General features: G+C 39.3%; 2 protein-coding genes, 1 non-coding gene and 1 pseudogene across 12 annotated transcripts; 2 read left to right on the top strand and 2 right to left on the bottom strand.

Annotated features, from left to right (window-relative positions):
• The first annotated feature begins 3,980 nt into the window (after positions 1-3,980).
• Nfrkb (nuclear factor related to kappaB binding protein) lies at positions 3,981-39,754 on the top strand. 8 transcript variants are annotated; one of them, XM_047518202.1, is made up of 27 exons: positions 3,981-4,088; positions 5,233-5,397; positions 6,212-6,367; positions 8,110-8,311; positions 11,001-11,128; positions 12,148-12,322; positions 12,882-12,983; positions 13,593-13,666; positions 14,560-14,644; positions 14,986-15,166; positions 15,416-15,524; positions 15,880-16,006; positions 16,279-16,344; positions 25,213-25,292; positions 25,399-25,445; positions 26,374-26,434; positions 26,827-27,001; positions 27,865-27,971; positions 28,697-28,820; positions 29,035-29,114; positions 29,286-29,506; positions 29,831-30,101; positions 30,766-30,978; positions 33,567-34,334; positions 37,385-37,491; positions 38,483-38,618; positions 38,730-39,754. In XM_047518202.1, exons 2-27 carry the CDS (start codon positions 5,353-5,355, stop codon positions 38,853-38,855), a joined length of 3,966 nt encoding a protein of 1,321 aa, XP_047374158.1. In that variant the 5' UTR covers positions 3,981-4,088; positions 5,233-5,352; the 3' UTR covers positions 38,856-39,754. The 8 variants fall into 8 exon arrangements, with proteins under 8 accessions (XP_047374158.1, XP_047374155.1, XP_047374161.1 ...); XM_047518199.1 differs by having other exon boundaries at positions 12,846-12,983; XM_047518201.1 differs by lacking the exon at positions 3,981-4,088 and adding an exon at positions 4,364-4,380 and having other exon boundaries at positions 12,846-12,983.
• Trnaa-ugc (transfer RNA alanine (anticodon UGC)) lies at positions 20,309-20,377 on the bottom strand. The gene has a single exon. It is a non-coding gene; the product is annotated as a tRNA-Ala (tRNA).
• A 2,108-nt stretch (positions 39,755-41,862) lies between the features above and the next one.
• Tmem45b (transmembrane protein 45B) lies at positions 41,863-89,808 on the bottom strand. 3 transcript variants are annotated; one of them, XM_047519713.1, is made up of 7 exons: positions 89,542-89,581; positions 87,544-87,616; positions 48,913-49,109; positions 46,373-46,579; positions 44,927-45,111; positions 44,350-44,495; positions 41,863-43,493 (listed from the first exon to the last, which is right to left on the bottom strand). In XM_047519713.1, the coding sequence occupies exons 3-7, from the start codon at positions 49,091-49,093 to the stop codon at positions 43,385-43,387; spliced, it is 828 nt and encodes a 275-aa protein (XP_047375669.1). In that variant the 5' UTR covers positions 49,094-49,109; positions 87,544-87,616; positions 89,542-89,581; the 3' UTR covers positions 41,863-43,384. The 3 variants fall into 3 exon arrangements, with proteins under 3 accessions (XP_047375669.1, XP_047375672.1, XP_047375671.1); XM_047519716.1 differs by lacking the exons at positions 87,544-87,616; positions 89,542-89,581 and adding an exon at positions 89,698-89,808; XM_047519715.1 differs by lacking the exon at positions 87,544-87,616 and having other exon boundaries at positions 89,542-89,614.
• A 22,196-nt stretch (positions 89,809-112,004) lies between these two features.
• Positions 112,005-123,172, top strand: LOC124959711 (guanine nucleotide-binding protein G(s) subunit alpha-like; annotated as a pseudogene).
• The last annotated feature ends 1,620 nt before the right edge of the window (positions 123,173-124,792 follow it).

The raw sequence follows: 124,792 nt of genomic DNA, 5'->3' as shown, positions 1-124,792 counted from the left end.
AGCATTCAGTGTATTTTAATACTTTCAATGCTGTCTTAAAATGAACATTCTTTAAAGGTGGATGGAAAGGTGGCCTTCTTTATTTCTAAAGACTTTTAATTTTAAACATATTATAACTCATCTGGACCTTTTTATAAGATGACCAACTTTACACTTAGGGGGAAAATTAAAATGCAGGGACCATTTATATAATACCTGAGGATAATACTAAAGGATCTGAAAGAAATTGTGTCTTTATGAATATTATACTGTCAGGTGGGAGAGGAAAAGCAATCTGCTGTGATGATGGTTTGTCTTATATGTGTTCCTGTTTAAGAGTCTTGTGTGCTGTTAATTCAGTGGGAAAAGTATTTACCCTCTTTTTACTGTACATTCCAATTGTACCCATGAAACATTTCAATCAGTACATATTTTAGCAACATTTTGTGACATGCATTTTTAGAATAATTATTGTATAGTGAATTTATCAATCCAGATCAAGAAGACCTAAATATGTTTAAAATGAAGTCAACTAGTTAATTATTTATATTTCTGAGTAAAAACTGGTCGATGAATTAAGAAGCATAGTAGCTTCTTTATGGTAAAGATATCTTTCTGAAAAGTAAAAAGAGTTCTTTTGAACTAACTTTACTCATATGTAGATCTTGCACTTTATTTTTGAGACCTCATTCTCATGGCTATCTCTGAAAATTTGGGCACTAAGGAGAACTTAAGAAAGTTTCTTCAAAAATGTGTGGAAACTGAAAATGGACTTTCTATCTTTGGTGACAAAGAGGTAACATCAATATTGACCCCGAGTCATAAAATGCAGACTCTGGTTCCCAAAGTTCCACAATGTAATGATTGTAAGTAACCTATTATTCTCTAGAAAGACTTGCTAGGAGGAGAATACTAGACTTTCCCAAAGGTCCAGTTTGGGTTTTTGTAACTTATATTTGGCCCTGGTTGGGTTCTTTTTAATTTGATCCAGCAGGAATTTTCCCTCTTCCTCAGGATAACTTATTGATTAAAATAAAATAGAATTGTTCGTTTTATGCCAGTTACTTTAAGTTTTAAAATACAGAGAGGAAGATCTTGTTGAGGGACTTCTTTTGTCTCTTTCCCTTCTAATTTTTCCTTCGTCGTCTTTTTCTGGTCCTTATTAGAATAAAGACTCTAAAACTAACATATGTTATCAACCAGAGATGCAGGTGGCAGTAAAGCCAAACAACACTGCTTTAGGATCAGATATTGTACACATTAATTCCAACGTAATATTTTCAAAAGGACTTGGATTTGAAGAGATAGCAGACTATAATTCCTGTGAAGACCTAATTTGGGAAACATGTATGTAGCCAATGTTTGTATTGTGGCCTCTCCAAGATACATTGACACTGTAGACTTCATTCAGGCAGTGTGGTATTTTGGAGTAGGTTGGATATAAATTTTACATTTTTACTGTTTGATTTATACCCAGACAAAGACATTTCATCATGTAAAATTCCTGTTCTTCTGGAAAAAGTTTTTGTTTTGATCTTGAATTATTTTCTGACGTGGAATTATCCCTTTCAGAAAACTCTTACGATAGCTAGGGCTAAAAAGCACTTCATGAGATGCTAAAGCTGACCCATTGATTGAAAATGTTGACCCTATCCTATTATTTAAATGTGAACATTTATTGTACATTCAGTGAGTTATAGTGTTAATAGTCTTGTGCTACACAGCAGGTGTAAAAATTAATAAATATTTTTTTTAATAAACATGTTTCTTGTTTGTATATATAAAGCCATAAGAGCTACTGAGATGGTTAAACTTTTTTTTTTCCTTTTAAATTTTACAACTTAATATCTGGTTCCCAATCTGCATTTAAGAAACTTGGGAGTTGCTACTCCATCCTACCAATAAATAAAAAGCTGAAAAAACTGAAAAATCAACAACTTAATTTTTTTTTTCAATACTGGGGATTGAACTCAGGGGTGTTCTGGCCTCTGAGCTTTATGCACAACCCTTTTTTCTTTTGAGACAGAGTCTCTCAAAGTTGCTCAGGCTGGCCTCAAACTTGTGATCCTCCTGCCTCAGCCTCCTGAGTAACTGGGAATACATGCATGTTCCATTACATGTGACTCAACAACTCTTCTTAGATCCATCAGAACAGACTACCACCCTCAAAATTGGAGAGATTGACAAGTGAATGCAGAATCACAACCTAAATCAGCAGAAATCCATGAACAAAAACCTATGAACAGAAACCTCTAAGGGAATCAGTGCCAGGGTAGTACTAAATTGCACTAAATGAATTGCTGAAAGCTTACTGTGGACAAGCCTGAGACACAAAAGCTCCAGGTAACCCAGTCATTGGAAGAGGAAGAGACCCAGATTTTTCTGAGTTTTATCTCCATGAACTTGAGTAGGTTCTCACAGTGAATATTGGAGAAAAATTCCCTCATGCTGCTGGAGAGGTAAGGGAAAAGGAACCCTTTTGAAATATAGCAGAGCACTACTTCTTAACAAGACCTGTTCTCTTGAGAAACTGGACCTTAAGCTGCAGAGGTTTTATCAGAGCCAAACTGACTTGGGGGAAGGAAAATACCCAACTACATCTAGCAGTCACCAGCTAAGGGGGAAAACTGAGAAGCATGTGTGAAGGTCAATGTTCAAAGACACAGGTTCGTTCACCAGAAAACTATGACCAAGTAACAGGGCTGTTGAAAATGTCCCCTCCCCCCTTATCACATTATTAAAGGCTCACTTGCAGAAATGCTTTGAAATCCATATACTCTGTCTAGCTAGCCAGAAAAAATTATAAGACATACCAAATGGCAAAACCATAGTTTAAGAGAGCAATAATCTGTCTGGTTCCCTAGGGTGGGGAGAAGAAGGAATGCATAGGTGAAGCACAGATGATTTTTAGGGTAGTGAAAACAATTTATACTGTAATGGTAGCTAATGATGAGTCAAGGTAGGTTCATCAGTTGTAAGAAATGTCCCACTCTGGTGGGGGATTTTGGTAATGGCAGGGTATGCATGTGTGGAATTAGCAAGTATATGGGAAATCTCTGATCTGTTAATTTGCTGAAAACCTAAAACTGCTCTAAAAAGTCTACTGAAAATTACAACTTCTAGTGTTTTGACTTGCACTCTATCTCCAGTCTGGTAATAGTCCCAAGGTAAGGGAAATATGACAACTGTGGAATGATGTCCCAGTGCCGTTTTGTACATGGTGGTTTATATAATTCAAGAAACAAGTCTAACAGGAACTATGGGCATCACGGCCAGTAGAGAAGCAGAGATCAGTTGGTTTTTTTTTTTTTTTTTTTGAAGGCACTGTTTTCCATCAAGGGAGGAACGTTAACTTGGCTCACCGGTTTCTCTGACATTTTTCCATTCAACCAAGGGAACCTGAGGATGGTCTGTCTATTGTGGAATAAGTAATCTGAAGCCGTTCTAAATAAAACCCAGTTAATAAGAGGGACGGGACTTGATATTAAGAAGAGCATTATAGACTTTAAGATGTATTTTTCGATGTTTGTACTTTCTGGACGTTGAGAGCCCGGGGACCGACCGGAGGGAGAACACTAGGAGACACAGGTTGAAGTCCGCATTCTCATTGAAACTCGAGAAACCACGATTTCCTCCACTTTCTAAAGGGCACTCAATGCATAGAGCTTACGGCTGCAGTACAAAGACAGTAGTTTGAAAGTGGTTAGCGTAGAGCGGTGGGGGAGCAGGGTATGCTTTTCATACATTAGCTTCCAAAGCCTTGATTTGTGGCCAGGCAAAGAAAACCGACACTGTCTCGACCCTTCGGAAACTCCAAACCATGCAACTAGCATCCCAAAGACCGCCGCAGGCAGTGAATTCCAGGCAGGCAAGCGATCTGGCTCGCGCGGCTCCAGGCTCCGCCCCACCCGCCTCACTCAGCCCGGGCCCCGCCCCCTACGGCCCGCCCCCTACGGCCCACCCCACAAGGCCCGCCCCGCAAGGCCCGCCCCTTCCGCCGCCCGAGCCTGGAGCGTGCACGCACCCGGACGCTTTGCGGGAGCGTGCTCGTCAGGGAGTGGGGGGCTGGAGGAGGGCAACCGGCTAAGAGACCTGTGCCTGCGGTTCAGGTGAGGGCGGGCCGGGAGCAGTGAGAGGGTTGAAGTGTAGCCGGTGGGCGGAGGAAGGAAGTGGGTCTCAGAGGTCGTCGCCTCCGTGCGTTGGGGCTGGGCAGCCGGGCGCGGGGAGCCGGGCGGCCGGGTGGGTGAGGGTTAGGGTTAGGCACCGTGTGGGGGAGGGGTGGGGGCAAGGGGCGCAGTTTAGACAGGCGGGACTCAGGCCTTGGCCTTAGGCGGGTTTGGGTAGGATGAAGTTTGCTGCAGGTGTCCGCGGATTTAGAGCGGGCCATTGCTCCGGAAGAAGGTAAGGGTTTAACTTCTGCTTGGGAAGGGTCTAGATGGGAACGTTAGCTCAGGTGCAGAGGAAAGGCCAGTGGGATCAGCCTTCTGGTCTAGTGAGGAAGTCCGGGACGCTCCAAGACATAACTCGGTGGCTTCCGGGGTTTCAACTCTCAAGTAGCTGCTGCTTTTGGTATTTTGAGATCCTCTTTGGAATAGTGACAGGGCAAAGACTGTCACTGGAATATATTAAATTTAGCTAAATATCCGCCGTAATTGAAGAACTTGTAAGCAAGTTGTGTAAGTTGTGTATATGAGTGTCAGCCAGGATACTGACTTTGCATTTGTGACTGTTGTGTGCCAGTTCTGTTAAGAGGATTTATTCTAAGCATCAGGTTGCTTTTATATTTTCCTTCTTTTTTAAAGTTTTGTTCAACAACATGTGCCATGGGCTTCTTACCTGCCTTAGTTACTTAAGCACCAGACATGTTCACGATGTCTTAATTTCAATCGTGTGCTGAAGGGTAATGGGTGGGGCACAGTTGCTTGGGACCCCTCAGAGATAATTTAGTGGGAAGGTGCATTATTTTATATGTGGTATATGAAAGAGGCCTGCCCTTATTATATAAGAGTTTGGAAATGAGAAGTCTACATTAGTGATATAAGCTGTTATTTAGCTGGAGAGCCTTCATTGCAAGATTCCAAGATTGGAAGTAACAGTACGTAAGATCTGGTCCAACTCCTCTTTGTTTCACAGATTAGAAAATTGACACCTGGTGAGGTAAGATTTGTGGAAAATCATTGAGAATTAGTGGTAGATGTAGGCTAGAAGTCTTATATTTTGACTAAGTCCATTTTTTTTTTCTTCCCATTTTAGCACGCTTGTTAGCCCATTTGGTAGGATTTAGGAGCTAGAGAGAATGGATTTAGTAATGTAGAGTGAGTTCAAACTCCCTGTGGTCCTGTTGGCATTGTTCCTGTGGTCTCAACTTTACTCATGATTCCAGCCATCAGCTTTGTGAGATGCTCTGAAAATGTTTTGGTATGTATTTTTCCAAAGGTGGTCAGTAGTGTTCAGTTATTGTAGGAAAGAGAAAAATTGCATTAATTTATGTGGTTATAAAGATTAGATGGACCAAATAAAGGTAGATTGGCCACCAACTTCACTGGTTGTCATGGTCAGGTACTTGGAGCTGCAGAAATTGATGTGGACCAATAAAATCTTATCAAGAAAGCTTTTTTTTTTTCATGATTTAAATTGAGATTTTATGGAAGAGGTATTGTGTATAGTATTAAGAACATGGATTTGTGGGCATGCAGAATTTCAGTACTGTATTTGGGATTGGGAAAGTTACTTTAATCCTCAATTTTAATTTCTAGAGAGTAGGTGTAATAAGCACAATTGTAAGAATTAAATGAGATATGTGAAAGGTCTGGCACTTAATAGGCAATCATGAAATAACTTGTTATAGCTAGTGTCTCAGGTTTACTAGTGTATGTGGCTTTCCAGTGAACTTTCTAGCAGCAAAGAATTAATTGCTAAACAAAAAATTATTAAATTATGTTGTGTTAGATTGTTGACCTGGGAGCTCTGTGGATCTTCTTGTTTAATTTCTGAATCATTTTATTCTTCTATAAAATGAAAGTATAAGAAACTTGTGAATTTAGTAATTACTGTAGAAGCATTTTGAGCAAAGAGTTCTGGTAGTACGTGAAAATTCCAGTGGAATACTGTGATGGAATGGAGGAAGAATAGCCATTTACTTGTTAGGGGGTAAGGATTGAATATTTTCTGGAAGTGTGTTGCTTTCCTGGGATTTTTGCCTTTCTGCCTCAAGAGGTATCTATTTGTCTAGAATACTGGTGGAGAAGAAACAATGGATTCCTTGGACCATATGCTGACAGATCCCCTGGAACTTGGTCCATGTGGAGATGGCCATGGAACACGAATCATGGAGGACTGCCTCCTGGGAGGCACCAGGGTTAGTCTACCTGAGGACCTTCTGGAGGATGTAAGTAGTAACATCATTGCAAGCATTTCCCCCCTTATCAGCTTTCCCATAGCAGCTATTCCGAACATTTTCCTCTCTTTAAGTTTTTAGTTTTTGTGCTTCCCTTTATTTTCTGCATCGCACACAGTGATCTCAGTGCTTTTTTTCTTTTAAGTGTGAAGTCTATTTAGTATGCTGATTAAGGAAGAATATATAACATATCAGAATAATTTGGTAGTATAAACACTATTTTTAACAAGATAATATTAATTTAAAAGGTTATATGTTTTAAGTGCGTAATTGTATATATGCTTACATTAAAATGGTTATTATGTTGGAAATCACTAAACAAAACCCAGACATATTATCTCTGTGTATACATTAACCCTCCAGTCAATAAGAGTACATGTCCTGGGATAGGATGTCAGCGTGCCTTTAATCACTTTCACAACTAAGATATATCATCATCATTAAAGTGGTTACCATTTATAAAGTGCTTATGTGCAAGGCCTATGTATGTGAAGACATTCATTTAAACACATTTGATTTGCCATATTTTGAACACGTAGATGTATAGTATAATCAGATATGCAAATATGTACCTGTGCATCACTCAGTTTTAGGACATCATTTCTAGTCATATTGTTCTAGATTCTTCTTAAAATGTCAAACATCATAGAGAAAATGAGGGCCATTATTGTGCTCTTTTCTGATCCTCCATTTCACTTGCAGTAGCAACTATACTGCATTTGGTATATATAGTTCCCATATATATATATATATATATATATTTTTTTTTTTTTTTTTTTTTTTTTTGAGATGAGGTCTAGTTATGTTGCCCAATCACATCTATATTTTCTTTATATATCTCTTAAGGAAATCTTCTTGTGTCATCATTGATTCAGCAAACATTTATTAATACCTGCTCTGTGTCAGACATTGAGTTAGGTACTAGGAATAAAATGGTGTGCAGAAATAGGTTTGTAGGGGAAGATCTTAGACATTGAGTCTGAGGTGCTTTTGATACATTTGAGCAAAGATGCCTGGTAGGTAGTAGGATTACTTGGTTGTCTCTTCCTTAAACCCTTCATGGCTAGTCTTTATGCTTAGAATAAAGTCATAACTACCTAACAGGTTTGTAAATTTTTTATTTCTCTCTTCTGTTTACTTCTCTGCCCTCCCTATCCTTACTTTATCTACCTAGACATTGCCTGAAAAAAAATTTAATCAAAAGAAGATGAAATGTATCATACATAAGAAGAGTATATGAGATACAGTTAAACCGTATAAAACATGCTTGTAAGCCAGGTGTGATGGCTCATGCCTGTAGTTGAGCTACTTAATAGGCTGAAGTGGGAGATGACTTGAACTCAACAATTCGAGGCCACACTGAACTACTTAGTGAGAACCTGTCTCAAAATAAAGTGCTGGTGATGTAACTCAGTGGTAGTGCATTTGCCTAATATTCGGGAGGCCCTGGGTTCAATCCCCAGGACCACCAAAAACCAAATCAAAAACACAGCAAAAAACTTAGATGGTAGTGATGGTTGCATAACAAATGTGAGTGTACTAGAATAAAGATAAAACCAAAACGAAAACAAAAAAGAGAATAAAAATTTTTTAAAAACCCAAAAAGTCAAATGTGAATGTACTTAAAACCATTACACTATATCCTTAAAAATGATAAATGATGTTACATTTATTTTACTACATAAACATCAACTTTTTTCCCTGTTATTCACTTTTTCCCTAAATTTTCCTAGCCTGAGATATTCTTTGATGTCGTCAGCCTCTCAACATGGCAGGAAGTATTAAGCGACTCTCAGCGGGAACACCTCCAGCAGTTTCTGCCTCATTTTCCTGCAGACAGTGTGGAGCAGCAGAATGAACTCATCCTAGCTCTATTCAGTGGGGAGAACTTTCGCTTTGGAAACCCTCTGCACATTGCTCAGAAGCTTTTCCGAGGTCTGAAGCTCAGCATTCTATTTTTGATAGTGTGGAGTAGGGGGAGGGGTTGTTCACTTTGTAGTTATGCCTTTCTTTGTTTTTTTCTGTAAGGATCAAACCCAGATCCCCACCTGTGTTAAGCAAGTGCTCTGCTACTGAGCTACATTCCTATCCCTTTTTATTTTTATTTTGAGACAGGGTTTTGCTGATATGCCTAGGCTGGCCTCAAATTTGTGATCCTCTTGTTTCAGCTTCCTGAGCAGGTGGGGTGGACAAGTGTGTATTACTATACCCTGCTCTGTCTTTGATTTATTCTGTTTATTTTCATGTATAGGTAATGACCCAGTAGAGAATTGCATTGTGTAATACTTTGCTGCCTATGGTATGTTTTTAAAGTTTTATTGACATATATAGAAAATATGTAATAGGAATTTAGCTCTGTAACCACCACCCAGAACAAGAAATAAACATTACCAGCATCCCAGAGGTGCTCTTTATGACCAGGCTTTAAATTTTTTTAAAAAACAATTTGCCATCTGGGTTTGGTGGTACATGCACGCCTGTAATCCAAGCAGCTCATGAGGCTGAGACAGGAGGATCTTGAGTTCAGAGCCAGCCTTAGGAACAACAAGGTGCTAAGCAACTCAGTGAGACCCTGTTTCTAAATAAAATATGAAATAGGGCTGAGGATTCAGCTCAGTGATTGAGTGTCCCTGAGTTCAATCCCTGGTACCCCCAGGGATTTTTTTTTTTTTTTTTTTTTTTTTGCCATTTGCTTTTTATTCCATCAGAAAATGTAACATTTTACTACTAAGCACTTTGCCATGTATCTCTCTTAACAAGGACATTTTCCCACATAATCATAATCCTGTTATCTGACCCAAGAAAATTTTATATAGAGCAAATAATACAGAATATTGCATGTTCAGATTTTTAAAAATTGTCTTCTGTAAGTTGTTTAAATCCAGGATCTGTTCAGGGTTCATGCTTTTGTTTGGGTCTTGTGTCTTTTCTGTTCTTTGCCTTGAGAATCCTTTGCCCTTTTTTTTTGTTGTCTCTGTAGACATTGGTATTTGTTTGTTTTTTACTACTGAACCATATCCTCAACCTCAACCTTTTTTTATTTTTGAGTCAGGGTCTCACTAAACTGCTTAGGGCCTCTAGGCCTTGCTAAGTTGCCAAGGCTGGCCTTGAAACTTGTGATCTTCCTTTCTTACCCTCCTGAATCGCTGGGATTACAGGCATGTGTTACCACACCCAGTGACACTGGCATTTTTGAAGGGCCTGGCACACTTGGATTGTAAAAGTCCTGCTCTCTGGGAATTCGTCTTCTTGTTGCTTAAAGATTAGATTTGTGTCAACTGCTTTTGATAGGAACACCATATGGAAAATGTTCTTCCCATTTCATCATTTCAGGAGGCACGTTGTGCTACTTTTTCATTGTTGGTAGTGTGATGTATGATCACTTGATTAAGTAGTGTCTGTTCAACCTCTGATTATAAAGGCAGTTTTTATCCTTTGTAATTAATAGGCCATCTGTGGAGTGGTATTTTGGTCTCACATGATAATCTTATATCTTTAAAACCTTTGTTTTACATACTAGTTATTTCATTTTTGATTCTTGCCCAAGTCAAGTATTCAGAGGTTTTCAAAATGGCCACACTTAAGTCGTAGTTTACTGTGTGGTCTATGGAGAGGAACAAGAAGCTCCCACTTTATTTATGGGGTGATTTTGTTTTGGCAGGATGCCTTGAAAGGGCAGCACATCTTGAGTTGTGTTAAATTGGTCAACTTGACAATTGCTAAAGACTACAGAGAACAGGCTTCTAATTTCAAATATCTCATTATCTTAAGGATTTAAAATTAGCATTTTCTCCTTTTGTTGTGTTGTGTTTTGTTTTTATGGTGCTGGGGATTGAACACAAGGCCTCAAACGTGCTAAGCAAGTGCTCTAACACTGAGCCTCACCCCCAGACTCCTGTTATTTTTTGAGACAGAGTCTTGCTTGCTGTGTTTCCCAGACTGGCCTGGAACTGCTGGGCTCAAGTGATCCTCCCACCTCAGTCTCGCAGATAGCTGGGACTATAGGCATACTCCACTCCTGGGCACGTTTCCTCCCATCTCGTTATTAACTTAAAGAGGACTTCTCCTCTGTGGTTGACAAGAGTCTTTGCTGAAGCTGGGGCCTCAGGTGGGAGTACATTGTCCCCTCCTGTTGAACAGAGTGAGGGAAATCTGGTTGATTTAGAGGGGTTATGTAAGGGTGACATGCTTCCTCCAAACAGTGTGGTAGTCTGGTAAGGACACAAACAAGGAATGTCAGGACAGACATTTCTGTATGTTTCAATTTCGACTAGTGCCATCTTTCAGTGCTAGTTTTGCTGATTACAGTTGTGTTGCTTGGTTGTTGAGACACATGGTTATTGTGGTTATAAGTCTTAATTGAACTATCATTTCCAGCATTCTTTTGCTTTTGATTCTCTTTTCTGATTCTCTTAAATGTTCACTTTTCCTTTTAGTTCTGTGCTACAGCTGTACCTTAAACACTCATTAAATGTGTTGACTGATATAAATATACTAGTACCCCTATTTTTTAAAATTGTTTGTTCTATTTAGTTATACATGACATTTTGATTCATTGTACACAAACGGAGTGCAACTTTTCATTTCTTCGGTTATATACCTCTATTTTTTTTTTTTTTTTAAGATGGACACTTTAACCCTGAGGTGGTCAAGTATCGACAGCTATGCTTCAAGTCACAGTACAAGCGATACCTCAGCTCTCAGCAGCAGTATTTCCATCGACTGTTAAAGCAGATTCTTGCTTCCCGGAGTGTAAGTAATGATGGGAACTGGATATAAAATGTGGGCAGCACACTCATAGGTATCATGACTTTAAGAAGTCAGAGGCAAAACATAGAAGATAACCACTAAGAGAAAAATGCTACAATACATTTAAGCTGTATCTTTTTATTTTCCTTCCCCAGCTATGTCTTTTTTTCTCTTATCATTTTTAAGATGTGTTCTGATTTCAGAGATGTTAAAACATGAAACAGTAAGTGCTTCCTAAAATTAATGAAATATAGCCTTCTTATTTACTAAGATAAACAAATGGATTTCAGATTCATCATGGGTTATTGAGGAAAACTAGGATGCTCTGGAATTGAAGTGTACACAAGGCCTCTGCTGTGATGGACCTGTAGAACATAAAGCTCAGTGGCCTCTGGGTCTTTTCCAGCCAGGTAATTCTCAGAGGCAAAGTTGTTCTGAGTTCTTTAAGTAGTTTTTTGAACTGAAATATAGAAATATTTGAATGTCGTATAAGTATTCATTTTCTGTGGAGCAATTCAATATTCAGATTTGGGATTTTTCATCATGTAATACAGGTTGAGTTATCTTTATCTGGAATGCTTGGAACTAGAAGTGTTTTGGATTTCAGATTTTTTTTAGATTTTGGAATATTTGCACACATGTAATGATATCTTGGGTTGAGACCCAGGGCTAAACATGAATTCATCTGTTTCACATATACCTTATATACATAGCCTAATGGTAATTTACACACTATTTTCAGTACATTTTTGTTTTGACTTAAGCCTCTTAAATCAGGTGTAGAATTTTCCACTTTCATTGGCATGTTGGCACTCATAAAATTTTGGATTTTAGAGCACTTCAGATTATGGATTTTGGATTAGGGATGCTCAACCTGTAATTAATATGGGTCCTTTTTATTTGACATACATATCTGCATCTTTCTTTGTGATGGAGTGGGGAGTTAAACTTGAAATGTAGACTTACAGAGTATACATTAAAGGTCTGATGATCACATGTATCCCCATCTGATTTCGTCCTAGGACTTACTGGAGATGGCCCGAAGGAGTGGCCCAACCCTTCCCTTCCGACAGAAGCGTCCTTCACCATCCCGTAGCCCTGAGGAGCGGGAGTGGCGGACCCAGCAGCGCTACTTGAAAGTCTTGAGGGAAGTGAAGGAGGAGTGTGGTGACACAGCCTTGTCCTCTGATGAAGAGGGTGAGTGTCCTTGGGCACTTGGGTTAGCTGGGGCATTGGAGCCAGTGGTAGCCATTTATCCCCTTAGTGAAGAAGTCCTCTGTGAGTTGTCTTGTCTGGGGGGTGGATCGTGGGACTCATTAGCCCGTGGTCTTTGAGTCACTGAAATACTGCTGTTAGGTGGGAGTGACTCATGCCCTCTTTACTCTGCTTATGCGGCACTTGAGTTAGACGAGAACCTCTTGGATGAATCCCTGCAGGGCAGGGTCTCTCCACAGTAGGCCTTCTGGTGCCATTGTGCCACTTGAGAGAACTGCTTTTCCCCTTACAGGAGAGTAGTAGTGACTGTTGGCCTGCTGCAATGCGACCCCATCACTCTGTTGAAGTCTCTCTTCCTGGAAGAGCCGTTTAAATGACCTAAGTGTGCTCCAGCTCATCTGGGGAAGGGTCAGAAAGAATGTGGAACCCTGGCCTCCATGTTGTTGACTTAGCCCTGTTGAACCCAAATGGCCACTTACCCAATCTCCCCTATTGGAGTCCACAGCCACGTTGGATTTACAAGAAAAATTTTCTTTTGAAGATCTCAGCTCATGGCTTCCGAGCTCTCCAGCGCGTTCTCCTAGTCCTGCGGTGCCCCTGAGGGTGGTGCCCACGCTTTCCACCACGGATATGAAAACCACAGGTGAGAACTGAGCTGATGCCACTGCTGTGCTGGGAAATCACTGTGTAGAAGTGAGAACTCCTTAAAGGAAGGTACTGTCTAGGTTCTTACCTTCCCAGAAATAAGCAGTGCTCCTTAAATAAAGGCAACAGGGAGAAGTTTATGTATCATTCTGCTTTTTTATATCTAGAGGTAGCCCTTCTTACATTTAAAAAAAAATTGTCAGGAACTAATCAGCTGGTATTTGGGTTATAGAGAGCAGAATCTTGAAATAACAATACTAGGGGAGAATTCAGTCATAGATCAAAAGGGATAACCAGAGCTTTGAAGGTCTACGAATTTGGAGAAGAATTCAAATTTAGAATAGGAATCAAAGAAGAATGTTAAGAAACTTCAGTGTGTTTTTAAACCAGCTAAATAACAAAATCATTTAGTGGCCAGTATATAGAAAAGTAGAAGTGCTGTCTGTGACTAACTAAAGGTTTTTGGTACTTGTAGTACACAGAAATCAGAAGGGAAACTCAGAGGAGTATCTTACTTTTGAACGTCACAGGTGACCAGGAAGACTTAAATTAGAGCATCGTTGTAGTAAATTACCTAGTCCATGTGGTTTGGTTCATTTTCTCTCAGATAAAATAGAACTGGGGGACAGTGACCTGAAGATAATGTTAAAGAAGCACCATGAGAAGCGGAAACATCAACCAGTAAGATTGGGATGGGTGTGGCCATTTGTGGTTTTCAGTTGACTGTCATTGGCATGGTTATCCCAAGGAAGATACTAGTAGTCATCACCTCTTTTGTGCGTCTCTGTTATTCTTAGGGGACAGGATCAACTAGAGAGGCTAATTATAATTAGCATCAGAGGTGAGAGGTGAGAGGGTGACAGGTGTTTTGGCTTTAAAAGGCAAGCTTCAAGTTTCACCATGACACTTTTTGGTATATGAATGAACTGTCTTCATGTCTTCAGTGCTCAGCAAGGTTAAGGAGTTTATCTTCAGTCATACAGCCAGTAAGTGCTAGAGCGAGAGTCAGACCCTGTTTTATCCCCACTTTTTTTTTTTTTTTTTTTTTTTTGCGGTGCTGGGGTTTGAACCCAGGGCCCTGTGCCTGCAAGGCAGGCACTTTACCAACTGAGCTATCTTCCCATCCCATATCCCCACTTCTTAATATTTCTGTTACTCCACTCAACTAAATCAAGCCAGAGAGTACCTTAGAGAAAAGATATTAATCTGGGACAGAGCAGTGAGATATGAAGAGTCCCACATTGGAAGTCAGAACATTGAGCAGATCATTTAACTCCTCTGAACAATTTTTTTAGACTTTTTAAAAACTATAACAATAATAGGAAGACTGCTTGAAGAGCACATGAAATAAGGAATGGACAAGAGCTTTATAAACAAATGCCATGCAACAGAATGCCAGAGTTTCCCCTGTGGACCATTATAAAGAGCAGTTATTTTTATCTCTGTATTTTTAATTCAACATGATTTCCTCAGGTGTTTGGGACATCTGGTTGTTAGGTAAATTGACACAGTCACCATCAGTTTTTGCTCCCTTTCTGGGCCTCCATAACCACATCTCTGAATATCACATCTAGGATCACCCGGACCTTTTGACAGGGGACCTGACCCTCAGTGACATCATGACTCGAGTAAATGCTGGCAGGAAGGGCTCACTAGCAGGTAAAGGACTGTGGGTGCCATCCTCCAGATGGTCTTTACCTGACTCTGATGTTAAATTGTATGAGTCTATCTACATGTGGCAAAAATAAATGAATTGACATCTTTCATGCTGACGGCTTTTGCTTTGTTACTGCCTTTAGGAATTCAAAATTAGTACAAAGGATCATTAGATGTTAAAATTAAGCTGTAAATCACTCATTCCATTTGTCTTAAAAACATCTAAATAGCTTATTACTGAGACTTTTCTGTCTTCGGTGGGTTTTGGGAAATATGCAGATAAACCCCTAATTTCCTGATATAGAAGAAGCAGTTCAGTGACTTGTGTTCCTTTTTCTTCCCAGTCTTATATGACTTGGCTGTCCTTAAAAAAAAGGTGAAGGAGAAAGAGGAAAAGAAGAAGAAGAAAATAAAACTGATCAAATCAGAGGCAGAGGATCTGACTGAAACCCTGAGCAACACTGAAGGGGTCCCACCTCTCTCACAGGCCCCATCTCCTCTGGCAATACCTTCTATCAAGGAAGAGTAAGTGAGCAACAGATTACATGGTGCTCAGGATGGGAGATTAAGCCATGGTCTGTACCAGTTCCTTTGGGTCATGTGCAAGTTGGCTGAGTGTTGGACCTGCAAGCCCTGAGTGCCAGGGATCCTGAAGGAAAATGTGTGCCCCTTTCTTGAGCTTTTATAACTGCTAGGAGGTTTGGGGGACTTGAACAAATCTAGAATGTGTTCTTGGTCTTTTTGGTGGTTCTTTTATTTTTCTTTCCTCATTAGGCCCCTGGAAGACCTCAAGCCTTGCCTTGGAATCAATGAGATATCTTCCAGCTTTTTTTCTCTTCTATTAGAGATCTTGCTTTTGGAGAATCAGGCTAGCCTTCCTATGGTAAGATTTTGGAAAAATCAGATGTACATCAAAGTTGGTTTTTTTTTTAATAGTTGTAGATGAACACAATACCTTTATTTCATTTATTTACTTATTTTTATCTGGTGCTGAGGATTGAACCCAGTGCCTCATATATGCTAGGCAAGTGCTCTACCACAGAGCCACAACCCCATCCTTATACATCAAAGTTTGGAAATTGTTGAAATCTCTAGCTTGAGGGGATTCCTTCCAAAGCTCTGTAGCAAACTTGCTCTGGGATTTGGGCAACCTTAGCAAATGAACCCAGCTTGTACTGACACATCTTGAAATGCTAATGTAGAAGAGAACTCTGACTTCTGCCTTTCCTCTCCCTCAGCTAGAAGAACGAGTTTTGGACTGGCAGTCATCTCCAGCCAGCTCCCTCAACAGCTGGTTCTCTGCAGCCCCCAACTGGGCCGAGTTGGTATTGCCTGCCCTCCAGTATCTTGCTGGAGAAAGTCGAGGTAGGGTCATTGTTTTTCTTTTTTTGTAGTGCTGGGGCTTGAACCCAGAGCCTTTGTGCATGAAAGGCAAGCACTACCAACTGAGTTATATCTCCAGCCCTGTGTTAATCTTAAGCTCATTCCACCAAATGAGTTGCCTTCGCTTCATGTCATGTCTTCTGCTACACCATAATGTTCTCAGAAGCTCTCAGAGCTCAGGGATGCACCTTTTGTCCTGAGTTTAGGACTCTCTGTGACCTGTGTGGTTTGTTCTTGTGATTTATTTCTTGCAGCTGTTCCTTCCAGTTTCTCTCCATTTGTTGAATTCAAAGAGAAAACCCAGCAGTGGAAATTGCTTGGTAAGTAATTCATATTAACCTACCTACCTTTCTCATGTTCCCCAGCTTCTTTTGTATTCTACTCAATACAGTGCAGGAGGCTGGCAAGAAGGGCAATATTAGACTTTATTTTTGTCTGTGAAGGACTCATTTAAGACTCCTGTACTCTTTTTTTTTTTCTTTTTCCTAAATTGCTGAGGCTGGCTTTGAACTTGCCACCCTTCTGACTCAGCCTCCTGAGCTGCTGGGATTACAGGGGTGTGCCACCACGCCCAGCCTGGCTTTGTTTTTTATTTATTTATTTTTTATCTTTTAATTTTTTACAGACTGCATTTTGATTCATTGTACACAAATGGGGTACATCATTTCGTTTCTATGATTGTACACGATGTAGATTTATAACATTCATGTAATCATACATGTACATAGGGTAATGATGTCTGTCTCATTCCACCATTTTCCTTACCCCCGCTCCCTTTCATTTCGTTCTACATAATCTACAGTTCCCCCCATTCTCTCACTCCCCACCCCCCACCCCCATTATATGTCATTCTCCACTTATCAGGGAAAACATTCGGCCATTGGTTTTTTGGGTTTGGCTTATTTCACTTAGCATGATATTCTCCAATTCCATCCATTTATTTGGAAATGCCATAATATTATTATTCTTTATGGCTGAATAGTATTCCGTTGTGTATATATACCAGAGTTTCTTTATCCATTCATCTGCTGAAGGGCATCTAGGTTGGTTTCACAAGCTAGCTATTGTGAACTGAGCTGCTGTAAATATTGATGTGGCTGTGTTACTGTAGTGTGCTGATTTTAAGTTCTTTGGATATAAACCGAGGAGTGGGATAACTGGGTCAAAAGGTGGGTCCATTCCAAGTTTTCTGAGGATTCTCCATACTGCTTTCCAGAGTGGCTGCAGCAAATTGCAACTCTACCAGCAATGTAAAAGTGTGCCTTTTCCCCACATCCACACCAGCATCTATTATTGTTTGTGTTCTTGGTAATAGCCATTCTAATTGGAGTAAGATGAAATCTTAGAGTTGTTTTAATTTGCATTTCTCTAATTACTAGAGATGTTGAACACTTTTTCATATATTTATTAATTGCCTGTGTGTCTTCTGTAAAGTTTCCAGGTCCTTAGCCCATTTATTGATTGGGTTCTTAGTATTTTTGGTGTAAAGTTTTGTAAGTTCTTTATAAATTTTGTAGATAAGTGCTCTATCTGAAGTGTGTGTGGAAAAGATTTTCTCCCACTCTGTAGGCTCTCTCTTCACATTCTTGATTGTATCCTTTGCTGAGAAAAAGCTTTTTAGTTTTTAGTTTGAGTCCATCCCATTTATTGATTCTTGCTTTGATTTCTTGTGCTTTGGGAGTCTTGTTGAGGAAGTCTGATCCTAAGCCAACATGATAAAGATTCAGGTCTACTTTGTCTTCTTTTAGGTGCAGGGTCTCTAGTCTAATTCCTATGTCTTTGATCCATTTTGAGTTGAGTTTTGTGCAGGGTGAGAGAAAGAGATTTAATTTCATTTTACTGCATATGGATTTCCAGTTTTGCCAGCACCATTTGTTGAACAGGCTATCTTTTCTCCATTGTATGTTTTTGGCTCCTTTGTCTATTATAAGGCAACTGTACTTATGTGGTTTTTGTCTCTGTGTCTTCTATTCTGTACCATTGATCTGCCTATCTATTTTGGTGCCAATACCATGCTGTTTTTGTTACTATTGCTCTGTAGTATAGTTTAGTGTCTGGTATTGCAATACCTCCTGTTTCACTTTTTCTACTCAGGATTGTTTTGGCTATTGGAGACCTCTTGTTCTTTCAGATGAAGTTCATGATTGATTTCTCTATTTCTATGAGGAATGTCATTGGAATTTTAATTGGAATTGCATTGAATCTGTATAGCGCCTTTGGTAGAATGGACATTTTGACAATGATAATTCTGCCTATCCAAGAACATGGGAGATCTTTCCATCTTCGAAGGTTTTCTTCTATTTTTTCTTCAATGTTCTGTAGTTTTCATTGTAGAGTTCTTTCACCTCTTTTGATAGGTTAATTCCCAAGTATTTTATTTTTTTTGAGGCTACTGTGAATGGAGTGTTTTTTCTAATTTCTCTTTCAGAGGATTCATCACTTACGAATAGAATGCATTAAATTTATGTGTATTGATTTTATATCCTGGTACTTTGCTGAATTCACTTATTAGTTCTAGAAGTTTTCTAGTGGAGTTTTCTGGATCTTCTAAATATAGTGACAATAGAAAATATAGAAGACATTGACATAATAGTGACAGTTTTAGTTGTTCTTTTCCTATTTGTAGCCCTTTAATTTCTTTGGTCTGTCTAATTGCTCTGTCACGTGTTTCAAGGACGATGTTGAATAGAAGTGGTGAAAGAGGGCATCCCTGTCTTGTTCCAGTTTTTAGAGGGAATGCTTTCAGTTTTTCTCCATTAAGAATGATGCTGGCTGTGGGCTTAGCATAGATAGCCTTTACATTTTGAGGTATGTTCCTACTATTCCTATTTTTTCTAGTATTTTAAGCATGAAGGAGTGCTGTATTTTATCAAATGCTTTCTTAGCATCTATTGAAATAATCATCTGATTCTTAACTTTAAGTCTGTTGATATGATGAATTACATTTATTGATTTCCAGATGTTGAACCAACCTTGCATACCTAGGATTAACCTCACTTGATCATGGTGCACTATCCTTTTAATATATTTTTGTATGCGATTTGCCAGTATTTTGTTACGGATTTTGCATCTATGTTCATCAGGGATATTGGTCTGAAGCTTTCTTTCCTTGATGTGTCTTTGTATGGTTTTGATATCAGAGTGATACTAGCCTCATAGAATGAATTTGGAAGGGTTCTCTCCTTTTCTGTTTTCTGGAATACTTTAAGGAGAATTGGTATCAGTTCTTCTTTAAAGGTCTTGTAGAATTTGTCTGAGAATCATCTGGTCCTGGGGCTTTCTTTGTTAGTAGACTTTTGATGGCTTCTTCTATTTTGGTGCTTAAAATTGATCTGTTTAGATTGTGTACATCTTCCTGATTCAGTTTGGGAGGAACACATGTCTATAAATTCGTCAATGTCTTCTATATTTTCTAGTTTGTTGGAGTGTAGATTTTCAAAGTAGCTTCTAATTATGTTATGTATTTCAATGGTGTCTGTCGTGATCTTTCTTTTTCCATCACGAATTCTAGTAATTTTTCTCTCTCCTTCTCTTTGTTAGTGTGGCAAGGGGTTTATCAATTTTGTTTACTTTTTCACAGAACCAACTTTTTGTTTTGTCAATTTTTTGAATTGCTTCTCTTGTTTCAATGTCATTGATTTCAGCTCTGATTTTAATTATTTCCTGTCTTCTACTATTTTTGGTGTTGATCTGTTCTTTTTCTAGGGCTTTGAGATATAATGTTAGGTCATTTAGTTGTTGACTTTTTATTTTTTTTAATGTATGAGCTCAATGCAATGAATTTTCCTTAGTACTGCTTTCAGAGTGTCCCAGAGATTTTGATATGTTGTGTCATTGTTCTCATTTACCTCTAAGAATTTTTTATTTCTTCCCTGGTGTCTTCTGTTATCATTGCATCATTCAATAGCATATTATTTAGTCTGCAGGTATATGAGTATTTTTGTTTGTTATTTTATTGTTCATTTCTACTTGCATTCCATTATGGTCTGATAGGATACAGGGTAGTATCTCTATTTTTTTGTATTTACTAATGGCTTCTTTGTGGCATAGCGTATAAGACCCCTGTACTCTTAAAGTATGGGTTTCGTCTCTATTCCCATTTGGACTTTTCTCCCAAAGCTGAAGAATAGTCTTTTTATTATGATATAGTCTGGTGATGGTATATTTTATGATATAGTCTGGTGATGGTGTTTTACAATAGCATTGACATATTAAGCATATCAGTGGTGTGGGATTAATTTGTAATATGGTTATTTTTCTTTTTTTTTCCTTTTTTTTTTTTTGCGGTACTGGGGATCGAACCCAGGGCCTCTTGCTTGCAAGGCAAGCACTCTACCAACTGAGCTATCTCCCCAGCCCTACAGTTATTTTTCTTTACTAAAAATGGGCTTTGCCATTATGGATGATGTGCAGTGAGATATAGGACTGCCCCAAGTAAAGCTGTTTCTAATGAACAGGGTACTTTTGTTTTAAATTTATAAAGTTCTGTTTATTGTTGTAAGATGCACCTAAAGTAACTTGGCTGTTACCTGGTGATGGTGATAAGAGAGTAATTCAATTCATTATTGGTTTTCTACTAAAATTCACAGACATGGAACCTGTGGGTACAGACTGTTGGCTGTCTACACCAGAAGGGCACAGATGAGGCTGACATCTAGGGAGAAACTGTCAAGTGAGGAAAAAAGAGTGTTGAAGACTAAGCCTTGAGAAATTCCACAGTAGAGACAGCTGAATGCAGCTCATGTGGAGAGGACATGGTTACAGAGATAGGAGGAAAATCCTGAGATTGTTGACTCTTGGGAGCCAAGTGACTAAAAGATGCAGTAGGGTAAAGGTAGGAGATAGTGGATATGGAAGAAATTGCAAATTTTTTAGTAAGAGTGAATCTTTGGTGAAAGGATGAGGGTTGAGGACAGTGTGAATTGAAGGTGATTCATGGTGCTGCTGTGCCTGTGGTCTTCAGCTTGGTGACTGGAGTCAGCCATAGTGATAATATTTACACTGGTTCTGCAAACTGTCCTTATAGGACTAGGTAATAAATACTTTAAGCTTGTGGAGTAGATGCTTTCTATTACTACCCCTCAGTTCTGCCATTATAATGCTTAGATCCAGACAGTAGGGGAATGAACAGGTGGGGCTGTGTTCTACAAAAACACATTTGCAAAAGCAGGTGACTTGGTTTGCTATCTATTAGTGTACACCATGGAAATCTGCAGGTGTGACCAGTCAGGCCCCCTTTTCTGTAACCAGTTAAACATTTACCATTATATCACCTATTAAAGAGCCAGTGAATCTAAACAGTTCTTTCTAGAGATTTAGCTGGGCAAGGGCAGGGTAGTAAAGGAGATTTGTGGCTAAGAGAGGAATTTTAAATGGGAGCTACCTTGAGTGAGTTTAAATGTTGAAGAGAAGGGTACTGTGGACCTTGAGGAGAAGATTGAACGTGTAGGAGAGAAGGGAAAGTGCATCACATACATCCTCTAGAAGTGGGGAGAGGGTAGGCTCTGCATGGCAGGAGCTAGCACATTTCTTCTTATCCAGCAGGAGGAAAGAAGGAAATAATGAATACATAGCAGTGGGCTTATCGGTCTTTTGTGGGAAGTTTGGTCTGTTGACTGTTCAGTGTGAAGTGTAGGAGGTGAGAGAGGTAAGTTTTTCTGTTGCTCATGAGAAGGGAGTTCTGAGGAGAGTGGGAGATGGTCATTGTGGAGTGTGTGAAGCAGTGTGACCACAGATGACATAGGATAACCAGGCAGCTGTGAGACTGCTCATTGTTCACCTCTTTGGCTCTCTTCTGCCTGTTTGTGTGCATTTTCTCTGGCAGCCTTCAACTGCTTGATTTGAAGCCTGGAGAATGTGAATCTAGCAGAATTTGAATTTTGCTAGATTGGAATGATGCAGAAGATCAGCGTTTAGAGGTAAAGATATTACTTTTTTGGGAAGCATGTTACTGAAATAGTGGACCTGGAATCTGCACTAAAGGGAGAGAAAAGAGAGATGGATCTGGCAGCTGAGGAGTAGAGGTGTCAGTGGGAACCATCCTACTGGGTCAAAGTGAATCTTTAATGGGAGCAAATAGGCAAGGTGAAGTCCAGGCCATTATGTTTAGAAAGCAGAGTGTGGATTCTCCATCCTGGCTGACTGTGTACTCTGGTCAGTTGAATTTTTAAAAAATACTGATGCCTGGGCCTTACCAGAGATTCTGATTAATTGGTTGGAATGGGGTCTGAGTTTTCATGTTTTCAGGTAATTCTTTTACATGCAACCCTAGTTGAGAAACACTGAACTAGGTATTTTGAAAAAAGAGCAGCTTTAGGAAATGGTAGAGTCCACTTGTGCTTGTGGGAATGAATGAGTGAGTGGAGTGGAGTGGAGTGGAGGGAGGAGGTTACTATGGAGGAGGAGTTCTCACCAACTGAGGGGTTAGGATATCGGGTGTGCTGCACATGTACTACACATAGTGGCAGGGTGTGGAGTGGTGAGAGAAGGTGAGCCAGTGCCTATGAGGAGGAAGGACTAGGTGCAAAACTGCAGGAGTGGGGATTGGGGTGTACAGGGGGAGAGCATAAGCCTCAGGGAATAGGCTTCTCCCTAGCTTTATTGATATAATTGATACATTAGAAACCGTTTATTTAATGTATATAATTTATTGAGTTTGGACATATGTATACACCTGTGAATCATCTCCACAGTCAAGATAATAGACCCAGCCAAACCTTTCAAATTTCTGTATCCCCTTCCGCCCCTTTTCTGGTAAGAACATTTAACATGATATGCATCTTCTGAACAAATTTTGAAGTACACAGTACAGTTTTATTAAGTATAGATCTGTGTCCTACAGCAGGTCTCTAGAACTTACTCATCTTGACATTTCCTAATGGAAACTTCATACCTGTGGAGCAGCTACTTCCCTGTTTTAATTTTATCACTCCTGTTCCTGGTAACTATCATTCTGTTTTCTGTTTCTGTGAATTTGAGCATTTGAGGCACCTTGTATAAGTGTAATAATGCAGTATTTGTCCTAAAATTGATTTATTTCACTTAATATAGCTTAATATAGTGTCTGTTAGGTTTATCCATGTTGCAAATGGCAGAATTTCTTCTTTTCTAAGACTGAATAATACTCTATTTTATGTTATAGCATGTTTTCTTTATTCATTCATCCATTGATGGACATTTAGGTTGTTTTCATATCTTGGCTGTTGTGAATAATGCTGCAGTGAACATTAGAATGCAGATATGTTTGAGATCCTGATTTCAGGGTTTTATTTGGCTTCCAGTTGGAAGTGGGATTGCTTGACTGTATGGTAGTTCTATTTTTAATTCTTTTGAGGAAACTTTATACTATTTTTCATGGTTACTGCACCATTTTACATTCCTACCAACAGTTCATAAGGTTTCTCTTTTCTCCACATCCATGCCACTACTTTTTCTTTCTTTCTTTCTTTTTTTATAGTAGCCATCCTAACAGGTGTGAAGTGATATCTCATAGTACTTTTGATTTGCAATTCCTTGTTGATTAATGATGTTGAGCACCTTTTTGTGTACCATTCGTATTTCTTCTTTTGAGTAGAAATATGAGAAATCTACTTAGGTTCTTTGTTCCTTTTTTGGTCATGTTGGTGGTTTTCTTGTTATTGATTTGTAAGTGTTCCTTATATATTTTAGATGTTTTAGCCCTTTATCACATATGTGGTTTGCAGTAATTTTCTTCTATTCTGTAGCTTGACTTTTCCCTCTGTTGATTATTTCTTTGTTGTGCAGAAACTTTCTAATTTCCTGCAATCTCCCTTACTTGTTTTTGCTTTTGTTGCCTGTACTTTTGGTATCATATCAGAAAAATTGAGACTAATCCATGGAGCTTTCCACTGTTTTCTCATAGAAGTTTTATAGTTTCAGGCCACATAGTTTAAATCATTAAACCATTGTTTTTTTTAAAAATATTTTTAGTTGTAGCTCCACATGAATTGAATGAATTCAGTGCCTCACACGTGCTGGCAAGCACTCTACTACTGAGCCCCAGGACATGCCCCAATTTTATTCTTTTAAATGTTGATATCAAGTTTCCCAAACACTGCTTTTTGCAGACTGTCCTTACTTCATTGAATGTTCTTAACACCCTAGCCAAAAATGAATTGACTGTATGTGTGGGTTTATTTCTGGGTTCTGTGTTTGGGGAACAGGCTTTTGTTTTTATTTTTCTAAAAAACTAGGAGAAATGTTTGAAATCTTTGAAGGATCTCACCTCTGCTTCCTGACTCTATTGAGGACATGGCTATGGGAGAATGAGCAGTCAGCCTCCCCACAGTTAATGATTAAGGGAGAACCAATTTTCTCCTCAGAAAATACCTGCAAACCATATGTGTGATAAAGGGCTAATATCTAAAATATATAAGGAACACTAAATAGGAGAAAAAGATGGGGTGATACGGGAACCACCTGATTTTGAATGGAAGGCACAGCAGTACAGGAAGAGCACAGAGGTTCCTAAAAACAGGCGTTGGTGGTATTGTGTGCTGAGTAGTGAAATCAAAGAAAAGCTTCTCGGTGAATGTGACTTCTTTGGGAAGCACAGGGGCATTCTCTCACAAGCAGACCTGGATGATGCTGATTACATGGCAACTTCTAGCCTGGGTAGGAGATTTAGGTACATTATGTTCCAAGAACTTGAGAAAGAGTCTGAACAAAGTGACATGAGAGGAGGGCACAGACAGAGTGGTTTTCCTTGATAGGCAGGCCAGGAGTCCTTTTTTTTCCTGCCTCAGGCTTCTTATTGCTGTGCCAGTGTGTAATGCCTTTGTGGCCCACTCGTCATTCCTTGTTGTAAGTTATCATAACATCCTTTGTGATGCCTACCACTTTCCATATTGGCTTTATGTAATATGTACTCTTTCCTCACTGGACTGTAAACTCCATGAGAGCAGAGACTGAATTCACTGGGTGACTCCAGCTTCTTCACATGCAGTACCTGGCACAAGGTGGTTACTCAGGAAATGTGTGTGTTGAGTCAGTTGTCTAAGGAGATGACATTAAGCAGTAATGTGCGGGCCGTGAGGGGAAAAGCAGTGCAAAGGGTCTTGGCAGCAGTCCTGATATAGTCTCTTTTTGTCACAGATAAGGCAAGTAAAAAGAAATTTCAAGTAACACCCTAGATTTTGTCTATTTTTTTTTTTTCCCCTTTCTTATAGGCCAGTCTCAAGATAATGAAAAGGAATTAACTGCACTCTTCCAGCTATGGCTAGAGACTAAAGACCAGGCCTTTTGTAAGGTATGGTTTTTAAAAATACCAGCTGTTCCTTTTTGGGTTTCCAGAACCCTCAAGTTAGTGAAAATTCTCTAGTCCATTTACCTGTTAATGTTTTCCTTTTCTCCAGCAAGAAAATGAAGACAGCTCAGATGCCACAACACCTATCCCTCGGGTGTGAGTATAGCACTCTAATGGTGGGTGGTGTCCCATGAAAACATGGTTCCTGGTACTGCCATGGTTCTGCTGACATGTCTTAGTATGTTAGAGCTGTAGTGGGCCTGAGAGATCATACGAAACTATTAATTTTCACCTGCCTAATGTACCTAAGGAGGGCAATATATATTCATTGATATGAGTGGCTCCCTGTGGAAGGAGTTCTTGATTCCAGAAGAGGGTGTGGAGTAGAGTCTCTGAGGGGACTTGATCTACCTTGTACGTGAACATACTATTTTCCATATGTAGTCCTCCTAGGTTTCCCCATTTGAGAATGAATTATCTAATCCAACCTCCTCATTTCTACCATAAAGAAATTGGGTTATGAGGTTACATGATTTGCTGAAGATTAGTGACAGGAATGATGTCCACTAGAATTTACATCCCTTGACTCCTCTCATTCTGCTCTTTCCTACCTGGTGTGGTTCTGCAGTTAGATTATTTTTCCTTTTTTGCAGTGCTGGGTATTGAGCCCAGGGCCTCATGCATGTTAGGCCAGTGCTGCACTGGACTGGACCCAACCTGTGTACTTATTAGAAGCGAATGTAAAATTCAAGTTCTGTGTAATTTTCCTGGGAACCAGGAAAAATATCATTACTGTCTAACATTTTTTATTGCCATTAAATTGGACTTAGTAGCAAGATGTCAGCTTAATTTCCACCTGCCCAGTAATTTTCTGGATTTCTAAGAATCAAGTAATTTTTGGAAATACCAACAAGAATTACTTGGTAGGAGCTGGAGAGTGGACTTTGTAAGAGTTGAGTACTTCTGAAGGGGTATTTCTGAAGGGACATTTTTTTCATGTTGCAAAGAGAATGGTTCTGGGTATTAAGGGAGGTGGATCTGTGACCCATCTGCTAGCACTCAGAGTTAAAATTCTTTGTTTCAGAAGAACTGACTATGTGGTGCGGCCCAGCACAGGGGAGGAGAAACGGGTTTTCCAGGAGCAGGTAAGAAATATGGAGAAGCTGGAGTAAGTCTCTGCCTCTGTGAGGCCCTCCAGAGAGAAGTGCCGAGCCTGACTCTCCTTGAGTTCACCTTCTTGGAGGAAATTCATACCTTCACCTTGGATGTTCTTTTGGTTGGGATTGATAACTGGGGCAGAAGTGGTATGGAGAAAGGCAGTGTGAACTACTTTGATGATTTCTTTAGCAAAATGAAAATATTACTTCCTCATCCTTTGCTCAGTGACTGGTTCTGAGGTCCATCCTTTTCCCACTGTGAATGGCTCTTCATCCATAGGGGAATTTTCTGTTCCCTTCCTGTTTTAATTGCCCCATGTGGATCTAGAGTGAACACTACTGATTCTGACTCAGAAGCCTTTTCCCTTTTCTCTGGGTAGGAGCGTTACAGATACAGCCAACCCCATAAGGCGTTCACCTTTCGCATGCATGGCTTTGAGTCTGTGGTGGGGCCAGTGAAGGGTGTGTTTGACAAGGAGACCTCCCTCAACAAAGCTCGTGAGCATTCCCTACTGCGCTCCGATCGGCCTGCCTATGTCACCATCCTGTCTCTTGGTATGTGGCGCTTTATTTTTTCATCTTGAATCTTTTCTCAAGTCAACTCTGTCCTCCCTGCATACGTCCCACCCGCCTTCTCTACTTGGGGGTTGACTGCATAGCATTCAGAAGCTTTGGATTTGGGAGATGAAGAGGGAATTCTGCCCTTAGAGATGGATGGCAAGAATCAGTGTTATTTTCTTGAAGTTGTGCTCCTGTTTATGTTCATTCAGGAAGTGCTCACAGGCCCGCTGAATAGGTAGCACTTTGCTTCCTTAAAAGATTTTTTTTGTTTCCTTTGGCAGTCTGGTGAAACTTACAGATCCCTTCCCACAGTTGTGCTAATTCTAAATGCATAAAATAAAATGCTTACAGTTAGAAAAGAAGCCAATCATGTTGAAATAGTTATCAAAATAATTAAAACAGTGTGCAGAAATATGAGTTTTTATTTTAATATTAAATGACAAGATCAAGCAACAGGTCTTATAAATTTCTTTAACTTCCAGATAGGGAATTGTGTTTGACATCTGTAATATATGAAAATATTTGATTTCTCTTACATCGCAGCACTGCCAATACATGGCTTATGATCTTGTATTTGTAATCAAAGGAGATGCTAAATTTCAGTGAAAGATAAATTTTTTTTTTATCTGAATTTGTGGACCTACTGAATTCTAAGGTGTCTGTGGACCTTCATTCTTGCCTGTGTGAAAAGTGTGTAGGAAATACCAGTAGCAGAGCTGCCAGCCACTAGGGAGCAGTGTGCCACTGATGCTGAGTTGGGAGGTTGAGGAGCACTAACTACAGGGAGTACCACCCCACTGGAGCAAGTGTGGGGATGTTGCTTGACTTCTGGGCTTTGCATTTCCTAATGTCACCAGTTCGGGATGCTGCAGCTCGGCTGCCCAATGGAGAAGGCACACGGGCAGAGATCTGTGAACTGCTCAAGGACTCCCAGTTTCTTGCACCAGATGTTACCAGCACTCAGGTAAGTTGGAGAAACAACTGGCTTTGCTTTGTTCCAGAATGGAGTTAAGAAAACTTATTAGGAAATATAGGAGGATCACAAGTTCAAAACCAGCCTCAGCAACTCAGACCCTAAGCAACTTAGTGAGACCCTTTCTCAAAATATAAAATAAAAATGGCTGGGGATGTGACTCAGTGGTTAAGCACCTCTGGGTTCAATCCCTGGTCACACCCTCCCTCACCCCCCACCCCCAAAAATAAAACCTGAATGAAGAAAGCCAGGTGTAGTGGTATGTACCTATAATTCCAGCTGATCAGGAGGGTGAGGCAGGAGGATTGTGAATTTGATACCAGCCTGGGCAACATAAGTGAGTCTCAAGAAAAAACACAACTAAATGAAGAACAGAAAAAAAGGACATCTTGAAAAATGCAGACAGTGACGACCAAAACTCCCACTGTCAGTGAAGCACAAATGCAGCTGTAAGCTTTCTTTCAGCTTACAGTAAAGGAAAAGTCACTATAGTCAGAGTTCACAATATTCTTATAGTGAAAATATCAGTGTCTCAGGAATCTTACAGCATTTTTGTTTTGCCAAGTGATTTGGTGAGCCATTGGGAAGACATAGCTGTACTGAGATGTAATCTGTTTATCAGCTGTGACTCATCTTGGAATTATTCTCTGGATTCCAGATAGCTTGTATTATCTTGGGTCTGGTCTGACCCTTACTTCCCTTTCCTCTCTTCTCAGGTGAACACAGTAGTGAGTGGTGCTCTGGATCGACTACATTATGAAAAAGATCCTTGTGTGAAATATGACATTGGTCGGAAACTGTGGATCTACCTGCATCGTGATCGGAGCGAGGAAGAGTTTGGTGTGTGAGGCTTCTGGGTAGTGTGTCCAAGTAGATCAGTGATGATTGTGACTTTCTGTCCCAGTTCCATCATTGGCGTTCAGGCAGGATAGGATTATAGAGCAGGGTCCTACCACCAGGAAGGCCCTGGGTTTTTGGCAAACTCCCCCCAACCCCCACCCCTTTAGTATGCTAAGGTCCAACTCTTGCTGAAGCTTCCCACTCTTGTTTATAGAGCGGATTCACCAAGCACAAGCAGCTGCAGCTAAAGCCAGAAAAGCCCTTCAGCAAAAACCCAAGCCCCCATCCAAGGTGGTAAGTGATCTTATGAAAGCACCCTCTTGGGAGTCTTGTTGGGGTGGAGCAACTAGGTCTAGGTATTCAATGTTCACTTAACGCTGTGCAGCAAGAGCTACAGAGCACACATCTTCCTTCCTGGAGCTTTCATGACAGCTGTGGTAAATTTCCCTTTCTCATTTTTTCTAGAAGTCCAATAGCAAGGAGACCTCATTAAAAATCCTCAGCAGTGGACCTTCTGAACAGAGCCAGATGAGCCTCAGTGATTCAAGTATGCCACCCACCCCAGTCACTCCTGTAACCCCCACCACACCAGCATTGCCTACTACCCCAATTTCCCCTCCGCCTGTGTCATCAGTGAACAAAAGTGGCCCTACCTCTGTCTCAGAACCAGCTAAGTCTAGTTCAGGGTAAGTGCCTCCGTTTCATTTCTGTATTTTCCCCTCCAAAATCCTCTTGTATGCATGTTGTAAGGTTGTGTGTGTGTATGTGTGTGTGTGTGTGTGTGTGTGTGTGTGTGGTAGTATTGGAGATTGAACTCAGGAGCATTATATGAGCTATATCCCCAGCCCTTCTTTCAAAATTTTGTTTTTGAGATAGGGTATTGCTTAGTTGCCCAGGCTGGGCTCAAACTTTTGATCCTCCTGCTTCAGCCTCCTGAGTAGCTAGAATTACAGGTGTGCGCTACCACCTAAGTTCTTTTTTTTTCTTCCCCCACCTTATATTCCTCATAGGGTTCTTCTGGTGTCCTCACCAACAATGCCACAGCTAGGAACAATGCTATCCCCAGCTTCCAGCCAGACTCCACCCAGTTCACAGGCTGCTGGCCGGGTCATAAGCCACTCTAGTTCAGCTGGACTGCCTCAGGTGCGGGTGGTGGCCCAGCCAAGCCTTCCTGCTGTCCCCCAGCAGTCAACAGGGCCAGCACAGACGCTGCCACAGATGCCAGGAGGACCACAGATCCGGGTGCCAGCCACTGCCACACAGACCAAAGTAGTACCCCAGGTAAATGGAAACTGCAGGTCATTGGGAAACAGGACTGTGGACTGTGAGGTAGGCTAATGAGTCAAATGGTCAGAGTCTGTGGAAGGACCCGAGAATCATAGATTGTTGCTACTGAGGATAAAGTTTACCAAGACAACTCATTCAGTGTTCAAAGCTGTGTAAGCATTTTTAGGTATTCTGTTTTATATGTTGGAAATCAGATCTTCAGAGAAGTTTAGTAATTTTCCCATGGTTCAAACATTAGGACCCTTGTGGAGGTGGGATATAAATCTAAACCTTCTTAAGCTAAATCTCAGGCTCCTTCCCTTATGCCGTAGCCATGTGTCTTGGCTATGCCACTGATCAACTATGATTTTACACAAGATTTTTATCCTCTTTGCCTCAGTTTCTTTTATTGTTTGCAAAAGGAATATAATTGTATTTGCCTTGAGTATGTAGGAATAACACAAGATGTTAAATGTAAAGATGTTCTGAAAATTAAAGTGTTCTATATAAATACAGGAAATTTGCAGTGTCCGTTTCAGAGTGTTGAGCCTTGAACACTGAGAGAGTAGTAGTACTTTTAGAAGAATCTTGGGTGGTCAGTCACATGGGGAGACCTGCTTCCGAGTCTGATTTCTATCTCAGGGTCTAATTGAGCTGTCTGCCTCACACCTTGAACTAGGCAGTCATGGCCACTGTTCCAATCAAAGCACAAACTGGGGCACCCACTGTGCAGCGGCCTGGACCCATGCAGACAGGGCTCACGGTGTCAAGTCTCCCTGCTGCAGCCAGCCCTGTGAGCAAGCCAGCCACAAGTTCCCCTGGGAGCTCAGCTCCAAGTGCCTCCACAACTGCAGTCATTCAAAATGTTACAGGACAGAACATCATCAAGCAGGTATGTGGAATTCTCCAGGTAGTTCTCTTTTTTGTCCCAAAGCAAAGGACCACTGGAGTGGGAGGTCCCTGAATAGACAGATGTCTGTGGAAAAAAGATTTGTTGTCTTGGGCCCTTTGTTATATGTACTTCAGGTGTACTTTGTTATATGTACTTCAGTTTCCATCCAAGGCAGTTGCAACTTCTGTGGATGCCCAAGGGATTTCTTCCATTTCTTTCCATATAATTCAGCATTTGGTAGTAGTTTCTGAATTTAGTGTAGACTCTCCATGGACTTATTTATTTAGTTAAGCGGTATTTTAACTGACCAGTTTACCACCTGTAAAGGTAGAAGACATATTTTCTTAGTTTTGAATATAAAAGGACCATCATTGCATTTCAAAGAACTGAGACAAACTAGCAGGAGTACTGACAGGAGTGCTTCCTGTGTGCCTGTACCATGCCTTGCATTTTATAGCTGTTAGTGGTCTGTCTCTCAAGCACTGGGGGGAGGTGGACACTTCTGTTTTCCTCATTGTATAGATCAAGAAGTGGAGCTACATAACAATGGAGTAGCCTTTTACTCAGCAGTTCAGCAGTTGTTCACTGTCTCTTGTGGCAGGCACTATGTGAAGGATTGGGGATTTAGTAGTCTCTTAAGTAGACTGGGCCCCGGCCTTTGTGGAACTCGTGTTCTCATAGGACAAGGAGACAGATAACTACATCAGTGTCAGAGAATAAGAGATACTGTGAGGGTCAGTAGACAGGGCAGTGGTAGAGAGTGGTAGTATGCCTTTTCATCCATGAAGATGGGAGATGGTCTCTATGAGGAGATGACATTTGAGGAAGACAAAGTTGGTGTGCTATGGTTACAATGATGACTGGGAGGTAAAGCATTCCAGGCTTAGGCATGGAAAGTGAACACATTTGAGGAACAACAGGAAAACCATTGTACCTGGAATTTAGTGAGCAGGCATGAATATGTTAGACGGTGAGGGCAGGAGAGGTTGCCTGTGGTTAGAGATTATATTGGGCTTTGATTTTTAAGTTAAACATGATGGGGAACTGCTGGCAGATTGTGGGTCAGTGTGACGAGATCTGGTGTACATTTAAAGAACCCCTGGCTGCTGTCACTTGTGAGCTATGTGGGACAGGAATAGAAGTAGGGAAACTAGGGAGGAGCCATTGCAGTAGCCTAGGTGAGAGGTGTGTGAGAGCAGTTATTGGAAGTGGTGAGAAGTTGAAGGTAGAGCCAATGCTGGTGGTTCAAGCATCGTGACTCAAGAAAAGGGAGTTGAAAATGGCCCCCATGGACCTTGGTGGCAAGAAAATTGAGGTGGGACTACAGGGCAGGCAGACAGAAAGGTGTGCTCATGCAGGAGGAGGCAGTACTTGTTTTGGGTATGGTGAGAGTATGAATAAGAAGAGACTCACTGTGTGTAGTTGAATTGATGAGACTAGTTCCAGGGATTTGGGGCTTTTTGGGAATGGGTTCAAAAGAGTGTAAGGTGAAGAAGCAGAGAGGAGAGCAGAGAACTGGATTGGAATGGAATGTGGAGGGTAGGGGAGCGGAGGAGGGAGGGCAGTAAGGAACTGAGCCAGGGTTGTTTTTATTTAGGATGGCAGTGTCACAGCATGTCTGTGTCTGTGGCAGTGGTCCAGTGGAGGAGCCATAGAGAGGAACGCCCGAGCAGGCTAAAAGTGTTGATCTGTAACACATGGGACATTTGACCTTTTCTCAAAGTTGGTACGAACCCATGGAGTCTGGCTCTGGAGCCTGTACTGCAGCTTCCTCACCACACTATTGCTCTGAAAACCAAGGTGGCCCAACCATAAATATGATGAAATGTGCTTGAGACCAATGGAGAAATATGATTATATGTAGATGTAATTATGTTAGGTAGTGATGATAGCACTGTGATTTTTTTTTTTTTTTCCTTCAAAAATTTTTTTTTTTTTTTTTTTTAAGTTTAAAAAGTCCTTTCCTGGGTTAGGGAATGTATAGATAAGTCTTTAAAATTTTTATTTGTTCTTTTTAGTTACAAATGACAGTAGACTATTTTGATATATTTATGCAAATGTGGACTATTTCTTACTCTAATTAAGGTCCTAGTCTTGTGGATGTACATGATATTGAGATTCACTGTGGTGTGTTCATACATATATATAGGAAATTATGTCAGATTCATTCCACTGTCTTTCCTATCCTTTCTCCCTTCTCTTCATTCCTCGTTGTCTAATCTACTGAACTTCTGTATAGTTAAGTCTTGATCAGTAAAATGGTCAATCTTGGATTTATCTTAAAATATTCCAGTTTCTAGGGGCTGAGGATTTAGGTGTGGCTTAGTGATAAGGCCCTGGGTTTAAACCCCAACATCCACCCCGCAAAAAAATTATAGTTCCTCCCTTCTACCCTTCTCTTCCCAAGGCAGGAAAGGATTCAAAGTGATTACTCATGAAGTTGGGAGAAGGGTATATGCTATGCTCTTCTCTACTTAAAGGTAAAGATGTATGAAACATACATATATGAAATGGAGACTTGCCTAATTCTCCTGTGTGACCAGCTCAACATGAACCCATTCATTAGTGCTGTGTCTCCCCCAATACAGGTGGCCATCACTGGGCAGCTTGGTGTGAAGCCCCAGACAGGCAACAGCATTCCTCTCACAGCCACGAACTTCCGTATTCAGGGTAAGGATGTACTGAGACTGCCGCCCTCTTCCATCACCACAGATGCCAAGGGCCAGACGGTTCTGCGAATCACACCGGACATGATGGCCACGTTGGCCAAGTCCCAGGTTACCACAGTAAAGTTGACCCAGGACCTCTTCGGGACAGGAGGCGGTACTGCAGGCAAAGGCATCTCTGCCACCTTACACGTCACTTCCAATCCAGTCCATGCAACTGATAGCCCTGCCAAGGCCAGTTCAGCCAATGCCCCTTCATCTGCTCCAGCAGGCACCACTGTGGTCAAAGTGACTCCTGACCTCAAGCCAGCAGAGCCCTCTAGTTCAGCTTTTCGCTTGATGCCAGCCCTTGGTGTGAGTGTGGCAGATCAGAAGGGGAAAAACACAGTGGCCTCTTCAGAAGCGAAACCAGCTGCCACAATCCGCATCGTGCAGGGCCTGGGAGTGATGCCTCCCAAAGCAGGCCAGACCATCACTGTTGCAGCCCATGCCAAGCAAGGGGCCTCAGTGGCCAGTGGGTCTGGAACTGTCCATTCTTCAGCGGTATCCTTGCCCAGTATGAATGCTGCCGTGTCCAAGACTGTGGCTGTAGCTTCTGGGGCTGCAAACACACCCATCAGCATCGGTACAGGAGCCCCCACTGTGCGGCAGGTTCCCGTCAGCACCACGGTTGTGTCCACGTCCCAGGCTGTGAGTAATATCAGTGGTAAAGAGTAGCCCTCTGTTCAGAAATCTCTTAAGGTTGTTTGCTCCCCATCCCTCAGAAGACTCACCAAAGAAACTTCTTTGTAGGAATGGAAATTAGAAGTCCTATCTGTTTTCTCTTTGATCCAAGCCGATTTATATATTTTTCTGAACCACAATTTATAATAGTGTAATACGTGCATACATTCTTACATAAAACTCTTAAGTGCTAACAGTATAGAGTAAAATGTAAAATTTATTTCATTCCCCTACCAGTTCTTCCTTCATAACCACTAATTATTGGTAGTAATGCAGCATTTATCCCACGAGTCCTTTTCCTATACATTTTCGTACATATGCACATAATTTAAAGAAAAATAAAAAATAACCTACTCTATATTTTTAAAGAAGTCTTGGGGATCATAGGCCACAGAGAGATTCTGGCTGATGATGTAGCAATCCATAGAAGGGATAGTGTTAAAGAATACATTTCCAGGCTGGGTGTGGTGATGCACACCTATAATCTCGGCGGCTCGGGAGGCTGAACAGGAGGATCACAAGTTCAAAGCCAGCCTCAGCAACTTAGTGAGGCCGTAAGCAACTCAGTGAGATCCTGTCTCTAAATAAAATACAAAAAGGACTGGGAATGTGGCTCAATAGTTGAGTGCCCCTGGCTTCAATCCCCACTACCAAAAAAAAAAAACATTTCCACTATCCCAGTACCACATTCTGGTATGTGTGTTTGAATATGTATGTATTTCTGAGTTGTTTGAATTTAGGATGGAAATTGTGAGGAGGATGCACAATGGGACACATATTGGAGGTTTTGATATTCCAATTGTGCTATCAGAAAGACCACACATGATCTTGCATTCCTATCAGCAAGTTTTCAACCACAACCAGAACTGACTGGTTCAAGTTAGAAGTCTGTTTAACTTTATGTTCCTGTCTTACTAGTGGAAAGGACTTTCCTTTTGTTTCCCTGATCCTGAATGAGGTGAAGCATCCATTCATGTGGAGATCAGCATGTGCTCTGTAGTGGAGAATAAATTTTTGCTTGTTTTTGAGGGAAGGGAGGTATTTGCTTTTTCTTATTTTTGGGAGTGGACCTTTATATCTTTATGTGTATAGAAAATGTTTCTTTCAGTCTGTCATCTGTCATCTTTCATCCTTGAATTGGCACCTCTCACTTTATAGGTATTTGCAATAATGTTGATTAGGTCTATCAACATTTTGCTTTTACATCTTCTAGGTTTTGTGCCTGTACCTACCTTTCTCCAGGGTTATAAAGATGACTAAGAATTTTTTTTTTTTTCATAAACTTCTGAGTTTAAAAAAAGAGTCTGTAAGTTATTGTCCATTTGAAATAGTTCTGTGTCATGAAGTGGCGATCTCATTTCGTATTTTTCAAATTATCCCCAAATCATCAACCAGTTTATGCTTTTCTCACCAACATGAAAGTATTTGTTTACTATGAACCAACTCCCCATATCAACATCAATGTCTTTCTAGATGTGTGTTTTCTTTGGTCTCGGAGTAAGGAGCACCATTCTAATATATGGAGAATACAAAACATGTCTTCATTTTTCTAAGCAAGCTACATAGGAAAAGTTGAATAATTTAGGATAAAAGCCAGGGTGATGAAGGAATGTGGATATACATGTTCTTAAAACAAAGAAACAAACTAAAAAAACCCTTACATAGTGTGGTTAAGGGAAAATATTTAAATTTCAAAATCATGAAGGGTAAAGTAAGGAAGTGAGGAAACCATGCTTACCCAATCTACCTCTGCCCTCCTAAATTCTCCTCTTGACACTGAAAGGTCCCACCCAGTGGCATCTCCCTGTGAGACTCAGACACTCAGTCTAGGCAAATATAACTGGGTCCTCCTCCCTCAGACTCCCAAGTATTTAGAATTATATGCATGCCCATCCATACGTCCATATCTTTACTTGGCATCCTATCAACTGTGTCCCTCTTTTTTCAGATGGTGGTTCTGGAGATTGAACCCAGGGGCATTCTATAACTGAACTACTTCCCTGGTCCTTTTTTGTTTTGAGACAGGTTGCTAAATTGCCCAGGCTGTCCTTGAACCTGGATCTTCCTGCCTCAGCCTCTGGAGTTGCTGGGATTACAGGTGTGCACCACCACACCTGGCTCAACCACCCCTCTTGAATTTTTTTAGATGATAAGATTTAATTTACCTAAGATTTTACTACATAGAAATTGTATTACTTGGCTGGGGGTATAGCTCAGAGGGATATACATGAGGCCTTGGGTTCCATCTCCAGCACTGCCCAAAACAAATTGTATTATTAACCATACATTAGAAACCATGCATTAGAAATTTTATTATTCTCATGCATGGGAACTGGTGATCATTATATCTCTCCCAAAGCCCCTAAGATATTGGCCTTTACCCTTTTATTCATCTGGGTTCTTCTTGTGACTTAATAGCTTTAGTGAACTTTTCACTTGGTTGAGTTTATTATTGGTGTCCCCTAACTGACCTCTCTTATCTTGGAGAAACAGAAAGCACTTGGAAAATGTGACTTGTTCTTCATCCTGCATTCCTAACTGTTCGTTCCCCCTCAGTGAGCCTGCATTGCAGTGAGTGGGTAGCTGTGCCCTTTCTTTATTAACTCTTGGACTTCTCTGTCCTTCCTCATGTTTGTTCCACCACATAGTTACTGTGTGCCCAGCACTGCACCATGTGTTGGGGGATACTGAGATGCATAAGACTCCCCTCCTAGGGGCTCAGAACTTAGGACCATGGAGAGTGAACACACACTTTCCTTTGTAGTTCAGGTAAAGGTTTTATCCCCATGAAAGAAGATGCTAATATGATAACAGGCCAGGTGACATCTTACTACCAGTGTGAAACCTTCTATGTTAGGGCCGCCTGGGCCCAGACCTCAGGAATATTTGGATCATGGTAGAAATAGGAAATGAAAGTGTCTGCAGTGCTTGCTCCTCATTTCTTGTTCCCTATAGTGAACACTTGGTGGTCTTCCTTACCTCCTATTCCTCAAAAACTGATTCCTTTTTCTCTGCAGGGGAAGCTGCCTACGCGGATCACAGTTCCACTCTCTGTGATTAGCCAACCAATGAAGGGCAAAAGCGTGGTCACAGCCCCTATCATCAAAGGCAACCTTGGAGCCAAGTGAGTCATTTTGTAGTGAAGGAGCAAACTCTGGGGTGGAGGTGGGGGCAGCATGTAAGTGTCAGCCCTTGACACAGAATGGAACAGCAATTTGTATTTCTGTGCCCCCCTGCCACTGCCAATGCCTCTTCTTTTCCGTGCTTATCAATATTTATTGAACATCTAATACGTTTTAGGTGCTGTAATTAAAATAGACAAAAATCTGTGCTGTCTCCAAACCTAGATTGCAGAATGGGGAGAGGAATAATAATAATAAAAGAAAACTAATGTACTAAGTGGTAGAAAAGGAGTGTGAGGAGCCTGCCTTTGACATTTGAGCTCTGAACCCAGGACAGTTCAGAGAATGATGACTTCCTGGGTCCTGACTTAAACAAGGATAAAGGGCAGGATGAAATCAGTCTACCATTGTCAAACCAGCTTGTGTAATACGGGAGAGGGCTTTATTTTCTTTTTCCTATTTCCTTTTTTTTTTTTTTTTTTTTTTTTGGGTACCAGGGATTGAACCCAGGGGTGTTTTACCACTGAGCCACATCTCCAGCCCTTTTTATTTTTTATTTTGAAGCAGGGTCTCACTAGGTTGCTTACAGCCTAGCTAAGTTGCCGACTCTGGCTTTGAACCTGTAGTCCTCCTGCCTCAACCTCTTGAGCTTCTGGGATTACAGGCATTTACAGCATTGCACCTGGCTCAGGAGGGTTTTTTGCCAGGAGCACCAACCCTTGTGGGTCCTATCTTCCTCCTAGTTAGGGTGTAGGGTCTAGGATCATTTTATCCAGAGTGCTAGGGCTTTCTGTGCTTGCCCTTTTTTTCCTTGGAAAGCATAGAAACTGAAAGAAGAGTGGTCTTAGCAGCTTGTGTCCAGGTGAATCCAGAATGCTGGAGTTTTCACTGAGCACCAGACCTCCCTGTTGTCCTTCAATGCATGCCCTAAATCTGGGCCAGAGAGACTATCCCGTGATATGGTCATACCTTACTCCTGCTTTCCCTCCACAGCCTGAGTGGGTTGGGCCGCAATATCATCCTCACCACCATGCCAGCAGGTACTAAGCTCATTGCTGGCAATAAGCCTGTTAGTTTCCTCACTGCCCAGCAGTTGCAGCAACTTCAGCAACAAGGTCAGGCCACACAGGTAAGGTCCAAGGCAGACTCTTGGCCACATCAGACTTTTCTGTTTCCTTTGCTGTTCTTAACTGATGCACCTACTTGTAGTCCACTGACCATCCCTTCTCTTTGCAAACAGGTGCGCATCCAGACTGTCCCCGCATCCCATCTCCAGCAAGGCACAGCTTCTGGTTCCTCCAAAGCAGTCTCCACTGTTGTTGTGACCACAGCTCCATCTCCTAAACAGGCACCTGAACAGCAGTGATTGTAATAGAGGTGGCTTCCATAAAGGACCACTTGTGGTCTGCCCTGGCTCAGAGGAAGGGACAGGGAGGTTACATTATTCCTCCAGGCTTGTCTGTTGAAGGCATGCCAGTGGGGGATGATAGCAATGGCTTCGATTCTGCTGCCATACACCACAATGGAGCCCTGAGAATGGCTTCCTCCAGGTTCCTGAGTCTGCTCTGACCAATCCAGGAGAAGATTCTGTTAAAGAGTCGTGGAAGGTCACGGTTCCATCATTCAAGCCAAAGTTCTCTCCTGAGAGTAGGATGCCCAGGGAAGGCTTACTAGTTAGAGTGGGCAGGCAGTGTGTAAGCCTTGTTCTAAGGGTTGTATTTTTTAGTTTTTGGTTTTCTTTGTGACTTGTGATCTAGATACGAGTTTTGTGTTCTGAAAATTTTGTGTAACTTATTTTTTTAAAAATCCTATTGCACATCTTTGTCAAGTAGAAATGTGGGCTTTAGCCCCCCTCTAAAATGACCACTTGTTCTTTTGACCAGAATGAGAGAATCCTAGCCAGTTGGTGGTTGATTTGATAACTGTATAGTAGTTGAGAGTCTGTAAAATGGGAAGAAACATAGAAGTTAGGTAGTGTGGATTCCTCAAAATATAATTGTTCTGGCATCACCTCTTTGTTGGGATCTTGATTGTGGTCCATACCTTCATCTGCCCATCTGTCCTTGTCAAGTCTGTTCATATGGAAGTCCAGAGCCAGTGGGCAGAGTAGGACAATGACAGAGACGTGCTTGTTTTATAACACCAACTTTGTTGCAGTTGAGAGATTCTGCGTTCTGTTTTGTTCTAGAGCTGGAGTCATAAACCCCAGGCCCTTGGGCCCAACCACCAGTTTTTGTAAATAAAGTTTTATTGGAACACAGCCCACACCCATTTGTTTATGTATTATCTATGGCTGCTTTCATGTTAGCAGGCAGCGTTGAGTAGATGTCATAGAGACTTTGGCCTCAAGTGTTTCTTTTATAGCCCTTTAAGAAAAAGTATGTTGATCTCTGGCAGGCAGGAAGGATGGCAGGTGGAGAGTTGGCAGTGTGCAGGGTTGGGCACTACCTTGCATTACCAACTTCAGAAGAGATTAGTCTGGATTTGAAGTCATTTATTCCTGACTATTGCAGTCTTCAGCCATCATCAGCTATAGGTGGAACTCAGAATGATGTTTTAAAATGTCCTAAGTACTTACGGCACTGGTCATTACAAACATATGCGTCTCCTGTCATGGGACAGGAGTCAAAAGGAATGCTTTTTCACAGTGATAGGGCTTCCCTATTTCTCTTGGAAGTTATTCATATTATTAAGAAATTTATCTTGAACCTGTGAACTGTTGTGATAGTCTTATATGGGATCTGGGTGGGGAAATAGAACTGGAGGACAGAATGGAAATGGCCTGGTTTAGAGGGTAGCTATGTTGCAGGTGGGCATTAGGCAAGGTGCTGAGGAGCACATAAAGTTAGAGTGACTTGTTGGTTACCCAGTGGTTTTACAATTTCATATAGTAGTTCTGTATAATAGGTGTATCACCCTCCTTTTAGCTGAGAAGATGAGTGTGAGCTGAAGACAAACAGAACCGAGGTGAAAACTTAGACTTCTGATCTAAGATTCCTTCTCTGCTGCATTCTTAAGGGGAGGATGGCTAGGATGTATCATGCTGAGCCTTGGGGACAATCAGAGTTGGGGGTGGGAACTTTAAATTACACAGAGGACTGAGGAGACAGAGGTAAGATAGAGCTCTTGATGCATGTGTGGAATACTGGCACAGAAATATGACTGTAAATGATGAGAGGAAGGAACCACAGGGAGGGAACAACAGGATGCTTTACCTGAGTAAAGGAGGGCTCATTTGTGTTTTATAATATAGAGCATTGTTATTTCCATGAATCACTTTTCACATAGAAAGCCATGTGGCATGTGACACAAAAGCAAAAAAGATAGAAATTTGAGATATTCTGTCTCAGATGTTTATTGCTGGTTAAGAACAAACCTGAATTTACTTAACAAATGATGCCATAAAAGTAGCTGTGGCATTCAGCCTCAGCCCTACCCTACATGTTAATCTACCGAAGTTACCTAGCTGCTTTGTGTTGCAGACGTGTGTTTTAGAGAGCAGGGATGTGAAACGCAGGCCCGTTTCAGGGTGTCAGAGTGGGTTGACTTCCTGAGAAATTTAATTTTGGCACTACCTGATCCCACGGTGGAATAGCACAGAATGGGAAGCTCCTATGGGAGTTGTTCATGGTGAGAGCACCAGTATTTGTACCACACATGCTTTCTTCATATGTAGGCTTTAGGGCTCCAGGTGATGGGGCAGCTGTGGTGGGGAACTGTTCTTAAAACATCTTAAAACAGCCATTGAGCTGGTCGACAGAGGTTGGTAAAATTATTCAGACAACATATCCAAGAGAGGATCTGAGGAACAGCCACATGATCCATTTGGACTTTAATATCGCATCTAAGAACATTTATGCCAGGGTTGATCACTTCCATTAAGGTATCCCAAACCATGATGCATGACATGCAGCAAAATAATTAAAAAAAAATTTTTTTTAGATGTTGATAGACCTTTATTTTACTCATTTATGTATATGTGGTGCTGACAATCGAACCCAGTGCCTCACACATGCTAGGCAAGTGCTCTACACTGAGCCACAACCACAGCCCTAAAATAGATTTTTATATCATATCTGATCTTCACACCTCAATCCCTCACTCTAGGGAGTATTATATTTCTTAGTCTACCCCTTAAAAAAAAAATTGCAAATGTATATCTTTCCTGTGAAAATAAAACAAACTAGGTTCCTCTTCCCACCTCCAGTCTCCATAGAAAGTATGTATTTTATGTTAATTGCTAATAATGGGTCCTTCAGTCCTTTTTTTTTTTTTTTTTTTTTTGGTACTAGAAATTGACCCTAGAGGTGATTACCACTGAGCCACATCCCCAGCCCTCTTATATATTTTATTCTGAGACAGGGCCTCACTAAGTTGCTGAGGCTGGCCTCAAACTTGTGATCCTCCTGCCTTAGCCTCCTGAGCTGCTGGGATTACAGGCCTGCACCACTGTGCCTGGCACTGTTTGTTGAATGAATGGTTCAGTTCCCATTCAGCTCGCAAGACCAAGGTGAATGGTAAAAGGGGATCCAGTTCTCTAGTAACTAAATCATTGTTTTTAGTAGCTCATTTTTAATCCCTAAGCTGTGACTTCAACTTTGAAAGACAGTTGTGAGAACCAAATGAGTGCATGCATCTCGTCCAGAAAATGCTGTACAAACAAAAGATGGTAGGTGGTCTCTAAGACCCTTCAGCTTTGTGATAGCCCACTTTTATCTGCCTGTAGAACTTCATATGTTTAATTATCAAATTTCTTCCCTGCTTTTCATTGCCTCTGCACATATTGTTTTCTGTACGTGGAGCGAGCTGTCTGTAGGGCAGACTTCCTGTAGGAACTCCTCTTGCTTCCTCTGTCGTCATGGACTGTACTTACCCCTGAAAGCACCACCACACTGTGTAACTGCCTGCACTGTCTCCCCCTAACACTAGACTGTCAGCTCCTTGCTGGAAACATATTTCATTACTTCTGACAACCATTTCAAAGCTGGTGCAAACTGGACGTTAATAAATATCTATTGAAAGAAGTTTAAAAGACAAAACATCTGGAACCAAGACTATAATATCATGATTTTATATTACTAATTCAGAATTCATGTCTTTTGCTTTTGAAATTCAAGGCCTTCCGTAACCTGATGTTTTTCTCTGTACCTCACTGTTCAGATTTCCTTTTGGCACCCTGTTTTGAGTGACTTTAGGAGTCGGAACAGCTGAGTTCCACACCCTTGGCTGGGCCACTAACTAGCTTCCTGATTTAAAATACATATATTTTGTATATATATCTTTGGCCCAATTTTGTCCCTTATCAGTGGTGGCATTGCAGTGCTGTAGTAACATTAGTTAGAAAATGTTTTTAACAAGTAATATTTAAAATACCAAAGCTTGTAAATTGCTTTACTTAAAAAAAAATACAAGTTAGAATTGTAGCTCTAAAGTAAAGGCACTGTCATTCACATATGTCCTGATGTTTTTCTGGTAAGAAAGTACCTGTTTTCTTGAAGGAAAAGCAGCAAGTTATCAAAAGTGTGCTGTCCTGCTGGACTCATTATTTCATTTACAAGGTCACTTCCTGTTTTAGGTTTTCAGTCTCGGATTTCTCTCCACAGATGCACAGGCTTGTTACTTACAGCTCTTACTTCATTTCTCTTTATGAAGGATATTACACTAACACAACTAAGTTAATTTATGTTTAAAAATCCAAACAACAAGGTACACAAAACACCAGAGGCTTCATTTCCTTTACTAGAGCCTCCAGCCTTGTATTAAATGAGGAGGTACAAATGTATGGAGCCTTAGGAGCAGACCAAGGTAAGCCTCAAAATGAGGAGATAAGCTATATTCATTCACTCCTTAGGACTCAAAGGGATGGGAGGTCTCCCATAACCCCACAGCCTAATCTCATTCCTCATCCGAGCCACTCAAAAGTGCAGTCTGGTAAGTGTGATTGGATTTCAGTGTCTGAATCCCAATGATTTCTCCTCCACGTTCCTTTATCCGTGTCAGAAGGCTGTAATAGAAAAACCAATGAGGTCCAATCAGATTAGGCAAAAAAATCTCCTTCCTCATTTGAGGATGTGAAAGCACCTATTGATTCTTAAAGCATTTTCTTCACATCTCTATTAAATATTGTGATTATGTGTCTACATGTTTGACATCTCAGACAATACTTGGGATCATTGAAATGTCATGATTGACAATTTCGGATCTGCTGTCCAGTTTGCGGTTTCACTGACCAGGGAGTAGACTGATGGTAACCATGACTATAATTCCCTTCTGTTTGGTCTGTGTGGACTCTTCTGGGTGTAGTGTGTTTGCTTTGGGTCTAGGGAAATAAGCACCTAGGAAAAAAGGAGGGGCAGCTACAACAATAGAACTGTAAAACCATATGCTATAAGTCACCTTTGCACTGCATGGCACTGGCATTTACTGATTGGATGACCTTGGTAAAGTTACTCAGTGTTTTGAAACTTTGATTTCCCCATCTGTAAAAAATTAACAGTTCATCATAAAGCTATGGAGCAAAGTGGGGTGATACAGTTTTGAGAGTTTGCTATGCCTGTAACACAGTGACAGGGAGTTGTAGTCTGTGTACTGCTAAGAAGCACTCTAGAGAGTACTTTCTGCCTTGGCATATGTTTTGATAGTCATAACATTTCTGGGAATAGGCAAAGCAAGTCCAGAAATTAGTGATGGGTCCCAGATGAACTGTAACAGCAGGGTCTACAACCCAATAGTGGTCCCTACTTTAGAGTTTTCCCCATTGTACTATAGCCTTAATATCTACCAGAACTACATGTGAGACTTTGGTCTGTTGGGTTACTGTGATTAGCACTTGACAAAAGTTTTATTCTCTCAAAACATACCAGTAAACAAGAGAGTAGTTGATGGCCACAATGCAGAGGGCAACCAAGTAGTGCCAGCAGAAGCACATGGTGATGAACATGATGTTGGTCTCGTCTTTCTGGTCCCATTCAGGTGTTCCAAAAGGCGGGAATAGCACAAACCCAATCTGTTGGGTTAGATGAAGAAGAAATTGATCTTTTGGTTAGTTGTCCTGAGAAGCAACACAGCCTTCTCCAGTGGCCACCAGGTTGACTCAAGCTCCCCACTACCTCAGGCCTTTTCACACAGGAATGTTACTTGTGAGAAAGTTAGTGTGTGTTGGACCCTATACAAGGTACCGGTGCCTGCACTGGGGAAGGCTTGCCATGTGTGTTCCACAGGTTAATGCAGCAGCAGAATATTAATAGAAAACTTACATAGGTCATGGTGTGGGCCTGGGGAGAAAGGAAACATTTGAACCATTGCTGTGTGGGGGTTGGGGGTGTGTGTGCTGCATTTTCAGACAATGTTTTGCCTTCAGGATTTCTCTTGGGCATGCTTGAGGGGGGCTCCTCAATCCAGACTCAACATATGAAGAGTGCTGGTGTGAATAATCACCTGCCAGAACCAAGTTCCCTGAAGGATAACCAGACTGGTTCGGAAAAGTTCCAGCACAATATTGTCCCGAAAGATCACCTCTAGGGAGATACTGATACTCCCTCCAAACAAAGCATACAGCAGGAGTGAGTGGATGTGCTGGTCCAGTGGAGGTCGGTTATGAACATGGTAGTAGAAGAGAAAACCTGCCAAGAACCAAATGACAGCTATCAGAGACTTGCTTGTTAATACTTCAGAATTCACCCTGGGCTTTTCCTGTTATTGGAATTTCCTCCTAGATCTGTCTCAAAGCTAGAATCTTCATTTAGGAAGTGTTCCAGGGCAACAAATGGGTGCAGGTTAAGTTTATTTCATAGGTATAGTAAGAGTATCACGAAGGATGTATTTTTAAAAAAATCAATCTACAGAATCCAAGGTAAGGTTCCATACAGAATGAATAGGTGATACATGGTGCTGCTTTGTAACAAGTTGTGTGTATGTATACTTGAAATTCAGTTTTGCCCTCCTTCAACCTTCTGTTTCAACTCTGTTGAGGTAGAAGTGATTAGATTACCAAATGCTTTCTTCATGCTTCAGTTAATGTGAGGTATATTGGAATTCCACCCCTCATCTCTGAGCAGCTGGGTGGGTGTCATGGTTTGAGTGTCTCCCAAAGGTCAAAATGTAAAGGCTTGGCTCCCAGGTGCTGGTATTAGGAGTAGCTGTGGATCTTTAGGAGGTGGGGTCTAGTGGGAGGTCTTTAGGTCTCTTTTCAAGGAGAAACCCAATCTCTCATTCTCTTAGCTCCTGGTTCAAAATGTGACCATTTTGCTCCTACATGTGCTCTTGCCTTGATATGCAGTCTTCATGATTTGAGGTCAGACAGAGCTGTTCAGTCTTGGACTTGAACTTTCAAAACTATGAGCCAGATAAACCTCTCTTCATTAAGTAGCTTATGTCAGGTGTTTAATAATAGTGATAGAAAGTTGACTAATACAGTGGGTTTCTTGAGACTTGTAATGGAGGCCAATGTAATAACACCCCAAGTGGTAGAGTGGGGTATGGTATCTCTTCCTTAACCAAAAGGATTTACCCCATGTACCGTGGCAGTCAGCCCTGAGCATTTTGTATGTATGTGAGTGTATGTGCACACGCATGCCCATGCAAAGGAGCGTGCACATGTTTAAGTGCAGGGTTGGTGGCAGTGGGAAGGCAGGGAGGGTCTGTAGTGTTAGCCAGAACCTTTGAGAACTGTCTACAGGCCTCAAGCTTTCATGAGCTGCTTTATGGAATATGTGATTGAACCATCCAGAGCATAGGATGAAGTCCTATTCAAGGTTTGGAAGTCCTGGTTTGACTTTCTGAGGAGGTAATTTATATTTGCAATATTTTTGCTCATTTACGTTCTGATCTCCTAAATTCAACTTGTCCGACTCTCCCTTTTCTCCATCCATTTTACTAAGTTACCTTCAGTGAATATTGCCACAGCCAAAACCAATCTGTCTACCCCCAGGGGGACGTGGGAGACAAGGTAGGTGAGCATGTCAATGATTCCTGAGACTGTAAAGAATAAGTACATGGTGCTGTGCTGCCAGTTCATTAGCTTCATCCAGTGGTTTTCCTGGTAGAGGTGGAGGTGGGGCCCATCAGGAACAAACTGTTCTGCCAGGATCCCTGCCAGAAATGAGAGTGGAAAGTGAATAGAGAGTAGCTCCAAGACAATTTAAATAATAAAAAAATGCCCAAAGGCATTGTTTTAGTTAGCTTTGTCGCTGCTGACCCAACGGCCAGACCTGAACAACAGCTGTAGAGGAGTAAAAGTTTATTTAGGGGCTCACGGTTTCAGAGGTCTCAATCCACATGTAGCAGGTTCCATTCCTTGGGTCTTGCGGTGGGGACAGGACATCATGGTAGAAGTGTGTGGCAGAGGGAACCAGCTCACATGATCAGGAGGCAGAGACTCCATTCTCCAGATACAAAATACATATCTCAAAGCCACACACCCAGTTACCCCCCTCCTCCAGTTACCAATCAGTTAATCCCATCAGGGGATTAATTCACTGATTGGGTTAAGGCTTACACCCCGATCATTTCTTTGAACTTTCTTGCATCGTCTCACACATGAGCTTTTGGGGGACACCTCACATCCAAACCATAAAAGGCATGAACCAAGTCCACATGGGGGTGAGGGTGGCCCATGCTTTGCTACCTTGGGCCTTTGCTCTTTCAGTATGAAATAAAATATTGGCCAAGTAATCTGTGTAGATAACCGGCCTTTGTTGCTCCTTTTAGGGAGTTGTGGGTGCGGAAAGATAAGCAGCCACATACAGGTCCCCAGGAAATTTGTTCAGAAGCAGAGATGAATACAAGGCCATACCACTTAAGTGAGAATGCAGCTGATCACTAATCTTTGGGCTCCCTTGCCAAGTGAGCCGTGAAAGGTATCCCCAAAGAATCGGGCTGAACTAGACTCCAAGCAGAGACACACTGTGGTGAAGATTCCTGTAAATACCTGAGGGAGGGCAGCAGCTCCCATGTGTCTGTAGGGGTGACTTCAAGAACGGGTCCTCAGCATCAAGCAAGCTTTGCAACCTGTGGGCTCCTCCAGCCCTGTGTTTAAGCACACTGATAGGGTGAAGGTGTTGCAATTTGTTTTGGCCATACTGTCCAAGAAGCAAGCCAGGCCAGAGTATTTGCAGCTGTAACCCAGTGCAGCTCTCAATTCCTGTCCCTTGTACTCTTACCACCCTTAGAAGATTTGCCTGTACTCAAAATGTTCTTGGGGAAGCCTGGGAATCCTCCACAACAACAATCTGGATGCTGTTCCCCAAACCTTTGTTTCTCAAGCCAGCCCCTTTCTGAACTCATAAGGGTTCATTGGTGAAAATGACCTAGGAAAAGTGCCAGTGACAGCAGAATAGAAACCTTGTGAGTGGAGTCTGTTTTGTTCCTTGTTGTGTACCTAATATTCAGAACAGTGAAGCTTCCACACATGGTAGGAGCTCAAGAGATAGTTATTGAACAAGTATCACTTCCACCCAGCTGAGATGCCAAATACAATTTTTCTAGTTTTATTTAGGCAAAATTGAGGCTTTCTTTCATGCAAATCATTATGGTCCCTGTCATTTCTCAACTCCAGACAGATCTCTGATGTCTGAAATGAGAACATGAAATCTTAGCTGGGTGAGCTTTGCTTGTTCCAAGGGAAGCTATTTGCTTCCTTCCCTCCTGGAAAACTAGGTCAAGGAAGGCAAGTGGCCAAGCACAGTTGTGGAACAAGAGCCCTAATTAACTTCGTGCAGTGTAGGACTGATCCTGAGGAGGGACCCTTCTGTTGTCAGGGCTCCTTCCTTGAACATTGCCAGTAGGTGAACTGGTGACAAGGAATAAAAGTGAGTGGGTCTTTGTCAGGATCAGGATGAGACAGTAAAGGAAAATCCCTGTGAACTCTTTTTTGGCTTTTTTTTTCAGACTGGTCCTCTGCTTACCTTATTAGCCCCCCTGTGTAAACTTCCCTTCCATATAGTTGCTTGAGATTTCAGGAGGGAAGGCATGCCAACCAGCTGAATGTTAACTACCCTAAGATTCTAGAGGGAAAGACAAATGGGGGAAAAATGGTTTTTCCTAGACTAACTATAAACTCCATTTAGTTCTTTTTACTTCATGTACATAAGTTTACTCTGCTTTAATGTATTTCTTTGCTTTTTTTTTTTTTGGTGTTATATCTTTTTCATACAGTATGTGTTTTGCTTCAACAATCTCCTATACCTGTGTCCTTTTAGGACAAAGAGTATAGTTTATTTGGTAGTTTTTCATAGTCTATGTACAATGTAAAGCTCTATTAACAATATACCCAGTAGGTGTTATGATAAAACAGCCTAGTGGCTACTTGAAAATCCTTGTTGTATTGTCCCGCCAGTGAAACGTCTATTTTAGAGACCAGAAAATAGATTAAAGGTTCTGGGTATGATGGGGAGATTCCCCTGACCAAACGACCCTGCTCTTACCAATGACTGAAAACAGAATTCTGACAGCAGCCTCGATGACCTCTAGACGCTGGTAGTAATGGTTGAGCCTGCTGTTCTTTCCCTTCTGGTGAAAGTTCTTCAGTGGGTACTTCACTGACCACCACAGTCCAACTATCAAGAAGAAGCTCCCTGGGAGAGCATGGCCTTTGAAGTTAGCCATCTGCGTTATAGGACACCTAAAAAATTGGGGACAGCTGTTAGGTGACCATTCAAGAAGACATATAAATGTATATTTTGGCAAGAAATAAATTATATGCCTGAGGAGTCCAAATCATAAGCCAGATCAAGAAGGGTCAACGCATTCTCATCAAATAAGAGATTATATTCTGTTACTGAAATCTTGTTCATAAGGTGAGTTATGTGATGAAGAGATTATTGCTAACCCTAAGACTGTAGTAAAAAGACTTCAGTGGGGATGGGTAAATATTCATTGGTCTCAGGTTAGAGAAACCTTCCTAAGTGTAAACACAGGAGGGAAGTAAAAAAGAAAAATATCCACCTGTATCAGCATTTTATATACCAAAAACAGTGGGAGAAAAAAAGTTTGTAGTAGCTGTATGGTAAATAGCTATTGCACTAGAGAGCTTTTACAAATTAATAAAAAAATGAATCAGCAAAAGACATGAATAGATGATTCATAAAATAATTGATGAAAAATCTCATTGTAATTAGATATGTACAAATGGAATCACAATGCTATTTTTCATCTGATTTGAAAATAATTTGGAAAATAAGACTTTGGGCATGTCACTGTATTCACAGAAGAATATGGTTAATACCATTCAAATTTATAAATGTCAAAGTAATTATGTAAACATCACCTCATTCTAAAAAGATTTCAGGCATGGTTTGCTTTTATCTCATTTACAATAGCATGAGATTAAAGGATCAAAATTATGCGTGTTAGCTAGGATTTATTTGGAAGAAAAATGTTTATTTTTCCCTGGGGCATAAAGAATATGTAGCACAGGAGGAACATGACCATTTTGGTGACTACCATGGTTTGAATGTGTGCCCTCCAAAATGCAGGCTTGGGGACTAGAGTTGTGGCTCAGTGGTAGAGTGCTTGCCTGGCATGTGTGAAGCCCTGGGTTTGATACTCAGCACCATATATAAATAAATAAAATAAAAGATCCATTAAAAAAAATTCAGGCGTTGCCAGCATGGTAGCATTAAAAGAGTTTGGTCTTTAAGAGGTGATTAGGCCAACTTTCAGCTGTTTCTTCTGGTATTTACCTTCATAGGTACAGCTACTGTGTGCATGCTGCAATCAATTTATCATTGCTAGGCATTATCTACCAACTTCCTGGTACTCTCCTGCAACTTCCTCTTTTTAACATCTTTATTTTCATAGTGGTTACAACATACATGCTATTTCAATCACTAGTTTCACTATTATGGCTCTGTAAATCCAAAGTCCTCACCAGGGCCAGGAAGGGCCTTTATGGTCTAGTCTGGGCTATGTCCTTGATCATGCCCGGCTCTCTTCTCCTGCCACCCTCCATCCCTCGGTTCTTTCAAACAGTTGAATACAGTCCATTCCTCTGTCAGGCCTTGAACTATCTGTTCTTTCCAGAACAGTGTTCCACAGAGGACCAATGGTTTGCCTTTGTTTTACATGGGTCTTAATTCAAGTGTCACTTTATTCCCTGGCTATTCTCTGGAAAATAGCAGGTGTGTCCCACTTTTCAATCCATACATATTTGCAGGTTTTCCTTAACCTATGAATCACTTACATTACAGACAGGTTCCTTTTCAAGTTATCTCTGTCCATCCACTAAAAGGTAATTCCCTTAATAGGGGTTTGATCTATTTTGTTATTGCTATCAGACCAGTACCTACAGCATGGCCAGGCAACAGGGAGTACTCAGTAAATGGCCATGAAATGAATGGCTGCTTAACCAATTAACATATTAAGGGTTGTTTTCTTCAACCTTGTTTTATTTTCCAGAGTTAACAGTTACCTTGTTTTGTATTTGTTTAGTTTCCCACATCCTTTTAACTTTGTTTATCCACAGAAGAACTAACAGATCTGTCAAATGTCTACCAAATAAAATTCTAGACATTGTCAGCTGATTTATTCCTGGAGACTGAGCGTTCTCCAGAACTGAGCTGATTGCCATCCTGGAGCATCCAGCACCACCTTTCACATTCCATTTGCCCTGTTCCTATTTTGGCTCTCTTGTTTTTTATGTGACATTTATTTTCCTTTTTCGGTTTACCTCCATTAGTATTTCTCTATTATTCTTGAAAAATGTACAGAAAAGATCCTTTGAGAATATGCGTGGTTGGGTTGACAGTCTCTGACTTTTTATTGGAATGGTTTATTCAACCCATTTCATATTAATGTAATTATTGATTTGGTTATATTGCATCTCTCATTTTGTTCTCTATGTCTCATGATTTTTTCCTGATGTTAGAATGTCTAGAATTTAATTTTTTGTTCCTCTGATCCTCATTTCTTGCTGTCTTTTGAGTATAAAAAATAATAATAAGTAATTTAATAATAACATGCCATTTAAATTCCTCTTTTGGGGGCTATATTTAATTTTTTTCTAGTGCTTGCTCCAAGGATTATAGTATGTATCTTTGTTATAGTCTACTGTATTTAATACTAAATTTTGATAAAAAATTACAACTGTGTTTCAGCGTGGCTCCATTTCCTACCCTTTCTTCATGTCTAAATATGTAGTTATATACACACACATACATATATGTAATGAACTAATTATACCATGAATATAAACGCACACACATGAAACAATGTGAAAGGACTGAACTATTCCAATGAAAAGGCAGTTTCTTTACACACACATACAGTCCAACAGTGTTGCAATTATTGCTCTGAACAATTTTGTATTTTTCAAAGAATGAATATACAATTTTTCTCCTAGACTTAAAATGGAATTACATCCCAAAAAACTCACAAGATGAAAAATTTAAGTTCAAGATGCGTTTAATACATCTGATCTACCAAACATTATAGCTCAATGTGTGGTGTAGCCTTAAACGTGTTCAGAACGCTTATATTAGCTTATAGTTGGACAAACTCACCTAACACAGCCTATTTTATAATAAGATGTTGCATATCTCGTGAAATTTACTGAACACAGCACATCAGAGTACGATATTGGTTGGTGACTCCAGGATTTTGAGGCTGGTTGGTTGTGGCTTGCTGCCAGGGAAAGCATCAAAATTCAGAATTTGAAGTATGGTTTCTACTGAATGTATGTAACTTTCACACCATTAAAAAGTTGAAAAATCCTAAACTAAGCCTTTGTTAAGTCAGGAGACATCTGCCTATTCTTTCATATTTAATCACATATTTGCCATTTCCAGTGCTCTTGATCCCTTCCTATCCATTTGAATAAGTCTAGCTTCATCATCTTTCAAAACAAAGGATCTCCATTAGTATTTTTTAGCCTTAATGAGGTATATAATAATGCTTTTGTACCTCCTGCAGATAGCAAAATATGAATGCTCAAGTCCTTATATAAAATGGCATAGTATTTGCATCTAACCTATACATGTCTTCCTGAATACTTTAAATCATCTCACAGAATACCTGTAATGCCTAACATAATGTAAATGCTGGGTGAATAGTTCTTATACTGTATTGGGAGTACTGACAAGAGAAAAATTCTGCATATTCAGTACAAAACAATTTTTTTCCCAAAGATTTTTAACCCATAGTTGAATGAATTCAGTAATACATGAATAAGGAGAGCTATCTTAGAGAATGTTCCTTGTGTACTTGAGAAAAATGTGTGTTCTACTGTTAATGGACTTTCTGTATATATGTGTGTTAGGTCCATTTGATAAAGTGTAGTTCAAGTTCAGTTCTTCTTTATTGATTTTCTGTCTGAATAATCCATCCATTTATTGAATGTGGGGTATTGAAATCCCCTGTTATATAAAATTAATATTTACTTTATATATTTAGGTGCTCCAATACTATATGCATACTTATTTACAATTATTATATTTGCTTGATGAATTGACCCATTTATCATTGTATGATGCCTTTCTTTGTCACTTTTTACAGGTTTTTTTTTTTTTGTTTTTTACTTAGTGCTATTTTGTCTGATGTAATTATAGCTACCCCGCTTTCTGTTCGTATAGAATATCTTTTCTTATCTTTTCATTTTCAGTTTATTATATCCTTAAAGCTGAAGAGAGGCTCTTGTATATTTAGTATATACAAGAGCATATTTAGGTTTTTTAAAAAAATGATTCAGCCACTTTGTGTCTTTCAATTGAAGAATTGAATCCATTTACATTTAAGGTAATTATTGAAAGGTATGGACTTCCTATTGCTATTTTACTAATTGTTTTCTGGCTGTTTCAATGACTATTTGTTCCTTTCTTCATCCTCTGTCCTTTATGATTTGATGGTTTTCTATAATGATATGCTTTGATTATATTCTTAACCTTTTGCATATCTACTATAAGTTTTTGCTTTTTGGGTACCATGAGGCTTATATATCACCTCATTTTAAGCTGATAACAATTTATCTTTCATCTCATATGAGAATTCTACATTTATTTCCCACTTTATGTTTCAAATGTCACAGATTACTATATTTACTAATTATTTTTGCTATAGTTATTTTTCATATCTTGTCTTTAATCATTAGAGATACAAGTGGTCTATATATCACCATCACAATATTACCATACTCTGAATTTGATTACATATTTACTTTTACCAGAGAGTTTTATACTTTCATATGTTTTGTATTACTTATTATCAACCTTTTGTTTTAGCCTAGAGGTAGACTTTGGAGCTCCTATTAGCATTGTAAGGTAGTTCTAGAGGTGATAAACTCCCTCAGCATTTGCTTGAGAAGTCTTAATCGCTTCTTTATTTTTGAAGGACATCTTTGCCTGGTAAATTATTTTTGGTTGGGAGTTTTTCTTTTCCTGTTGTCACAGTTCTGGGTGCTGGAAGATCCAAGATCAAAGCACCAGCAGATTCAATGTTTGGTGAGGACTGCTCTCCAGTACACGAGTAGTGCCTTCTACTCTGTCCTCAGATGGTGGAAGGGATGAGTAAACGCCCTTGAGATCATTTTAGAAGGGCACTAATACTATTTAGAAGGGCTCCATCCATGTGATCTTATCACCTGCCTCAAAACACTGCCTCCTTGGAGTAGGGCCTTGGGGAGTAGGATTTTGACAAGAATTTGGAGGTGAAAGGGACACAAGCATTTAGGCCATAGCAGTCTTTTTTTAAATATAAAGATAAATATTTGGATCAGACCAACCAGAAAAAAATAAATCCAAATGTATTTTTTACTAACTACAACAAAGTTCAAAGACATTTTCTTTAGTTCCTGGGACTGGGTATTGAACTCAGTGCCTGACACATGCTAAGCAAATGCTTTACCACTGAGCCACATCGCCAGACTATTTATTTATTTAGAGACAGGGTCTAAAGTTTCTGAAGTTGACCTCAAACTTGTGAGCCTCCTGCTTCAGCTTCTTGAGTAGCTGGGATTATAGGACTGCACCATTGCATCTGGCTGAAGATACTTTCATGATGCATCAGTATGTGAATTATTCCATGGGGGACAGAGCTTTTGCAATGAAAGTGGAATATTGGGGGGAAAAAAAGGCTACTAATCAGACCAGGTTGTGCTCCTATTATAAGGCTGGGTTCTTCCAGAAAACTGAGGCAATGCAAAGACCCCCTTTCAAATCCCAAATCTTGTGATCAAGTCAGAAAGATTTAAGACATGTCATTTAGAGTGATAGGCAATGAGTTTATTACAAGGGATGGGAAAGGGGAAAGGGGGACACTCACGGGTTAGAGTGATTCCTCTCAGGAGAGGGATAGAGACTTTTCCTGCACTCCAGTGTTATTGGGGATCCCAGAGCCGTTTCCAAAGAATCCTACCCAGGTCTACATCTTGACTTTTGACTGACAGCAAAATGACATCAGACTTTCAAATCCCCACTGCTATGACAACTCGAGGTCACTTTGGCCCATGCTAACTGGTTCTAATTTGGATTCTTAGCCATAAATTACTTCTTAGTAAAAGCATGTGGGGTCAGCACAGAAGGCCCATTTTATAGAATTATTCCCTTAACCTTGTGTTCCCACCAATCAGAGCTGGCTGTTCCCTGTTACTTCCATGTTAATGACTCATTTAGCAGTATGGCTCTAATACTTTCAGAATAGAAGGTACAGTAGAGCAGTGGTCAGTAGTTTACCTGGACCTTGATCATCACTGTTCCAAAACCTCTTTGTTCTTTCTCTACTGTTGACCCTGTTTCTTAAGATTGGCCTTGTGGGCTGGGGATATAGCTCAGTTGGTAGCATGCTTGCCTTGCATGCACAAGGCCCTGGGTTCAATCCCCAGCACCGGAAGAAAAAAAAAAAAAAAAAAAGATTGGCCTTGTACTCTCAGATGTTTCCTCAGGAACACCATTCCCTGGGATCCCTACCATGGTATCTTGAACATGCCATCTTTTCCACCAAGAAATAGACTTCTTCCACAGAAGGTGAAATGAAGTGACCCTGGGTAGTTTGATGATGGAGTTCCAGGAACCTGTCTTTCTGATAAATACTCCTGCTAAGGCTTCCCAGTGAAACACAAATAACCAGGACCTACTGGCTCTTTTCGCACTTACTCCCTTCATCAACTCCCACCCATTAGGTTTGTTTCATTGCCTGTTCCCAATAAGGTAATGGAGGCCTATGGGGTCAAGGGAAAGGCTCAGAGACCCGATCCAAACCACATCTGGAGAATCCTACGGATTTTTCTGTAATCTCATCTTTTGGTGAAGACTTATTTTGGAGTCAAAAGATGCTGGTCCTTCAATCATTTAACCATTCCCCATTGCTCTCCGCTGGTTTCAGAGGTTTCAGTTCAGAGTCACTTGCCTTTGGTGGGCATGTGGTGAGGTAGAACATCATAGCAGAAGGGTTTGGCAGAAGAAAGCTGCTTACCTCATGGTGGTTAGGAAGCAGAGAGAGGGCATTGGCCATTTTTTTTATTCAGTACTTTCAAGATATCATCCTACTCTCTCCTGATCTGCAAAGTTCCTGCTGAGAAATTTTCTGGTAGCCTTATTGGTATTTCTTTGTATGTAAGGAACACTTCTTGTCTTGCTGCTTCCAAGATTGTCTTTTCTATTTGTTTGAAGTACTAAGCCTTTAATGCATGGGCATTTGGGGGATACTTATCCAAACTATAGTACCACTTCAATGTATCTATTCTTGGATTTTATTATTCCACAGTGCCCTAGAACTTCTTCATCAGACTTCTGAACTCCTACAAAGGTACATTTTTGTCAGGAGTGGTGAATGAATCATTGCTTCAAACTGACCCCTGGACAGAGGTGGCACTGCTTCTGGGAATTTCTCCATGGGACGGTACCAATTAAAAACTGCCCAGTTGATGGTAACCCATTAAAAGGGAGAATACTGTGCTTGTCATAGAATTCTTTAGCTCATAGCTTTGCATTCAGATGCCAGCTCCCAGGGATAGAGGATTCTGAGCATAGCAAATAACTACAATGTTTCATCAGTGCTTTAACCTTCAAGCCTGCCTGATTGGTAGAAACTTAGGACAGTGGACTTCCTGGGTGCTGCAGGAAGCCCCAAACATTGCAACAGTGAAGTAGCTACAAGAATGTTTCTAGTCCTGTAACTTTCTAGTGCACAATGAACAATGCCTCTATAGTCCTTAACTTCTTGATTATGACACCCTATATAAATAAACTTGCTAGGCCAACTCTTTAGTCACTGTTTCTCCATCAGAGAGCAGTGTTCCACCTGATCCCAGCCTTTTATTCTTAATATCTCTGTGCGTTTTTCTTAATTCCCCTTGCCATTTCTCTGGTTCAGCTGTGCAGGTTGCAGCACATTTGCCTGTGGATAGTTGTCTAAATTGATGCATTGGTGTGGGGAATGCTTTAGTTAGCTTTTATTGCTAGGACCAAAATACCTCACTAGAACATTATAGAAAGGGAAAATGTTTATTTAGGGCTATGATTTCAGAGGTCTGAGTCTGTAGATGGCTGATTCCATTGCTCTGGGTCTAAGATGAGGCAGTACATCATGGGAGGAGGGCTCAGGAGGAAGAAGAGCACTTCTCAGCTCATAGCAGGGTCAAGAAGCAGAATGGTCAGGGGAAGGAACCACAGAGAAAATGCACCCTTCCAGCGCACATCCCCAATGACCCACCTCCTCCAGCCACACCGCACCTGCCTACATTACCACTCAGTCAGTTCATTCAAACTAGGACGGACTGATTGTTACCATTCTCACAATCCAATCATTTCACCTCTGAACATTTGTGCATCAATACAGGAGACTTTGGTGAAACACCTCATATCCAAACCGGAACAGCTTACACCATGAGCCAGGAAGCAAAGAGGCCAGTGTCCCACAATAACTTTTGAAGGTACATGCCCAATGACCTGAAGACCTCCACATGGCCCCATCTCTTAACAATTCTACCACTTCCTGATAGCTCCACCTGGTAGTGATTTAATACATGGACCTCTGGGGGACCCAAACTATAGCACTTCTTCAATGTATCCATTTTGGATTTTATTATTCAACAGTGTGCTAGAACTTCTCCACTAGACACTTGGACTCCTACAAAGATGCACTTGCCCTTAGATAGCTGCCTAAATTGATGCTTTGGTTGGGGGAAGATGGTAGAAAGCTTGTATTATCATCTGCCTGATGTTACCTCCTTTTTTTTTTTTTTTCTTTTAGGGAAGTTCTGTTACCAGTAAGATCTTTCAATTTTGCTTATTTGGAAATATCTTCATTTGATCTGCATTGTTTTGGTCAACTACAGATTGCATACATGGCAGTTGGTCCCATAAGATTATATTGCCTAGTCACATTGTAGCTGTCTTTTGTGCATAACAACAAAATTACCTAATGATGTGTTTCCTTGAACATATCCTTGTTGTTAAATGATGCCTGGTTGTAGTTAGGTTGGATATAGAATCCTAGATTGACAGACTTTCCTTTCAATACTTATATTATTCCACTGGCTTATGTCTTCTAATGGTACTGATGAGAAATAAGTCATTAATCATATTGTCATTCCCCTATATATAGTGAATCATTTTTCTCCTACTGCTTTCAATCTTTTCTTGTTGTCTTTGGCAGTTTGACTATATGTGGTTCTGTTTGTGGTTTTTTTTTTTTTTAATTTGCTGTTGATTGAACTTCTTAGATTTATAAGTTAATATTTTGCATCAAATTTGGGAAGTTTTCAGCCAATATTTCTTTAATTTTCTCTCTCCTGCCTTTTAGGGCTCAGTCAGCTGGGTATATGTGGAGGGGTTATTTCAACCCTTTTGTGATTTCCTTATTTCCAGGGTCTTGTTAAATTCTCAGTTGGCCTGATGATTGCCCCAACTGGGACTGGAAGCTTTTAGGATAGCAAAGCTGTAGATTTCCCATTGCTTATTTCCAAGTGTTCATTCCCATATTTAGCCATCCAAGTGAAAGATTTTTCAATCCCTCGGCCACCTCTCTGGATTGAGTCTTTCATGTGGCACTGAAGGCACCATTTTTCATGGCCAATTCCATCTTACTTAAAGGTCATTGAGTGGGCTGGGGAGATAGTTCAATCGGTAGAGTGTTTGCCTTGCAAGCACAAGGCCCTGGGTTCAATCCCCAGCACTGCCAAAAAAAAAAAAAAAAAAAAAAAAAAAGTCACTGACTGAGATAAGAGGTGATGGAAGTAGCCCTAGGCAAAAATGCCACATTCTCCTACCAGTCTTACATGAAGATCTAATAGCTTTTCAAGAATAAATGCTTTTCAGTTTGTTTGCATTTGGTCAATTTCCAGTTCCATGAAATGGTTGGTTGTGACAATGTTGTCTAGTTTTATACATTTTTTTTTTTTCCTTTCTGTAGAAAAAAAAAATTGCCTAGTTTGTCATATGGCCATAACTGGAAGGCCCTCTTCTCATTCTTTGTGAATCTTTTTTTGGATCAAGATAAAAAAAAAATCTGCACTTTTGTTTAATGTTTAACACCGATTTCTCTCAAGATCAAGCCTGTTGTACCTCCTTAATTTTACTATCCAAAGGTGCAGAAAAACCAGCTTTGCAAATATATGTCAAAACATACATGAGTTAGCTGACTTCCTCTTCTCCCTTCCATTTCTCATTTACCATGTGAAGACTGAGTCTGTCTCTACACACTTGATAGCAGTTTGTCAAGCTCCATCCTCTCTTTACGTGGTCTAAAACACATCAGTGGATAGTTGAACCTGTAGTATGTTGTGGAAAGGTCTTTTAAATTTACAAATGCTTCATGAAAGACTGAGTACCTTGATTTTCTTGGAAGAAAAGTTAGGGGAGGTAGATTTCCTCCTTTCACAAATTAATTCATTAGATTAGCCATATTGTGGACTGTGTGATAGAGATATGGGATAGTTAATTTTTTTTGGTGGGGGGAGTACTGGGAATTGAACTCAGGGTAACTGGGCCACTGAGCCACATCCCCAGCCCTATTTTGTATTTAATTAGATACAGGGTCTCACTGAGTTGCTTAGGGCCTCACTTTTGCTGAGGCTGGCTCTGAACTCATTATCCTCCTGCCTCAGCCTCCCAAGCTGCTGGGATACAGGTGTGGACCACTACACCCTGCAATGGTTCAGTTTTATTCCCAGGAAAAATCAAGGGAATAACAAACTTCAAATAGAACAAGAAAAATTTAGACTTTGGATAATACTTTGGATAATCAAAAAGGCCAAGCCCCTGAGAAGTTCTAACTTTAAAAATAATTTAAATCAAATATTTATTTAAAATCAATATAAAAAAGGCAAATGCTTCATGATGTACAAATATACACAGATGGTGTGGCCATTAATAAAATTTCCACTCTGATGAAAAAGTCATAAAGAAGAAAAAAAATACTTTCACAAAGATAATTCACCCAAATTTTTATTTCAATATATTTACTCTCTTTTGATATTCATGAGTTATGATGGAGGTGTAAAAGGAATGAAATGTTTTGGAAAGGTAGCAGCTTTGAATTAAATCTGGTAGCCCAAAAACCTGGAGGGTTTGGGCAACTATTTCTTTTCATTGTGTATCTAGGGAGATCACTAGAAAAAGAATATAATTTTATTAAGAGATTTTGACCTAATTTTCCTTATTTTTAACCTCTTTCCCAATCTATATTCTCTGTCTCTTCTCTCATTTGTGAAAAGTGAAATGAAAGAAAAGGTTGAAGGTCAGAGAAAAAGGAGGTAAGAGTAAGGAAGAGTGGGGAATAAAGAAATGATCTAGGGGCTGGGGGAATAGCTCAGTTGATAGAGTGCTTGCCTCACATGCACAAGGCCCTGATTCAATCCCCAGCATAAAAAAGAAAGAAAGAAAGAAAGAAAGAAATGATCTAACAAAAGATGTGAAAGATTTCTGTAATGAAAACTGTAGAACACTAAAAAAAGAAATTAAAGATGACCTTAGAAGATGGAAAAATATCCCATTGTGGGAAGCCACCCATGGCCTGTATTTGAATCAAGCATAGCTGGACCATTAACCAGGAAAATCTGGTCTTAGGAACTCTCTGCTATCATAACTGATCCAGATCGCCTGAGTCAAGAGATTATCCTGTGTTAGTTCACTGCGGAAATTCAAATGCAGGCCCTGGATGTGGGAATGATCCACTAGAGCCAAATGGCTTGCTTAACTTCACCCCTTATCCTGTTTTTCATGGAAGAAGCTCCTAGCCGCCCCCTTTTGATCTGTACCACTACGAATAAACCAAGCCTGGGCTCCTTCCTTTGTTAGTCAGACCCTTCTGGACAGCTCAACTGGTTATGCCCCTATTCTAAAGATAATTCTGTCTCCTGTCGCTATTTCTGATAAATAAATTTCTTAGCTATTATTTCACAGCCAGGCCATCCCTCCAACAGGAACCCTTTTCTTCACCCATGTGGGATGTGAGTGAGATCCCATGTTCTTGGATAGGCAGAATTAATATTGTCAAAATGGTCATACTACCAAAAGTGCTATACAGATTCAATGTAATTCCTATTAAAATTCCAGTGATGTTCTTTATAGAATAGGAAAAGCAGTCATAAAGTTCATTTGGAAAAATAAGAGGCCCAGAATAGCCAAAGCAATCCTTAGCAAGAAAAGTGATGCAGGAGGCATCACAATACAAGACCTTAAATTATATTACAGAGCTGTAGTAACAAAAACAGCATGGTGTTGGCACAAAAAACAGACATGGAGACCAGTGGAACAGAATAGAAGACACACAGTCATACCAATATAAATACAACTATCTCATATTAGACAAATACCATAAACATACTTTGGAGAAAAGATAGCCTCTTCAACAAATGGTGCTGGAAATTCACATGTAGTAAAATAAAACTGAACCTCTATCTCTCACACTGCACAAAACTCAAAATGGATCAAGTACCTAGGCATTAGACCAGAGACACCTGTGCCTATGAGAAGGAAAAGTAAGCCCAACTCTCCACCATGTTGGCTTAGGAACTGACTTCCTCAATAAGACTCCTAAAGTACAAGAAGTACAATCTGGAATCAATATGAGAGACAGTATCAAACTAAAAAGCTTCTTCATAGCAAAGGAAACAATCAAGAATGTGAACAGAGAGCCTGCAAAATGGGAGAAAGCCTTTACCACCAGCACCTCAGACAAAGCATTAATCTTCAGGATTAATTAAAGAACTCAAAAAACTTAACAGCAAACAATAAAAAAAACCAACAACAAATAATCAATAAATGGGCTAAGGAACTGAATGGGCACTTCACAGAAGCATAAATGGTCAAAAAATATGAAAAAAAGTGTTCAACATCTCTAGCAATTAGAGAAATGCAAATCAAAACTACACTGAGATTCCATCTTGCCCCAGTCAGAATGGCAATGATCAAGAATACAAGTAACAGTAAATGTTGGAGACAATGTGGAGAAAAAGGTTCACTTATACATTGCTGATGGGATTGCAAATTGGTGCAACTACTATGGAAAGCAGTATAGAGATTCCTCAGAAAACTTGAAATGGAACCACCATTTGACACAGTTACCCCACTCCTCACTTTATACCCGAAGGACTTAAAATCGGCGTACAACAGTGACGCAGCCACATTAATGTTTATAGCAGCTCAATTCACAACAGCCAAGCTATGGAAACAATGTAGGTGCCCTTCAACAGATGAATGGATAAAGAAACTGTGATATATATATATATATATATATATATATATATATATATATATATATATATACAATGGAATGTTACTTAGCCACAATGAAGAATGAAATTATGACATTTGTAGGTAAATGGATGGAGCTGGAGACTATCATGCTACATAAATTTGCCAGTCCCAAAAATCCAAAGGCAGAATATTCTATTTGATATGTGGATACTAACCCACAACAAGGGAGGGGAAAATTAGAAGTTAATTGGACTAGACAAAGGGGAATGAAGGGAAGGTAACAGAATGGGAATAGAAAAGATAGTAGAATGGAACATATCTTTCCTATCCTAATATGTGAATACACAACCAATGTAACTCCACATCATGTGCAACCACAATAACGGGATCCTAATTGGAAAAAGTTATTCTATGTATGATATGTCAAAATACACTCTACTGTCATAGATTATCTAGGAAGAACAAATAAAAAAGAAACAGGGGCTGGAGTTGTGGTTCAATGGTACAGCACTTGCCTGGAATGTATGAGGCCCTGCATTTGATACTCAGCACCACATATAAACAAAGAAAATAAAAGATCCTTTGACAACTAAAAAAAATTTTTTTAAAAAGAAATAATCAGGAAGGAGAATCCTAGAAGAGGAAATGATGCAGAAGAAAGGAGAAATTATGGTTGATTGCCATTTTCCTATTGTTAGAAAATAAAACTTGATATGGTGCTTTAAAAAAAGTAAAGCAGGATTTCCCCCTTATTTTAGAGGAGGACAGTAGGAAGAGATGTGTTTAGATGAATGGGACTATCAGAAAAAGGGGGGAAGTGCATTGAGAACCAGGGACTTGCCTTGCATTGCAAGGGAAACCGGTAAAGCCAAATTCTTTCAATTTACAGTGATAGGGTACAAAATGAATAGACTATCAAATATCACAGAGAGCCTGAACCACTACTGAGTTCTAAACATACTTTTGACTGAATGAATTATATATCATCATCACCATGTAATATCATATAACCATTGAAAAGAATAAATTAGAGCTACACCAGCTGTCTTAGACAGTTTCCCACATGGTATTCTTGATTGAGACAACCAAGATAAAAAAGACTGTGGCCCAGTGCAGTGACTTACACCTGTAATTCCAGCAACTTCAGAGGCTAAGGCAGGAGGATTGCAAGTTTGAGGCCAGCCTCAGTAACTTAGGCCATATGTAACTTAGTAAGACTCTTGTTTCAAAATAAAAAATAGAAAAGGGCTGGATATGCTCAGTGGTAAAGCACTTCTGGATACAAAAAAAAAAAAAGTATTGTGACCCCATTTTATGAAACAACAACATATATATGTGTGTGTGTGTGATTATATGAGTAAGAAAAGCAATATGGAAGAGTATAGAAGGTATTTAATGGTACTTAAGTCTTTTTGTATTCCAGGATTTGGTACGATTGTACTTTATGGCCCCCTTATAGTTGGTGAGTGGGGGTGTTGGGCCTTAGGTATGGCTAGTGAGCTTTGCGTAGACCTGTCACATGTTATCTCTGGACTGAAGCATGCAATTGTCAGTTCATGACTCCCTGGGAACACTCTTCTCTCAACCACACTGATTGTCAGTGTTCACTAGGGTAGTTCCTCATACAATCTACATTCCAGAGGGAAGAAACATGGTGCAGAACCCCAAGATAACCACAAGGAACACATGGTATGAGAGAGCCAGTAAACTTTGTGGATTGCTTTTGATCCAGCATAACCTAACCAATACTGAATTATAGTTATATACCAGGTTAATATGTTATGGTGTAAAATACTCAGGCTTATGTAGTTAACAAAAAAAAGTAGTGAAAAGCTTTATTAAATCCAGAGGAGATGTTATGGTGTCATAAAAATGGCAGAAATTGTACTCCAAATTCAGATATTGAAGTCCTAACTCCTGGTACCCCAAATGTGACTGAATTTAGAGATAGTATCTTTCAAGATGCAATTAAATTAAAATCTGCCTGTCTTAATCTGTTTTCCTTTGATATAACAATACCACAGACTGGATGATTTATAAACAATACAAGTTTATTTGGCCCATGGTTCTGGAGGCTGGGAAGGCCAATATCAAGACATCAGCATGTGGTGAAGGCCTTTGTGCTGCATCAGCCCATGGTGAAAGGCAAAAGGAAAAGCAAGTGCAAACTTGAAAGTACAAGCGGCGACTTGCTTTATAGCAACCTGTTCTTGAGGGACTGGAGTGGGTTGTTACCCCTGTAATGTACCTGCTTGCCCTTCTACTTCCCTGCCAAAGTTGTGAAGCCGCATCAAGCTCTCACCAATGTGGCTGCCTGATCTTGGGCTTCCCAGCCTTTGGAATTGTGAGCCAAAATAAACCTCTTCTTTGTAAATTACCCAATCTCAGGTATTCCATTGTAGCAATAGAAAATGAACTAACCCATCCTCCCACAAAATTCACAGGGGCCTAACCCATTAGATAAGAGGTTTTCCACAGACTCTTGCAACTGATTTTTTCTGACAGAGTTGATTGTAACCATGAGTCACATTGGTAATCTTTTTAGATGTCCAGCCATATCCTTGATATTCTCTCCAGAATTTGCCTTCTGATTTTTTTTTCCATATGGATAGGCTGAGAATTTTCCAAATCTTTGGTTCCTTTTATTATAAAAAATTCCCTCTTCAGTTTGTCTTTCTCCTCTTACATTTTACTGTAAGCAGCTAGGAGAAACTATATCATATCTTCAACACTTAGCTTAGATATCCTGTCTGCTAAATGTTCAGGTTTGTTACTTATGAGTTCTACTTTCCACAAACATTAGACTACAATTCAACCAAATTCTTTGACACTTTAAACAAGGCTCACCTTTGACCAGTTTCCAATAACACATTACTCATTTCTATCCAAGATATCAGCAGAAGTACCTTTAACATTCATATTTCTGCCAACCTTCTGTCCACAATTATCTTAGTCCATTTTGTGTCACTATAATAGAATACCTGAGGCAAGGCATTAGAAATTACCTAATGAACAGAAATATTGGTTCCCACTTTTGAAGACTGGGAAGTTCAATATCAAAGTGCTGGCATTTGGCAAAGTCATTATTGCTGTGTTTTCCTATGGCAGAAGAGTAAAAGACAAAGAGAGGGAGGTGAGAGAAAAAGATAGGGAGTGAGCAAGTACACATGTAAGAGGACACTGAAGTCATCTTTTTATAAGGAACCCACTTCCTTGATAATGAACCTACTCTTGCAGTAATAGTATTGATCTATTCATGAGGGAAAAGTAACACCCTAAATGACATAATTCATATACCATAAAATCCACCATTTTATTTTTAAATTATTTTTTATTCTAATTGGTTATACATGACAGTGGAATGCGATTTTGATACATTGTATACAAATGGAGCATAACTTCTCATTCTTCTGTACATGGTGCTGAGTCACACCAGTAATGCAATCATACATATATATAGGGTAATAATGTCTGTCTCATTCTACTGTCCTTCCCATCCCCCTGTCCTACTCTTCCCCTCACTCCCCTCTACACAACCCAAATTTCCTTCATTCTTCCCTATCCATGCCCCACTATGGATCAGCATCCACTTATCAGAGAAAACATTTGGCCTTTGGATTCTGGGGATTAATTTCGCTTAGCATGATATTCTCTAGTTCCATCCATTTATCTGCAAATGTCATAATTTCATTCTTCTTTAAGGCTGGCATATATTCCATTGTGTATATGTACCACAGTTTCTTTATCCATTCATCTGTCGAAGGGCATCTAGGTTGGTTCCATAATTTAGCTATTGTGAATTGAGCTGCTATAAACATTGATGTGGCTGTGTCACTGTAGTATGCTGATTTTAAGTCCATTGGGTATACACTGAGGAGTAGGATAACTGTGTCAAGTGGTGGTTCCATTTCAAGTTTTCTGAGGAATCTTCATACTGCTTTCCATAGTGGTTGCACCTATTTGCAGTCCCAGCAGCAATGTATGAGTGTACCTTTTTCCCTACATCCTCGCCAATACTTATTATTGCTTGTATTATTGATAATTTCCATTCTGACTGGAGTGAGACAGAATCTTAGAGTAGTTTTGATTTGCATTTCTCTAATTGCTGGACATGATAAACATTTTTTCATGTTTGTTGATTGATTGTATGTATGTATATCTTCTTCTGTGAAGTGGTTGTTCAGTTCCTTGGTCCATTTATTGATAGGGTTATTCATTTTTTTGGTGGTAAGTTTTCTGAGTTCTTTGTATATCCTGGAGATTAGTGCCTCTGTCTCAGGTGTGTTTGGTAAATATTTTATCCCATTCTGTAGGCTCTCTCTTAATGTTATTGATTGTTTCCTTTGCTAAGAACAAACTTTTTAGTTTGAATCTATCCCATTTATTGATTCTTAATTTTACTTCTTGTGCTTTAGGAATCTGGTTAAGGAAATCAGGTCCTAAGTTGGCATGAAGATTTGGGCCTACTTTTTCTCCTTTTAGGCACAGGGTCTCTCTTTTAGTGCCTATCTTTGATTTGTTTTTGAGTTAATTTTTGCACAGGGTGAGAGAGGTTTAATTTCATTTTGTTACAAATAGGTTTCCAATTTTCCCAGCATCATTTTTTGAATAGGTTATCTTTTCTCTAATGTGTGTTTTTGGTGCCTTTGTCTAGTATGAGTTAACCATATTTATGTGGGTTTGTCTCTGTGTGTCCTATTTTGTACCATTGGTTTACATGTCTATTTTAGTGTCAATACTGTGCCATTTTTGTTACTATTGCTCAGTAGTATAATTTAAGATCTGGTAGTGTGATGCCTCCTACTTCACTCTTCTTGCTAAGGATTACCTTGGCTATTTTGGGTTTCTTATTTTTCCCAAATGAATTTCATGACTGATTTTTCTATTTCTATGAAGCACATCATTGGAATTTTACTAGGAATTGTATTGAATCTGTTTGGCACTTTTGGTAGTATGGCCATTTTGACAATATCAATTCTGCCTATCTAAGAGCATGGGAGATCTTTCCATCTTCTAAGGTCTTCTTCAATTTCTGTGCTCTGTAGTTTTCATTGTAGAGGTCTTTCACCTCCTTCGTTTGATGGATTCCAAAGTATTTTTATTTTTTTCTGTGAATGGGGTAGTTTCCTTAATTTCTCTTGCAGTGGATTCATTGCTTAGTATAGAAATGCATTTGATTTATGGGTATTGATTTTATATCCTGCTACTTTACCGAATTCATTTATTAGTTCTAGAAGGTTTCTGGTGGAACTTTTTGGATCTTCTAAATATAGAATCGTGTCAAATTCACCCTTTTGAAGTGTACAGTTCAGTGTTTTTAGTGTAGTCACAGTTGTGCAATCATTACGATTATCTAATTTTTTTTTTTTTTTTTTTTTTTTTTTGGTGGTGCTGGGGATTGAACCCGGGGCCTTATGCTTGCAAGGCAAGCACTCTACCAACTGAGCTATATCCCCAGCCCACCATTATCTAATTTTAAACAAAGATTTCAACAATTCAATTTAGGATTGAATTTTTGCCAACACAAAAAGAAATCTAATACACATGAGCAGTCATTCTCCCATTCCTTCCAACCCTCCAGCCTTTGAAAATCACTAGCATACTTACTGTCTTGGTGGATTTGCCCATTTTAGATATCTCATATAAATGCAATCCTATGGAATCATACAATATGTAGTGCCTTTTACTTAGCACAATTCTTACATGGTTCATTCATATTGTAGCATGTATCAATGATTCATTCCTTTTTATTAACAATATTATATGGATATATCATATTTTATCCATTTATCTGTTGATGAATATTTGAGTTGTTATGAATAATGATGTTATGGACATCTGTGTGCATATTTCTGTGTATACATGTGTTTTTATTTCTCTCGGGCGTCTACCTGGTACTAGTAGGCAAATGGTAATCAGAGTTTAATATTTCAAGAACTGCCAGACTTTTCCAGAGTGGCTATATCATTTTATAATCCCATCAGCAATGTATGACGTTTACAATATCTCTACATTCTTGTCAGCACTTATGTCTGTCTTTTTTTATCTTAACCATCCTAGAGGGTGTGAAGTAGTATTTCATTGTTTTGTTTCCCTAATGATTAGTGATGTTGGTCATCTTTTAAGTGTGCTTATGGAGCCTTTCCATATCTTCTTTGAGAAATACCTATTTAAATCCATTGCCCCCATTTTAAATCAGGTAATTTATCTTCTTGTTGAGTTGTAATAGTTCTCTATATATTCTAGACACAATTCCCTTATCAGATCAATGGTTTGCAAAATACTTTCTCTTGTTACATGAATTCATCTTTTTACTTTCTTGATAGTTTCCCTGAAGTACAGAAATGTTTAATTTTGATGAAATTCAATTTACCTATTTTTTGTTTGTTTGTTTGTGCTTTTGGTGTCACATCCAAGAAATCAGGAAGATTCACCCCCATATTCTAAGAGTTTTATAGTTTTATCTCTTCTTATATTTATGTCAGTGATCCATTTTGAATGAACTTTTATATATGGTGTGAGGTAGGGATTCAACTTCATTCTTTCACTTATGAATATCAAGTGTCCCACTTATTTGATGAAGGACTGTTCTTTTATCTTCTACCCCTTCACTCAGTCAGTTGTCTGGGCACCTTATCTACTCTTCTATTCTTGAAAGTAGATTTCATGAATCTTCAAAGAAGGAACTTGGCTTTAACCTGCTCAAACTATGATTAATAAACTATTATGACACATATAATGAATACTTTAATAGAGTCTACTGAGTGTTATGAAAGTAGAGGGAGGATTCCTCATCAGCTGGGAGAAATAGGGCAAAGATTATAGAGGAAAATGTCATGAAAGCTTCCTTGAAAAACAAGCAAGCGTAGTCAGGCAGTGTGGGTGGAGTGCCAGGAAGAGCAAAGAACTCATAAAGGCCGAGAGGCAATTAAGACCAATAATCTATATGGTAGAGTTGGGAGATAATATCACCTGTTCTCTTTACCTAACAATACTTTCTTTACCAAGAAAAACCTTGTATCATTCTCCATGGGCCCACCAATATGTTATGTCTTGAAATTGTGTTGGATTAGGACTGACCAAAAGAGTGTACTTAAAAGTCAAATCTATCAGATATTATGGTTCTATGTGCCTAAGAGTGTCTGGCAAAAGATGTAAACCAATTCACCCTGGGCCCATGTAAGGCTGAGTTAGAAAAGAGTTAAGTAAAGTGCTATATTAGTACAGGTACATTCTATTTCCTAGATTTTCCTAAAGGAAACTGGGTTCCTAAATTTTCTTTTAGAGGGAAATATAGTCACGTAATAGAAAGAATACCAACTGTGGAGTATCAGATCTAAATTTAATCATAGTCTTGGTCATTTCTGTTGGTAAAATCTTGGCCAGGTTCCCTAACCTCTCTGAATCTCATACTCCTTTTTCTAAAACAGAGACATTAATACCTACCTTCAGGGGTTTTGTCAGGATTAACTGAAAATATCTTAACAGCTGACCAGAGTAAGTGTTTTATAAGTGGGAGTTTCTTCTTCAAGTCTAGTGCTCTGTACCTAGTTTTAATGTTCATGGGAGAGAAACCTGGATTTCTCTCCTCAGAGAAGTATACTTGTTTAAGTTACACTGCTGTCCTTTGCTTTTTAGTCATTGATCTCAGGAGGGGAAAAAAAAATGACTGTTTGACATCACCTAATCCTGGAGGGGGCAGTGGCTTTTTAATAGGAATGGATATGTGTGTGGTTAGTGCTAAAGCAGGTTATATGGTAATCATAGGATATTATTTTGCTGCAGAACATGGTTTTTATACTTTCTAAGTCTGTCCTTTCTAGCAGGAACACTCAGATGGCTTCTATTTGAGTTTACTTTGGAACATGGCCAACCCTACCTGACTCAGCTTTTTGTTACCTTGAAAATAGTAAGATGAATAACTTTTCCTGTTCCGTCAGCTGCTTAGTAACAGAATGCAGGGGAAGCCCAAGTTCAGTGTTGAAAGTCTTCTCTTGCTCACTGGATGATGTGACTGTGGTAATGGTCCTGAACTTCAGCTAAGGCATAGCCCTGCTCTACAGCAGCTTAAGTAGGTCTTTGAAATGTGACAGTTACTACCATCATTTCTATTTCCTCTATAGGTGGTTCTTAGGAACAACACAGTCAGAAGGAGTAAGACCAGAATAAGAGGCTGAACCTTATTTGGGCATGACTTCACTATGATATGGAGCAAAATTACCATGAACAACAGCTTTTCCTAAGTACAAGATGGCCTCAATCTTGCTTGTGCATTCTCTCTCTCTCTCTCTCTCTCTCTCTCTCTCTCTCTCTCTCTCCGATTAAATATCTGGTTATACTGGATTGCAAGGAAATAATAAAATGAATAAGAAGTAAATCCTACCCTCAATAAGTTTATAACCTAACTGGGTTCAATGGTGCACATCTGCAATCTCAGTGACTTGGGAGGCTGAGGGCAGGAGGATTGGAAGTTCAAGGCTATCCTTAGCAAGTTAGGGAGGCCCTAAGCAACTTATCAAGACCCTGTCTTAGAATAAAAAATAAAAAGGGTTAGAGATAGGGCTCAGTGAAAAGTGCCATTGAGTTCAATCCGTGGTATCAAAAAAAATTTTTTTATGATCTAGTAGAGAGCTGCATAATTCTCTGAGATTGAATGTCATGAGATATCCTGATAGCAGTCCTTGGGTACATAAAATAGAAAGCAAAACTCATAGGAGAATCTGAGAAGGCCTTATAAAGAGAGCAGTGTTTGATCTGGGCTATTCCTCCTTGTTGCTTTCAAACTGTCGCGAAAATTAGGCAATCTTACTGGAGTCCTAAATTATGGACTGAAGAACAAAGCTAGACTACATTCCATTGTTTGTCACTGGCTTCTGGTCATAAGACCTGATTTCTAGCCCAAGTTCTATTGTGACCTCCCTTTGACCTTGAGTGAGACATAACCTTTTGGGGTCTTATTTGTTTTTAAATGAGTAGTTTGGAAGAAGAAATTTCCTATGACCCTTCCTAGTTCTAAAATCCCCTTTGTCCTTCTTAATATATCACAAAATAGAACTGTAGGAATTACAGCATTGTAGGAAATGTAGGAATTGTGGTGAGGGGAGAGTAGAAGGCAGGTTGTGGATATTACCAACCACAATGCATTGGAGTTGACATGTCAGTATACATTAGAGTGAAAGTGTTTTCTTTCTCTGGGACTAAAAGATTGCTTGTTTTTCAAGCAATCAGAAAGAGTTAAATATTTTTCAGTAATTAACATTATTCTCAAAGAATACATTAAGTTCAGAATTCTTTTTCTGGAGACTCAAGAGCAATAATAATGAAAGATCTCTCCAAAGTCAGAGTCACATTTCTAAGATGCCAGGCCATTGAGAAGCATATCTCTGAGGCTGAGAGTCTCTGCCTTCTCTAATTCTTAAAAATAGTTCAGGTGATTCATTCCTTCCATCCTCCTTCCCTCCCCCCCCCCCCCACTTCCCCTCTCTCCTTTCCTTCATTTTGCATCTATTATCAGTGAACTTGTTTAGCACTTACAGTAGAGAACAAGGTGGGTGCTAGTTAGACCTTCTACCTTACCCAACAGCCCTTCTCGTCATGTGCAAGATCTTACTTCCATTTGCTTTTCCCCATGCAAGAACTCTTAGCCATAGATTAAGTACCACTTGTATACTAATGTCTTCCATAACTGTATCTCTAGACCTGACTTCATCCCTAATTTTCACTCATATATCCAACCACCTGCTTATAGACAGACACACATAGATGTTTCTTAGACACTTCAAAGACAACGTGGCCAAAGCTGAATTCACCATCTTCCTTCCCCACCAATTGGCTTATCTTTCCATATCTCACACTCAGAATGGCTTAACATCACATAAAGTCAGACTCCTGGGAATCATCCTGGATTCCTCTTCTTCTCTCACTATTCCCTACAGTGTCCTGGTTCCCCCACACACTCAAAATTCTGCTTTTTTTCATTTCCCCAAATACTCTGGTGTTCTCTTTTTCTGTTTTATTCCTGCAACAATTATCTCATTTAGGCTCTCCTGTCTTTTGCCTGGACTACTACAATGCCTCTGGTCTTACTGCCCATGAGTCCTTCTTCCACTCTGTAGCCAGTCATCACCTACAATGTGAATTTACTACTATAGAATGTTATATATTCCATTGTCTAACCACCACAAGAGTCAGCTCACATCCCTTTGCATTGTATATGTCCAGACTCTTCCTCAGCCTCAACTCCCATTTCTCCCCATCATGAGCCTCACAGGGTACCTTTGCTCATGTCTTTCCTCCACCTGGTATATCTTTTTATTCTGTTAATCTGACATACCTTTATTCAGTTTCCAGTACTCTCCTCTAGAAAGTCCTCTATGGACTTGGCATGAGCTCCACCTCTGTGCTACCACTGTACCTTATACATACTTTGATTTTTATCACTTCCTATGTGTTATGTCATGGATATAATTTGGGCTCGTTTCCCAAGGGTTCATGTATTGAGAGCTTGGTCCTCAATGTGGCCATGTTAAGAATGGTGAGAATTTTTGGGGGTGGGACCCAATGGGTTGTTGTTACTGGGTCCTTCTTACACTCTGGTTTCCTGTCCTGTCCTTGTGATGCCATCCACTATGGAGTCCTGACTACAGTCAAGCTGATACTGGTACCATGACCTTAACCTTCAGAATTTGGGGCTAAACAGACCTCTTTTCCTTTCTTTTTGTGCTGATGGGGACTGAATCCAGGGCTTTGAACATGCTAGGTAAGTGTTCTACCAGCTGAGCTACATCCCCAACCCTTAGATCTCTTTTATTTCCCAGCTTTAGCTATTTTATTATCATAATAGAAGATAGACAAATGTATGAAAATTATGTATTTACATATGTCTTGCCCATTAGACCTTAGGATCATCAAAAGCAGAAACCTTGAGTCAGCAAACTGATCGCTGACCACCAGTGGAGCACCAGCTGCCTGCTGACGCCTGGAAGTTCACTGTGACAGTACCTGCAGGTTTGATTACATGTGGCTGCCGCCATTTTGAGACAACAGCCAGGCCCTGAGGGACCCTTGGCTGGACTGACTGAGCCCCGTCTCCAGGATGCCTCAGCCTGACCAATCACTTCCTGCCTCTGGGGCCCTCACAATGACTGACTGCTCCTTGCCGCCAGGACCCCCAGACCAACTGACTGTGCCCTATCACCGGGACCCCAGACCGTCTGATTGCACCCGGCCTCCAGGATCCCACAACCACACCAAACACATCGGACCTCCAGGACCCCTACCGGACCAACTGTATCCCGTCTCCAGGACCTCCAGCTGACCACGTCCACCCCTGAGCTGCAGCTCCCCATTTGCCAACACATTTCAAAGCCAGAGCGGCCATCTTGGATAATCCTGGAAGCCATAGCTCCGATCTTTGGGTGGGGCAAATCCCATCCTGTGACGCCTGCTGGAGGCTTGAAGCTCATTGTCAGGTAACTCTCATGTATCAGGTTACTGAACACTGGGAGGTTTCATTAGTATATGACTGTTATACAGTAGATTTTCTTTTTTCTCCTTTTTAAAAAATTTAAGTTTTTATTTCTTTACTTTTCTTGCTCTTTTTTCCTTTTGTATACCTGTTCCCTCAGAACATGCTAACATGTTTCTTTCTCCCTTTTTTGCATGCTAACATTTGATTTTCTTTTGCTTACACTCTCACCCTTTCTATTTTCTAGAACTTCTGTATATTCTTTTCTTATCCCATTAACAGCCACATTCTACATCCCTCTGCTTCCTCTTTGTCCTCCATTAGAAACTGCAGACCTTATTGCAAACCTGTTTGTTTATCGAAGATAATATTTGAACTCATTTTGTTTACTATGACAATTTTGTTATTGTCCCCATAGGGGTTACTTGGTCTAGGATTGCATAGTGTCTGATTTGGGTACTGCTAATATTGATCTCCCCTTAAAGAAAAGGTTTTGTAAACCTATAGGACCACTATAAGCCTACAGGAGGGAAACTGCAATACCCCAGATCTGCACTGCTAGAGGGGAAGATACATGAACAACATGAAAAAAACAAGGAAAGAAAATGATCCAAACAAATCTGGATTCTATATTAATAGAATGCAATGACAGTATGTTAGAAGAAATGTCAGAAAAGGACTTCAGATTATTCATGATTAAGATGATTCAGGAAGGAAAGAATGAGATAAGAGAGCAAATGCAGGTAATGAATGATAATACCAATAAGCTGAAAGAGTACCTGCAGGAAGCAAAAGATCATTTCAACAAAGAGATAGAGATTCTCAAAAAAAAAAAAAAAAAAAAAACCAAATGGAAATCCTTGAAATGAAGGAGACAATAAACCAAATAAAAATCTCAATGGAAAGCATCACCAAAAGACTAGACCATTTGGAAGACAGAACCTCAGACAATGAAGACAAAATATTTAATCTTGAAAATAAAGTTGCCCAAACAGAGAAGATGGTAAGAAATCAGGAACAGAATCTCCAAGAACTATGGGACATCATGAAAAGACCAAATTTAAGAATTATTGGGATTGAGGAAGGCACAGAGATACAAACCAAAGGAATGAACAACCTATTCAATGAAATAATATTGGAAAATTTCCCAAACCTGAAGATTGAAATGGAAAATCAAATACAAGAGGCTTACAGAACACCAAATGCACAAAATCACAACAGATCCACACCAAGTTACATTATAATGAAAATGCATAACGTTCAAAATAAAGATAGGATTTTGAAGGCCATCAGAGAAAAGCTGAGATTACATATAGGGGGAGACCAATACGGATAGCAGCCGACTTCTCAACCCAGACTCTAAAAGCTAGAAGGGCCTGGAACAACATCTTTCAAGCTCTGAAAGAAAATGGATGCCAACCAAGTATCCTATACCCAGCAAAACCAACCTTCAGATTTGAAGACGAAATAAAATCCTTCCATGATAAACAAAAGTTAAAAGAATTTACAAATAGAAAACCTGCACTACAGAATATTCTCAACAAAATATTCCATGAAGAGGAAATGAAAAACAACAATGTAGGTCAGCAAAGGGAGGAAGTACCTTAGAGAAAAACCACCCAAAGGAGAAACCAAGCCAACTTAAAAACCAAAAATAAGCCAAATGACTGGGAATACAAATCATATCTCAATAATAACCCTGAATGTTAATGGCCTAAACTCATCAATCAAAAGACATAGACTGGCAGAATGGATTAAAAAGAAAGACCCAACAATATGCTGCCTGCAAGAGACTCATCTCATAGAAAAAGATATCCACAGACTAAAGGTGAAAGGATGGGAAAAAGCCTACCACGCACATGGACTCAGTAAAAAAGTGGGGGTTTCCATCCTTATATCAGATAAAGTGGACTTCAAGCCAATGTTAGTCAGAAGGGATAAAGAAGGACATTTCATACTGCTTAAGGGAACTATAAATCAGGAAGACATAACAATAGTAAATATTTATGCCCCAAACAATGGTGCATCCCTGTACATCAAACAAATCCTTCTCAATTTCAGGAATCACATAGACCACAACACAATAATTCTGGGTGACTTTAATGCACCGCTGTCACCACTAGATAGATCTTCCAAACAAAATCTAACCAAAGAAACCACAGAACTCAAAAACACAATCAATAACCTAGACTTAATAGACATATATAAAATATTCCATCCATCAATGAGCCGATTCACTTTCTTCTCAGCAGCACACGGAACCTTCTCGAAAATAGACCATATGTTATGCCACAAAGCAACCCTTAGGAAATGCAAAAAAATAGAGATACTGCCTTGTGTTCTATCAGATCATAATGGACTGAGAGTAGAAATCAATGACAAAATTAAAAAGAGAAATTACTCCAACACCTGGAGACTAAATAATATGCTATTGAATGAAACATGGATAACAGAAAACATCAGGGAGGAGATTAAAAAATTCTTAGAGGTCAATGAGAACGATGATACAACGTATCAAAATCTCTGGGACACTATGAAAGCGGTACTAAGAGGAAAATTCATTGCATGGAGCGCATTCCAGAAAAGAATGAAAAGTCAACAACTAAATGACCTAACATTACAGCTCAAAGCCTTAGAAAAAGAAGAACAGAATAACAGCAAAAGTAGTAGAAGACAGGAAATAATTAAAATCAGAGCTGAAATCAATGAAATTGAAACAAAAGAAACTATTCAAAAAATTGACAAAACAAAAAGATGGTTCTTTGAGAAAGTAAACAAAACAGACAAACCCTTAGCCACACTAACAAAGAGAAGGAGAGAGAAGACTCAAATTACTAAAATACATGATGCAAAAGGAAATATCACGACAGACACCACTGAGATTCAGAACATAATGAGAAGCTACTTTGAAAATCTGTATTCCAACAAAATAGAAACTACTGAAGACATTGACAATTTCTAGAGACATATGCTCCTCCCAAACTGAACCAGGAGGACATACACAATTTAAACAGATCAATATCAAGCAATGAAATAGAAGAAGCCATTAAAAATCTACCATCCAAGAAAAGCCCAGGACCAGATAGATTCTCAGCCGAGTTCTACAAGACCTTCAAAGAAAAACTCATTCCAATACTTCTCAAAGTATTCCAGGAAATAGAAAAGGAGGGTACCCTACCGAACTCCTTCTATGAAGCTAATACCACCCTCAAACCCAAACCAGGCAAAGACACATCAAGGAAAGAAAATTTTAGACCAATATCCTTGATGAATATAGATGCAAAGATCCTTAACAAAATATTGGCAAACCATATCCAAAAACATATTAAGAAAATTGTGCACCACGATCAAGTGGGGTTCATCCCTGGAATGCAAGGATGTTTCAACATTTGTAAATCAATAAACGTAATCCATCATGTCAATAGACTTAAGTATAAGAATCATATGGTTATTTCAATTGACGCAGAAAAAGCGTTCGACAAAATACAACACACCTTCATGCTCAAAACACTAGGAAAAATAGGGATAGTAGGAACATACCTGAACATTGTAAAGGCTATTTATGCTGAGCCCATGGCCAACATCATTCTTAATGGAGAAAAACTGAAAGCAGGAACTTAAGCTGTCACTATTTGAGGATGACACAATTCTATATTTAGAGGATCCAAAAACCTCCTCCAGAAAACTTCTAGACCTCATCAATGAATTCAGCAAAATAGCAGGCTATAAAATCAACACGCATAAATCTAAAGCATTTTTATATGCAAGTGACGAAACAGCTGAAAGGGAAATGAGGAAAACAACTCCATTTGCAATAGCCTCAAAAAAAATAAAATACTTGGGAATCAATCTAACCAAAGAGGTGAAAGATCTCTACAATGAGAAGTACAAAACATTGAAGAAAGAAATTAAGGAAGACCTTAGAAGACGGAACGATCTCCCATGTTCTTGGATAGGCAGAATTAATATTGTCAAAATGGCCATACTACCAAAAGTGCTATACAGATTCAATGCAATTCCAATTAAAATCCCAATGACGTACCTTACAGAAATAGAGCAAGCAATCATGAAATTCATCTGGAAGAATAAGAAACCCAGAATAGCTAAAGCAATCCTTAGCAGGAAGAATGAAACAGGGGGTATCGCAATACCAGAACTTCAACTATACTACAAAGCAATAGTAACAAAAACAGCATGGTATTGGTACCAAAATAGACAGGTAGATCAATGGTACAGAATAGAGGACATGGACACAAACCCAAATAAATACAATTTTCTGATACTAGACAAAGGTGCCAAAAATATGCAATGGAGAAAAGACAGCCTCTTCAACAAATGGTGCTGGGAAAACTGGAAATCCATATGCAACAGAATGAAACTAAACCCCTATCTCTCACCCTACACAAAACTAAACTCAAAATGGATCAAGGACCTTGAAATCAGACCAGAGCCTGCATCTTATAGAAGAAAAAGTAGGTCCAAATCTTCACCTTGTTGGCTTAGGATCAAACTTCCTTAACAGGACTCCCACAGCACAAGAAATTAAAGCAAGAATCAATAACTGGGATAGATTCAACTAAATAGCTTTCTCTCAGCAAAGGAAACTATCAGCAATGTGAAGAGAGAGCCTACAGAGTGGGAGAATATCTTTGCCACTCATACTTAAGATAGAGCACTAATCTCCAGAATCTATAAAGAACTCAAAAAACTCTACAAAGAATACAAATAACCCAATCAACAAATGGGTTAAGGATATGAACAGACACTTCACAGAAGAAGATCTACAAACAATCAATAAACATACGAAAAAATGTTCACCATCTTTAGTGAAATGCAAATCAAAACTACACTAAGATTCCATCTCACCCCAATTAGAATGGCAATTATCAAGAATACAAGCAACAATAGGTGTTGGAGAGGATGTGGGGAAAAAGGTACACTCATACATTGCTAGTGGGGCTGCAAATTAGTGCAGCCACTCTGGAAAGCAGTGTGGAGATTCCTTAGAAAACTTGGAATGGACCTACCATTTGACCCAACTATCCCACTCCTCGGCCTATACCCAAAGGACTTAAAATCGGCATACTACAGAGATACAGCCACATCAATGTTCATAGCTGCTCAATTCACAATTGCCAGACTGTGGAACCAACCTAGATGCCCTTCAATTGATGAATGGATAAAGAAACTGTGGTATAAATATACAATGGAATATTACTCAGCTATAAAGAATAATAAAATTATGGCATTTGCAGGCAAATGGATGAAATTGGAGAATATCATGTTAAGTGAGATAAGCCAATCTCAAAAATCCAAAAGACAAATGATCTCACTGATAAGCGGATGATGACACATAATGGGGGGTGGGAGGGGGGCAAGAATGGAGGAAGGAGGGACTGTATAGAGGGAAAAGAGAGGTGGGAGGGGTGGGGGGAAGGAAAAAAATAACGGAATGAATTAAACATCATTACTCTATGTAAATGTATGAATATGCAAATGGTATGCTGTTACTCCATGTACAAACTGAAACAACATGTATCCCATTTGTTTACAATAAAAATAAATTTTAAAAAAAGTTAAAAATGTCTTTTAAGAAGTCCAATTGAAAGCACTACTTTTTACATCAAAGTATTTCATTTTTTGAAAGCAGTGTTCGATTGTATCAGCCCTGTATATATAATAATAAAGTGTGAAAACAGAAGCTTCAAAGAAAAAAAGGCAGAAACCTTGTTTACTTCATTGTAAATTTCTTATGACCTAGCATAAGCTTGATAAATAAAATAGTTCTTGAACTGAACTAATTGATGGAACTTAGTTTTAGTTGTGAATCATGAGGGAACTGTCTGAATCTAGTTACTGGTAAGGTTGCAGGTACCATCACTTTCTCACATAATTTGTAGAGCTAGATGAATCCTTTGATCATTTAGTATTGTTCCTCCATAGACGTGTGTCTAGGTTAGTCCCTCTCCTCCCAACTTAGCAAGACCCTGTCTCAAAGAATAAAAAGGGCTAGTGATGAAGCTCAGTGGTAAAGCACCCCTAGGTTCAGTCTTGAGTAACACACACACACACACACACACACACACACACACACGAGAGAGAGAGAGAGAGAGAGAGAGAGAGAGAGAGAGAGAGAGAGAGAGAGAGAGAGAGAGAGAGAGAGAGAAGCCTTTTGTTTTATGCCAGGCTGTTCTCAGCCAAGCCTCCATGTCAACAGGTTCCATTGTTAGTGGTAATGACTTGAGAAGCACTAACATCCAGATCACTACAAAATAACCCCAGTGAGACCAAAGCAGAAATGGTCTCAGGAACATCCAGAAGAGATGCACTTTCATCCTGAGTCTGAGTTAGGTTGAAAAGGTGTTTTCATGATTGGCAGGGTAGGTATTCTGAAATTAGGTCAATATTGTGCTTTGTATGAGATTTATAAGATGGCAGGTAAAGGCAGGTGGAAGGGACAAAAAATAATAGTATGACATATCAAAGAGAAGGTTTGAATCAAAGAGAATTGAAGGAAGTACCATAGTTCAGGTGTGTAAGCTGAACAAAGAAAAGAATCCCAATAGAACTGTGCTTAATGAAGGAACCTAAGAAATAATTACAAATTTAGTAAGGTGATGATGGAGAGTTTCATCCCTGGAAATTCTACTTAGAGTCCTACTAGCTTGAGATCTTCCAAGTCTATTTTCTCATAGCTGTTACATGCCATCCGATTTGAGAATAAGGAAGCCAGTGAGGGGAGGTGAAGTAAAAAGATATAAAAGACACAGGAAATAGCAAGGAACATGTAGGAAAGGCTAGTTTAAAATGGATAATGGGGTCAATTTAGTTTAACCAGTACTTGTTGAGTGCTTGTTATGCATAAGGCATTGTATGTGGTGGGGGAACAGAGATAACAAGAACTGGAACTGGGATTTCTGGGAGGTTATAGTCCTCTTTGAAGGTGCCCAAGAAGGTAAAGTCCATGGTAGAAAATCTAGTGACTAATGATATGCTTTCCAATTAAGAGGTCTTTGAAAGTGAAACCAGGAATTGTTTCTGGAATACATATTATCTGGTCCCATCTCATATTCTAAAACTTTACCAGCATAAGAAGTGATATATCTGTCCTACAATTTGATGATCACATGTCAGAATGCATAGAGGAAGAAGTGGCATGGAATTGGAGAATTACTTTCAGAAAAGGCAGAAATTCTTCCCCAAATTCTGTTGCCAAGACATCCTCTGGAAGTATTAGGAAAATATTTTTCCCAATATAATCTCTTAGAGAGAAACACTGTGCTAATTATACTTTTTCATCTTAATTGAATTTTCTTCTAAACAAGTTGGCATAATGGAGAATATCCCCAAAGGCCCTAATTTATTCAGGATTAATAAGTATGTCATTGTAAGTGGGTAGTGAATATCTTGCAAATGGTTATTGCAAAATAATTAGTTGTACATGTGTTCAAAGAGCTTTCATTGCCCTAAAATCTTGGGGATTTTTATTTGTATTTTTCAACAGAAAAGAAAATATACAAGCCAGGTGTGCTGGTACATGCCTGTAATCCCAGTGACTCAGGTGGCTGAGGCAGGGGGATCACAAGTTAAAGACCAGCTTCAGCAACTTAGCAAGATTCTATCTTAAAATAAAAAATAAAAAGTGCTGATATAGTTTGGTGGTAAAGCAAACCTGGGTTCAATCACTAGTACCAAAAAAAGAGAGAGAGAGAGAGACAAAAAGGAAAATACACAGAAACACATCAGTAATTTTAAGGTGGGAGCAGAGTCAAGAAAAAATTTTAGTTAGTTTTGAGTCCTGGAATACCACTCTATAGCTTGGGTCTGGAATGCTCCCGAAAGCCCATGTGTTAAAGGCTTGGTCCCCAGCTTGGTGCTATCAGAAGGTGGTGTACCCCTTAAGATATGGGGCCTACTGGGAGGTCTTCAGGTCACTGGAGGTGTGCCCTTAGGGAGGATTGTGGAAGCCCGGCCCTTGTCACATCTTATCTATTAGAGTAGTTTTGCTCTGACCATGATCTGCTACCACAGGCCCAAAGCAACTAATCATAGACTGAAACCTCTGAAACTGTGAACCAAAACGAACTCTTCCTAAATTAATTATCTCAGTTATTTGTTATAATAAGCTAACACCTCACGAGATCTTCTACTATTAAGTAAATTACATAATAAATAAATCTAAGTTATTAATGGCCTTTCTCAAATGGGAATAAACTGCTAGGGATGGGATTTTTCTACTGAAAACTGATTACATTCCAGAGCTGCTAGAGACATTTAATAAGCCATTAAAAACCCTGCTCTAGGCTGGGGAGATAGCTCAGTTGGTAGAGTGCTTGCTTCATAAGGCCCTGGGTTCAATCCCCAGCACTGCAAAAAACAAAAAACAAAAACAAAAACAAAAACAACAAAAAAACCCTGCTTGCCTAATTATACTACACAAAGCCCACCAATCTCCAAACGAAGTTCATAGACCATTCTTAACCATGTACACCATTCTTAACCATGAACATTTTAATAAAGCTTGCAATGTGAAATGAAGAACCAAAAATTACAGAAAAGGTCACTTTAATTCTACATCATGCATAGCTGGAAAAATGGGAAATTATACTCCATTGTATATGATGTCATGTAAAACTAATTAAAACAAATAAACAAACACATTTTGTAGGTAAAATCTCTTAAAATGTTGAAAAAATAGAGTTAAAATTCTCAGATAAAAAAGAAATGATGCTATATTTGTGAAATAAGAAGAGGATGCTATGAAAAGAGAAAATTTAGAATTGAGTACTGTCCTCCCCCACCAATGAAAGCTTTTGGGAATTAAAAATAATATGATGGTAGAAAAGAAAAGGTTTAATAGAAAGAATGGATGTTCTATTAGAAGTAAAATATAAGATATATTTTTAAAATTAGAAGATATCCAAGATCCAATATCTAAGAGGTGTAAGCTTCAGAAGGAGATAACAGAGGAAATTATAAAACAGGAAAAAAAATCCCTCAGGACTGAAGAATACAATTTTAAGATAGAAAATGCCTATAAAGTAACTAGAACAATGAAAAAAAATCCCCAACACCAAATAACAACATCATGAAATACCAGAATATAAAGCATAAAGAAAAGGAAGTCCTACAAATTTCCAGAGTTAAAACAAAGTACAAGGGCTGGGGTTGTAGCTCAGTGGCAGAGTGCTTGCCTAGCATGTGTGAAGCACTGGGTTTGATCCTCAGCACTACATATAAATAAATGAATAAAGGTTCATTGACAACTAAAAAAAACAAAAAGTACAAGGGATCTAGAATTAGAATGGCATCGATTTCTCAATAGCACCATAAGAAAGTGGAAGAGAATGGAGAAATGTCCTCAAAAATTGGAAAGAGAATTACTTGCAATTGATATCCAAAAACCATTAATCCAGTGTGAAGGAAGCAAAGTGGCATCTTAAATGTGCAAGGTCTCAAAAAGCAGCTGGGTCTTTGGGAGACTTATGTGATTTTGGGAGCCCTCTTTTAAAAAAGACTTAAAATTATAAATACAAAATTAGGATTGAAAGTGAATATTAATTTAGAATGAGAAAAGAAATCACAGCAAACTAGGACCATGGAGGGATCTTCCTTTTAAGATCTCTTAAGAAAATTCACCCACAATGTTTCTTTATGGCAAACTGGTTTTCTCCTTCACTGGACAACTAGAAGCAACTAAAGGCACTCACAGGGGCTCCCTGAGCTTCCTCAGTACCTGGGTGAAATCTGCCTTTGCCTCAATGTGCCCTTTCTCAGGAAGCTATGCTCCAGTAAAACCAAGGAATTAGAGGGTATGGTACCTAAGAAATGGGAATTCAGCACGATTCCCAGGGTGGCAGTGAGGGGAAATCCCAGTATAACTAGGAGCCTAAGAATAATCAGTCCCTGAGAATGGAGGACTGATCAGGGATGTTTTCAAGAGAAAAAAAATAAAATCAGACTAATTGATAACTCTGTGTTTTACTCTATTGAGAGGAATTTATTCTGCCAAAATTTAAGCAAGCATTGGTGATGAGTACTCAAAACCCTAAGTGACTGAAGAAAATGTAGCAATTACTAACTCCAGGAGAAACAAAAAGGTTGATGAAGAAAGGAAGGGTAAAGTTAGTGTATATCACACATCTTCAATGAAAATTATATTTACTTAGTCATTGTAATATAAACACTAACCATTGATATTAGAATATACATGTATTTTTTTTTCTGTACAGGGGATTGAACTCTCTACCATTAAACTACATTCCAGTCATTTTTCTTTTTTTAATTTGAGACAGATTCTTGCTAAGTTGCTGAGGCAAGTCTCAAACTTGAGATCCTCCTGCCTCAGTCTCCTGAGTTACTGGGTTTACAGGTGTGTGCCACCCAGCCTCCATAGGATATAATTATATTGGCAACTTATGAAAAAGGGAAAAGATTGTGAGATGGAATGATGGGGTGTGAAAGAGCTAACTCTTCTCCTTCAAGGCAGGATGTCAACAGATGCTATCCAGAACTGGAAAGGAGAAAACAAAATCACCAGTATTATCAGCTTATTTAGGAACATGGTGGTAAATATCAGAAAAATACAGCCAAAAGCATTGCTAGGAGAGTCAATTCAGTAAACTCAGGGAAAATCTTCTACAACTAATGACTTCTGAAACTACACTGATTTATGTTGACCCAAGTAGAAAATTTAAAAAGAAAGCAATAATCTCTAGAGGACTGAGGGAGGAAGCTGTTGGGAATAAAATAAAGGAACCTCTGCTAAACTTCCCCGAATTTAGTGTCTCTTAAAATATAGTCCTGCTGCCACCCACATTCAGAGAACCTGGAGTTACCAGTCCATAATTCAGATTTATAGACTCATACCAGACCTAAATACCGCCTTCCCTCAGTATTCATGTGCCATAAGTTTCAGGATCCCCAAACCTGTAATGCTCAAGTCCCTTATATAAAATGATGCATTATTTGTATCTAACCTATACACATCTTCCTGTATATTTAGACTACTTAACAAATCTAATACAAGTATTATGCAAATAATTGTTATACTGTTATGTGACAAGAAAAAAATCCTGTACATGTTCAATATACATAATACCATATGTGTGTATATATGATTATATACACTATATAATATATAATACTATGTATGATTATATTATATTATATATAATATATACTTTTTTTGTGATACTGAGGATTGAACCCAGGGATACTTTACCACTAAGATACATCCCCAGCCCTTTCATTTTTTCATTTTGAGACAGAATCTCACTAAGTTGCCCAAGTTGGCCTCTAACTTGCAATCTTCCTGTCTCAGCCTGAGGAGAATCTGGGATTACAGATGTACATCAACCAACCCTGCTGTATATTTACAATACCTTTGATCTGTGGTTGGTTTTGTCTGTGGATGGGGAACCCCTGGATATGGAGGTCTGACTGTAATCCCCATTTCTCAGGGTAGACCTCATATTCTACAATTTTAAAAAGTTCCCCTAGACTCACTACATTATCTATTCCTTTTTTTAAATAAAACAAACAAACAACAACCAAACCAACCAAACAACCCTTTTAGAAACAGAGTCTCTGGCTCATAAAGTATACACTATGATTGACATTGCTAGTCGTCTACCCAGAATTCATTTTACTTTCTTCCTTATTGACAGAATTTCAGTTTTGTTGCACTGATGATACATCCAAGTTAAACACTAGATTTTCTCAGGTTCCCTTCCATTTGGAGTGGCTAAGTGACATAGTTCCAGTCTGTGAAATATAAGAATTCTACTGGGTGGAGCTTCCAGGAAAGATATTGTTATTAATTATCAAAAAAGACCAACTCAGCTGGCACATTGCCTTATGCCCTTCTTTCTGCTGAAATGCAGGAGGACTAAGTTCCTCAATGAGCCAAGTATGTAAGCTACATACAAAGAACAGTGGTGCAGGAAGAAAAAAGTAGTCTGTTCTGGGTGACATTCTGGAACAATTTTAGTAGTTCCCAACTTCTCACTTCCAGACCTGCAGTTATATAAGGAAAACAAACTCCTTGTTTAAGCCAGTGTAGAAGGGTTTTATTTCTTGTAACTGAAAGAAATTCTAGTGCCATCTCATGCTTGTTCAAATGTTTCTTTCACATGTATTCAACATGTTTTATTGAGTGCCTATTAGTGGGCACTGTGCTAGGAATCACAGTTAAGGTGCTTTGCTTCGCAGAGCACAAAACAGTTGGAAGGATCTACAGGTATGGAATGTCCCTGATTTATGATAGTTTGACTTAGAAATTTTGGCTTTATGATGGAGCAAAAGTCATACACATTCAGTAGAAACTGTACTGTAGGTCTTTAATTTTAATCCGTCCCTGGACTAATCAATATAATCTTTTTTGATGCTGGGCAGTGGCAGCAAATCATAGCTCCCCATCAGTCACACAATCACAAAGGGAAACAGCCTACATTGTTTTGTGTTGCTAACCTAGGATGTTTGGAGGTTAGGTGTAGTAAATGCATTTTTTTTGGGGGGGGAGGGTGTACCAGGGATTGAACTCAGGGGCCTTTAACCACTGAGCCACATCTACAGTCCTTTTTTGTATTTTATTTATAGAGATAGGGTCTTGCTGAGTTGCTTGGACCTCACTAAGTTGCTATGGCTGGCTTTGAACTCATGGTCCTCCTGCCTCAGCCTCCCAAGCCACTGGGATTACAGGCGTACATAAATGCATTTTTTGATTTATGATAATTTTCAGTTCACAAGGTGTTTATTGGGACGTAACTCCATCATAAGTCAAGGAGCATCTATATTTGAAACTGGGATGCAGGAAAATTATGGTCAAACCAATAGACCTTAAACAAATAGAGTGAATCAAAATAGGTTACTAGATTTATATGCCACAAAGAGCTATAATATGAACACTGGGAGACCTAGATTTTATCTCTAACTTTTTAGTGAAATAGATTTTGGGACTCAACATAGAGTACTTACCTAATTTTTCCTGAACCTAGTGTTTTTTTTTTTTTAATATTAGACTTGATAGTCTTTAAGGCTATACCTAGCTCTAAGATAATTTTGTGATTACATTGAACAAAGATGGGCATGAAATGGACTAAAGTGTCTCTAAATTTAGGCTCTAAGAATTCAAGTCAGAGAATATATTAAATAAATGTTGAGGAGAAACAAATGACAATTCCCTATCACAAAAATCAGACAAACAGCAAACACAAAAAAAAAAAAAACCCAAAAAACTCTAGTGGGAGCTGTGGTATTCTGGAAGAAATTCTGGTTGGGGTCCCGGTTCAGCTATTTAATAACTGGAAAACCCTGGGTCACATAAAAAATACCTTTGTTTGCTCTTATCTCATAGGACTGCTTACAGAAATCACTTTGTACACTGAAAGCCCCATTATAATTTGACTACCAAAGATATTGATAATGGCTTATAACATCTAAATTCTGGCAAGGAAAAGACTGTGGCATGCCTTGATATCCTCAGTGTAATTCTGCATCACATGTAGGTAGCTGATAGATCTGACTTTCTAGCGTCCCTAATAATGTGCCTTGTGGCCATCTAATTTTTACACAAGAGAATAGGTAAAAAGAAACAAAAACAGCTAAAATTTAAATGATCTCTTTTTGTTTGTTTCTAGCTCCAGTGAAGGTTTTGGGAAGAGTGCTGGATGGTTAAAAGGGAGGAAGCTACGATTTCAAGTAAAAAAGCTGGGTATGTAGTTCAATAATAGAGCATTTGCTGAAGCCCTGAGTTTGATCTCCAGCACCATAAAAAAAGAAACGTTGGGGTTGGGTATGTAACACTGTGGTAGAGCCAACCAGGGGGCCCTAGGTTCAATCCCTAGCAAAACACACACACACATAAACACACACACACACACACACACACACACACACACATCAACACACCTCCTCACACACAAATAAACAAAAATGAAGTATGGGATTACGGTACTTACCTGGGGTGTCTAATTGTTCATACTGAAGTACGGTCTAGTATGTGAATAATCTAGTGTTTGTCTTATGACCTGCCTGTAGAAACATATAGATATAAAATGTGTCTATGTATGCATTTGTTGATACTTTAGTTTTCAGCTTTTTATAGTTAAAAACCTTTATAATGGCAGGACTTTGGCTATGGGAGTGGCTTTTAATAAAACTGCCCTCATCCATTTTCAACAAGCAAATGCATTTGAGGAGAAGGCAGTTCTTCGATTATACCCAATATAAACAACATCTGTATCTTAAACAATTAAGCATGGCAGCCACTGTTACCTTGAAGTGGTGGAGAGATAAAAAATGGAAATCTCTCTCTTTACCTCTTTTTCTCTCCAGCCCTCATCAAATTCTGTCTCAAAGTTCAATTAAGCCAGAGTCATGCCATAATCAAGGATATGAGGGGGTGCAAATAGAATAATTGGTGCCACATGTGAGATTTAAAAGCTTCACTGAAGTCATCACAACCAACCTCCACCAGAAGGGTGAGGGTGGAACCCACAGAATATAAGGAAAAATGTGTGGTTTGAGGAAAAGTAAGTAGTTCTTCTGTTACCATCTTCCACAGAAGAATCGAGAGGAAATCAAACTCTTTCCAACAAAGGAAATTGAATGCTTGGCTCCTACAATACCAGAACAAATAATGTGCCACCAGAGATAATGTCTCACCCTCTACTTATCTCAGGCACTCCCTCCTCTGGTAAAAGCAAGGGGCCATATTCAATAAAGTCTTAAAATCAATTCCATATCTTGTCTAGAAACTGCAGGAGCAGAGTGTGATCACAGTATTATTAAGTCAAGAAACTCACTCATGAAGAGTCAAGTCTGAAGTGGCTCTGGGCCCCCCATCTCACCGTGTTTTGTGTTTCACTACCTGAGTTCTCTCCACATAGGTGCAAAACTCAGATTCTACTGAATACGGAGCACAACTGGTTAAACAAGTACACGTTTCTTATGGACAATAAACCATACCACTTATTAAAATAACTGTATAATTACAGGTAAAATGGTATAGGCCTTTAGGTTTAGAAGACTGTGTCACTTGGGGAAGCCAATTAGAACCCGGGAGGGCAAAATGGGAAGTGTTAGAGGGAGAGGAAGAAAATGGCAGGAACCCACAAGAATGTGAAGGATATGACCATTTTTTGTGACTTTTAGGAGAAAGGCATGCCCTAAAATTTAAAAATGATTTCTATTTCATAAAGCGCTAGATTCGCTGGCTGAAACCAAAGTCTTTCTTTCGTTTAGGGATAGATCATATTTCCACGGGTCATCCTTCTGGACCCAGAGAGTGTTCTCCACTCAAACTTCTCCTCCCTTGGTTTAACTCAGCCTCTTCTCCACACAGCTTTTCTACCTATTGCTCTATACTAGTGACTGGAACTTTATTCATCGCCCCGCATTATTAGATACCAGACTTCCTGGTCTAAAGAAAGTTCATGCATGAGTAGATCGGAGCTCACAAGGAGTGGCAGCCGGGGTACAAGCTCCCACAGTTACATGCGCTGACTAAAAATAGCTCCAGGTCCTTGGGTCCAGGTACCAGTCATCCCAGAGGGTGAGGTGTCCTCTGAGCGACCCTGCAGGACAGGATGGAGGCCAGGGGTTTTGCGCCTTCCTCTCACCACGCAGAGTGGTCTACCCGACTCGTTGGGGACCCTGAAGATATTCATTTCGGGGCCGCCGGCAATGCGACCGAGGCGCGGAGCGCAGGTGGGAGCCCTGGATGCTTCCCAGCCCCGAGGGGCTCCCAGGTTGGCTTCGGCGACACCAGCATTCTCCTGCCCCTTCCGTAGTTGAGCCCTCCTCCCCATCCCAGCGCCTCTTCCTAGTCTGAGACCCCCTCCAAATCTGAGAGCACTTCTGGGTCCGAGTGTCCTTCCCAGCGGGCCCTTTTCCCCTCCGAGTTCCCTTTCCCGTTTTGAGCTCCTGTCCCACTCTGCCCGCAGTGGGAGTCTGACCTGAGCTGAGCTCCTCAGAAGCGTCCGCTGCCAACGCCGCAAACCAAGTGCAGCGGCAGGTGGCGGAGCAGGTGCAAAAGCAGGCAGCCAGCCGCGGGCCCCGCCCGCTGCGACTTGGGCTCTGCCCACCCTTGACCGCCCTTCCCCCGCACCTACCAGCGTGTAGGACCTCTAGGCGTCGGAACTGCACTTCCCTCCTACACCTTCCTCCCTCTGATCCGTAGGTCCTCCGTAGGGTGTGTGCTTTACCAGGAGCGGGTTCCTGGGTGGACTAACCTTCTACAATGCAAAACAATCACAATCACAAAGGCTGAGAGGCAGCAAGAACTCAGAGTAGAGATGGAAGCCAGCTTACCTAGGCCAAGCAACCACTGCAAACACACTGGAAGCCAGTCGAGAATCACAATCAAGTTCTTCTGGGTGAAACTTGGTAGCTAACTTTGAGTGTCGCATAGTTCGCTCATTCATTCCATTCATTCACTCACTCATTCACTCACTCATTCATTCAACAAATCTGCCACGTGCTCATCTGACAACGAATCTGACAGATGGACACAGTTCTGTGTGCTTGAAGGAGATACAGTTCCTGGCCTGGGAGGAGCTAGCTTTCTACAGAAGAATTCACGACTTTCTTTGTAGTAGAAGATGCTTCGTCGAATCTTTGTATCATCTGGAACTAAGAGATTGACCTCCATCTGCACAGGGTATGTTGTTCCTAACTCTCCTTAGGACATAAAAGAATGAGAGAGCTAAGTCTCTATCTCAGTCCTACTGATAAGCACCCCTGGGAGGAATGTTAACCGAGGTATCTATTAAAAACTTCTCAAGTGACAGAAAGAAGTCTGGGTCCAGAACCACAGATCTAGAGCTCTAAAATGCCTTCCAGTTTATTCCGTTGTTGAGGGCTTTGTGGAAACTAATGTTTGTGTTCGGATTGTAGAGGAAGACAAAGAATGTCCAAGAACTGGGCAGAAGAAGGGCATGGAATCTCAAGTGCCACTTTTTTTTTTTTTTAATTAATTAATTTATTTAAAAAATTTTTTTTATTATCATAAACAAATGGGATACATGCTGTTTCTCTATTTGTACATGGAGTCAAGGCATACCATTTGTGTAATCATAAATTTACATAGGGTAATGTTGTTTGATTCATTCTGTTATTTTTTTCCCTTCCCCCCACCCCTCCCACCCCTCTTTTCCCTCTATACAGTCCTTCCTTCCTCCATTCTTGCCCCCCTCCCTAACCTTAACTCTAACCCTAACACTAACCCCTCCCACCCCCCATTATGTGTCATCATCCACTTATTAGCAATATCATTTGTCCTTTGGTTTTTTGAGATTGGCTTATCTCACTTAGCATGATATTCTCCAGTTTCATCCATTTGCCTGCAAATGCCATAATTTGATCATTCTTTATGGCTGAGTAATATTCCATTGTATATATATACCACATTTTCTTTATCCATTCGTCAATTGAAGGACATCTAGGTTGGTTCCACAATCTGGCTATTGTGAACTGAGCAGCTATGAACATTGATGTGGCTGTATCTCTGTAGTATGCTGATTTTAAGTCCTTTGGGTATAGGCCAAGGAGTGGGATAGCTGGCTCAAATGGTGGTTCCTTTCCAAGTTTTCTAAGGAATCTCCACACTGCTTTCCAGAGTGGCTGCACTAATTTGCAACCCCATCAGCAATGTATGAGTGTATCTTTCTCCCCACATCCTCGCCAATACCTGTTGTTGCTTGTATTCTTGATAATCGCCATTCTAATTGGGGTGAGATGGAATCTTAGGGTGGTTTTGATTTGCATTTCTCTTATTACTAGAGATGTTGAACATTTTTCCATATGTTTGTTGATTGTAGGTCTTCTTCTGTGAAGTGTCTGTTCATTTCCTTAGCCCATTTGTCGATTGGATTATTTGCATTCTTGGTGTAGAGTTTTTTGAGTTCTTTATAGATTCTGGAGATTAGTGCTCTATCTGAAGTATGATTGGCAAGGATTTTCTCCCACTCTGTAGGCTCTTTCTTCGCTTTGCTGATAGTTTCCTTTGCTGAGAGAAAGCTTTTTAGTTTGAATCTATCCCAGTTATTAATTCTTGCTTTTATTTCTTGTGCTATGGGAGTCCTGTTGAGGAAGTCTGGTCCTAAGCCGACATGTTGAAGCTCTGGACCTACTTTTTCTTCTATAAGATGCAAGGTCTCTGGTCTGATTCTGAGATCCTTAATCCATTTTGGGTTTAGTTTTGTGCATGGTGAGAGATATGGGTTTAGTTTCATTCTGTTGCATATGGATTTCCAATTCTCCCAGCACCATTTGTTGAAGAGGCTATCTTTTCTCCATTGCATATTTTTGGCCCCTTTGTCTAGTATGAGAAAATTGTATTTATTTGGGTTTGTGTCCGTGTCCTCTATTCTGTTCCATTGATCCACCTTTCTATTTTGGTACCAATACCATGCCGTTTTTGTTACTATTGCTTTGTAGTAGAGTTGAAGATCTGGTATTGCGATACCCCCTGCTTCACTCTTTCTGCCAAGGAATGCTTTAGCTATTCTGGATTTTTTATTCTTCCAGATGAATTTCATAATTTCTTGCTCTATTTCTGTAAGGTACATCATTGGGATTTTAATTGGAATTGCATTGAATCTGTATAGAACTTTTGGTAGTATGGCCATTTTGACAATATTAATTCTTCCTATCCAAGAACATGGGAGATCTTTCCATCTTCTAAGGTTTTCTTGAATTTCTTTCTTTAGTGTTCTGTAGTTCTTATTGTAGAGGTCTTTCACCTCTTTTGTGAGATTGATTCCCAAGTATTTTATTTTTTTCGAAGCTATTGTGAATGGGGTAGTTTTCCTAATTTCTCTTTCTGAAGATTCATCACTTATGTATAAAAATGCCTTAGATTTATGTGCATTGATCTTATATCCCGCTACTTTACTGAATTCATTAATGAGATCTAAAAGTTTTCTGGTGGAATTTCCTGGTTCCTCTGAGTTCTTCTTTTCCTATTCGTATCCCTTTAATTTCTTTGGTCTGTCTAATTGCTCTGGCTAGAGTTTCAAGGACGATATTGAATAGAAGTGGTGAAAGAGGGCATCCCTGCCTTGTTCCAGTTTTTAGGGGGAATGCTTTCAGTTTTTCACCATTTAGAATGATATTAGCCATGGGCTTAGCATAGATGGCCTTTACAATGTTAAGGAATGTTCCCACTATCCCTATTTTTTCTAGTGTTTTGAGCATGAAGGGATGCTGTATTTTATCAAATGCTTTCTCTGCATCTATCGAAATAATCATGTGATTCTTGACTTTAAGTCTATTGATATGGTGAATGAAATTTATTGATTTCCTGATGTTGAACCAACCTTGCATCCCTGGGATGAAACCCACTTGATCATGGTGCACTATCTTTTTAATATGTTTTTGTATGCGATTTGCTAAAATTTTGTTGAGAATTTTTGTGTCGATGTTCATTAAGGATATTGGTCTGAAATTTTCTTTCCTCGATGAGTCTCTGTCTGGTTTAGGTATCAGGGTGATATTGGCTTCATAGAATGAGTTTGGGAGGGTTCCCTCCTCTTCTATTTTCTGGAATACTTTGAGGAGTATTGGAATGAGCTCTTCTTTAAAGGTTTTGTAGATTTCGGCTGAGAACCCATCTGGTCCTGGACTTTTCTTTGTTGGTAGGCTTTTGATGACTTCTTCTATTTCATTACTTGAAATTGGTCTATTTAAATTGTGTATGTCCTCCTTGTTCAGTTTAGGCATTTCATATGTCTCTAGAAACCTGTTGATGTCTTCGAAATTTTCTATTTTGTTGGAGTATTGATTTTCAAAATAGCTTCTAATTATGTTTTGTATTTCAGTCGTGTCTGTTGTGATATTTCCTTGTTCATTCCGAATTTTAGTGATTTGGGTTTTCTCTCGTCTTCTCTTTGTTAGTGTGGCTAAAGGTTTATCAATTTTGTTTATTTTTTCGAAGAACCAACTATTTATTTTGTCAATTTTTTGTATTGTTTCTTTTGTTTCAATTTTGTTGATTTCAGCTCTGAGTTTAACTATTTCCTGTCTTCTACTACTTTTGGTGTTGGTCTGTTCTTCTTTTTCTAGGGCTTTGAGCTGTAGTGTTAGGTTGTTTATTTTTTGAGTTTTACTTCTTTTATTAAATGCGCTCCATGAAATAAATCTTCCTCTAAGTACTTCTTTCATAGTGTCCCAGAGATTTTGATATGATGTTTCTTTGTTCTCATTGACCTCTAAGAATTTTTTAATTTCCTTCCTAATATCTTTTGTTATCCATTCATCATATAATAGCATATTATTTAATCTCCAGGTGTTGGAGTAGTTTCTGTTTTTTACTCTTTCATTTATTTCTAACTTCAATCCATTATGATCTGATAGAATACAAGGTAGTGTCTCTATCTTCTTGTATTTGCTGACATCAGCTTTGTGGCATAATATATGGTCTATTTTAGAGAAGGATCCATGTGCTGCTGAGAAGAAAGTGTATTCGCCCTTGGTTGGATGGTATATTCTATAAATGTCTGTTAAGTCTAAATTATTGATTGTGTTATTGAGATCTATGGTTTCTTTGTTCAATTTTTGTTTGGAAGATCTGTCCAGTGGTGAGAGAGGCGTGTTAAAGTCACCTAGTATTATTGTGTTACGGTCTATTTGTTTTCTAAAATTGAGAAGGATTTGTTTAACATACATGGGTGAGCCACTGTTTGGGGCATAGATGTTTATGATTGTTATATCTTGCTGATTTATGCTTCCCTTAAGCAGTGTGAAATGTCCTTCTTTATCCCTTCTGACTAACATTGGCTTGAAGTCCACATTATCTGAAATGAGGATGGATACTCCAGCTTTTTTGCTGAGTCCATGTGCATGGTATGTTTTTCCCCATCCTTTCACCTTTAGTCTATGGGTATCTCTTTCTATGAGGTGGAGTCTCTTGCAGGCAACATATTGTTGGATCTTTCTTTTTAATCCAATCTGCCAGTCTATGTCTTTTGATTGATGAATTCAGGCCATTAACATTGAGGGTTATTATTGAGATATGATTTGTATTCCCAGTCATTTGGTTCATATTTAAATTTTTATTTATTTATTTATTTATTTATTTTTTGACACATCTTGGTTCCTCCTTTATTTGACAGTTCCTTTAGGGTAATTCCTCCCTTTGCTGATTTGCTTCTTTGTTTTTTATTTCTTCCTCATGAAATATTTTGCTGAGAATGTTCTGTAATGCTGGCTTTCTTTTTGTAAATTCTTTTAGCTTTTGTTTATCATGGAAAGATTTTATTTCATCGTCAAATTTGAAGGTAAGCTTTGCTGGGTATAAGATTCTTGGTTGGCATCCATTTTCTTTCAGAGCTTGAAAAATGTTGTTCCAGGCCTTTCTAGCTTTTAGGGTCTGGATTGAAAAATCTGCTGATATCCGTATTGGTTTCCCCCTGAATGTAATTTGGTTCTTTTCTCTCACAACCTTTAAAATTCTGTCTTTATTTTGTATGTTAGGCATTTTCATTATAATGTGCCTTGGTGTGGGTCTGTTGTAATTTTGTGTATTTGGCGTCCTATAAGCCTCTTGGACTTGATTTTCCATTTCATTCTTCAGATTTGGGAAATTTTCTGATATTATTTCATTGAATAGATTGTTCATTCCTTTGGTTTGTTTCTCTAAGCCTTCCTCAATCCCAATAATTCTCATATTTGGCCTTTTCATGATATCCCATAGTTCTTGCAGATTCTGTTCATGATTTCTTACCATCTTCTCTGTTTGTTCAACTTTGTTTTCAAGGTTAAATATTTTGTCTTCAATATCTGAAGTTCTGTCTTCCAGGTGTTCTATCCTATTGGTTATGCTTTCTATGGAGTTCTTAATTTGGTTTATTGTTTCCTTCATTTCAAGGATTTCTGTTTGGTTTTTTTTCAATATCTCTAACTCTTTTTTGAAATGATCTTTTGCTTCCTGAATTTGCTCTGTTAACTGTCGATTGGTGCGATCATTCAATGCCTGCATTTGCTCTTTCATCTCATCGTTTGCTTCCCTAATCATTTTAATTATGTACATTCTGAACTCCCTTTCTGTCATTTCTTCTGCCATGCTGTCGTTGGATTTTATTGATGTAACATCTAGATTTGTTTGGGGCATTTTCTTCCCTTGTTTTCTCATATTGTTCAGGAATCAGTGGGTCATTAAGATATTGCAGATTTCCTCTATCAACTTATAATGTCCCTGAAGATTGCTAGTATATCCCCTCTTATCCTTCAGTAGCCTGAAGTCTTGGAGGAAGTTGATAATGCGGAGCTCCACGAAGAAGCTGCCTCTCTACCGGTGGTGACCCTCAGGTGGGGTATATTCCCTGCTAGTGGGCAGAGGTGCCTCCACTTGTTGACCAATGGTCATCCAACGGGGAACTAGGCTGCGGGCTGAGGCAAGTCCTGTTTGTGCCTGTGTCTCTGGTTTTACCGTCTCTGTGGGAAAACCTCTCCCGGCAGGGAAGACTCACCTGGTGGGGACGTCTAGCTGGTGAGTTCCCCTCCTAGAAGTTCCCCTCAATCTACAACTACCGCCTGGGCTGGGCTGTCTTCCTCTGCAACAGTCCCAGGGGCCCGGACCTACCTCCTGGGCCTGGGAGCCTCACCCTTCGCAGGCGAGTCTTCCTTAGGCTGCCTCTCCCAGAGAATCTGCCCGCAGTCCTGGAAACTTCGCTCCGCCCCTAGGCGTGTCTCTGTGCGGCTCTTCCAGCAAGAAACCACCTAGCTCCTGGGACCCTGCTCTGCACATAATCGCCTGGCTATGCGGCCCCTCCTCTGAGCCGCCACCTGGAGCCCCGTACAATAGCTCCAATACCCAGAGACCCGCCACACACCTCCTCCTCCGGACAGCGGCCCGGTTTCCTACGCAGTCACTAGGAGTCCAAGCAACTCACTTCGCGTCTCCTCCTCCCGCCAAGCGCCCGTAGCCCTAGCCAGTCACTCCAAGTCCAAGTGACTTGCCCTGTTCCTCCTCCTCCTCCTCGGGGTAGCCCCCTGGGTGTTTAGAAGCGGTGGTTCCGAGACCAAGTGACCCACCGCACTCCTCCTCCAGGCAGGCCACTGGTGTTCAGGAGTGGACGCTTTTAGTCCAATCAACTCACCACTCGCCTCCTCCTTTGGCAACCACCTGTGGCTCTGATGCAGTCACTCCTAGACCAAGCGACCCCCCGCACTTCTCCTCTTCCTCCGGGCAACCCCCCCTGGTGTTCAGAAGCGGTTGTTCTGAGTTCAAACAGCTCGCCACGCAGCTCCTCCTCTGGCAGCCGCCTGTAGCTCTGATGCTGTCACTCCTAGGCCAAGCGACCTGCCGCGCTCCTCCTCCAGGCAGGCCACCGGTGTTCAGGAGCGGTTGTTCCGAGTTCAAACAGCTCACCACGCAGCTCCTCCTCTGGCAACTGCCTGTGACTCTGATGCAGTCACTCCTAGGCCAAGCGACCCGCCGCGCTCCTCCTCTTCCGCCGGGCAGCCCCCCGGTGTTCAGAAGCGGTCGTTCTGAGTCCAAACAGCTCGCCATGCAACTCCTCCTCAGGCAGCCACCCGGAGCCCCAGTGGTTGCTCCAAGTCCAAGCACTGTGCTGAGCCGCCTCCTCTATGATGATCCCAGTTGTCCTCAAGTGCCACTTTTGATCAAATACCTTTTCTTTTCTATAAAGTCAAAGAAAAACACTGTGGAGGACAAAATATTACCTGTAGCAGATCTTTTCCTCTGAAAAACAGAATGAATGGGACCTAGTGTGAGAAGATAATGTCCAGGAAATTGTGCTATTGGTTAAAAGAATAATGAAACCATACATCTTAGATGCATGAGGTGCCAGAGTCCAGAGATTCCCAGAAGAGCATCATTTAAATTCCTGAAGAGAAAGGCCATAGAGGGATCTGGTGATAGAGAACAGCCTCTCCCAGGGTGACAAGCATTCAGGGCTCAACCCTTTCATTCATTTCAAATTCCTCGGGTGGGAGCAAGTGCCAAGATGAGACATGGTGGTTAAATTCGTTCCCAAACTTAGTGCCAGGCCTAACCCTGGTACTTGCTTCACCCATGGATTTTGAAATGGATAATAGGTTAGAACCCTGGATATCTGTCATCCTGGGCGAGGCTATTCTCTGCCACCAGATCTCTTCTATGGTCTTTCTCTTTAGTAATATTTTATTTTTCTCATAGGCTAGGATCATGAAACAAATGTGTGACCTCTTAATTGTATAATTACTAGTGGATAGAGATGCTTCTTAATGTGGAAAAAAATGAGAACTAAGAAAATAATCTCTGCCTATAATATTCAGGCATTAGGACAAACTACTTTTTGAAATAAGTTTGACCACTTTTAACTTGATCTGTAAAAATAACCTAAATCAGTTTCAAGCAAGTATCTAACAAAAGGTAAATTACTATTAAATCAACTATAAAACAATATAATACCAGTTAATAATTATTATTAAGCTATTTTAATATAAAAGTAGAACACATTAGTGCCTAGAAACAGGCCCTTATGCTGACCTTGGTAAACAAAGGATGGGATTTTAATTGAACAGGAAATGGTTTATTTCATAAATGTCCCCAGTATAATTGACTGTTCTTTTTGAAGATCACTGCTCAGTATTCAATCTCCCCTTGGCCATCATGGTACTAGTTGGGTACATGAACAAATAAGGACTATTTTCCCAGTCAGATTTCTAGCGAGGAGAAGTTAGATGATTAAGTTCAGACCAGTGGGCTGAGAGGAAAAAGGAGATAGGCTACTTGTGGTGGGTGTCCTGAAAGGAAGGGGATGTGCTCATCTTCTCCCCTTCTGCTGTCCTGCTGATAGGGATATGGACATGGAACTGAGTCAATCTTGGACCTTGGTGAACAGCCATTATGGATCAATGGTAAAACAAATGGAAGAAAGGAGACTGGATTCTTGGATGATCTCATGCAGTAACCTCTGCATTAGTGCTATGATGTCCACCTCCAATCTGTTCCATTAAAAATAAAGTTTGCTACATAAAGTTAAATTCCTATCTTAACTAATTTAGAATAACTTCCCTCCTGTTTGTTTGTTGACCATAAACAGACAAAAATTAAAGATGGGTTAAAGAAAAAAAATCTAAATATATCATTTGCTTTGCCCAGCAATCACCATTTGGGGACTCTAGATAATAAGAATTTTAAAGATTCTTATTGCAGCATTGTTTATAATACCAAATGTCTTTCATATGGGAGTAGTTAAACATATTATAGTATGCCCTTTCTATGGTAAAGTATATATTTCTATGATGTATTACACTGAAAATGATGAATTAGATTTGTGTTTATTGACCAAGAAAAGAGATCGTATGTATTTTTGAAGTCAAAAAGTTATAGATTAGTGAAGGACTTTTCTTTTCTTTCTTTTTTGTTGTGGTAGAATATATATAGCATAAAATTCACCATTTTGACTATTTTTAATCATCCAGTTCAGTGACACTAAATACCCCCACATTGTTGGGCATTGCTACTGTTCATCTCCAGAACTTTTTCATCTTTCAATACTGAAACTCATCCATTAACTAATAATTCCACATTCCTGACTCCCCTGGCTGCTGACAACCAGAGTTCTTTCTGTATCTATGAATTTCATGTAAGTGAATCACACACTATTTGTCCTTTTGTGTCTGACTTATCACTTAGTATGTCTTCAAGTTTCATCCATGTTATGCCATGTATTAGAATTTTACTCCTTTTGAAGACTGGATAATATTCCATTATTTGTTGTTTTTTCAACTTTTCATTTAAGTATTCATTTCTTGATGGTCATTTGAATTGTTTCCATATTTTGGTTATTATGAGTAATGCTGCTATGAATGTTGATATACAAATACATAAGTCTGTCATTTTGTTGATACTCTCAGAAGGGAAATTGCTAGATCGAATAGTAATTCTATGATTAAGATTTTGAGGAATTATTGTTGTTTTGCATAGCAGCTACACCATTTTACATTTCCACAAACAGTGTATAATGATTCTAATTTCTCCACATGTAAACCAGCTTTTGTTGTTAATGTGTTTTTAGAGAGTAACTGTCCTAATGGGTATAAAGTGTTATCTCACTGTGGTTTTGATTTACATTACCTTGACAATTAGTGCTGTTGAACATCATTTCATGTGCTTATTGGGCATTTGTATAAATATATATTCAAGTTCTTTGCTTTTAAATTGGATATTTTGGTTTTGTTTAGTTTTAAGAGTTCTCTATATAGCCTGGATATTAATGCCTATTCAGATATATAATATGCGAATCTTTTGTCCCATACAGTGGGTTTCATTTTTACTCTGTTGAATAGTGTCCATTGATGTAAAAGAATATTTAATTTTAGTGGAGTTCAATTTGCTGTTTGTGCTTCTATTGCCTATGCTTTTGTTATATCCAAGAAATCATTGTGAAATCTGATATCACGAAGCTTCTCTTTTATGCTTTCTTGTAAGAGGTTTATAGTTTAGTGCTTATGTTTAGGTCTTTAGTTCATTTTGTATATGGTAATTAGGAAAGAAACCAATTTAATTCTTTTGCATGTGGATATCCAGTTTCTTCAGCATCATTTATTGAAAAGACTGTCCTTTCCTCATTGAATGGCCACAGCAACAAGACTCCACCTTCCAACCAGAGACCAGGCCCTTCACCAGAAATGGAACCTGTTGGCACTTTTTTTTTTCCCTAATATTAAGGATATAACCCAGGGGTACTTTATCACTGAACTACATCCACAGCCCTTTTTATTTTTTATTTTGAGTTAGAGTTCACTAGGTTGCTTAGGGTCTCACTAAGTTGTGAGGATAACCTTGAACTTGGGGTCTTCTTGTCTCGGCTCCCGAATTGCTAGGATTACAAGTGTGTGCAACCATGCCTGCCCCTGCTGAAACCTTGATCCTAAACTTCCCAGCCTTGGAAACACACTTGTCAAAAATTATTTGACCACATATGAAAGGGTTTATTTCTGGTCTACGTGTCTGTCTTTATGTCAGTTCCATACTTTTCTTATGTTTGTAGTAACTTTTGAAATCCGGAAAGGCAAGTCCTCAAACTTCATTCTTTTTAAAGATTGTTTTGGTTATTTGAAGTCCCTTGAGATGCCATATGAATTTTAGGATTTTTCTTTTTTATGATTTTGCAAGAATAATGTCTTGGGATTTTGATAGGGATTGTAATGACTCTTTAGATTGCTCTGAGTTGTATTACCATTTTAGCAATGCTGAGTCTTTCAGTCTATGAACACAGCATAACTTCCATTTATTTATGTATTCCTTAACACTTATTTCAGCAATATTTTGTAGTTTTCAGTGTGCAAGTGAAACTGGAATTTGAGATGAAAAACCATTTTCTGCTTCTGCTGGTGGGTGGGGTCCCTGGAAGCTGCAGGCCTCTATGGCAGAGAAAGCCCATTTGAGCATTAGCAGGTAATCAAGGAAAGGGATGCCTACAGGTGTCATCTCCAAGGGTGGCAGCCCGGAGAGTGAATGAAATTTGTGGACAACAGAAGGCAAGAGTGCAAGGGGTAGGATTTATTCAAGTGTGAAGAAAAGAAAGAGAACTCTCTCAGGAGGAGAGCAGGTTGCTCCTTAAAGTGTGCTGGTCTAGAGGTTCATACAGCTCTCCGGTCAATGCTATTGGTCCAAATTTATGCTAATCAGTGTTTGGAGAAGTGCCGGCACTATCGGTTAACTCTGTAAGCACCATTTGGGTCTGCCCCAACTTCTGTTTTTTGCTGCTCATTTGGTGAGGGTCAGGCCACATGGGTCCACAGGTTGGCAGGCCCTGGCTCACTGGGTTTCAGGCCCATATCAGTATGGTGGGCTCTGCATGGCAGTGGTGCTGGGCTTGCCTCCCACGCCCCAGCCCTCCTGGTTGGCAACTCTGCTGCTCTGCAACAAGGGCTTGGCTTCCTAAGTCTTTGACCTGTTTGGTCATAAGTTTTCTGCACCCCCGCCCCTCCCTCCCTCCCTTGTTTCTTTCTCTCTCTCTCTCTCTCTCTCTCTTCCTTTCTTCCTTCCATCCTTTCTTTCCTTTCTTCCCCATTATTTCTTTCTCTGCTAAAGATTGAACCCAGGACCCCTCATATTCTAAGCATGTCTTCTACCACTGAGTTTTTTGAATCCTCTTATCATGAAAGGGTTTTGAATTTTGTCAAGTGCTTTTTCTGCATCAATTGAGATGATCATGTGCCTTTTATCCTTTCATCCTGTGTTATATTATATTGATCGATTTTCAAATATTGATAGATTCTTGCATTCCAGAAATAAATGCCACTTATTCATAATTTATAATACTTTGAATATGCTGTTGAATTTAATTTGCTAATATTTTGGTAAGGATTTTGCATTGACATTAACAAGGATATTGGTTGATACTTGTAGTGTCTTTGTTTGACTTTGGTATCAGGGTAATAATGCTGGCCTCATAAAATGACTTAGGAAGCGTATCTTTCTCTTCAATTATTTTTAGGAAAAGTTTGAGAAGAATTGGCCTCTTTAACTTTTAGTTAACTTTAACTTTTTTAGTTGAAGTCATTAGGTTCAGGTCTTTTCTTTATCAGGAGATCTCTACTGATTCAATCATACTAATTATGGTCTCTTCATATTTTCTATTTCTTCATAATTTAGTTTTATCAGGTTGTTAGGTTTCTAGCAATTTGCCCATTTCATATAGATTTTTGTCTTAGTCCATTTGTGCTCTTTTTCTTTTTTGTACTGGAGATTGAACCCAAGGGTGCTTAACCACTGAGTCATATCTCTTAACACTTTTTATTTTTTATTTTGAGACAATGTCTTGCTAAGTTGCTGAAGACCTTGCTAAATTGTTGAGGCTGGCCTCAAACTTTCAATCCTCCTGCCTCAGCCTCCTGAGTCACTAGGATTACAGTGCCACCACACCTAGCTCTTTTTTGTGCTATTACAACAAAATACTGGAGACAAAAATTATTACTTACAGTTCTGGAGGCTGGGAAGATCAAGATCAAGTTCTGATAGGGATAGAAAAAACTTATCTCACCATTGTAAAGGCTGTATATGGCAAACCCCAAACCAACATCATACTGAATGAAGAAAAACTGAAAAATTTCCCTAAAACAGGAATGAAGATGCCCGTTGTAATCACTCCTGTCTCACATAGTCCTTGAAACTTTAGCCAGAGCAATAGGCAAGAGAAGGAAACCAAAAGGGATACAAATAGAAAAAGAAGAAGTAAAAGTATCTCTGTTTGCTGATGACATGGTTCTATACCTAGAGGACCCAAAAAACTTTACCAGAAGACTTCTAGGAGTGATAAGCAATTCAGCAAAGTGGCAGAAGACAAGATCAACATACATAAATCAATCATTTTCCTATACTCCAGTGATGAAACTAATTAGAAAGAAAACTGGAAAACCATTCACAATAACTTTGAAACAAACAAAACAAACAATCAAACCAACAAAAAAACCAAACAATCTTGGGAAAAAGAAATACAAAGGGCCAACAAATACATTCAAAAAGTTCAACACCTTTAGCAACAGGGAGATGCAAATCAAAACTACATTGAGATTCATTTCACTCCTGTCAGAATGACAATTATCAAGAATACAAATATAAAAACATTTTATATTGAAGATATGGGGAAAAAGGTACACTCAAGTATTTTTGGTGAAACTGAAAATTAGTACAATTACTCTGGAAAGCAGTATGGAGGTTCCTAAAATACCAGGGCTGGAATCACCAAATGACCCAGCTATCCCACACCTCAGTATATATCCAAAATATCTAAAATCAGCATACTATAGGGATGCAGTCATATCAATGTTTTCAGTAGTGCAATTCACAATAGCCAAGTTATGGAACCAGTCCAGATGCTAGTCAACAGATGAATGGATAAAGAAAAAGTTGTATATATACACAATGGAGTTTTACTCAGCCATAAAGAAGAATGAAATTATGGCATTTGCCAGTAAATGGATGAAATTGGAGACTATCATACCAAGTGAAATAAGTCAGACCCAGAAAGTCAAGGGTTGAATATTTTCTTTCATAAGTGGAAGCAAGACCAAAATAAGGAAAAAAATTTAAAAAAAAATAGGCAGAATTCCATGAAAATAGAAGAGGTATCAGTGGAGTGGAGGAAGATGGCTGAGGGGGAGGGAGGAAGGATAGGATAAGGGAGGGAAGGTGGGATGACACTGGTAACGCTATCCTGTGTACATATGTGAATATACCACAGTAAATTTCATCTTTATTTCTATCTATAATACACTAATTTAAAAATATATAAATAAATAGAAGAAAGACAAGCAGAATGGAGGAATGGGAACAGGCAGAGGGAAGAGGGGCAGGAAAGGGGAAGTACTGGGGAATGAATGGAGAAAATTATGTTCCATGCTTAAGAATTATATTCCATGCTTGTAAAATTATGTCAAAATGTACCCCAATCTTATTTATATCTATAATGCACTAATAAAAACTGTAAACAAAGATAAAGATATGGGTAGGTTTAGTGACTAGTGAGGTGCCAATTCTCCTTCCAAGATGGCGCCTGGTTGCTGTGTCTTCCAGAGGAGAGAACACTGTAACCCCACATGTGGAAGGGATGGAAGGGGAAACGGGGTGAACACCTTTCATCAAGCCCTTTTATAAAAGCATCTAATCCCATTCACGGAGGCAGCGTCCTCATGACTCAATTACCGCTAAAGGCCACACCCGCTTTTGTTCTGAGACGCAGTCTTGTTACGTTGTCCAGGCTGGTCTTGAACTTGTGGGCTTATGTGATCATCCTGCCTCAGCCCCCGGGGTTGCTGGGAAGACAGGCGTGTACCACACCCACCACACCTCTTCACATTATTGCATTAGGGATTGAGTTTCAACACAAATTTTGGAAGAGACACAAACATTCAAAGTGTATCCTCCTCATTTTTTATTAGTTATCTAATTTGTTGGAGTGCAAATATTTATAGCACTTGCTTATAATCCTTTTTATATATGCAAAATCAGTAGTAATATCTCCATTTTTATTTCTGAGTTTAGTAATTTGAGTCTTCCTTTCTCTTTTTTCTTGGTCAATCTAAAGTTTTGTTAATTTTATTACTCTTTCAAAGAACCAACGTTTGGCTTTGTTGATTGTCTCTGTTTTTCTCTTCTCTGTTTTATTTATCTCTACTCTTATCCTCATTATTTCCTTCTCTCTGCTAGTCTTGAGTTTAGTTCATTTTTTAAGTTCCTAAGTTGTAAAGTTAAGTGGTTGATTTGCAATTTTTAAAAAAAAATCCAAGTATTTTCAGCTATAAAATTCTATCCCAGCCCTTCTTTTGATCCATCCCATAAGTTTTGGTATGTTGGGTTCCCATTATGATTCATCTTTAGGAATTTTTAAATTTCACTTGCTATTTATTTGTTTCTAACCATGCAGCAATGTCTTTTTTATGTGTAGGTTTAAAAACCTTATTTTTCCAATCTTTCCATACATAGGCAAAAATAGGTGTGCTACTTATTATATTGGAACTTACAAACTTGATCTTTGCCTAGAGAAGGAAAAATTATTCCCAAAATATTCTTAACCAGGAGGTCAATTCATCTCCTGACCTCAAAGAACAAGATATAACATGACAGAGACTGTCCTGAATCTTCCCTTCACTAACCAGCATTTGATAACCCTTCTCCAGGCCAATCTTGGCAGCATATTTCTTTTTTTTAATAAAATATTTTTTATTTTTATAGACACATTTTGTTTCATTGTACACCAATGGGTTACAACTTTTCATTTCTATGGTTGTACACAATGTAGATGCACATCATTCATGTAATCTTACATATATATAGGGTAATACTGTCTGTTTCATTCTACTGTTTTTCCATCCCCACCCCCTCCCACCCCTTTTTCCTCTACACCATCCAAAGTTCCTTCATTCTTCTCTTTCCCCCATCACCACCCATTGTTATATATTGTCATGCACTTATCAGAGAAAACATTTGGCCTTTGGTTTTTTTGGGTTTGGACTATTTCATTTAGCATGATATTTTCCAACTTCATCCATTTACCAGCAAATGCCATAATTTTATTCTTCTTTATGACTGAGTAATACTCCATTGTGTATATATATACCACAGTTTCTTTATCCATTCGTCAACTGAAGGGCATCTAGGTTGGTTCCACAATCTGGCTATTGTGAATTGAGCTGATATAAACATTGATGTGGCTGCATCACTGTAGTATGCTGATTTTAAGTCCTTTGGGTATAAACTGAGGAGTGGGATAGCTGGGTTAAATGGTGGGTCCATTCCAAGTTTTCTGAGGAATCTCCATACTGCTTTCCAGAGTGGTTGCACCAATTTGCAACTCCACCAGCAATGTATGAGTGCCTTTTTCCCCACATCCACGCCAACATATATTATTGCTTGTGTTCTTGATAATAGCCATTCTAATTGGAGTTAGATGAGATCTTAGGGTGGTTTTAATTTGCATTTCTCTAATTACTAGGGATGATGAGCACTTTTTCATATATTTGTTGATCACCTGTATATCTTCTGTGAAGTGTCTGCCCATTTCCTTAGCCCACTTATTAATTGGGTTCTTTGTATTTTGGGTGTAAAGTTTTTAAAATTCTTTATAAACTTTGGAGATGAGTGCTCTGTCTGAAGTGTGTGTGGAAAAGATTTTCTCCCACTCTGTAGGCTCTCTTTTCACATTATTAACTGTTTCCTGTGCTGAGAAAAAAGCTTTTTAGTTTGAATCTATCCCATTTATTGATTCTTGTTTTTATTTCTTGCACTATGGGGGTCTTGTTAAGGAAGTCTGGTCCTAAGTCAACGTGATGGAGATTCGGGCCTACTTTTTCTTCTTTTAGGTGCAGGGTCTCTAGTCTAATTCCTATGTCTTTGATCCATTTTGAGTTGAGTTTTGTGCAGGGTGAGAGATAGGGGTTTAATTTCATTTTACTGGATATGGATTTCTAGTTTTCCCAGCACCATTTGTTGAAGAGGCTATCTTTTCTCCATTGTAAGTTTTTGGCACCTTTGTCTAGTATGAGACAACTGTATTTAATGTGGGTATGTCTCCATGTCTTCTATCCTGTACCATTGATCTACCTGTCTATTTTGGTGCCAGTACCATGCTGTTTTTGATACTATTGCTCTATAGTAGAGTTTAAGGTCTGGTATAATGATACCTCCTGCATCACTCTTCCTACTCAGGATTACTTTGACTATTCTGTGTCTTTTGTTCTTCCAGATGAATTTCATGATTGCTTTTTCTGTTTCTATGAGAAATGTCATAGGGATTTTAATTGGAATTGCATTAAATCTTTATAGCACCTTTGGAAGTATGGCCATTTTGATAATATTAATTTTGCCTATCCAAGAACATGGGAGATCTTTCCATCTTCTAAGGTCTTCCTCAATTTCTTTCTTCAATGTTTTATAGTTTTCATTGTAGAGATCTTTCACCTCTTTGGTTAGATTGATTCCCAAGTATTTTATTTTTTTTGAGGCTATTGTGAATGGAGTTGTTTTCCTCATTTCCCTTTCAGATGTTTCATCGCTTATGTGTAAAAATGCTTTAGATTTATGCGTGTTGATTTTATAACCTGCTATTTTGCTGAATTCATTGATGAGGTCTAGAAGTTTTCTGGAGGAGTTTATTTGGATCCTCTAAATAGAGAATTGTGTCATCAGGAAATAGTGACAGCTTAAGTTCCTCTTTTCCTATTCTTATCCCTTTAATTTCATTAGTCTAATTGCTCTGGCTAGTATTTCAAGTATGATATTGAATAGAAGTGGTAAAAGAGGACATCCCTGTCTTGTTCCCATTTTTAAAGGGAATGCTTTCAGTTTTTCTCCATTAAGAATGATGTTGTCTGTGGGCTTAGCATAGAGAGCCTTTACAATGTTCACGTATGTTCCTACTATCCCTATTTTTTCTAGTGTTTTGAGCATGAAGGGGTGTTGTATTTTGTCAAATGCTTTTTCTGCGTCAGTTGAAATAACCATATGATTCTTATCCTTAAGTCTATTGACATGATGGATTATGTTTATTGATTTATGGATGTTGAACCAACCTTGCATTCCTGGGATGAACCCCACTTGATCGTGGTGCACTATTTCTTAATATGTTTTTGGATACGATTTGCCAGTACTTTGTTAAGTATCTTTGCATCTATATTCATCAAGGATATTGGTCTAAAATTTTCTTTCCTTGATGAGTCTTTGCCTGGTTTGGGTATGAGGGTGATATTAGCTTCATAGAATAAGTTTGGTAGGGTTCCCTCCTTTTCTATTTTCTGGAATACTTTGAGAAGTATTGGAATGAGTTCTTCTTTGAAGGTCTTATAGAACTTGACCGAGAATTCATCTGGTCCTGAGCTTTTCTTGGATGGTAGGCTTTTGATGCTTGTATTTCATTGCTTGATATTGATCTGTTTAAATTGTGTATGTCCTCTTGGTTCAGTTTGGGAGGATCATATGTCTCTGGAAATTTTTGGATGTCTTTGTAATTTTCTATTTTTTTGGAATATAGATTTTCAAAGTAGCTTCTCATTATGTTATGTATTTCTGTGGTGTCTGTCATGATATTTCCTTTTTCATTACGAATTTTAGTAATTTTAGTTTTCTCTCTCCTTTTCTTTGTTGGTGTGGCTAAGGGTTTGTCTATTTTGTTTACTTTCTCAAAGAACCAACTTTTTGTTTTGTCAATTTTTTGAATGGTTTCTTTTGTTTCAATTTCATTGATTTTAGCTCTGATTTTAATTACTTCCTGTCTTCTACTACTTTTGGTGTTGCTCTGTTCTTTTTCTAGGACTTTGAGCTGTAATGTTAGGTCATTTAGTTGTTGACTTTTAATTCTCTTCGTGAATGCACTCCATGCAATGAATTTTCCTCTTAGTACTGCTTTCATAGTGTCCCAGATATTTTGATATGTTGTATCATCATTCTCATTTATCTCTAAGAATTTTTTAATCTCCTCCCTGATATTTTCTGTTATCCATGTTTCATTTGGTAGCACATTATTTAGTCTCCAGGTGTTGGAGTAATTTCCATTTTTTATTTTGTCAATGATTTCTAATTTCATTCCATTATGATCTGATAGAACACAAGGCAGTATCTCTATTTTTTTGCATTTCCTAAGGGCTGCTTTGTGGCATAACATATGGTCTATTTTCGAGAAGGTTCCATGTGCTGCTGAGAAGAAAGTGAATCGGCTCGTTGATGGATGGAATATTCTATATATGTCTATTAAGTCTAGGTTATTGATTGTGTTTTTGAGTTCTATGGTTTCTTTGGTTGGATTTTGTTTGGAAGATCTATCTAGTGGTGACAGCGGTGCATTAAAGTCACCTAGTATTATGGTGTTGTGGTCTATTTGATTCCTGGAATTGAGAAGAATTTGTTTGATGTACATGGATGCAGTGATATTTAGGGCATAAATATTTACTATCGTTTTGTCTTCCTGATTTATGGTTCCCTTAAGCAGTATGAAATCCTTTATCTCTTCTGACTAACTTTGGCTTGAAGTCCACTTTATCTGAAATAAGGATGGAAATCCCTGCTTTTTTACTGCGTCTGTGTGTGTGGTAGGTTTTTTCCCATCCTTTCACCTTTAGTCTATGAATGTCTTTTTCTATGAGATGAGTCTCTTGCAGGCAGCATATTGTTGGGTCTTTCTTTTTAATCCATTCTGCCAGTCTGTGTCTTTTGTTTGATGAGTTTAGGTCATTAACATTCAGGGTTATTATTGAGATATGATTTGTATTCCCAGTCATTTGGGCTTATTTTTGGTTTTTAACTTGACTTGGTTTCTCCTTTGCATAGTTTTTCCTTTAAGGTAGTTCCTCCCTTTGCTGAACTACATTGTTGTTTTTCATTTCCTCCTCATGGAATATTTTGTTGAGAACATTCTGTAGTGCAGGCTTTCTATTTGTAAGTTCTTTTAACTTTTGTTTATCATGGAAGGATTTTATTTCATCTTCAAATCTGAAGGTTAGTTTTGCTGGGTATAGGATTCTTGGTCGGCAACCATGTTCTTTCAGAGCTTGAAATATGTTGTTCCAGGCCCTTCTAGCTTTTAGAGTCTGGGCTGAGAAATCTGCTGATATCTGTTTTGGTTTCCCCCATATGTAATCTGATGCTTTTCTCTTGCAACCTTCAAAATCCTATCTTTATTTTGTACATTAGGCATTTTCATTATAAGGTGACTTGGTGTGGATCTGTTGTGATTTTGTGCATTTGGTGTTCTGTAAGCCTCTTGTATTTGATTTTCCATTTCATTCTTCAGGTTTGGGAAATTTTCTGATATTATTTCATTGAAAAGCTTGTTCATTCCTTTGGTTTGTATCTCTGTGCCTTCCTCAATCCCAATAATTCTTAAATTTGGTCTTTTCATGATGTCCCATAATTTTTGGAGATTCTGTTCATGATTTCTTACCATCTTCTCTGTTTGGACAACTTTATTTTCAAGATTAAATATTTTGTCTTCATTGTCTGAGATTCTGTCTTCCAAGTGGTCTAGTCTTTTGGTTGTGCTTTCCATTGAGTTTTTTATTTGGTTTATTGTTTCCTTCATTTGAAGGATTTCCATTTGGTTTTTTTTTTGAGAATCTCTATCTCTTTGTTGAAATGATCTTTTGCTTCCTGAATTTGCTCTTTCATCTGATTATTGGTATGATCATTCATTGCCTGCATTTGCTCTCTTATCTCATCCTTTGCTTCATGAATCATCTTAATCATGTATAATCTGAAGTCCTTTTCTGACATTTCTTCTATCATACTGTCACTGGATTCTATTAATATAGAATCTAGATTTGTTTGGATCATTTTCTTCCCTTGTTTTTTCATGTCGTTCATGTATCTTCCCCTCTAGCAGTGCAGATCTGGAGTATTGCAGTTTCCCTCCTGTAGGCTTATAGTGGACCTATAGGTTTCCAAAACCTTTTATTTAAGGGGGAGATCAATATTAGCAGTGCCCAGTTCAGACAGTATGCAACCCAAAACCAAATGGCCCCTATTTGGATGTTAACAAAATTGTCATAATAAACAGAATGAGTTCAATTATTATCTTCAGTATAACAAATAGATTTGCAATAAGGTCTACAGTTTCTAATGGAGGACAAAGAGGATGCGGAGGGGTGTAGGATGTAGCTGTTAATGAATAAGAAAAGAATATATAGAAGTTCTAGATCATAGAAAGAGTGAGAGTGTAATCAAAAGAAGTTGGTTGTTAGCATGCAAAAAGGGATAATGAGACTCTGAGGGAACAGGTAAACAAAAGGAAAAGAGAGCAAGAAAAGTAAAGAAATAAAAACTTTAAATTTTTCAATAAGGGGAAAAAGGAAAATCTACACTATAACAGTCATATAGTATTCAAACCTCCCAGTCTTCAGTAGCCTGATGTATGAGAGGTACCTGACAATGAGCTTCCAGTCTACAGCAGGCGTCTCAGGCTGGAATTTGCCCCATCTAATGATGGGAGATACAGCTTCCAGGATTATCCAATCTCTGTCTTCCAAATGTGTTGGCAAATGGGGAGCTGCAGTTCGGGGTGTGGGCGTGTTCAGCTGGAGGTCCTGGAGGAGGGTGCAGTTGGTTGGGCAGGGGTCCTGGAGGTGTGGTGTTGTTGGTCTGGTTGTGAGATCCTGAAGTTGGGGTGCAATCAGTCAGTCTGGGTGTCATGGTGGTAGGGAGCAGTCAGTTGATGTGAAGGCCCCAGAGGCAGGGAGTGGTCAGTAGGGCTGAGGGATCCTGAAGACGGGGCTAAGTCAGTTCGGTCAGGGGTTCTACAAGTCCTGGCTGTTGTCTCAAAATGGCGGTAGCCACGTGTAACCAAACCTGCAGGTACTGTGACAGTGAACATGCAGCAACAACAGGTAGCTGGTGCTCCATTGGTGGTCTGAGGCCGGTCTGCTGTCTGACGATTGGGAGGTGAACCCCGGGTGGTGGGTGATGGGTAGGTGAAAGTCAGGCGATGGACAGGCAAACAGCAGACAAATGGCAGATGGTAGGTGCCAGATAGTGAGCAACCTGCACTGAAATAGTAGTAGATATGGTGGCAGACTGCAGGTGATCGCAGTAGGCAAATGAGGTAAACAAATGAGGTAAACAGCAGGGGATTGATAAGCTGCAAAAACTGCCTCACCAAGAGATATCCTCTGCTTGAAACCCAAGTTATGTAGCAACAAGGAACGCAGCCTCCCTCTAGTCCGCCATCTTGGATCCTCTTCTTGGCAGCATATTTCTTACCAGTAATCATTAAATGTTTAAGAAGACTTGCACCATCTTCTTCTGATGCTGTTGAAATCTAGGATATATGCTTTTGGGTAGCAGAAAATATGTTGGTGCTTTAGGGTAAATGACATGAAAAACAAGACACTGGTCATCATTAAAAATGATATTGGCTGGCTTCCACTTCAGAGGCCCTTGGAGTATGAAAGGTGGGGCTGGAGGAGCAGACTCGTCCCTATGGTGGCCGAGCAGGAGCTGGTCGAGTACAGGAAGGGGAAGGTAGAATTAGAAGAGCATATGATATTGTAGTAGGAGGATTTATCTTGGTGACTTTAGGATATTGCTATCCCTGTAGGAAAAGCAAAGCAAAGAATTATGCAAAGCAAAGAATCCGGGCAAGAATTGCCAGAGAAGGCATTAAAAATCAGATTTTATATGAAAGCACCCACCTTGATCCTGAAAGAAAACAAATCAACAGCAGCAGCAGCAGCAACAGCAGCAATTGAGCAACTTTGAGCATAGAAATTCAAAACATCTTCCTCAAGTCATTGTGAACATTGGAATCAACCAAATAAAATATTATGTACAATAAAATCAAGTAAATAAGTTTAAAAAAAAGATTTGGCTTGTATTTCCTTGTGGATGATCTTCTCAAAGATCATGTTACCACCAGACTGGGTGACCTGTGCCTTAGTGATCTCTTCCGTCATCTCAGTCTTCTTGCACTGAGGCCATGAGAGAAGTCTAGAGGTAGCAGGAACCAGGAAGCAAGCAGAAGGCAAGAACTCCCTTGTATTTCTTTTTGACACATTGGTTAAGTAAGCATATTTTGTTTTAAATTTCACAAATTTGTGATTTTTTCATGTTTTCCTTCTTTATGTCTAACTTCATTCCATTGTGATCAGAGAAGACACCTTGTATGATGTCTACCTTTTAAAATCTCCTGAGATTTGATTTGTGTACTAATATATGGTTCTACCCTAGAGAATGTCCCATTTCCACTTGAGAAGGATGTATATTCTGATATTGTTGAATGGAATGTTCTATACATGCCTGTCAAGTGTACTGGTATGAATTTTCTTTCATTTTTGTTTGTTTTTTGTTAAGCCATTATGAGATCATACTGCGCACACATTTTCTTAATTTCCCTTGTGTGTGTTACATATATAAGGATAAAAGGAAGGCATGGAAAACGACCGTGGTTAATCCATAGGGGTGACGTTCAACAGGAGTAGGGCAGGGGAAAGATGGTTCTTTTCAGAGGTATGTTACTTCTGAAGCAAGAGTGAGGGTGAGGGAATCTAGGTTGATGGTGCATGAGGGCTATCCCAATCATGGCCTGGAAGACCAATTGAGCCCTAGGGATTGTATTTGTTTCATTAGTCACTTGCATGGAGTCCTTGCAGAAATTGTGTCTAGCTACTACACTGAAGGAGGCTCTGTGGTGGAGCTAACAGAAGAGAGGAGTGAGGAGCTTGAAGTGAACAGCACTCAGTGCCTCTAGCATCCTCTCTGTTCCAACTCTAATTTTCGTCACAACTGTAGTGATCGGTTTTTACAGGCTTTGCACAGGTAGAGAGAGCACTTCTTTGTCTGCTTGGGCTGCAGATCCCTGGCTTCCTGCCCTGAGACTTCTCTGAAGATCTGTAGAGTGCAGAAACTTGGTAGGAACCCACTCATGGTTATCCAATACAATTGGGAATTTGGGGGGAATAAGGGCCCATGAGGTCAATCTTGATGGATAAGAAGTAGTAGCCAAAGGATAAATGCTTCAACCTTTTGTCCTCTTTAGCAGAAAATTCTGAGACATGTTTTTAAAAGCTCCTTAAAAAGTACCTGTCAGAAAAAATGAAAAAAGTCCTGATGGTCAGCTGTTCTTCCTTCCTGATGTCACTTCCCACATTGCTTGCCTTCCCAAATGTACTACCTACACACAAGTTCTGTCTCAGTCTCTGAGTTAGGGAAACCTAGGTAAAGACAGGAATTTGTCAAGGAAGTCCAGGAGCTAGTTTTAAGGGACATTCTGTCTAAAGATGGAACAATTTGAAAATTCAACAAAATGTCCACAATTTATAGAAACATTCTGAATACATAGCCATCAATTCATAATGATATTCAAAAAGGAATGATAAATAAAACAAAACAAAACTAATTAGACACTTTTAGAAGTTGCTGGAGCCACAAATTAGTAGTTTAAAAATTAGTTATTAGGGAAAAGAATTAGGAACATATCTTGACTTTCTTGTATGAACTGTGTATCAGGAAAATGAAACAGTCTCAGAGGATGAGGGAGAGTTTTTATTTATAGAAGAATTCTAGCTAATAAATGCATAGTAAATGATAGAATTAGAAAATTACAATTCATCTATTCCTAATGAAACAAGGGATTGATTCAAGCAATGAACATTAATAAAATAAGTCAAACAAAAAATGTGGGCGATTTCTGCACTGAATTTTGTAAAATAATATTGAGAGAGTTTAAAGAAGTCTTAGATAAAGAAGGAATAGGTTATGTTTAGGTATTGAAAGACTCATATGGTAACAATGGTCATATTTTCCAAACTGATGTATATATGCAATGCAATCTCAATTAGTGGAGGATTTGTGTGTGTGTGTGTGTGTGTGTGTGTGTGTGTGTGTGTGTGTGAGAGAGAGAGAGAGAGAGAGAGAGAAACAACAAACTGACTTTAAGACAAATATGAAGATGTAAGAGGTGTAAGAATTGGCTAAGGCAGACTTGAAGAAGAAGAACTCTGAAGTGTCAAGACCTTTATGAAGTCATGGTAACAGAGAATTGGCACAAGAATAGATCAATTAACAAACAAAAGAAAAACTCAGAAAATGTAATCCAGAAGGTGACTGTTGATCCACATCCTTGTCCACATTTGTTATTGTCAATGTTGTGGATCTGAACAATTTTGAGAAGAGTTCAAGAGTATCTCTTTTTTGTCTTAATTTGCATTTTCCTGAAGACATACTGGAGCATCTTTTTTTTTTAATTTTTATAGGCTGTAGTTTGATTCATTGTACACAAATGGGTTACAACTTTTCATTTCTATGGTTGTACACAATGTAGATTCACACCATTCATGTAATCATACATGTACGTAGGGTATGGAGCATCTGCTTATTTGCCATCTATCTACCTTTGATGAGGTGTCTATCAAAGTCTTTGGCCTACTCAGATAATTAGACTAGGGATGGGGGATGCAGCTCAGTGATAGAGCACCTGCCTGGTATGTGTGAGCTCTGAGTTCAGCTCCCAGTACAGTGTACTGTTTCTTATTGTTGAGTTTTAAGAATTTCTTGTATTTTTATCAGCTATATCTTTTGCAAATGTTTTCTTCTAGTCTGTGGCTTGACCTTTCATTCTTTGACATGGTTTTCTGTAGAGCAGAAAAATTTTATTTGACTGGCCACACCTGCAATCCCAGTGACTCAGGAGGCTGAGAATGGAGGATTCTAAGTTCAAGGCTAATTTCAGAAACTCAGCAAGACCTTAGGCAATCAAGCAAGAGCCTGTCTCAAAATAAAAGATTAAAAGGGCTGGGTATGTAGCTCAGTGGTAGAGCACCCCTGGGTTCTATCTCCAGTAACAAAATTAATTTAAACTTTTTTTTTTCAGTAATTGTGTTTGAACACAGGGTGTTCTATCACTGAGATACATCTCTAGCCCTTTTCATTTTTTGAGACAGGTTCTTGCTACATTGCTTAGGCTAGCCTCAAACTTGTGATCCTCCTGCTTCAGCCTCCTGAGTTGCTAGAAGTTCAGGTGTGCACAGCTGTACCTAGCAGAAAAATTTACCCCTCCTCAAATATTTTGTAATATAGACTAAGACATCCAGTTAACCACCAGTGAAGTGTAACAACTGTGTTGCTACTATGTTCTCAGTATTATCCATGATCCTTGTATCACTAGTGTTAGTCAGATTTTTGTTGCTATGACCAAAATACTTTGCAAGGACAACTAAGAGACAGAAAGTTTTATTCTGACTCCTTGTTTCTGAGGATTCCATCTATTGTCAGCCAACTCCATTGATCCATCTGGGTCAGAGCTGAGGCAGAATATCATGGTGGAAAGGCATTGTGGCGGAAAGTTCAGCTCATGGCAGCCAGGAATCAGAGACAAAAGAGGAGAGGGAAAGGCGAGAGAGGAAAGGACAGAGAGAAGATAAGTTCTTCCAGGGCATGTCCCCAGTGACCTATTTCCTTAACTAGGTCCCACCTCCTAGTAGTCCAACTGTAGAGCAGAAAAATTTTATGATTCAGCTCCAGAATCCCAACTTATTTTCTGCCTTCTCAGATTTCTCTTGGTTCCAATTGCTATGGGTCAGGTTTCCTGGGAAGTAGATCCTGAGATGAATAATGGCCCTTGATAAGGTAGTTAGGGAATGCTTTTTACAGAAACACTTGTGGAACTAGGGAAAGAAGCAAAATGAAGCAAGAGAGAATCTGCAACACTATGAGGGTCACTGCAGCTTGGCTATTCAGAGTTGTCCTGAGTTGAGGTGACAAGGCTAGAACTTTATAGCTCTGTCTTAAATAGTCATTAGGTATAGTCTACCCCTGGGAAAGGAGCATAGTCATTGGCAAGGAGGCTCTCCTCAGCTGAGGGAAATTTCTAGAAAGGATTGTCAAAGAGTTGGGGGGCATACACACTTCAGTTTTGTGGGGGATCCTGGTGGTGCAGAACAGAGACAATAGTTGCCTAGGAAGTATGCTCAAGAATGACCATGGCATCACTTCCCTGTAGCCCCCAAATGGTGATATCCTAATTGTCAACAGTTAGGGAAATGAATAAATACCCTGTGTTTTAGTTTTAAAATGGAATAAAAATGAAAGCTCCAGATCTTCATGTGTCAACATGAATAAATCTAAAAAATGATGAATGTTAAAAATGCAAATTTGCAATATAAATGCAAATTTAAAATATATAAAGTCATATATGATTTATGAACACATACATACACAATAAAAGTACAAAATCATACATGGGAATAATAAATAGAATGATTTATTCATTTAATTATTTAAAAAATAATAGGAAATAAGAATCTTTTTAATAGAGCAACAGAATATCATTTAAAAAACCTAGAGCTGGACACAGTGACACATGCCTATAATCCCAGTGGCTCGGGAGGCTGAGGCAGGAGGATTGTGAGTTCAAAGTCACCCTCAGCAAAAGTAAGGTGCTAAGCAACTCAGTGAGACCCTGTCTCTAAAAATACAAAATAGGGCTGGGGATGTGGCTCAGTGGTCGAATGCTCCTGAGTTCAATCCCCAGTACCCCCGACCCCCTGCAAAAAAAAGCCCTAAAGATTACTAGATTTTGCATTAGACATTTGTAGAGAAAAATTTAACCCCATACCTTAGACCTCAAAAGCAGATTAGGTGGAGAGATAACCCCATATTTACAGATAAGATGATTTAAGTTTATGATGATGACCATTGTCTCCAAATTAATTCATAAACATCAGTGCAATTTCAATTACCAGTCTAGATTTGGCTAGATTTGGTTTTGAGGAAAACAAAGCCATTAAAAAGTTTACATGAAGAGTAAAGTTCCAAAAATAAAACTAATCAATTTTGGGGAAAAAAACTACAAAGCTGACAAGAGGGAGATGAGTGGATGAGACTCTTGGTTAGTGAAGCTTGGAGCTCATGAAATTCTCCCCATATAAACTCATGATAAAACTAAACTAAACTGTCAAAAATAACCATTTCTAAAACCCTGGAAGTTGCCTAAATGCATATGACCAATTTAGAGCTGGTTATTAATGAAAGCTGAACTTCAGGCAAAAACAGTGGAGTCTCTAGCAATCTTGCCTGGGACTACTCCCTTTTCCCCTCCCTTCACCTCTGTCAGGTGGGAAATTCTACCAGGGTGTGCTAGCTACAAAAGTACACAGCTCCACCGCCAGAGATGACTCAACTTTGAACAGAACATGGAAAAAGCCATCCTCAGCAATCCCCAAGTAGCTGAGTTTGGGGACAACCAGTACCTCAGCTATCTCCAAGTTACAGACCTGGTTGGTGCAAGCAATAAACTGGAAATTGATAAAAAGCTTAATAGGATTTGGAATATGAGGCACTGGGCTTTGATAAGTTCTCTACATAGATGCATTGGCTGGACTGGAAAGGACCACACCATTTTTTGAAAGAAAAAATTGGACTTTATCAAAATTAAAAACTCAAAATATGCCGTTAATAAAGTGAAAATGCTGTGCAAGGCATATATGAGAAGAAACTATATTTAAGTTGAATGTCTGAAAAAGTCCTGTATATATAATATATAAAGAATTCTTGTGGTGAAGCTGTACATTGTTATAAATTTACTAAAACTCATTAAATTGTGTAGTTACAATGGGTGAACTGATATGTATGTTACTCCTCATTAAAGATATTTAAAATGATGACTAAAAGCACCCAGAAACCAATTCAGATGTGAAAACTCACACAAGAGATTTTATTAAGCAAACAGGCAGAGTGTCTCCCTGCAGGGAGAGAGAAAGAGAGAAAATGAGAGGAAAATAGAGAGAGAGCACGTGCACACACAAGAGAGAGAGTGAAAGCCAGGAGGAGAGAGAGAGAGAAGGGGGGGGAGCTCTTCTTAAGTAGTTCGCAGGTTAATAACAGACCAATGACTGATGAGAATGTTTACAGGCTGACAATCTGGACCAATGACTGCCGAGAATGTTCACAGGCTGACGAGTGGATAAATAGCTGGCTGGGATGTTCACAGACTGACAATCTAGGTTGTAAAATGGTGTGGGGGAGGGAGAATAATAGCAGATCTGATACCAACAATGACCAGCAATGGTAAGGGGTGGAAAAGCATATGTGAAGCTGGGTGATGGGTACTGGAAGTTCATTTTACACCTGGAAGTTCATTTCACACTTTTTTTTTTTTTTTTTTTTTTGGTACTGGGAATTGAACCCAAGGGTGCTTTACCTTGGAGCTACAATCCCCAGCCCTTTTTATTTTTCACTTTGGGACAAGGTCTCACTAAGTGGCCCAAGTTATCCTTGAAATTGCAATCCTCCCACCTTAGCTCCTGAGTTTATAGGTGCTGGGTTTATAGGTGTGTGCCACTACACCTGTCCATTTTACACTTTCTTTTACTTCTGAACATTAACAGTTTTTCATCATAAAATGTTTTTAAAAAGTTGAAGATAGCCTTATTACATATGAAAAAAGTTGAAGGATTTTTACTATATGATTTTAAAGTTTAATATTAATCAAATGTCAATCTTAAGTGTAGAACTGGTGTAAGGATAGACCTATGGCTCAATGGAACACAGCTGAGAATCCAGAAATGAACCCTAATGTTAACAGTCATTTGATTGTAGACAAAGGCAATTCAATGGGGATAACAAATACTCTAATGGAACAGAATGGAGAGTTCAGCGCTAGACCCACCTCTATATAGACACTTCCTTTATGATAAAGGTGATACCACAAATCAGTGCTCAGTAGACTATACTGGAAATATGATCAGTATGTAGGAAAATAAAACCTGGATTCCTACTATGCTCCTACCTTACTTATAGAGGTAGACTTCAGGTGGGTTAAAGGTATAAAGATATATATATATATATATATATATATATATATATATATAAAACATATATACATATATATAGATTATATATATATATTCCCAGTCCAAAGGTACCTATTTTTTTTGTTGTTATTTATTTATTTATTTTATTATTGTACACAAATGGGATACATGTTGTTTCTCTGTTTGTACATGGTGTAAAAGCATACCATTTGTGTAATCATAATTTTACATAGGGTAATGTTTGATTCATTCTGTTATTTTTTTCCCTTCCCCCCACCCCTCCCACCCCTCTTTTCCCTCTATACAGTCCTTCCTTCCTCCATTCTTGCCCCCCTCCCTAAACCTAACTCTAACCCTAACACTAACTCTTCCCACCCCACATTATGTGTCCTCATCCACTTATTAGCGATATCATTCTTCCTTTGGTTTTTTGAGATTGGCTTATCTCACTTAACATGATATTCTCCAGTTTCATCCATTTGCCTGCAAATGCCATAATTTTATCATTCTTTATGGCAGAGTAATATTCCATTGTATATATATACCACATTTTCTTTATCCATTCATCAATTGAAGGACATCTAGGTTGGTTCCACAATCTGGCTATTGTGAACTGAGCAGCTATGAACATTGATGTGGCTGTATCTCTGTAATATGCTGATTTTAAATCCTTTGGGTATAGGCCAAGGAGTGGGATAGCTGGGTCAAATGGTGGTTCCACCAAAGGTATCTATTTTTAAAAGCTTTTTAAGAATGTCTTTGTGACTAAGATTTCAAAGGCATAAAGCATATGGAAAAAAGGGTTTGTTTGCATCAAATTATAATATTCTATTATACTTAGCATCCCATAGTTAAGGTCAACACATAACTGATAGATTGGGAGAGTATATTTGCAATATCTAAGACTAATTAGAGAATAATACTGGAACATATGAGCAACTCTTGTGAATTAATAATGAGAAACATGATAGAAAATTTGATACATGATCTAAATATGAAATTTCCAAATAAGAAACCTCAAATGAAAATTATGTAGATACTCCAACTACTAGAAATTAGAAAATTAGAAATTAGAAAAATTAAAGATTTGATAATACCAAGTGTAAAAATACAGGAAAAATACAACCCTCTTGCATTGCTGGGGGAATTTTGACTGTATCGTTTTCTTTGAAGAGTAAGTTAAATTACCTAAATTTAAATTAAGCATTAATATATTCTAAGGTATTTCTAAAACAAGCCCACAATAGAACACAAATGGTGAATGTGTCTCTGTTTACAATTGCAGAGAGGAAGGAAGATGGCTTAGTTCAATAGGGCAGTTGCATTTCTCTTTCATAATTTATTTTCTAGCCTCTGTATTAGTCAGAGGCAGTATGTAGTACAAAGGTTAAAATCGTGAACTCTGGCAGGTAGATTATTCTCAAATCTGCCTATTATCAGCTGTGTGACAGTAGAAGCTTATACATATCCCAGTTTCTCCATATGTAAAATGGAAATGATAATCATCTACCACATAGGGCTGATGTGATAAAACATATGTGTCTTATATGAGAATATATCCATATATACATGGCACCTACTGTATCTGGCACATATCAAGAATATTACAAATGTTCCCTGTTAGACCTAAAGTAAAAATCTCAAAACAGTCACATCTATTTAATAGTGAATAGTCATACATTAGTGTATATATATGCTGTTTTTAAATTTTTGTATTTGAAATATGTTCATTAGGAATACAGATAGGAACATAATTATCAATGAGAAGGGAGGAATAAACAACTGAACGCAGGAAGAATAGAAAGAAGTCAAGAGTGAGGCAAAAGGCCAGGCGAGGTGGTATGTGCTTATGATCCCAGTGACTCTCAGGAGGTTGAGGCAGGAGGATTGCAAGTTGAAGACTAGCTTCAGCAATTTAGTGAGACCCTGTCTCAAAATTTAAAATTAAAAAAAAAAAAAAAAAAAAGACCTGGGAATGCAAAGTGTCCCTGGGTTCAATCCCCAGTACCAAGTTAAAAAAGAAAAAGAGATTTTAGTTTCATGTTTTAAATATTAGAGGATTCAGAGAAAATAATGTATCAGACTGGCTTTTGTTTTTATTTCTTCTTAAAAATGCTTTGATTTATTAGCACCAAGAAACAGCGAAAGGAAATCTGCCAATTCCATAATTTCTGAGGCAGCATCTGCTGCTAAAAGCTTTGATGAGGCAAGAGTGTGAAATCTTGGCTAAAACGTAGTTAATGGATATTCTTTGTGTTCCCTTGGAATGGAGAATGGAAGAGGTGTACTAGGTATCAAACACAATACAGCGTTTCTCATCAATAAACTTGCTGAACCTCAAAATCACATTATTTTTTCTTTATAAATGTTGAGAAGTTACATTGAAATTATTCAACAAGCAATTAAAACCATTCAAGTTACCTCCCCCAAGAAGGATGAGGTAACTTTCCAACTCCAATTATAATCAAAGCAAATCAGGAAGCTATTAAACTATGCATTATAAGGAATCAAGCAAGAAAAATTAGACCAGACAGATGATGTAATGAACATGTGCTAAGCAATGTTAACCCAGCAACCACTATAGCAACTTCCTCTGAATATATATTGATTGAAGAGATCAACAATACTAGTATCAGTGCTGTTAGTAAAGTTGTGGCCTGTGTGGTCATATCAGTGGGATAAAGTGCAGATCTAAGATATATAATTTTGTGATACCATCCGTGAAAAAGAAGTCTTTTCCTATATATTATTTATTTAATTTTCTCGCCTTACCACCTTAGCTAAATACTCCAAAACAATATAAAATACCAGGGTGATAGCCATTCCAGTGTTCTTTTGATTAGTGTTAATATGGTAGTATTTTCCTCACCATTTTTTTTTGACATGATTGTGTCTTTGAATTCAAAATGGGTTTCCTGAGCAGCTCACTCTGCTCCTGCTCTTGTATACCTTGGTTGGTGGCAGCCCAGGGGTCCTGGAGCAACATGTGCTCCTCCGTCTGACCCATGCTGCCAGCATGCCCAGCATAGTCCTGGCAAAGACCCAGCCAGTGCCTGGTCAGCTCTTTCCTTGTACTTCCTTAGGAATAGTAAGACTGAAATCCAGAGCAGTGAGCAGAAGGCTCAATATAAAGGCAACCAAAAAGTTGAGAAGCAGCTGCAGAAGGACAAACAGAAATACAGACCCCCATGGCTGCTGGGTGCTGGAAAATCTGGAAACATACCCTTGTGAAGTAGATGAGGATCCTGCATATTAACGGGTTTCATGGAGAGGACTTATGGGCTGCAAGGAGCAATAGTCATAGTGAGAAGGCAAGGAAAGTGCAGGACATCAAAAACACCCTAAAAGAGGCCACTGAATCATGATTGCTATGAGCAAGCTCATGCCTCCAGTGGAGAACCAGTTCTCAGTGGACTGTATTCTGAGCGTGATGACCTTGCCTGACTTTTCTTTAGCAACTGAATTCTACAAGCAGGTCAGGGCTGTATGGGAGGATGGGGAGTATGTGCCTGCCGAGTGCTCCAACGAGTACCTGCTGACTGTACTGTGTTCTTCCTGGACAGACTGAGATCGGCAAGCAGGTCATCTGTGCCAGGCATCCAGGACCTACCCTGATGCTGTGTCTTGGCTTCCGGGATCCTTAAATACAAAGTCAACTCTCATGCGGAGGACATGGGTGGCCAGTGCGAGGACTGCTGCAAATGGATCCAGGGCTGCAATGACGTGATTCCTCACCTTCATGGTGGTCAGCAGTGGTTACAGTGTGTTCATCTGGGAGGACAACCTGATAGCCTGCAGAAGGCTCTGACCTTCTTCAAGAGGGTCTGGAATAGGAAATGACTGCCACCACTACTGTGATTCTGTTTCTGACTAAGACCTGCTTGCTGAGGAAATCCTTGCCAGGAAATAGAAACGACGACAACTGAGGACTACTTTATGGAATTTGCTTTCTTCAATAATCTTAAAGATGAAATTTCTGAGTGACCAGTGACCTGGGCCAAGTACTTCATCCCTGACTGTCTTCTGAGGATTAAGACTGCTAGGTGGACTGGTTGCCACTCCTGCTGCCCTCCCTCACTTGCCCTGAACATGACATCACTTGGTATACGCACTTGGTTAGGATGAGAAGGGAACCCCCACATTTAATTAAAATCTATACACAATTTATTAAAAGTGAGAGGTAATTGTGTAAGCAGTTAATCACCCACTAGGCCACAATTATCAAAGTAGGCTTCCTTTCTCCTAGAGCTTTTCCCTAGAGCTCCCCTTTTCCCTTCCGCTTGATTGAATGTTCCAGATTTAGAAAGCTTGAGATGGCCTATGGAAAAAGAATAAGGCCACAGGAGTTCTCTTTTACTTTCAGTAAATAACTGTAGCAAACAGAAATAAAAGAAAGAAATGGAATAATAAGTATTATCTTGTGTGGCATTAAAAAGCAAAATCAGAGCAAAAATGTGTTTCCTATACATAGCATATAATTGAATGTTTTGTACTTTTATAATTCGTATCAGGATTATCAATACACTTGTTCAAATCTACCATGTTGGCATTCGTTTTCTATTCATTCCATTTGTTCCTTGGTCTTTTTTTCTTTTCCCTGTTTTTCAGGTAAGTCTCTGACTTTGTCTCTGCCTACCTCCCTGTACCTTTCTTTTTTAAGATGCAGGGTCTTGCAGGCTGGCCCCCAATACCTGGGCTCAAGTGATTCTCCTGTCTCAGCCTCCTGAGTAGTTGGGACTACAGGCTGGCAGGCCAACAATCCCACTTGTTTTTATGTCCTCAGTTCCTGAGTAGTTGGGACTACATGCTGGCAGGCCAACAATCCCACTTGTTTTTATGTCCTCAGTTCCTGAGTAGTTGGGACTACATGCTGGCAGGCCAACGATCCCACTTGTTTTTATGTCCTCAGTTCCAGTGGAAATAATTAGTTGTTGGAACTATTCAGGTTGGGCTCTGTTTTCTTCTAATGACATGAAAACACAAGGGCGATAGTGGAATTCATCTCTTTTCAGATTTTCTAACAAGCACACTTACTGCTTTTGGCTTTTGGCTCTGCCTCTTTTCTCTACTTTTATTTCAGTAGGTGCTGTGTGGTCTTCATTTGTCACACTGTGTCTTCAAATAATACTTTTTATTATATTTTTATTTGCAATAAAAAGAATTGTAATAATACACTTTTTTCCCTCCCTTCTGGCTTTTGAGCTACTATTTAAGCATTATACTTCTACATATGTTATAAACACTAAAATTCATTATTATTTTTGCTTTAATCAATTACATTTTTTTCATTTTTAGATACAGTAAAATTGAGCAAAAGGTACAGAGATTTCCTATTTATTCCTCCCCCCATATATGCATTCTTCCTTATTATCAACATCCTCCTTCAGAGTGGTACATTTGTTATTACTGTTGAACCTACACTGACACATTAGTCTCACCCCAAATCCATAGTTTACATTA

Source organism: Sciurus carolinensis, chromosome 11 (genome assembly GCF_902686445.1).
Source record: "Sciurus carolinensis chromosome 11, mSciCar1.2, whole genome shotgun sequence".
Taxonomy (NCBI): Eukaryota; Metazoa; Chordata; class Mammalia; order Rodentia; family Sciuridae; genus Sciurus; species Sciurus carolinensis.
The sequence above is the reverse complement of the archived record's forward strand: the minus strand, read 5'-3'. Positions and strand labels throughout refer to the sequence as shown.

Coding starts and splice junctions, on each gene's coding strand:
- Nfrkb (XM_047518199.1), top strand. CDS start 5,353: ATGATTCCAGCCATCAGCTTTGTGAGATGCTCTGAAAATGTTTTG. Junction 13,667..14,559: donor AGAAGCGGAAACATCAACCA/GTAAGATTGGGA, acceptor TATCACATCTAG/GATCACCCGGACCTTTTGAC. Junction 38,619..38,729: donor AACAAGGTCAGGCCACACAG/GTAAGGTCCAAG, acceptor CTTTGCAAACAG/GTGCGCATCCAGACTGTCCC.
- Tmem45b (XM_047519716.1), bottom strand. CDS start 49,093: ATGGCTAACTTCAAAGGCCATGCTCTCCCAGGGAGCTTCTTCTTGATA. Junction 46,580..48,912: donor AATTCTGTTTTCAGTCATTG/GTAAGAGCAGGG, acceptor CATTTCTGGCAG/GGATCCTGGCAGAACAGTTT. Junction 45,112..46,372: donor TGTGGCAATATTCACTGAAG/GTAACTTAGTAA, acceptor GGTTCTTGGCAG/GTTTTCTCTTCTACTACCAT.